At 44.3% G+C, this 139,558-nt stretch overlaps 1 protein-coding gene, 1 long non-coding RNA gene and 2 pseudogenes across 8 annotated transcripts; 2 read left to right on the top strand and 2 right to left on the bottom strand.

Annotated features, from left to right (window-relative positions):
- Positions 1-18,829: 18,829 nt before the first annotated feature.
- LOC140508088 (BOLA class I histocompatibility antigen, alpha chain BL3-7-like) lies at positions 18,830-123,178 on the bottom strand. Of its 7 annotated transcripts, none has more exons than XM_072615833.1 (9): positions 25,359-25,902; positions 24,286-24,564; positions 23,861-24,139; positions 23,201-23,476; positions 22,942-23,052; positions 22,626-22,771; positions 21,863-22,320; positions 21,347-21,519; positions 18,830-20,930 (listed from the first exon to the last, which is right to left on the bottom strand). In XM_072615833.1, the coding sequence occupies exons 1-6, from the start codon at positions 25,696-25,698 to the stop codon at positions 22,749-22,751; spliced, it is 1,308 nt and encodes a 435-aa protein (XP_072471934.1). In that variant the 5' UTR covers positions 25,699-25,902; the 3' UTR covers positions 18,830-20,930; positions 21,347-21,519; positions 21,863-22,320; positions 22,626-22,748. The 7 variants fall into 7 exon arrangements, with proteins under 7 accessions (XP_072471934.1, XP_072471935.1, XP_072471939.1 ...); XM_072615834.1 differs by having other exon boundaries at positions 18,830-20,834; XM_072615838.1 differs by lacking the exon at positions 25,359-25,902 and adding an exon at positions 123,086-123,178 and having other exon boundaries at positions 18,830-21,519.
- Positions 47,506-48,412, top strand: LOC140503143 (vomeronasal type-1 receptor 4-like; annotated as a pseudogene).
- On the top strand, positions 56,673-75,275 carry LOC140508124 (uncharacterized). Its single transcript, XR_011968306.1, has 3 exons — positions 56,673-56,912; positions 64,793-65,071; positions 74,224-75,275. It is a non-coding gene; the product is annotated as an uncharacterized lncRNA (long non-coding RNA).
- LOC140508465 (BOLA class I histocompatibility antigen, alpha chain BL3-7-like) lies at positions 120,837-122,275 on the bottom strand (annotated as a pseudogene).
- Positions 123,179-139,558: the final 16,380 nt, after the last annotated feature.

The following is a 139,558-nucleotide window of genomic DNA, read 5'->3' as shown; positions in this document are numbered from 1 at the left end:
TGTTCAGGAGGGAGTTGGAGTGGATACCTAAGGTGCCTGAGAGCTCTTAGTCTCTGATTCTGGGTTATCTTCTCCAACCATCAGTAGCCATGCCTGCAAATGAAAAGGCCATTTTCTCTCCACAGTCATTCAAATTGGGGGAGGGGGAGAGAGAGAGAGACAGAGAGAGAGAGAGACAAAGAGAGAGACAGAGAGAGACAGAGAGACAGAGAAAGACAGAGAGACAAAGAGAGACAGAGAGACGGAGAGACAGAGAGAGAGAGACAGAGAGAGAAGAGGGGAGGGGAGGAGAGAGGTAGGAGGGATAGAGAGAAAAGGTGTGGAAAGTGACAGAGACAAAGACAGAAGGAGGGAGAGAGGGAGAGACAGAGAGCACCAAAGCCTCTGAAGTGCAGTGAAACAGTTGGAAAACAACTGCCTAAGGAAGGAAGATTGACTGGGATTTTTATTGATTTGGTTCTGAGGAAAATTACGGCAGGGATAGAGTTAAAAAGCAAACCTAAAAGAGCCATTTTAGACTACCTAAGTGGCTCTGCCAACTTCCAGCAGCTGAAGATTAGTGGGAAAGGCTGCTCTCTGGCGCCATCTACAAGTTTTAGGGGAGTGAAGGACCATGTTAAAGTGTTAAAAATCCTTGGCTGTCCAGAAAAGAAAATGACCAGTGCTGAGGGTCTAGGGGGATAGCCCACTGGTGCCCTTTGGCTGAGGCTGTGAACTGAACCAATCATTTTGGAAAGCACTTTGGGACTGTGCCTCCTAAGTGATTCTATTATCCGTGATGCCCTTGTACCCAACAGGACCATTTCAAGGTTTAGACCCCAAAGAGTGCAAAGAAAGAGGAAAAGGTTTAACACACACACACACACACACACATATGGTTCATACCTGTGTATTTTAACTAACACCTTTTTAATGGCAAAGAACTGGAAGCTAAGGCAGTGTGCACCCGTTTCAGACTGGCTAAACACAGTTTGGTTTGAAAGTTGAAGGAGATGGTTTCAGAGAAACCAGGAAAGCCTTGTATGAATCGATGCAGCCTGAAATAAACAGAACCAAGAGAACAATTTGTACATGAACAATGTTATAAAAGTAACCAATTTTGAAAGCCTTACAAACTGTGATAAACACAATGACCAACCCTGACTCCAGAGGACCATCAATGCAGGATGCTACACACATCAGAAGATGGACTAAAGAATGAGACACATCTTCAGACATCTCCAAAATGGAAAATATGTTTGCTTGCCTTGTGTCTATTTATAACAAGGGCTTTGGTTTTCTTCTTATTTGAGGGGGGATGAGTGAGGGGAGGTGGAAAGGGAAAAGCAAATTCTTGATCATTAAAATGTTTTATTTTAGAATTTTGATTAAAAAGATAATTGAAATATAATTTATTTTCTAAAAGACAAAGTATCATTAATTAAGAAAGGGAGTACGAGGACTGGTACATCATGGTCTTGCGAGGTACAAGAATCCCAGAATATAAAGAGAAACTCTGGGAAGCTTTATGTGGCTGAGTAGGATATATTGGCAGAGCTTTCTGAGAAAAGGAAGTACACAGAAGTCAAGAGAACTGAAGACATTCTCCATTTTGAGGGAGAGAAACACATGATATCTTCCTAAGTTCAGAGAGAAAGGATGGTTTCCTTGTCTGGGCACCTCTACCCCTGTCTCTCCAGTGAGTATTTCACTCACTCCTCTGCATCCGAGGGCAAATGCTTCTTGGTGGCATTTTGCTTGACCTGGGAAGTTCTCCAAGCTTTCCCAGGGGAAAGAATTGGGGAGACATTATCCCATAGAAACAATGCAGACTTGTGAACACTTTATTTGGAGGTGGGAGGAAGAGAGAAAATTAGGGTTAACTGTTTGATTTGGTTAGAGTCACACAGCTAGTAAGTGTCAAGTGCCTGAGGCTGGATTTGAACACAGGTCCTCCTGACTCCAGGGCTAGGGCTCTATCCACTTTGACACTTAGCTGCTCCAAACAACTCGCTTTTAAGTGAGCTTGAAGGATCCACACAAATTCTCAGATGCTTTACTCCTTGATCTGTCCCCCTATTCTGTCACTTTTGTCTGCTTTGTGTTTCTTTGGATCTTTAGTTATTTCCCCATGATATTGTTCTGCTTTCTCCTTTCCTCCTGTCAGGCTGCCCTCTGCCAAAATCTCTCTACTTGACATCAATCACATCTGTATTTCTACTTTCAACTCGTTTTTCTACATTAGTTTCTACATGACTTATGCCCTCATTTCCAGAGATTTCTCAGCTGTTTCTAGGACTCAATGACTCTCTTATTCAAAGATTTCATCCGAGAACCAGTGGTAGAAGTCACCCGAGTTTAGTCCAACCTGACTTGCCCCAGCCTTTAGTTATTCTTTTCTTTCTTTCTTTTTTTTTTTTTTTTTTACTGAATTCTGTTTCTCTTATAAATTCCTTCAGTGATTTTTACCGTATCTTAGGAAATACCGAGCTTTCTTGGTTGTTGCCATGGCTTTGCAGTTCATTTTTCTCCTTGTTCTGAGAGCCTCAGCCCTTCCTCCTCCTCCTCCTCCTCCTCTTCCTCTTTTTCCTACTCCTCCCACATGAACTTCTGTCAGCTTTGGCCTCCCTAGTAGCTGCTCCCCCAGACTTGGGCCAGCAAGATTTGCATCCCAGCTCCTTTCATTCAAAAGAATAATGGTTGCCCATTACGATAGACCTCTTCTTGTGGTTCACATTTTCTGTCTTAAGAATTTCTGACATTTTTGCTTCTTTTGTCATTTTTATTGCTGTTTCAATGACCATTTTGTGTCATTGGATGAACTCACTTGTGACTTGTCATGGTGCCATTTTCCCTGTATCCTCAATGATTAAACTCCTTCAATTAGCGGAAAATTCCCAAAGAATCAAAAAGTTCTGAGTATTTTACCACCACGATGCCAAATAAATAAAGGCAATCAATGAAACAGGGAGAAGTAATTATCAGCCACCCATCAGCCAGTTAGGCCATCTTTGCAAAAGCATTATAAGAATAGTCTCTGTGCAACCAGAGGACAGAAAGGGATTAGAAAGGGAGAATGAGCAGAATGTTGCCACATAGAACCAAAGCACGTTGCTGGGGTCAGGTAGCCGACTGAAAAGTAGAGCATGTAAGGTCCATAATATTTACTCCAAAGAATTGTTTTAAAGCATTTGACTCAGTAGAGCTAAATGTGCCCTTGAAGGTTCTCATCGAACAAGTTATCTCCCACTATATGGAAAAAAGAGGGAAATCTCTTTGATAGACACAATGGAGACATTTTCCAGGAAGTGCAGAGCACTGCCATGAAATGAAATCTAAAAGAGCAGCTTATGTTCAGTCATATGAAGCAGACATATATGAGGTTTTATGCCATTTATACCAGTCCTTTATGGGGAAGGAAACTGACTCATGGTAAATAAGAAAGCCAGGAGCAGAACCCAGAACACTGGGTTTGAAATGTTATTTATTTTCCAGGGCACCAGTCTGCCAGGAGCATGGAGCAGGTTATGCCTTGAATACTAACAAAAGAATAATCCTCCATGGATGGCAGGATTCTCCAATTCCTGCTATTCCCATATTGCATCACACAAATCAGAGCAACACTACAGAGCCTCTGAAGGGAAATTTATGTTAAAATCAAAGAGATTGCTGGACAGATCCAGGACAACATTATGCACAGTAACAGCCACAGTGTGCGAGGACTGACCTTGATAGACTTAGCCCTTCTCAGCAATGCAAGGACATAAAACAATTTCAAAAGACTCATAATGGAAAATGCCATCCACATCGAGAGAAAGAATTGTGGAGCCAGAATGCAGAGCGAAGCACATTATTTTCTTGCTTCCTTTGTTTTCTTTCTCCTGGTTTCTCCCATTCTTTGTAATTCTTCTCTGCAACACGACTAAAGTGAAAGTGTGTTTAATAGGAACGTATGTGTAGAGCCTACATCAGATGCATGCTCTCTTGGGGAGGGAGGGGGAGAAAACTAAAAACTTATCGAGGTGAATTTTGAAATCCAAAATAAATGAATTAACTAGTAAAAATAAATAAAAAAGAGATGACTCTATCTGCACAATGAAAAATCAAAGTGAAGGAAGCCCTAATATTGCCCAGACTCTTGATGATACATGCGTCAATGTACAGTAGGTTCACTCAGGCTGTCTGTTAGGCTCTTGGGCAGGAGCACCAAACAGATAATGAGCTGTATCCAGAACTGAATAGGAGGAGAAGAACAGACTTCATTTCATTGGAGAGATTGAGTGGTGCTTTCAGCAATTACAAACTGCCCATCTCATTAATGTCTGTTTCTCCTGATGACAGGCATGCCTTTGAATCAGAGAACACCACAATCCAGTGGAAGTAAAAATACCAAGTAACAATTAAAGCAACAGAAAAGGACACAATTAGACATCGAGAGCCTGCAGTGGGCAACCATCACCTAGGCCAGTAGTGACATGAAATTCATTATTAGGTGTGTATAGACCTGGAAGGACATGGGCAGACATGTAATGAGAAGGAGATTTTAACAGATGGTTGGACATTAGCAAGACATCAAGAGACCCAGAGAGAGGGCCATGGCAGATTGATTGACAGATGAGTATCCAGGGAGAAAAAGTCCCTTTTTAGCCCCTAACTCACAGTTAGGGACCTGTTTTACATGGGCCTTGGGCTCCTCACCTATAAGAGTAAGAGGGTGGGATTCAATCATGTCTCAAGAAATCTCTCTTATGCGTGGAATGTGGGCACTGGTTTAGGAAGTGAGAAATGCCACACTGTGCCTGCTTCTGTCCCAAATCTAGAAAGGCCTTGTCCGTTCCCTGACCAATCAAAGCATTGGATGGTATAATCATTTTTGGTACATGGGCAGGAGGGCAGATTGCCCCACAGAAGTTGTGTGGGGAGCAAGGAGAAGGGGTCTCATGGAGAAAGATCGCCAACTTTCCTCATTATTACCTTCACAACATTTCTGCTACATGTCCCTTTATCTGCAATCACTCTGGTGTCAACTGGTGGGTCTCCCTGCCCCCAATCAGCTGTCAAAGGGACTTTTCTACCATAATGGACTGACCCTACCACACACCCATCCCCCCATTCAATAACCTCCAGAGTCTCCTGCCACCTCCAAGATGAAATACAAAATCCTGTTTGGTCCTTAATGCTCTTTGTAACCCAGCTTCTTCCACCCTGGCCAGTCCTCCCACCCTGTGCTCCCCTGCACTTCCTTTGGACTGGAGGGACACTGGCCTTTGGCTCTTCTGCCCACAGGACTCCATCTATCAACTCTGTGCATGTTCACTGGCCATTCCCCATGTCTGGACTACTGCCTCCTCCCTTCTGCCTTCCTTCAGACACAACTCAGAGCCCATCTCCTGCAGGAGACCTTGCCTGGCTCCCCACCCACCCACTGCTTGTGGTATCCTCCTGAGATGACCTCTCATTTGCCCTGTCTATGGCTTCTTTGCACATAGTGGATCCCATGCTGTTCCTTCCATTGAACTGGGAGTTCTCTGAGAGCAGGGACTATTTTAACCTTTCTTTCTATCCTTACTACATCCCACAGGGCCTGGCACATAGTAGGTTCTTGATAATTGCTGGCTGACTAATTGAATTTACAATTCAAGGACCAAGGTTAAAAATCGAGTTGTGAGGGGTATTACCTGGGTGACTTTGGATGATTCATTGAAAAATTCTTTGCTTTAGTTTCTTCATCTAAAATGAGAGGTGGGCTGAAGGATCTCTAAGATCCTGCCCACCTCGTCAGCTTGTAGCCCTCTAAGCTGTTCTACACACACCGAGGCAGTGAGTGCAGCAGGCGGCACCCTGCTGGGGGGACGGGGTATTGAGTAGGTACCTGGTATAGTTCGTCAGATGGCTATGCCTAGTACATCCACCAGGGGGAGATCTAGGCTTAGCTAATGACTCCTGGAACTATAAAGAACAGTTCCAGGACCAAGAGAAATATTCTTGGTGACCCCTCCCTTCTGTCTATCCCTAGAATTTTCATATACTCTTAATACTTTGTCACTTGGTAGCTCATTGCCCTCCTCTCCTGTGGTTCCCAGATCCCTTTTCCCTCCTTAGTGTAACGCCAGAGAATTCATCACTAAGTAATTCAATGCATCTTTTACTACAATGAAAAGGAAAAGATGACTGGCATCTGACCAGACTTCCTGGTGGACAGCAGCCCCTCTCATGAAAAGAAGCATATTTTCTTCTCCATCCACCCTCTCTCCTGCACCTGGTTTTTACAGATATAGAAGGATGCTTTTGGGGAGAGAGGGCAGTTCTTCAGGTAAGGTCTCCTACAAGAGTGGGGAACCTGCAGCCAAGAGGCCCTATGTGGCCTTCTAAGTCCTCAAGTGTGACCCTTTAACTGAGCTTAAACTTCACACTTCACAGAAGAAATCCCCTTCTATGAAGTTTGGATTCAGTCAAAGGGCCACACTTGAGGACCTAGAGGGCTACATGTAGCCTTTTGGCTACAGATTCCCCATCACGGGTCTAGTCCTTCAGGAAGAATTTCAAATTCTCCCGGGAAATGAGCAATCATCTCACTGCCATCATCTTCAGTTCCCCAGCTGTCAGTCAATCAACAACTGCCTAGTATGTTCCAGGAACGGTTCTAAGCCCTAGGAACATGAAGAACAACCAAAAGTGTTCCTGCTCTGAAGGACCTTATGGTTTAATGTTTTAATGACCACGTGAAACTCCTGGGCAGTCCCTTGGTGAGTCCTGCCTTGCTGTCTCTACATTACGTGCTGTCCCTGGAGATTTGCACCTCCAGCCCTGACCCATGTGGTCAGGTGGCTTTTGGGCATCTTCTCCTGGCAGCAGCCCTTTCTCCTGCCCCCAGAAAGGAAGGAGAAGGCCTAGAAGGCACCTGGGGGAAGCTCCAACTCGTGCTGAAGCACATAATGCCTTCTGCCTTTTGTAAAAAGTACCCACAGGTTCACAAATTGATTGTGTTTCTCCTCTGGGAAAGCCCTGTATCATAGCCCTTTACCTTCAACTTCTGCCTTCCTCAGAACCTGCAGATGTCAAAGTGCGAGGTAACCTAATGCTCCCCTGTACAGGAGGAAACTGAGGCAGTAGGTGCAACATGACTTTAATCAGAATTGGTTCATTTTTCCAGAGCATTGCCAGGGAGTTTGGTGAGCAGGCCAGGTGAGTGAAGACTTCCTTTGGGATGCATGGTTTAATCCATGGACTATACAGTCACTAAAATGAGGGTCTCTGGTCACTGACTGGTATCCTCTAGAACCCTTCTCTCTCCACTGATCTCTGATAGTAAGCCACTTTCCTCATCCTTTATTCCTGGGGATGATATTTTCCCTGGAAGATGCTCTACTAGAAGCATATCCAGGGTGGGATCAAAAGGCTTTGTCCTAAGATTAACCAAATGTAGAGGGTCATACTGGTGCCAGAGGATGGTGGTGAGCAGCTGCAGGCCTGGGGGTCGGAGGGTGCCCAGACTAACATTGCAGGCTCCATTCTAAAACCCATTTGTGTATCAGGATCTGGGAAAACTAAATTCAAAGATCTCATCTTCCCTCAGGGTCCTGCCAAGCAAGAGATTGCTTTAGGCAAATGCTCTAAACCTGGGCACCCATGGGCATAAGAGGTCAGTGTGTGTATTTATAGATTGTCTCCTCCCTCAGCCTGTAACTGCCTGAGAAGCAGAGACAACCTTAACATCCAATATGGACTCGCAGTACCACACGTAGAGATGATGGTGAAGATGGAGAATGTACAATGCCATGCAGTTACCACCTTATCCCAACCATTTTATCAGAAAGAACTGAGGAAGATGTCTTCCCTGCTTATGAACTGGCTGGATTAGAATGGGCCTCTGACTCACTGACCAGCTCGATTCACATCTGAATTCTGGCAGAGGGAGCTTGCCTGGATCAGCTGTTGGCATCAGCAGGAAGGTGGATGTTGTGGTTCTGGGGTTCTATACCCACCATTTATATCTGAAATGTCAACTCTAATTTTAATCTACTAAATACGGAGTTAATCAAAACAGTTTTATAAAGAAATTCACAGATGCCTGATTACAAAGTCTTGAGCTGGGAGATCTGGGCCTTTTCCCTTCCCTGGTTGGGCCTCTGAGAAAGCTGGAGGAGGCCTGTGATGGGAGGGCAGGATCACGGTCTCCATGGCATCTGTTTCACTAGAGGCCTCAGGACAGTCTCTCCCCATTTCCTCACCCACTGCATGGCTATTGGAGTTCTCTTGGCCTGTCCATCAGAACTTCCTTCCCCAGGTAATTTACCCCAGGGAAACCTCATTCTCCTGCAAGATTTAGTCATCCTCAGGGCTCACACCTTCTCAGTAGCCTCTGTCCTTCTGACTGGATCCTCTGACTGGGAAGCTGGGTCACAGGTTCCAGGGCCTCTGTTTAAGGACAGGGGCTCAGGTCCATCTCCTCCCCATTTACCACCCACTGCCCTACTGTGGACCTCTCCATCCCTCCCCCTCCCTGTGTCCCTCCTCCTCTGCCCCTTCCTTCCATACCGCCCTCCCCATTCAGCTCCCTTTTGTGTATTATCTTCTCCATTTACACTGTAAGTATTTGGAGGGGAGGAATTGTCTTTGTGTTTATTTATATTTCTATTCCTAGCATTTAATATAACTTGGCACATAGTAGGTGCTTAGGAAGTGCTTATTGACTGATTGCCTGAAATCAATAGCCAGCCTTATAGGGACAGTGAAGTTAACAGCCTGTGACAAGACTCCTTCCTAGGAGCCTTCTCCTCACACTCATTATGGGAGGAAAGATCCCATCCCACCTCAGCTGCTGCACAGGAGAGAATCCTGACCCTTTGCTCCACTTGCCTAGAGTCAGGCCTTAGGAGTAGGCGGGAAAGATGGATATTTGTAGTCTGACCTGCACATAGGCTATATGGGTGATCAAAGAGCAAGTGTGGTCTGAGCGATGTCCATTGGGTCCCCTTTCATGCCTCATTTTCCCCAAAACAGCAGGAAAATTGTCCTCAGGTTTTGATTGGTTCAGGCAACTAGTCTTTGAGCTACTGATATGGTTTCCCAGTTTCCTTGGTTGTTGTCCTGGAATCCAGGAGGTGTAGACAAGGAGGTAGAGCATTCTGTTCTTGAGGGAGATGGGAGATGGAGTGTTTCTTTGAAGAAAGGGCAGGGAGGTCAATGGCATTGGATGTGGTGTGTTGAGGGTGGTGGAATTGCAATAAAATACAAGAATGGGAGAATGAGTGCTGAGGATGGGTTCTGAAGGACTGGAAGCCAGATGTTTTTCTATTTGTTCCTGGAGGTAATAGGCAGCTCATGCAATTCATGAAATACAAGAGGGGCATGCTCAAACCTGGCTTAGGAGACAGCTTGTGTGGGAGGATGGACCAGCATGAGGAAAGATATGTGGCAACTGATCAACCAGAGTAATGGAATCTCCTAGGAGAGTGACATGGTCCAGAGCATCAGAAGGGAGAAAGTCAAACTGTGTGAGAGATTTTGGTAAGTGAGAATGAATAGACATTGGAAATAGATTGGATATGGGAGATGAGAAAGAGGAAGAAGTCCAGCATTGATATCTAGGTTTGGAGCCTAGAGGACCAATAATGTGATGTGTGTAAGGGGGATAAAGCTAATGAATTCGGCCAAGGACACGTGGAACTTAACGTGTCCACAGGACATCTGTTTCTAACTCTTCCATAGGCAATTGGAGATGAGAGACTGTAGGTCAGGAGAGATCTTAGGGCTGGACAAATAGATTAGAGAATCAGAGATGAGAAGTAAAGTCATGGGAGCTGATGAGGTCACCAAGTGAAATAATTAAGAGGGAGGAGAGAAGAAGGACCAGCATAGGCTCCTGGAGGAAACCCAGCAGGCCTGATGTGGATGAGAATCCAGGAAAGAAGACAGAGAAGGAGGCATCAGACAGGTAGGCAGAGAATGAGACAGTGATGCCAGGAAAACTTAAAGAGAAGAGATTATCAAGGAGGTGAAGGTAAGTGACAGTGTCTAAGGCTGCAAAAAAAAGAAGGATGAAGACTGAAAAAGCCGTTAGATTTGTCATCCAAGAGATGGCTGGTAGCTTTTTAAAATTAGATTTTTTTTTATTCCAGTTCAGTTCTAAATTCTCTCTGTCTCTCTTTCTCTCTGTCTCTGTCTCTCTCTCTCTCTCAAATCTTCCCTCTTCTCTACACACTGAGAAAAATAAAGAGAGAGAGAGAGAGAGAGAGAGAGAGAGAGAGAAAACCAATTCCTTCATTAGTTATATCCCAAAAAGTAATAAAAAGAAAGAGATGAAAATAGGATTCAATCTCCAATGTGAATCCATTCGTTCTGTGTCAGGAGGCAGGCAGCATGTTTCATCACGAGTCCTTTGACATTGTGGTTGGTCATTGTGTTGATCAGTTACTGAGTCCTTCATAATTAAGTATCTTTACAATATTGTTACTATATAAATTACCTGCTGCTTCTGCTTATTTCATGCTGTATCAGTTCATACACATTTTCTCAGGTTTTTTTTTCTGAAACGCTCATCTATCTCTTTTATTACAGTACAATTTCTTGTTGCATTCAGATGCCATAGTTTGTTCAGTCATTTTCCAGTTCATGGGCATCTGCACAGTTTCTAATACCTTGACACCACAAAAAGAGCCTCTATAAATACTTTTGTACATCTGGGTCCAATAAAGGACCAATACTGATTTAGTGCTCCTATTTTCCCCCGTCCCTTGTCATTTTCCTTTGCTATCACCTTAGTGAAGCTGATGGGTATGGGTGGTAATTCAGATTTATTTTCATTTGCATTTTTCTAATTATCGGTGATTTAGAGGATTTTTATATGACTGCTGATGGCTTTGATTTCTTCCTCTGAAAATTGCCTAATCATATCTTTTCACTGTTTCTCAATTGAGAAATTTTTTCTATTGTTTTGAATTTGACCCATTCCCTACTTATTTTAAAAAAGAGACCATTAGCAGAAAATAATGGCTTACCCTGGATAACACAGCCAGTAAACGACTGAGGTCAGATTGGAATTCAGATCTTCTGGACTGCAAGGACAGTGCTCTATCCATTGTACACCACAACTACCAAGAGGTCCCTAGCCTGACTACTAAGCCTAAAGCACAGGATCTTTTGAAGTCTGTTAACTTACACAGCCGATTCCTATTAAGGTTAAGCATTAAGACCCCTACCTCTGCCCTCCAGTTAGGCCAGTTTCCTCTGTATTCCAAGATATTCCCCCCAATTCCATGAGCACACACAGTTCTTCCCACCTGGAATGTTCTCTCCCACTATGATGCCAAGACAAAAGCTTTGCAGACAGGTTTCTTTTCTTAAGAGAGTTTTTGAAGAGCCAGCCTCTGGCAGAGGTTGAGAACAGTGGCAAAGTAATTATTCCACTCCCTCACCCCTCTCCAAGGAACTCTCCATGACTCCCAGCCATATCCTCCCATGCCTTTGCCATTGCTAATGAAGACCACGCACTTCAAGACCCAGTGTATTTATTTTAACTCCATCTGTTGCTCAAGCAAGGGCCTCCAGGTTCTGTCTTGGCAGCCCCTGAATCTGTGCCAGTCTGGAAATACCAGTGTCCCGAGGGTGAGAAGCACCACTCCAGGCAGACTCATTTGAATGAAGCAGTTTAGTGGAATTCTGAGGAGTGAACCCTAGAGACACTGACAGGACTACTCAGATCATTGAATACTGGGGAAGCATGGAGGCTGGCTATATGGACCTTTAAGGGATAGAGGTGGGTGGGACAGGGAGAGGGGTAGATGCCTGGCTCTGTTTCAATTTTATTAAAGGAGAAAAATATAATTCTAGGATATTCTTAAAATATTAAGAGCTAGAAAGAGTGACAGGTGCCTCAAAAAGTTCTGGGCTGGGAGACCTGGCTACAGGAGAGTTGGAGAGGGAAAGGAAAGGCCAGGAGATAAGATGCTTAGATACCAAAAAAGATCAAAGACCAGGGAATGGGGTGCTAGGGAATCTGAGAAATCTATGGAACAGGAATTGGGGCTTGGTGAAAAGGTTAGAGGGATTGCATTCAAGCTCCTGAGTCTCCTCACATTACCAGCTGATGAGCAAAGGGTCACTTTTCTGACACTGGAGGTGATATGATGCCAGCGCCTGGAAGTACCAGGCTGAGGGGCCTTGAAGGGCAAAGTCAGCGCAGGGATGGGCAAAGCTGAGGGACTGAAAGAGACCCTGGGAAGCTCCCAGGATGATGAGCAAATCTCCTTCCTCCTGGCTGGCCATGGCAGTGCAGGCTTACACTGGTGCCTGCCACCCCGACACGACTTGGCATTGCCCCTAGCCAGGGCTCAGACAAGACTACTGGAGAAGGAAAAGGGGATTCAGGGCCCCCTCCCTCCTGCCTCGCTGTCTCTTTAACCCTCCAGCTCTGTCCCCCAACCCTTAGTTGGTTAATTTTTTCTTCCTCAATATCTACAAGTCCCAACATGGGGTGATAGAAAAGCTTGACTTAGGAAAGGAAAAATAAAGGCTGCAGTCCTAGCTCTGTTCCTGACTTGCTGGGTGACCTCAGACAAATGACTTTCCCTCTCTTGGCATACCATGTCTTCATAAAACAAGTGACTTAGACTGAGTCTGTGCAGCTCCTTCCAGCTGGAATATCTGGGACTCAATTATTCCATGTATGTCTGTGTGTTGGTCTCTGACATCTTGATTTTCTTGTTATTTCTCTGAGCCTCAATTTATCTATTAAGAGTTGGATTATGAGTCAAATTAACAAGAATACAAGTCATTCCCTGATTTATAAATAGTCAAGGGATATGAATAGGCAGTTTTCATAGGAAGAAATTAAAGCCATCTATAGTCATATGAAAAAATGCTCTAAATCACTATTGATTAGAGAGATGCAAATCAAAGAAACTCTGAGGTACCATATCACACCTATCAGATTGGCTAACATGACAAAACAGGAAGATGATGAATGGTGGAGAAGATGTGGCAGAGCTGGAACAGGAATTCCTTGTTGCTGGAGCTGTGAGCTGATCCAACCATTCTGGAGAGCAATTTTGTACTATGCCCAAAGGGCTACAAATAGGGGCATATGGTTTGATCCAACAATATCACTTCTAGTACAGTATCTCAAAGAGATCGTAAAAATGGGAACACGTACTACATGTACAAAAATATTTATAACGCCTCTTTCAGTGGTGGCCAAGACTTGGAAATCGAGGGGATGCCTTAATCAATTGAGGAATGGCTGAACAAGTTGGTGGTATATGGATGTAATGGAATACTATTGTGCTATAAGAAATGATGGACAGAAGGATTTTAGAGAGGCCTGGAAGGACTTATATGAACTGATGCTGAGTGAAATGAGCAGAAGCAGGAGAACATTATACACAGCAACAGCCACAGTGTGTGAGGACTGTTTCTGGTAGGCTTAGCCCTTTCCAGCAACACAAGGACCCAAAACATTCTCAGAGGATTCGAGGCAAAATGCCATCTACATCCAGAGAAAGAACTATGAAATCAGAATGCAGAATGAAGCAGATTATTTTCTCTTATGTTTTGGTTTGGTTTGGTTTGATTGTTCTCCTGGTTTCTCCCATTCATTTTAATTTTTCTATGTAATATGAGTAATATAGAAATGTTTTTAATAAGAATGTTTGTGTATGACCCATATAAGATTGCAAACCATCTTGGGGAGGAAGTGGAGAGGGAGGGAGAGAAAATGTTAGAGGCATGGAAGTTCTTGTTGAAAACTGAAAACAAATTAATTAAAAAAAACACGTGATCTCATGGGAAGGTTGGGAGAATGGCTTTTCTGCCTGAGCTGAGGGAGGATTCTCCTAACTCAGTTTCCCCACTGACACACGGCATACTTTAAGCCTGACTAAATGCCAGTTGACAATCTACTCCTGCCTGGAACTGGCAATTGGAGTTAGGGAAATGTTCCCTTACTCCAGCTATGTCCCTACTCTTAATGGCAAATTCCTACAATCAAAAGTTATGTAGGCATAATACCAAATCTATTAAATAATAGATTGTTGGTAGGGGAACATCTGAGGTTAAAATGTAAGTCCAAGATTAAGCTCTTAGGCTTAGGGTTTTAGACCAACAATGATAATCTAGGGTTCTTTAATTCTTTATAATAGTGTGGAGACAGATTGAGGGCCTGTGGAGTTAGCACACTTAGTTAATGTTATTCCTGTCCCAGTTGGTTAATGTTAAAAGAAGAATGGTTTGTGGTCTATCCTGTAAATGCTTTAAAAGGAACATTACATAACCAAGAGTTGGAATTGTTTTATGATTTGATTTGTACTGTATTTATGTACTGTATTATGATGTCATATGTACTGTGTTACTGATTGTATTTATGTATGTACTGGAGCATGTTACTAATTCCTTAGTGAAATCTCATCTTCGTGATGGCAAAATAGTGAATTAAGGTAAAATGTAAAAACTGGGTCCTAATGTGAATTTCTTACACATGATAATTGGCCAAAGCTCCAATTTTTATTTTGTAAGAGTGATAAGAGTATAAGGCCTATGAATGGTAATCTAAAACTGTACCAAGGTCAGTTTTGTAGGAGAGTGGATATCTGGATTTCTACAAAAAGATAAAGGGAGGAAGATACAGAGATGCTGTGGTGAAGATCGCTTGAAGGAGCATCGAGACCAGAGAACTGCATCAGTTGATGCTCCTTCCCAGACTGCTGAAGGAGATGGAACCTCTTAAAGTACAATCCATTGATTTGCCTTTTTCTTCTGACCTCAGTATCTCTGCTTATGTAAGGGCACTGCCCCGTGGTCATTTTTCAATGAATCAGTCAACTTTACTCCCCTCCCATATTCATATAGAGTGAAGATAGAGGAAGGGCAGGATTCATAGGGGAAAGAAAGTGAGGAGATGTTGATTGGACTTAGGTGTGGAAACAATTTGAATAAAGAAAAACTGCAGGACTTTGTAGGAAACAAAATAAGAAGTTCTGTGTACAGAGGGTAAACACATCCAGCTCTGAAGGGTAATAGTTAAGCAGAATTGTGACTTAGCAGAGTCAGGTAAAGAAGTTGGGAAACTTGTAAGAGAGAGCAGGGCTTAAGTGTCCACAAAGGTTGTTGGCCCCTAAGGTTACTGAATCAACACTGCAGGTGACCCTGAGCAGTCAGAAAACGGTTAAGGGCTTTCAGAAAAACCCAAGAAGTTAAGAAGTGATCCAGCTTAAACCAGCTGGGGTCACTGGCAGGATACTAAAAATCCAACTTCACTTGCTTAATGACATACAGTGGGAGTATGAAAAGATTGTGACCCGAAAGACAACAGACCCATCTGTCCTGTTTTGGAAGGATCTGTCCTCCAGGAACATTATAAAAATTCTCCCGCTTCGATATCTCTCTCCCTCCTCCCCCTTTTTGAAGAGGAGTGGAGGCCACTTTGGCCAAGTGTTCAATTCCTCTAAACTCTCCTTTCATAAGTTTTCCTTGATACTTCTCAATGTCAAGCATGTTTCTAACATTCCATTATACCTCTCCCACCCCCTACCTTGGTTTCCCTTTTGACCTGTTCCCTCTGCTTACTTACAGCTGCCTTGCAATAGGCACCTGTCTCTGAGGATGCCCAACTACAGAGGGAAGATAGCCTCTCCTTTTCCATACCTGCTCACCCCATGTGGAGGCTGGGCCAGGAGGCAGCCAGGCTGTTTCACTTGTCTAGCTGGTTGTGCACTGACTCCCTAAGGGCTACTTCAGTACAACATATCTCTGCCAAGGACTTGGGGGTCTTCTGAATTAGTAGCCCAGGCCCACCCCAGCAAGGGCCTGAGGTTCTCCAAGACTGGAGACCCCAAAAAGCCATTTGTGATTCAGGGTTCATACCAAACTATACCTGGTAGAAAGGTCAGCATTTTCCTCAGTGCCCCCTATTTCCAGAAGCAGTTGGGTAAAACTCACATTCACCTATCTTTCAGGGTACTTTCTTCTCTGAAGTTGCCTAGGACTCCTCAGATACACCCCTCCCCCCCTCCACTGTTCTTTGCTATTTATCAAATCACTCCTCTGAAAACCCTGTGGGGAGCCTTGATCCAGCCCAGTGTAATTACACAATCTAAGGCAGTGTGGGTGAACCACGTCCAACCACAAGAGGAGGCTCAAATTCAATCTATGTAATCCTGCCCTCTCCTCAGGTCCTAGGAACTAACACAACCCAAGGTTCCTCTGAGTTCAGCCCTATGAGGTTGGTACCGAAGCCTACATCAGTGACTGGTTCCTCGTCAATACCACTTTCTCTGCAGGGATCTGCTTGAAACTCTGACCCGGCAAAATGGGGAACAAAATTATCTACTGGGATCACTATAGAGAGTACCTTTGGGTAAAACACGGGTAGGGTATGGCCCTACTTCCAATGATATGCCCAACAAGCCCTGCCTGAAGCCTTCTATCGGCATTTTTTCTCCCTGTCCTGGTTAGTGTACAGGGTCACCTCCAGAGACCTGAGTGGGACCTCCTTAATTGGCCTAGGGTCTGAGGTGAGCTTCAAGTCCCCAGGTTCCCTCACATTTTCCCTTACCTTACTATCATCCCTGGGAATGTCCCTTTATCAGACCCTTCCCCTTTGGTGTATGGGGTTGTGCACTGTCATTCATGTTACACCCAAACTCTGGTACCCTCCTGACACCTGACAGTCCAAGGCCTTGTCACTGATGCACCCCACAGTTAGGTCATGCCCCACCTGACATGATCCCAGTCCTAACCCTCATCATCGGTGGCTGCATCCTGGCTGCTACAAGAATGGAAATAGGAGGGCTTATTTCTGCAAACTAGGTTTTTCAGAAATCTGTCTCAATAGATGAGTGTCATGAATGACCAGATAGCAAGAAGGGCAGGACTCCTGAAGGATGAAATCAACTCTGAGTGGAGCAGTCTTGCAAAACTGGTGGGCAGTATATGCCCTTCTTGCCACTGAAGGAAGCATGTGTGCTTTTATTAATGAGGAATGTTGCTTTTGTGTCAACAAGTCCCAACAAATCCAGGGTAGCATCGATTCCTTCCACATACGTCCCACTCAGCTGAGGGAGCAGGCTGCTGGAAACCAATGGCATGATATTTTTAGCTCTCTTTCTCCAGGATCAAGAAGTCTCACTTGGTCTCTCCTTCTTTTGTCTTCTGGAATACATCCTATTGTCCCAGTAATCTATCTCGAGGCTCACCTAGGACTGACTTTGGCCTATAGGTGCTCCACCACCTTATTGAAGAAATTAATATTGTCTTTAGTGGTTCCCCCTTGTTCTGTAGGGAATGCCTCATACATTCCTTTGACCAAAAGGAAAGGATATAAAAATTATGAAAGTAGAATGGCTAATGACCTTACCAACAACTTTGATCTGTGTGAGCTTCCTTACCATCCAGAGGAGGCCAAACCTACCTGGGAATCTGAATCACCCAATCAGGAGGCCAGCTGAACATCCCTGAGGCCAGACATATCTGAAATCCTTGCAGTGTTTTTCTTTTCTTTTCTTTTCTTTTTGCTGAACCCAGAAAATCCTCCAAATGGACATTACTGATAATGCAGTTGTAGGACTCTCCTTGTCCTAAGGAACCCCCTACACGAGCTGAAATGAACTGAATCTAACGTAGGGGGAGCCTACTGGTCTAGTCAAGCTTGGGCAGAGACAGATTTGTTTTCTAGATAGCCCGCACTGGGGAGGTGGTCTGATAGAAAAGATGTTTCCTCATCCCAGAGATGATATGATGATGAAATGATATTAGCCCCTGTTGGAAGGAGTTAAAACCTATGTACCCCAACTCCAAAGGGAGCTCAGCATCTGACTGCAGCTGCTCATGCCCGCTTTGCCCACTTGAGAGAAATAAATGCACAGACAAATGACTTTGTCTTTCTTACACTTAACTCTGATGTTGCCGATTTCCTAATTACATTTCAACATGGCTCCAGCAGTATTTGACACCAGGACTAGATCATTAAATCTGAGGCTAATTTCATCCAAAAGAGGTAAAGAAAGTCTAGAATTCCCTGCTTTTTTCATCCTCCCCCTTCCCTCCCCCTCTTTCTTTTGTTTCCTCTTTGATGAAGCAAAGTACTTTTTCTTTGCTTCTCGAGTTCTCTGGGCAGGACAATTGTCCAACAAAATCCTGAAAATTAGGAAATGGTGGAAAGATCTTCCTTGAGAAGATCCCTGGGTCTTTGGGGGTGATGTGTGATAGTACCAGGGGGTTCTGGTTTCCCCAAAACAAGGATTAATTTTCCCTGAAATCAACAAAGCTCTCCCTAGGTTTTGATTAGTCCTTGTCTCTCTCAAGGAAGCTTCCTGGTGTCCTAAGGGCACCTAAAGTCCAATCCAAAGGAAGCTGTAGCTCCTTCCACATGGTGGCTTCTTTGGAGTCACCCTGCCCTGCCCCTTTGACCAGACAAGTCTCCACCTGGATATGAGAGGAGCCCCATCCAGAAAAGTGTCACTGTGTCTTTGGCGCATATCCTTGTGTGAAGGCAAAGCCAACCTCCTTTCTTTAATGTTCAATGATATGTGAGTGGCTCATTTCATCCTAACATTGAATCAGCTAGCTGCTGTTAAGCATGCCTGTAACAGGGGGAGAGGACCAGATCCTGAATATTTTGGGGAAGAAAAGGACCCCAGGGGAGTGCAGGGAATCACTGGAAAGGATGGAACGACGAGACAGGCCTTTTGTCCCATTTCTTTTCCCCATGACCTCTTTGTCCTTTCATCTCCTCCCTTTGTCCTCACTCAGAGTGGTCCTAGCGACCTGGACTCCTGACAAACTGAACAACCCAACACCATCAAAGCTGCGGCCTCGCATCTGGCATAGTCTGCACCTGACAGGAACCACTCGTAGCTTGGATGTTGTTGGCTTTTTATGTGTTTTGTTTTGCACTTGTGAAATAAAACAAGCATTTCCATAACATGGTAGAACAGAAAAAGATGATTGCCCATGAAACTGCAAATCTATCATGTACAAAATATTGAATATATAATAAAATTGTCATGGAACTTACTTCTTTTTCCCTTTTCCTTCCCCTCCACCAGCTTAGAGATGGATACCATTAGATACAAGTGTGTGTGTGTGCGTGTGTGTGTGTGTAAAATCATTCTATACATACTTCTATTTATCAGTTCTTTCTCTGCATGCATATAACTTCCTCCTTCATAGGTCCTTTGTAATGAATTTGGGTATTTATAGCAGTCAAAATAACTTCGTCATTCAAACTTTTTCTTAAACCAACATTGCTGTTCATGTATACAACTTTCTTTTCCTTCTTCATTATTTCCTGCAAGTCTTTCTATGTTTTCATCAGTTCTTGTAGCACATTCCATTCCATAATAATCATATACCACAACTTGTTCAGGCATTCCTCAGCTGATGGACATCCCCGTGATTTCCGGTTCTTTGAAGCCACAAAGAGACTTGATACAAACATTTTAGAACACATAGGTTCTTTTCCTTTTCCCCCACTCATCTTTGCAAATACACCTGGTAGTGGTATTGCTGGGATCAAAGGGTATGGGCAGTTTCTTAACCCTGGGCATAATTCCAGATTGTTCTCCAAAATGGTTGGATCCGTTCACACAAAGATGACGCAGTTTTAGCTTGATGGGAGTTAGCCAAAGCTAGTAGTGGAACCTCTTACCCTTGCTTTCTCCTAGGCCCTGGCCATACTTATGGAGCTCCTTGTTTATGGTTAGATGTCACTTATACCTACAGAGTCGAGGACTGTAGGGGAAGTTAGAGAAGCAGGGGAGACTGTGACCAGTATTAACCACAAGGGTGAGGACTTGGCATCCTTCGAAAGAATCCGTTGCTTCATGTTAGGGTAGAAGAGGGTGTAAAAAATCAGAAGCTTCTTGAAGTGTTGGAGTTTTGGCCTGGCAACAGAAGTGGAATTTGGACTATTATAAAGAAGGATATGGCTTGTTAGAGGTGATGGGAGAAGCAGACGATTTGCATTTCCAGGAGTGGGAAAGGCAAAGAGAAGAAGCATTTATGAAGTATGTACTATGTGTCAAGAGCTCTACATAGATTATTGAATTAGATCTTCACAGTAACACTTGACAGGTTGGTGATAGAAGTGGAATGCTCCCCACTTGCTCATGGTCAGTTTTGCTTAAAGCTTTGGTTGTTTTCTTGGAAAGAAGGGAAATACTGGGTGGAGATAAAGGGGTCATTGACAAATGAATCTTGTCAAAAATAAAATGTATTGACAAAATATTTTTGAAACTACAAATATATAATGCATTTGAAAAATAAGAATTCTCCTTAGTGGAATTAAAACATTTAAAAACCAGAAAACCTGGGAGGGTTTATGAATGAATACAAAGTAAAGTGAGTAGAAATCAAGAGAATAGTTTTTATAAAACTAAAATTATTGGGCTCAATTCTATTAGGTGGGAAGAAGGCTGCGGCCTGCTCCTGGCTCCTGGATTTCTAGGGGGTTCAGATTAAGGTAGGGACTGAAGCATGGGGAAGGAGACTGAGGGCTCTGGTGCTGCCATCGGGGCCCAGTGCAGGGCTCAAGGTTCTGAGAAGCTCTTGTTGCCTTGTCTTTCACTCGAGCCATCAGACTGACTTTTCTGCCTTTGGGATGTGCTGTGGAGAGTTATGGATCCATTGGGAGCCTACGGCCTCGTGTTAGCGGGCGATGTGGTCATTTTCATCACTGTTCAAGGCTTCTTCTTTGTATTTGGGAGAGGGGATGACTTCAGCTGGTAGCCATGGTAGGGCGTCAGAGGATTTCCACTCTGGACTCAGCTCTTGACTGCTCATACTCCAGGATTTCCTCTCGGTAGAAGAGTGTGGGGTGGTGTTGTATCACTTTCCCCCATTTTCTTATGCCTTTTTTATATCTGCATAATACAGTTTATTAAGGGAAAGTCCCAGCCACTTAAAGCAGCATTTCTACGACCAGCAGATATTCCTCCTCCATATTCATTGTTGTGAAGCTAAGGTACAAAGAGGCTCAGTGAGGTGCTCAGAACCACACACCCAGTAAAGGCCAGACCTAGGACTTGACCTCAGGTCTTCCACTCCACCATGGGGCCTCCCAATCCTGGCAGCAACCCTGTGTGAAGCCTGCCAGAGATAGACCTGTGGAGGTCTGCCTATGAAATCTTCCTGCTGTATCTCCAGTTAATCCCTTCAACATGAGTACCTCATTCGGCAGCCCTCCCTCTCCCAAATACCCAGTTTATAGCAGGAATCTCCCCTGGAATCTGGAAATATCTCTGGAATGTTCTGACAAAGGCACGAGCAGGATGGGAAGGGAGAGGAGGCATCCTATGTGTCCTAGTCATGCTGCCCACACCTTTGTTTGAAGCCCCTGTGCCTCAGTTGCATGCCTGAAATCAACCCCCCTTACCCTGTCCAAAGTTGGGGTAATAATAAACCAGCAGATGAGCCCCCATTCTGGGGCAGTCTGGAAAGGGGACAAGGTGGTCACTCAGTGCACTGGCCATTGTCACCCACAGAGATGGAGCCCAGGGGCCTGGACCGAGTCCTGAGCAGAGAGCACAGAAGCCTTTAGGGAGGCCCCTGTTAAGAAAGAAAAGCAGGGACATACACACAAGTAAGGTGGTGGGGAGTTCAGGCACAGAGGGGAATGACAACCAAACAGAGAGCATTGGATCTCTCCAAAGGTTAGTGTTGAGGGCCAGCCCACCCAGCAGCCTGTCTGGGCATGACTCCAGGCCCAGGTGGAGTGTGCAGCCTGGGCTCTGTCTGAAGCCCTGGAGCAAGGTCTAATATACCTTGTCTACAGGTGGCCCCATGCAGTACAGATCAAAGACAAACGTCTGCCCCCTCACCATGTCTAATACACTTGTCTCCCCCCCCACAGGCTCCATCCCCTCTGGGTTCAGCCCCCACCTACACTCACAGTGTCAGCAGAACAAATAAAAATCTTCTCAGGCATCTCCAAACTTTCATTTCTTTTTCTCTTCACGTGGCCGAAACATCTCCACATGGTCATCCTTCCCCCACAATCCCCCAACCAATGGGAATCTGAGCTGAGATTGTGGAGAAAAGCTGAAGACTGCAGAGCAGTGATTCATCAGGCTGTTTTATCAGTCAGACTGAGACCCCAGAGGTCAGGGCAGCCTCAGATGTGAAGGAGGCTCATTCCCAAAGCAGACAGAGACACAGGAGGGAGAACAGAGGGAGGCCTTAGAGAGCAGGGTGAGGGACCCGATGAGGCTGCCCTGGGCTTGGGTCAATAGAGTCCAGGGAGGATCCCAGGGGCCATTGCTGGGGAGATAAGCCAGGGGTCAAGAGGACCAACCAGGGGAATGCAGACTGGTTTTGTGTCTCAGGTCCATGCCAGGCAATTCTCTCAAGCTGAAGAAGGAAAGACAGATTCAGGGGGGATACTCCAAGTCCCCTTGGCCTCCAGCCTCTCATCATTCTGAAGGGCCACCTTCCTCAGCCCAACTTCCCACAGACCCTCCTCTTTGCTTGGCTGCCTCTACCCCAGCTCCCCACCTCCTCTTCCAGGCCACACTAAGGTCTCAGAAGTTCAGTGATTTATCCTGGAGACACTAAATTACAACTAGGACTGCTCCCCCTCCCCCACTCCAGCCTCTAAATCCATGAAGAACAGAGAAAAGGACCCCAAATGGGCACTTCCCCCCCTCCAGGCCCACCTCCAGGGGTTCCCAGGACTGGTCTACAGCCCCCAGCTGGGGAGACACCCAGGCTCTCGGGTAGAGATCCCCATGTTCAAGTCTGAGCTGAGTCTGAAGCAGATTCCCCTCTCAGCCAGCCTGTTACACCTCTGCCAGGCATCCTCCTGAGAAATGGCTTTCAGTTACAGATTTGTTCATCTAGAGTCTTAGAGCCCATGTAACAGCCCCTTAGACAGGAAGGACAGGACTTGGGGACAGAAAGACAAGTTGCTGGGTCAGGGGAAGCCAGGATCTCCATGCCTGCTCCCTAATTCCCCCTCTCAGTCCAGCCTACCTGAACTCCTATTCCTATTCCACATCACAACTCCAGCAATGACTGCAGGGAGGAGGAGGAGGGCAGCAGCAATGCCCCCCACAATGAGCCAGGTGGGTGAGGACTGTGGCTCTGAAATGGAAAAGGGAATTGAGAGGCCATGACCCCTGTCAGGCCTGAGTCACTAACCCCTCCCCTACCTTGTCCCATAACTCCCCCTCCCTCTGGTCCTGTGGGGGTAGGGGGATGACCCTTTCCCACCCCTCCTCTCTGTCCTTACCCCATTGCAGGGTGAGGGGCTCAGACAGCCCCTTGTGCTGAACTCGGCAGGTGTATCTCCCTTCCTGGCCAGAGGTCACGTCCACAGCTGCCCACTTTTGGAAGGTGCCATCTCCTGCAGGCCTGGTCTCAATGAACTCTGTGTCTTGGGGCTGTTCCTCCCCATCCCTCAGCCAAGTCAAGGAGATGTCCTTCGGGTAAAAGTCCTGGGCCCTGCACCGAAGGGTCACCTCCCCATGGGGGGCAGTGTGTCGGGTCACTCTGGCAGAGGGTGGATCTGGAGGCAAAGGTCAGAGGCATACCAGGCTCCCTTTCCCCCTTCTGCTCCTCCGGCACATGGCAGGTCAGGGCAGGAGGAACACCCCACAATCTGCACCATGGGATACATGGAGTTCCTGGGGGTGGGGAGCCTGGGGCTGGGGCTGAGAAGGTTGGGCTGGGGGCCTTGAGGGCTGAGCACACTTGGGTGGGTCTGGAGGCAGAGGTCAGAGGTAATTCCAGACTCCCCTTCCCCCCTCCCCTCCAAGGCCACAAGGACAGGTGGGGGGAGGGGGAACATCCCACAATATGCCTTGGGGTACAAGGGTTCCCTGGGGGTTGGGGGCCTGGGGCTGAGGGGAGGCCTTGAGTGCCGCGCACACTGGGGAGAGGTCGGCCGTACCTGTCCTCATCAGCGTGTCCTTCCCCATCTCCAGGTACTTCTTCAGCCATAGCACGCACTCCTCCTCCAGGTAGGCTTTCCATTCCTCCGCGATGCTCCTGTAAGCCTCCCATTTGCGCTTGGTGTTCACAGCCTGGGGCACCGCCGCCCTCCACGTGAGGGTCTCCAGGTCCAGAGAGATGTAGTCCCGCCCGTCGTAGGCAGGTTGGCAAAACCCGCGCTGGAAGGTGAGCTCGGGGGACACCTCGCAGCCAAGCATGCGCTGGAGGGTGTGGATGCCTATCCGCCGTGCTGGGTCAGTGTGGCCGGACTCTGGCTGGTCCCGTCCCCGCCCCCCACGCTCCCCAAGGCTTCTCCCCTCCCCTCTGTCCCTAGGAGAAGCCGCTCGGACCCGGCCTCCCCTGCTCCCCTCCCCCGTCACGCACCGCCCGCGCTCTGGTTGAAGTAGCCGCGAATGTTCTTCAGGCTCCCTCGGAAATGCTGGGCTGTCTCCCTGGCTCTCCGCATCACCCGCTCCCAGTACCCGGGCTCCTCCTGCTCCACCCGCTCCATCCACGCCGCCCGCGGCTCCTCCCTCTGACCCGGACTGTCTGTGTCGAAGCCCACGAAGAGCTGATCGTCCACGTAGCCCACGGCGAGGAACCGCGGCTCCTCGAACCCGGTCCGGGTCACGGCGGTGTTGAAATACCTCATAGAGTGAGAGCCTGGGACGTGGGGACGGGCCGGGTCAGGGCGGGGGGTGCCTGGACCCGACGCCGACCCTTGACTCCGTCCCACCCCGGGAATAATCCCGGAGTCCCGAAGCCGCTGTCCTGAGATGCCCCCCACCCCTGGCATCCCCTCCCCTTAGCCCCCCCACCCCTCCATGCTGGCACACCGCGCCCCGCCCTTATTTAGAGATCACCAAAACGCCTTCCCCGACAGCAGCCCAGGCAGGTCCTAGAGCCCCTACTCTGGTCGCTGCCTCCCTCTCCCCGCCCCCACCTCTGGTCCGGGTCCGAGGTCTCTCACACTCCTCACCCCGGCCCCCACCTTGTGTCCTCACCTGCCCTCTCTCCACCCACCCCGATCCTCTTTGACAAAGCTGCTCCTGGTTCTGTCCTCTCCCTTGGGGAGGGTCAGGGGGACCCCAGATAGCTCTGCTCCTTCTAAACGCCCCCAGTACTGTGGCTCCCATTCCCTCTCCTGGAACCTCTGCCTCAGCTCCCCATGACGTCACACCCTTATCAATCCACTCAACCCCCCCCAAACTAAGGAACCGACACCAAGACACCCCCCCAGACCCAGCCCCAGCTAAGGGGCGGCGGAGTCCCGGTCCCTGATCAGCCGCACAGACTTATTTCTGGCTTCTTCCTTTCAGCTCTGCCCAGATCTCACTGACCTGAAGGAGCCGGGTTCGGGGAGACCCTCCCTCGGCTGGCATTGGAGGGGCTTCCTGTAGGAAACACCATCCCAACCCCACGGCCACCCCTAGGTGCCGAGTCCAGTCTCTCCTTACCCGCCCAGGTCTCCTGCGGGGCCAGGGTCCCCAACAGAAGGAGAGCGCACAGAGAGCGCTCCATGGTCCACAGGAACAGTAGCCCAGCATCAAGGAGATCTGTTTGCTCTGGGTTTATGAAGGGACGAATCCCTTCCCACGGGCTCTGCCAGCCAATAGAGGGTGGGAGACAACAAACTTCACCGGTGACTGGGCAGAAGGAGCCTGCACAAGGTAGGAGACCAAACCTGAAACTGCCTGGGAGGAAATCCCCTGCTTGATAGACCTTGGCTCTGTCTTTGTTATCCCCAGAACAGTCTCTGATTCTGTGGAGCAGCCGAGGCTCCCTCCCTCCCATCATCACTCCAGGAGCGCGCTGCTCTTGTGCTCCCAGCTTGAACCAGAGAAAAAGAAGGGTTAGGGCTAGAGTCCACCCTCCCCTCCAGCCCTCCTCAGTGCGACCCTATCTTCTCCTTAGAAGTTGATCCCCATCCCAGATTCAGGGGGTTTGAGCACTGAAGAAATCTGCAGGCTAACTTGAGACCAGGAGCTGCCACCTCAGATTTAATGACCTCCATCCCAGCTGTGACTCAGACAAGTTTTGTAACCTCCCCAGGCCCTGTAGATAAACAAGCCAGGACCCAAGAATGCAGAGGAAATCAGAGTCCAGGAAATGGAAATTGGAATCTGAGAAGAGGGGCAGGGATGTGGCCCAATGGGTAGAGCCAAGGGCCTGTAGTCAGGACACACTGACTTCCAATCTGGGCCTCAGACATTTACTGTGTGACCCTGGGCAAGTCACTTAACCCTGTTGGCCTCAGTTTCCCCATCTGAAAAATGAGCTGGAGAAAGAAGTGGAAAGCCACTCCAATTTCTTTGATAAGAAAACCCCAAAAAGGGTCACAGTAAACCAGAAAACACTTAATAACAAAAAAGGAAAGATCTTAATTATTAAAATGGAGAGCAATGTCATTTCAGCCTAAGGCTGATTCTGAGCTGCCTGAAATATGAAGGTGTGAATGCCTAGCTCTTTTTTATTTTCAGAAACAATGAACCTGGGCAAATTTGGTAGGATTTTCCCTCTTTCTTGTCTCATATCCCCAACTCAGAAACCATGAAACTAAAGATTTCACGGAGAAAATCAAGTTTCCCTGGAGAAGGTCTGAGAGGTAACCTCCTTTATTTTCCAGATTAGGAAACTGAAGACCAACAGTGCACACTTACACAGCCTTGAAACCCAGCTCTGGTTTCTTCTCTTTACCAAACATAGTAGCCATAATATTGAGTCTAGTTCCGAGTCTTATCCTAGTTTTGAGAAAGTCCAGACATCCCCTTTCATACCGTTTATCAGGAGCTCTGTGGCCTCCTTTTTTGGTTTGGGGCCCAAAGAATTGTTTCCTCTTATTTCAGCACTGTTATCGTCATGCACAAAATTTACCACTTCACAAGAGATGACAAGATTATTTTCCCATGGCTTTCTCTTATTGTGGCTTGGAGACCTGTTTTCAGTTCGTTTATAGCGGCCAGGACTTTAGAAACATTCACATCCTTTCAGCACTCATCGGCTGGTAATGGCTCTTGGTTCACGCTGGTGTCAGGTCTCTCTGGACATAAAGGACTTATCTGGGTCAGATTTGATTTATTATTTCACATATGTGCTGCTCAACAACTTTTCATATTTGATCATTTATTTTAGTGAAATAGATTTTATGTGGTTATGATTATCTATTTTTTTCATATAGGATTATCTTGGATTAAGAATGTTCCTTGACACAGCTGTAAAAGTTAAATGAATGGATTTTCTTCTGATTTTTTCAAATAAATATTTTTTCACTCAGCAAACCTCCACTTACCCTGCTCAGCCTTCTTAAACTGAGAGATAAAGGAAAACAAAACCTCTGTTATAAACTTGTATGCTCAAGAGCAGCATTGCAGCTTTGTAGAACTGCTTATTCCCCCCCCCAAAACCAAAAATGTATGTATATATGTATAAAATTCTGCTCTCTGAATCTTTCATCTCGATCAGGAAGTGGGGAGCATCTCTCATCCCTTGCCCTCTGCAGTCCCGCCTTTGATACGTTCAAGTGAGATTGCTGTTCTGTTGTCAGATTCTTCCCCCACCAGACCCTCCTCTGTTGAACAGACTTCTGCTTCATCTTGTTTATGGAAGATGCTTGTCCCTCACCTTCCCCCTCCTCACAAGCCTTTCTCTTCTGGAATGTTCTCAGCTGTCTGCTCCTTGGGAAGTCTTTCTTTCTGGAAGCTTGCACTATTTTTTTTCTTTGACCTTAAGCTCTGGATTTGGGCTAGGAGGATCCTGGGAGTTTTTATTTGGGGTTCTTTCCAGAGATGGGTTCTTTTGGGTTCTTTTTATTTCCATTTTGACCTCTAGTTCTAAAGACATCCAGTAGTATTTTTTTAATGTTTCCTTGAATTAAGATTTAGGGTCAGGGTTTTAATGATTCTTAAATTCTCTGTCCTTGATATAATTTTTAGGACAATAAGTTTTCTTTACAGTTTCTTCTGTGTCTCAGTCTTTTGATTTCATTTGGATCTTGTTCGTTGTGTCATGTAGTCATCGGATAGTGTTTGGGCCATTCTAGTTTTCCTTACATTTGTTGCACGGATGAGGTTCTGCCGCTCTTGGGGCAAGCCTGGGAAGATTAAGATGAATTCTGTGTCATTTCTTATTGATCCTATTTACAATTTATTGATTTTGTTCTGAAACTACTTTTGTCTTGTAATTGCCTGAGTTTCAAATCTTTGTGTCTAAACTTGGTTCAGAGTTCAGCTGGTCTGTACTAGGTTAAGTTGAAAAGTCCAGCTCTCCTGCTCGAAGAATTTTGCTAACCTTGGGAAATGGGTGAGAAAGCAAAGGGGTTTGGGCCTGACATCTTTACACCACCAAGTTGTCCTTCCAAGATGTCTGGTTTGCTGTTCTAATGTCTGGGTCACTATGCTGTACCTGGACTCAGGCCATGGGCACCTTTTAGTCCCACAGGAGGAGAAGGAGGGTTGTTACTCGCCTCCATTATCAAACTTTCAACCAGTCAGGTTGTTCCCTGACCTCAGCGCTGTAACTAGGCCTTAATCCCACAATGTCACCTACCCTGCTCTGCTCTTTCTTCTGTGCTCCCCAAAACCCACAGAAGGGGAAGGGTCCTTTTCCTCCAGGCCTCTGGCATAAGTGGAGGCAAGTCATTGACCCATTTATTGATAGGGAACATTCCCTGCTAATAGATGTTATCTTGCTCAGAGATCTGCCTCAGCTTACCCTTCTGTTATAATTCAGCTGTGACAAGCCCTTTATTCCACTTCTGATTCTTTCTTCCACAGCTGTCCTTTAAATCCTAATGTTTTCCTCACTGAAAAATATTATCGCTAACTTCCTTTTACTCTTTTACCTCTTTGCTGTCTTCCAGAAATCCTAGTTGAATTCTGTCCATTCTGTGCTTTTCTTTGAGGCCTTGTGTGTTGATGTTTTGAAGTCATTTTCTTCTTCTGGGTTTGTGTCTTGAGCCTCCCTGTCCCCAAGGTAAACTTTGTGGTGGGATCCTTTCTTGTCTGCTTATTCTTTCAGTCTTCTTCCTGACCCTGGACCTGATGTCAGGGCCAGGCTTTCTCTGCATTCTGAAGGGTATGTCCAGAATAACCTTGTTGCTGCTTTCCTGAGGTTTACAGTTGTATGTTTTTCCAGGATCTCAGGGAAAGTTCACTCCAGGGGCCTGTAAGTGTTCAGTGCTCCCAGGATAGTCTGATTCCCTATCCTCCCCACTACCCCCCATCAGAGATCTGCAAATTCCTGAACTATGTTTGAGTCTGACCAATACATCTGTGGGCTGGGCCCATGTGGAGATTACTGTTGGATTGAGCCACTATAACCCAGCTGTAAAACTATGCTGCTAGAAAGTGACAGAACTTTAGAGTCCCCTTTCGTGTAAGACTATTTCCCTGGTTATTCTTCTGTAGGCTTCAGACTGGGCTGGAAGAGACGGGAGACACGACTCTGCTCCTGGGATTGGAACCACAAGCTGCTGTTTGTCTTGAATGTGTTCCCTACTTAAGATCCAGCCTAGGACCCAGTACCAGACCCTCACTCTGGATCTGCCAGTGCTAGAGGGAGATTCCCTCAGTCTGCCCTAAAAGTCCAACTCCAAGTTGGGCAATCAGCCTTTCCATGAGTTAACATGCTCAGCCAAGCCTCTCCTGGCTGGACTAATTCCCCAGGGTCCACAGAACCCTCTCTCTCTGGAACAATGCCTTTCTGTGTGATTATTGGATTTCCCACCCACAGTTTAGGCTGGTCCATTCTCTACATCTGCTTTTAGAAGGCATGAATGTGCCAAACTGGATGTTCTCTTTCCTTCTCCTTCATCTTCCTTCCTAAGTCTTTTAATCAGTGACTTTTATGGTCAGGTTCAGTCTCCATTTTGAGTGACAAGTCTTAACCTGACTTCTCCCAAATGGCTTTCCAGTTCTCTCTGCAGTGCTTGTATAAAGAGGAATCCTTCACCTGCCCATTTGTGCTCTTGAGTCTGATGCTGGACCACTGCCTTCAATTGCTTTGGCTTTTCTTATCTAGTTTGTGCCACTTCTTCATGTATGAACTGATAACAGAGAGGGATAAGTACAACCACAAGAACATATACAGTGTATCTTCATTCTAGAAGAAGGCCAAAATGAAGTCACTCTATTAGGGTGGAGTCACAGTGTGTCTGAGTGTGGCTGATCAGAGCAGTACAAGCTTGGAAGGCTGTACCACAGGTCAGGCACAAAGAGTCCATGTGAGCATTTGGGTGGATTCTCTAAATTTGCACATATTGCTTTTCTTTTGAGTTACTTCAATTCTTCTTTGCTTATAGAGAACAGCACCTCCTGTGATGAAGGCAATCCATGCTGGACAGTCCTGTGCCAGTGTAATCCTGAATTATATATATATATATAATTAAATAAAATATTTTTATATTTTAAATATTTAAAAAACGTAATTAATTAATTTAGTTTCAGTTTTCAACATTCACTTCCAGAAGATTTTGAGTTCCAAATTTTCTCCCCATCTCTCCCTTCCACCCTCCCCAAGACAGCATGCGTTCTGATGACCACTTCCCCCAATCTGCCTTCCCTTCTATCATACCTCTCCCTTCTCTCATCCCCACCCCCTCTATTTTCCTGTAGGGGCAGTTCAGTGAGGCAGTGGATAGAGCACCTGTGCAGGAGTCAGGAGGACCTGAATTCAAATCTCACCTCGGACACTTGACACTCACTAGCTGTGTGACCTTGGGCAAGTCACTTAACCCCCATTGCCTCATCCTAGGTCTTCTCCAGTCATCCTGATGAATATCTGGTCACTGATTCAGATGACTCTGGAGGAGAAGTGAGGCTGGTGACCTGCACAGTCCTCACTCACTCAAAGCAAAGTCAAGTGCAAGTCATGTCATCATTTCTCTGATGGCGTGGTCTTCTTTGGCAACGAAGGATGAACACACACATTTTCCTGTAGGACAAGATAGATTTCTATGTGTTGGTGAGTGTCCCTTGGTCTGTACGCAGGTTTCATGAGATCTGTTCTGTTGGTAATCCCATTTGATATGCTTCAATTCAAGAAACATTGAACGTACATATTTGGTCACCCAGTCAAGAAGGATTTATCATCAGCTGACTACAGGCAGACACAATGCTAACTTGTAACTTGGGATAGAAAGGAAGATGAAAAACAGTCCCTGTCCTTAAGGAACTCACATTCTGATAGGGGAGACAGCACATATACATCAGATGATGCAAACTAATGATAGAATAGATGGAGTGGAGGAAGAGGATTTATACTATTAAGCTTGTGTAAATTTGTGGGAAGACAAGCGCCATAAATCCTCCCACTTCTGTTCAGCAGCATATGAGTAAAAGTTAAGAAAGTGAGTGCCAGGAGTCATCCAAGGTTGGTTTGTGGCAACAAGTGACGGATGGTAAGGGAGCCAGCGATTGAAGTGCAGAGGATAGGGCACAGTCAACTGGGTCAAGATTGGGAAAGGAGGAGAAAGTAGCCATAGGAGAGGTTCTGACCTGAGATAATCCAGCTTGCAGGTGAGGTTAGAGGTTATATTGAGGATGAAGAGAAGGCTTAGTAAAAAAAAAATTCATACAATGAGATGGAAAAGTAAAGGAAGGTCATCATTCTTCATCATGAAAATGAAACCCTCATAGGTGATGGCAAGAACAAAATTATGACCATCTTTGTGTGGTAGCTGAGAAAGAGTAGAAGGGTAGGTCATGGGGTATGTCAATTGAGAAACTGAAAATTTAGGATCTTTGAAGGAGTATCAATATATTGATGAAGAAGAGAAAGATTGTAAGCCAGGAAATGAACTTGTGAGAAAGAAGGGTGAATGTTTAAGGGCTCAGTATATAAGAGCTATGAGAATCTGGGGTAGGACATAATGGTATGCTAGGATTATTCAGCAGGTGGGACAAGGAGATCTACAGGATTCCCTGTCCAATGACTTGAAGGAGATGACTGACAGATAGGTAACCACAGAATGTCTTCATTTTCCTCTTTCATAGTAGCAGTGCTCAGTAGAATAAATGGTCCTCTTTGAAACAGGACTAAGAGAACCAATATTATACAGATTGTATACAATGACGAAATGCTGATGATATTTCCAAGAAGATCAGAGGTAAAGCGAGGGTGACCAAGTCTGATCCCAAAAACGAGATAGGAGAAGTCTCCTCCCCCTTCTTTGCAGAGGTTGCACATGATCAATGTGGAATCCTACTTGTAATCTCAAACTTTTTCAATGTATTTGTTTTACTAAACTTTCTCTTCTTTTTTGTTTCCTTATTATGTGGATTTGCTCTCTGGAAAAGGAAGTTGAAAGGGGAAGGGAAGCGGCGAAAAAACAAATGGGAAAATATATAAAAACCAAAGTGATGAATAAGATTTTGTTTTAAACCTTTACAGCCAAAAAGAAGAGCTTGAATTTTAGCGTAGAAACCCTGAGGGCTCCAAGTATGGTGCTGTCCACCATGCTTTACTGATGAAGAAAAGTGCCAAGTAAGAAGTATCTCTTGAATTTTTCAGTCAAGATTTCTAGTGAATTTGAAGGGAGCATTTTCCATTTAGTAGTGGGGAGATGAAAGCCAGAGTGCATTAGGTTAGGGCTATGGAGGACCTGTGTGATGAAGGAATGGAGGCAGTGAATACTGAGCAACTTCTTCATGTGATTAATAGTGAATGAAGAGGCTTTCTTTTGGAATAAGGGGACCTGTGCATGTTTACTGGTGTTAAAGAAGGAGTCTGGACAGATGGACACATTGAAGATGAGTGTTGTTAGGATGTGAAGAAGGGAAGGGAAGGTCATCAATGGAGCAAAGTCTTTGGGGAGTTGTGAGGGAATAAGACGACGGGTCAAAGGGGGTAGGTTGACTTTCTCAGAGAGGCAAGCCCCTAAACTTTTTAGACTAGAACAAAGGTGTAGAGAAAGAAGAATGTTGAATTTTTTTTCAACTCCATTCTTCTTTCATCTGATACTGATGCATTAAGACATAAGACCAGCTCAAGATATTGGCACAGAACAACTGTTTCTTCAGAAGAAGCCAACTTTAATTCCTGGTTAGCTGGAAGAAGGTAAAATAAGATAGCCAGCACTGTTGACAACACCTATCTACAATCCCTAGAGAAGCTGATTTATCTCCTGATGATGGAATTTATTTTAATTGCTTCTATCACAGTGATAACATGCATTACTATTCGATCAAAAGGGTCATTTCCCACTACTTACATTATAGCTCAGAAAGATTCCAACTGGGAGTAACTGGGAGAGGGGATGGGGTTATTGGTGCTGTTTTCACATCAGAGTGGGGGACTCCAGTGTTTTATTGAATACTAACTTCCTTCTTACTTAAATGAACTGAGGGTGGGCCTGCACTTCACAGTCATTGTGTCCTTCATTCCTCATTTCTCTTCACTTCTCGAGGCAGACAGAGAGAGAGAGAGAGAGAGAGAGAGAGAGAGAGAGAGAGAGAGAGAGAGAGAGAGAGAGAGAGCTATAAAGAAAGTGAACTAGGGTTAGGTGGGGGTTTAAATTAGTCATTAAAGCCTCCCATGGTGACTAGGATATGCACAGCAATCAATCAAATGCTTTTGTATGCTCAGCAATCAGTTTATTGGTGCTGAGCACAGATGGAAATCATGTGAAGTTCCAAATATCCTAACTGGGGGAGGGGAGAAGATGTCCATCGCTGTGTTCAGGTTGGAATGGCAATGAGCATCCATTTGGAGGCATCAAGAAAACTTTTAAAGACTTTCAGAATTTGGGAACCCTCAGTTTCAAATTCAGGTCTTTTGATCTCATGAAAATGACTATGAAGGAGAAAGGGCAGAGGAACAAAAAACTAAGGGGTGAGGACAAGGTCTTCTCCACGTGATCATGTTCTTGACCATATTCCTGCTTTCAACATGTATATCTGTCCGTGCTTAATGACACACACCTGTAATCTCTGCTACAGAAGGGACTAAGGCTGGTGCATTTTTTGAGCTTGGGATAGTGGAGTTAAGGCAGGTCAACTTTCCACACTGAACATGGCATCAGGTTATCTAGGGAGGAGCAACCTCTCCCAGATTGGAAACAGAGCAAGGCAAGAGCTGTGATAGTTAGCACTGGGTTTGGGCCTGGAAATGGCCATGATATTTTCAGCCTGGGTACGAGAGGGAGACTCTGATTGAAATAGACAGATATGGAGAGATGTATAGAGAGATAAATGATACTTGAAGACATAGACATACGCAGGTCAGTGTCTATGTACATATATCATCTGTGTTTATATCTCTATCTTACCTATCATACACACACACACACACACACACACAGACACACACACATCTTTCCTTACACTCATATATACATCCCCCCTGGCCAACAAGATGCAGTTCATAAAGTCAAGCTTGCCTTTTGTCTTGGCATGGTCTGTGCTAAATGAATCTCTGTTCTGCTGGCAGCTAAGGCTTACAGGATCAGAGGACCAGAGATTAAAGTTGATTCAACCTTCTCATTTTACAGGGGAATAAACTAAGGACCACAGAGGTGGAAGTGATTATAGCTAGTAAGCAGCCCAGCTGGGATTCAAACCCAGGTTTTCACTATATGACTCAATCCCCCTCCCTCCACAAATAGTACAAATAATACAAATAAACCCTAACTATTAGAACAAAGGTACTTGGAGAGGATCTGCCTCCAATACAAGAGGTAGAAGGAATTCCTCTCAGATGCCAAGCAGCTTCTGACTACTGAAGGCGGTATGCCCACCCTCCTTTGGATCTAACATGCTGCCAAGGAAGGAAACAGCCCATGTCTTTGACACATGTTCTTATTCCAAATATCCAAACTCAGGAGACCTAGGAACTGAGTGTATCTTCCTGTCACAATGGCAGCCTATGGCCTCTCCTCTCACTTGGGCTTTGAGGTTTAGGGGAGTTCTCTTCCTGTTGAATGTGGAACGAGCAATGCTTTTGCACTTTTAGGCAAGCTTCGAGTTCAAGAGGGAGACAAGTGTTCACGGTGTGTGGAGGTCTGGTATGAAGGCTCCTGGGGCACAGCAGCTAATGACTCCTGGGATCTGGCTGATGTGCTCATTGCTTGTGAACAACTGGGCTGTGGCTCAGTCATGGGCGCTCCAGAGGAGGCTGCATTTGGCCAAGGAATTGAGTTCAACTGGCTGAATAATATTCACTCCAAAGGGAATGAGTCCTGTCTTTGGCCTGTGCTGCTAATCCCTGGGGGCAGACTGTGGGCAAAAAGAAGAGGCTGCTGTGGGGTGCTCAGCTGAGGGTCTGAGAGCCTGCGCTGAGGCTAGGAACCTAGGGAGTGGGGACCATGTCATGATGGCTTTGGGTGTTGGGGAGAGAAGCAGGTAGAAGAAATGAAAGACCTTGGTTACTACTGAGATCTGTGATCATCTTGGCACACTTCGAGCCTGTTATCTTCATCCCTCCCAGTCCTGATGGAAGGAGATGAGGAGACTCTGATATTTGCAGAAAAGGGAACTTGGGGAGGTGACAGTGGGAGTAAATCAGGCAGGAAGTGGTCAAGAACCTTGTCTCCTGTCCCAGAATACAACTGTCTTCCTCCTTCCTCCTGCAGGTGTTTCCATACCTAGAGCACCTGAGGAATCCTCAGGTCCATCTCTTCTATCCATGGAGTCGCTATGATGGAGTTAAAAGGAGGGAGGGGGCTCCAATAACTTGAATGGGGACAATTCAGTAAAGGGGAAGCTTGGCCTGCCCCTGTGCGACTCCACCACACAAACCCATCAGGGGATGGGGAAACATCCCTCAGGTAGAAACCCATCAGGAAATGCCCCCAAGGAACTGCTCCTCACTGTGAGAGAAGCTTCAGTTCTTCTGATGACCTTTCTATAAGGAGGAACACAGGACCACTCTGTTGCCCACTGCTAGGGTATTGGTGCTTTCCTTGAAATAGTCCCATTTCCAACGCTTCACCTGTGCTTGGATGCTATTGAAGGAACCAATACTTTGGAGAGATATGGCATTTAGGTACCAGTAGTCTACAGCTATAAAACAATGAGCCCAACAATGCACTTTCAATTTCCACAAGGAGCCCAATGTCTTTATCTGGATGTACTGACTGACTTGTAGCTCACTGGACATCATAAGAAGATCAGAGACAGAGTGCCCATGGCATTTCAGTAGGAAACCAAGTCACTGTGCATCTCTTTCACAGGTCACAAAGCCTTCTAGCAGTTCTGGATCCTTGGGGTCATCCTGATACCAAGTACTGTTCCTTCTCCTTCTCTTCCTGTGTTCCAAGGCTAGAAGATGCATTTAGCCAGTTAGAGGTGGGAAGCCCATTAGTCTGTGGCTCAGGCGGCCCAAGAGCAGTGGCTTCTTTAGGACAGGATGTTCATCTTCAGATGGCCAGGGCCTGAGTGTAGGACGTCAGTCTTGGGGTCAAAGAGTTTGCAAGGTGGTGAAACCTAACAGGACAGAGTGAATCGGCCTCTTTAGGGAATCCCTACACCAGAACTAAAAGAAGGGCACCTGATGGAGCCAATGTATCAGTTCAGTCATTTCAGCATACATGACTGGTAGGGTTCATCATGAATATATGACCTACCAGCATCAACTGGGTGGACTAAGATAAACTCATGAAGGACAGATGGTCAAGGGTGGTCTGACATACAAGAGGAGAAGGACATAGGCCACAACTGGAAGTCTTGCATAAACAAGTGTGACATTCCAAGGAAAGGAAGCTAGAAGGAAGATAGTCCATGGACAAGATGAAGAAATACCCAAAGAGTTGTGAATATATGTCAGTCTGGGAGAAAGGGAGCTTCTTTATTCAATGAGAGGGTCATTGATCCCTCTGGGGAAATAGTGATGAGGAGGGAAAGAGTTGGGATGACAAAATATGAAACCCTCAACCTGAGACCTCTGTTTTCATGGTTTTCACAAGTATGGAATCTTCTTTGGGAAACTGTTTACAAAAAGATGGGCATTCACCAGAAAGAAGAACTACATCTGTTCAGTCACTCAGGTCTGTGGGGCTTAAGGGCCCTTTGCTCACTTGGAGGGGGCTCCCATGATGAGACTGGCCTCTAAATGCCCAACAGAGAATAGAGCGTATCCACAGGAAGGAGTAATTCCTTGAAAAGATGTGCTGGAAAGGACTCAGACCCAAGAACACTCATCCTGGGGTTGGCCCACAGTCCATCTGGCCCCATATTCCCACTTTGATGGAGCTCCAAAGTCCCAGCAGGAGTTCATAGAATTAAAATATCTTTGTTCCTTCAGATAAGTGCCCCTTATGGGATCACAGTGTCATAGATAGAGAGCTTAAAGGGATCTTACAAGCCCTCAGATTCAACCCCTGAATTTTACGAATGAATACACTGAGCCCCAGACAGTTTAAGTGATTTGTTCATAGTAACACTGAGGTGTCTGTAGGTGTCTACAATGGGATTTGAATCCAGGTCTTTTTTACTGCAAGCACAAGGGCTTATGCCCTGTACTATGCTGAAACACCTGTATAGTGCTTTGAGGTTCACAAATTCCTTTACATGCAATATTTCATTCACAAGTCACATGACAGTATCTGCAAAGCACTTTGCCCATCTTAAAATGTTAGAGAAATATGAGTTATCTCATCCCTTCTTAACCCTTTCCTGACTTCTCCTGACTCCTGCCCCTGTGCTCTCGGCTGGGAAGCTTGGCTTATGAAAAATCTTGAGATCCTTCAAGAATATCTCCCACAATCCTTCCCTTCTCATATCTCTATTGGGCAAGAAAAGAGGGTGCTTGCAAAGTTACCCTGAATGGATCCTTGAAGGAAGGCCAAATTACAAATTTGTACTGTTTTTCATATTTCTTTTTTTGACAGTATTGTAATTTTTAATTACTATTATATTTTTCCCTACATATGCAAAATCAATCTTTAACATTTGTCCTGTAAAATTTTTGAGTTTCAAATTTTCTCCTTCCCTCCCTCCCCTCCCCACCTCATTCAGAAGGCAAGCAATCTGATATAGGTTATACATATGCAATCAGGCAAAACATTACTCTATTTCTATGTCGTGTTGTAAAGTAAAACACAGTCAAAATGCCCCAAGAAAAATAAAGGAAGTTAATCAAAGGTATGCATGATCTGCATTCAGACTCATCAGTTCTTTCTCTGGAGGTGGAGAGTTTTCCTTCATAAGTCCTTCAGAACTCTCTTGGATCACGGTATTACTGAGAACAGCTCATCCATTCACAGTTGTTGTTACTGTATACAGTGTTCTGTTGTTTCTGTTAATTTCACTTTGGATCAGTTCATGTTTTCTGAGAGCATCCTGCTCATCTGTTCTTACAACACAATAGGATTCCATCACAATTATATACAACTTGTTCAGCCATTCCCCAATTGATGGCCACCCCTTCAATTTCTAATTCTTTGCCATCACTAAAAGAAACACTTTATAATTATTTTTCTACAGATAGGTCCTTTTCTGTTTTGTTTGTTTTCATGTCTTTGGGATACAGACCTAGTAATGGTTGGTTGGTGGTTGTCCTTCATCTTCGAAGAGGAGCAAAACGACTTCACCATGACAAAGTGAAATTTCAGTGTGTCTGACTGGGGCTGATCAGACCAATAGGAGCTCAGAATGCTCTACCAGAAGTTGGGCAGATAGTCCGTGTGAAGATTTGGGGTGGATATCCCCAATTTGGGCATCCTGTGTTTACTTTGTGCTATACCAATTCTGCTTTGCTCAAATAGCAGCGCACCTTTTCTTATGTGGGCACACCACGCTGAGCAATCCTGCGCCAGTGTCTCCCATGTTGCACAGCCAAATCCAAAGTTCTTGAGAGAGACCTGGAGAGTGTCCTCATATCATTTCTTCTGGCCACCATGTGGTCCCCTGCCCCATGCAAGCTCTCCAGGATATAGTCTATTTGGCAATTGTACATTTTGCATTCGAGCAACGTGGCCAGGCCATCAGAGTTGAGATCTCTGAAGCATATTTTGAATTCTTGAAAGTTCAACTTGAGCCACTTCTTCAGTGTCTGGTACCTTACTCTGCCCAGTGATTCTCAGAATCTTCCTAAGACAATTCAAATGGAAGCAATTCATTTTCTTGGCATGGAGCTGGTAGACTGTCCATGTTTCACAAGCACATAGCAATGAGGTCAGCACAATGGCTCTGTAGACCTTCAGTTTGGTAGTCAGTCTAATGCCTCTTCTCTCCCAAACTTTTCTTCAGAGCCTCTCAAACACTGAACTAACTCTGGCAATGTGTGCCTCAACCTGATTTTCAATGTGTACATCCCTTCAAAGTACACTACCAACATAAGTGAACTTATCCATAACTTTCAAAACTTCTCCATTTGTTGTAACTGATGGTTCCACATATGGATGTTGTGGTGGTGGCTGATGGAGTACCTGTGCTTTCTTGTTGTTAATTTTTAGGCCAATTTTAGCCCAGGCAGCAGAGAATTGATTCATACTTTGCATCATCTCAGCTTCAGAGGCTGCACTGAGTGCAGAATCCTCTGCAAAGAGAAAACCATGCACCAACACTCCCTCCACTTTGGTCTTGGCTTGTAACCTTTCCAGATTGAAGAACTTGCTCAGATAGTTGACTTTGATGATGTGTTCATCCTAATCGAAAGCATTTGACAACATGGATGAAAACATCACGCTAAAAAGCAGGGGAGAAAACACACAGCCCTATTTCACTTCATTGGTTACTGGGAAGGTACAAGAGCATTGTCCATTATCCAGAACCTGGGCAAACATGCCATCATGAAATTGACATACAATATTCATGAACTCCTCTGAGCAACCAAATTTTGACATAATTTTCCACAAACCCTCATGACTAACAGTGTCAAAGGCCTTGGTCAGATCTACAAACGTTGTGTACAGCCCTCTGTCCTGCTCCTGGAGTTATCGGGCAGCAAACACCATATTGACTGTTCCTCAGCCCTTTCTGAAGCCACATTGGCTCTCAGGTGTATGACCATCTTCCAGGTCAAGGATCAGCCTATGCAGGAAGACTCTAGCAAGAATTTTTCCAGCAATGTGTGAGAGAGATCCCCCTGTGACTGTCACAGGACAATCTATTCCCTTTACCCTTAAAGAGATGGATAATGGAGGCAACCTTGAACTCCTTGGGGATAACCTTCTTTTGCCATATAACCTGGAAAATTTCAGTCAACTTTTTTGTGAGCATCTATTCCTAGTAATGGTATTACTGGATCAAAGAGTATGCAGCTTCTTGACTTAGCTCTATGCTTAAGTGAGGCTCTGCTTCTGAGTGGAGTGAACACTGTTCCAAGCTTCAGGTTTCAACTATTTTCAGAGATAATTTTGGGGACCTGTAAGTTTTTGGTTCTTCTAAGGTGGTGTGATTTAGGGAGAGGTGTATATACTACTTTCTTCCCTTTGCTCTTGTCTTTGAGTGACCATAAGCACTCTTCTGCTCTGGAACTGTGACCAGCTCCCTTGGTCCCAGCTCCCTTGTGCCCACAAGCTCTGGTGTCCCCCTGATCCTCCTTCCTCTGGAACTGAGACCCAGGACTGCAACCCATATTCCAATATGAACAGTACAACAGAGTCCTGTGCCCCTGTAATCTCCTTCTGACCAGGTGTCTGATCCCCTTATCATCTGTAGTTTGAGAGGTCTGGGAATAACCGCTATCATTACTGATTTAGTTACCCCAAAGGCCCACTGTTGGGCTGTTGGGGTGTGGCTTGTGCTGGAGTGTGCTCACCCTTCCAAATTGTCTTATTCTGGAAGATTGTTTCACCTGATCCTTTTGTGCCTTCTGCCACTCCAGAATTTATTTTGAAGCCTTATTTCAAATTGTTCCTAGGGGTTTGCTTGAGAGCTCAGGTCACTGTTTTCTCCACTCTCCTGTTTTTCGTATTTCTTATGAAAATTGGAAAAAGATGATTTTTAATTTAAGAAAAATTAATATTCTCCAAACTAATAGCATAGACATTCATGTGCTCATGACATCGAGAAAGAGAAGTCCTTCTCAGAATTATGGAGCAAGCAAAGCTTGTGGGGAGCTCCTCAATTCCCTTTTGTTCTGGGTCTCCCCTCCACATGGGCAATTGTCTTCTTTCTTCAGCTATCACCACACCTGGAACATCCCAGTGAACTCATATTTCCCAAGTATCCTGCCTATTGTTTCCACTCTGTAGTTTGACTTTCCTGAGCAGAACTGCATGTTCAGGAATTGACCTTCGTATCCCTGAGGCTGCTCTGAGGAGAATACACAGCCAGCTGGGCCAGCCAGATTAAGATAAGATGAGAGTGGAGGAAATGAAGATGTCTTTTTGGATAGAGATCTTTGAGGAATTCATCTAAAGGAGCCACTGGTGATGAAGCTGCCATGCATCTTCTCAGGTCGTTGGAGAAGCTTCTGATTAGAGACACTTCTCTGAAATCTGACTCCAACCTCTCCCAGTCCCGCCACTGAGCCTCCTTGCATTCACCTTTGTCTATAGTATTAGATCCTCATTAGATTTTTTTCCTAATTGTTCAAAGACTCACTCATGCTACAGTGAGAAAAGGAAGATTATCATCATTCTCATTAGATATTTTAATCCTTTCCCAAACTCCTAATGGCATAATTGGTGCCACAAGATCTGCTTTTGAAGTTCCCCAAGAATCACTTCCTATTTCCTGGATTAACAGAAGGGATGCCTTGACATCCTCAGAGGAGAGGAACAGGAATAGAAACTCTCCAAGTCAGTGGGCAGCAATTGTGCATGTTCTGGGTGCGGTTTTAGGAGTCAGTTTGAAAGTCACATGATGCCTGTGTGATCAGGAGAAAGCACAGGTTGGGGGGGTAAGGGAGCTGCTCTAGTGAAGGGGTTGAGAAGCATCCTGAGATTTTCTGCCTGGGCATTGGGAAGCCCATGTCAGGGCAGAGTCTGGCCTGGAGATTACTAGATACAAAGGGCTTCCTGTCTTGGGCTTTAAAGTCCATATCTTTGTAGAAACACTTAGTCATGCCTCTCCTTTTCTAGCCCTACCCAGAACAGCAGGAGAGGCACAGGTATAGTAGGAAAACATGAGGCTTTGCCATTTCCTGAATATATTTAGAAGGAAAACACTGGTGTGATAATGGTGGCTGGAGCTCCACCATTTGGGTTACCCGAGATCTGTGATCATTATGTGCATTTCTTCTTTCAGAAATATAACATTTGCTCCTCTTACCTTTTAGGAAAGAATTCTTCATCTTCTTCAGTTTCAGCCTGTCAGTACATTGTTGTAAGGCACTCCTGCTGAGGCCGTGCCCTCTACCAGTGCAACTGGCCTGTGTCCTGCAATGTGGAGTATTGCCTCAGACACCAGAAGCTTAAATGACTCGTCCATGGTCATGGAGCCACTATGTGCCAGTGGTAGGACTTGAACCCACTCTCACCATTACACCACTACATTAGGGCTAGGGTCATGCCTATGGATAGACTTCGATTGACCTGTTTGTGTCCAGTATAATTGAAGGTTCTTGAGAACAGGGACCGTTTAATGCGCTTCTATTTGTATGCCCAGTGCGTGCTACCCAGTAGATACTCAAACGTTTGCTGACTCAGCATATTGTCTGTCTTGGATATCTATTTATAGGGATGTTTATGTGAAAATATGCTCCCCATGATAGCTTTTCTTTTTATTATGATCGCGTTGATTTTGTTCATGCAAGAGGTTTTAATTTTTTTTAAGGTTTTGTGATCTTCTTTACTCCTTGCATTAGAAAAAACTCTCTCCAAAACCAGTTGGCAACTATGGTTCCTCTTGCATTCCTGAACATTTCTGTTGTGGTGGTTGTGGTAGCCTATATATTCCATGAGATGGAGCTAGGCGGTACAGTGGAGAGAGCTCATAATGCTTATTATCTGTATGACCCTGGGCAAGTCACTTAAGCCTGTTTGCCTCAGTTTCCCCATCTGTAAAATGAGCTTGATAAGGACACGCCAAACCAGCCAAGTATCATTGCCAAGAGAACCCCAAATGGGGTCACAAAGAGTCAGCTGCGACTGAAATGACTGAACAACATCATATTTGATAAACTCCAATAATAAGGAGCTATCACCCTCAGGATGAAGTATGAAGGTCTTTGTCATTTAAAGCTCTTGAGAACTTGGGCCCTTCAACCTGTCCAGGCTTCTGAGACTTTACTTGGCACTTTGCCTAAAGGCTTTTGCAAACTTTAAAACGCAATATAGGAGCTAGCCAGTGTTATTATTACTTTTGATGATGATGATGATGATGAAGAAAACTCTGCATATGCACAACAGGACCTGTAGTTCTAACCCTTTTCTGTGTCTAACATAACCCTAACCCGAATCTGAAAAGAGGAAATGATCATATATTTCCCTTATTCCTTTTGGGTCAACATCTACAGTCCCTTGAAAGAGACATCACCTTTAGAATAGAAGTTGGAAAAAACTGTTCCTTGGATAAGCCCCATCGTGACGTGGAGCTCAGCTTCTCTGGGCAGGACTAAAACAACAGTGAAGTTTAGAGGGAAGCGGTGACTAGGATGCTGACTCCAGTGTTTTGTTAGCATGTTCTTCCTTGGGAATGAAGCAAAGGGAATGATATGGCTTATCATCCATATTGTCCTGTTCTTCTCCCAAGACCCTTTGATGGATTGGACATATTTTATTCCCAGTTGCATCTAATCAAGGGCAAATGTATCTATTTCTGCTTTGTACCTAGTTACTCTTTTAATTGTCCAAAATGACAAAGTTTGATTCTGTGCTCAAGTCCCTTCACAAGACAGACAAGTCTGTGACTGTTTCAATGCAGGAATTACAATGAAGGGATTCAGTGAATCATGTCATGTTGCAGAGAATACATGACTTTGGAGGAAGAAAGTAAGATTTTTAATGGGACAAAACATGGTTTTGGGGGAAAGGACAATGTGAAATGTAACAGAATGACTAAACATTCATGAATCAATCCCCGCCCAGATTTGGGACCCTAAACATATTTATGACCAACTGTATAACATATATGTATATGCATACATTCACATACACATATATACATATGTGTGTATGCATGTGTGTACATGTGCATGCGTGCTTCTCTCTGTGTGTGTATAGTCAGGCTAATGCACATGGCATCAGTTCATACAGTCATTCCATGTAGTTTTTATACCTGGCACATTTTTAACCTGAAGATAGACAGGTAAATTTGTAGCACAAGAATAAATTTCTCAGCAATGTGGGAACTCCTAGGACAGGCCATGAAACCATATACTACCTATGTCCTCTCCTCGTCTTGGCCACATGACTTGTCTACCTCTCTCGTTCTTGTGTTTTTTCCCCATACAAATACCTACTTTTTGTCTAGGTGGAAAAAGAGACTCTGCATTCACACATTTCCTTGTTGTAAGATGGAGAACATTAAGTGTGAGTCCTGTGTTCAATGATGCGAATTCAATCCTTTAACATTTTTTCTCCTCCTCTGGACAGAGTGTCATATATAATGCTCTTGCTTGGTCTCCCTCAATACAACTACTATCCCCACAATGCATCAGAACAGTTAGAAGTCTCTCAATCCAAGAAGTGGAACCAAACTCCCCAGAAAGGTAAGTCTGGTCTAGGGTTTAAGGGAGATTAAGAAAGTTCAGTTGACATTCTTCGACTGGGGCATCCCAGCTAGATTTTAAGTTTGGAGGAGCCCTTATCAACTTCACGTAACTCAGCAAATCAGGAAAGTAGGGGATTGTCACAGAAACCCACCAAAGGCCTCTCTAGATAATTTCCGATCCTTTCAAGTTCTCTGGAAGAAGAGGTATGAAACTTCATATCCTAAAGGGTCTACTTTTTCTAAAGTAATGGTGGCTTTGTTGTCTTAACTAGACAGAGGATCCAAAATACACAAGTTGAGAGATGAAGAAAGGGAGAAACATTTAGTTTCTGCTGAAGTTTCCCCAGTCAAAGTCTAAACAGGATGGTACTATATCAGACATAGAGGCTTACAGGGAACATGGGAGGCATTTTTACCAGATGGAAGTCATTTCAGCGTTTCTTCCCATCATTAACATTATTGACAGTGTTACATGGTCAAGTTCCTTAAGGGTGGTTCAGGGTAGAGACAGATTTCAGAGTCAGAGTTTTCCATTTAAATATGGAAAGATCCAATGAGTTAGCCATGTGATCTTGGACACAATTTCCTAGGAAGGACCTTGGGGAGAAAGACATGGACCTGGGATTTGATCCAGAGAGTCAAGTAATGGGATTCACAAAGATTAGTATTGGATATGGCATTCTGTTTCCTTTCCTCAACTCTTCTGCGTTAAGGAGGGAACCAGAAGCCCGAGCATGAAAGGATGTTTGGTTTGGGATGCCTTCAGAGCAGTGAACCACACCTGAGTTCTTTTCTCCACTTAAGAGACACATCCCAGGTATTACTAGGATTTGTGATCTCCCCAGGGCAGATAGCCTTCCAAATTTCCTTAAGGAGTGAGAAGAGTAATTCAGACTGAGATCAAGATGAGTGGAAGATTGCAGAGTCTTTTGTGGAATCAAGAAAAAAGGATAGTATTTGCTGTTCTTATATCATTTACACCTCTCTCCTCTTGCAATATTTCTTTTCAAAATTGTTTGCATTTCTGTCCAACCATCTTTGGATTGATTCCCCTTGAAAATAGCTGCATACCACGGCAACAAGAGACACACCTGACCAAAGACTCCACATGCACCCCTGAGAGGGGTGAGAATGAATGTGGTAGAAAGAGAAAGTAGAAATGGTGTGAATAATACAGAGAGTTGAAGAAAGAGGAGGGTCAGTACAGCCTTCCTAGACAGTCTTTGGGCTCAATTTAAATTGAATAAATATGTCAGGCAGCAGGATATCAATTTACTCTCACCATCTTTCCTGGAAATCACTGGAATTGCCACATGGCTCCTCTCATCATTCCTCTGACTTTTCAGACCAAAACTCCCTTCTCTAGGATCACCTCCTGCCCCCCATATGTCATCACGCCGTTCAGATTGTAAACTCCTTTGAGAAGAGGGACTTCTCCTTTTTTATTTGTATCCCTAGGGCTTAGAATGGTCCTTGACTTCCTAAATGTTTCTTCATGCATTCATTAATTCAATCATTCCTTCATTCACTCAGTCAGCCATTGAACCAGCTGGTGACTTGGTTCGTACAACTTCCTGAGATGATCTCTCTTCTCTAGTATAGGATGTCTCCCTTCTATTCACAGTCCAGCTCCTACAGTTCCTCAAATATCCCATCTACATTGCACTTCCTCTAAACTCCCAGAGAACATATTATCTATATGATTCATCTGGCATTTCAATTGCAAGTCATGTCCTCATTCCTTGATGTCATGGTCTTTTTTAAGAAACAAAGGACAAATACAAAATGTCCTAGGAACAACCTGCACTGCTTCTTATTTCTTCTTGCTACTTTCTGGAATTCTTCATTCAGGTGGGTATATCTTTCACTTTCTCCTTTCCCTTTCCCTTTCCTTCTTTCCTCAGGTATTGAGTACTTTTGATTTGTAATATTTTCTGATAGCCGCTTCAGGAGATTACTAAAGAAATGGAAACAGTCCTTAGAACTGAGAAGTCTTTTTTCTGGTCCATTATCACAGGGAATGGGCAGCTAGGTGGTGCAGTAGATAGAGCACCAGTGCAGGAGTCAGGAGGACCTGAGTTCAAATCTCACCTCACACAATTGACTCTCACTAGCTGTGTGACCTTGGGCAAGTCACTTAACCCCAGCTGCCTCCTCCTGGGTCATCTCCAGGCATCCTGATGAATACCTGGTCACTGGATTCAGATGGCTCTGGAGGAGAAGTGAGGCTGGTGACCTGCACAACCCTCCTCACTCAAAAAACAAAGTCAAGTGCAAGTCATGTCATTATTTCTCTGATGGCATGGTCTTCTTTGTTAACGAAGGATGAACACACCACAGGGGAGAAAGAAATACAAGCATATATAGAAACATAAAACAACTCTGGCATTGTCACAAACTAGAAACCCATTGCATTCTGTGCCTGTAGGGAAGACTAGAATAATTGGATCTCTCTGAGCTTACCGAGCTGCCTGCACAGGGCACCAATTTCTTCAATGTATCCTTATTAATGTATATGTTTCTTTATTTATTGCCATCCTAAGTGAGGAAAAGGTTTATTTATGTTTTTCTATATACAACACTTATTTCAGTCCTTGGCTCTTATCAAGCAATTAATAAATGCTTGGTAACTGGATGGTTAATAATGATTGATGTTTCCCAAAGCAAAAATGTTACTTAAGAAATTGGATTCAACTCAGGTCTTAGAGGTTGAGTTTAATAATTTTGACCACATATGTCTCTACACTGCTCCTAACCAAACATAGAGAGTACTCTGTACGACTATTATAATCATATATCATATGATCATTATGAAATTATAATCATAAGGATAATTATTTGAATATTTGACTAATTACAACTCCCCATACCTAACGTCAATCCATTGTTGACAGACCTTATGGAGCAAGCATCATTGTAAGAGTTTCTGTAAGAAGGACTGGATGAAATATCATCAGTATTTTCTTCCTCTTGGATTTGAAAAGCAGCATTCAAAAGTACCATCAATTTATGTTTTCTTGTAGGTCTATCTGACTGTCATGGACATTCTTCTCCCCCAAAGACAAAAGACATGATTCTGAGTGTTTTCTTCTTTTCCCAAACAGGAATTGGAGTTACAGGGAATTCCTTTCTTATCAGTCCCTTCATCATCATGTTTCTCAGTAGACAGAGGCCTAGACCCATAGACACACAGCTTGCTTTGGTCAACTGGTGCTTCTATCAAAGGGTGTCCCTCAGACAATGGTAGCCATTGCAATGAAGAATTCCCTGGATATCATTGGCTGTAAAATTCCCCTCTACCCTCCCAGAGTTGTTCAATGCCTTTCTGTCCCCTTGACCTGCCTCTTGAGTGGCTTTCAGGACAGCACCATCAGCCCAACAACTCAAGTTCAGCAGATCTTAAAGCTAGAGTCCAAAAGCACATCCTTCCTACTCGTCTCCTATAGATTTTCCAGCTGCTTCTAAATGTCTTTTATTCTACAGCAATTATTGATCCCAAGCACATCAGGAACATCACTGAGACACAGCATTATGGATACTGTTCGCATTGAGTTCCTTCTGGATTTTGTGCTTCCCTGTGTGCTTTCATTCTCTCAGTCCCTGATGCTGTGATTAAGGGATTCATGGTCTTTGCCAGAGGCTACTTGGTGTTTCTGCTGTACAGGCACCACAAGCACATAGAGCCAATTCACTTTACCTGCATCTCTGCCTGAGTCTCCCCTGAGACCAGGGCCACCAAAACTATCCTTCTACCGAGGAGCATTTTTGTCTCCTCTTATTCCCTTGATTGTGTCTTGGCAGCTTCTCTGTAATTTATGAAGTCCCCACCCTGGCTCGTGCACACTTCTGCATTCATGACCTTTTTTTTCCCAACTATTCGTGCTTGCTTGTTGATTAGCAGTGACTCACAAGTTCCCTAGTGCTGCTTTACTCTTTATGGAAAGAGAAGCTCCAATTTCAGTGGTAACAACATGTAAATATCCTCTGTCATAGGTGACCCATGGAAGGTTCCAGTCAGGTGGAAGGAATTGTGACAACAGATAAAGATGAATAGTAGAAAGAATTCTGCTATCTAGCCTCAGCTAACACAAGCATCCCTAGAGCTATCCCTCAAGTGCTGCAGAAATATGTGAATAGTCAAGTCACCAAAAGGCCAGGTTGAGAGCAAATGGGAAAGTATAGAGTACAATCCATTAGGATTTTGAGTGGTACCAGCATTCCCTACATTATCTCCACAGGGTCTCAGTTCTCTTCCTGAACTACAGAAGACAGGCTTTAGGGAATTCTGGATGGATACTGGTCCATGTGCACAACCCGGGAGATCAGCCCAATCCTTGGGTTGCTGGGTAGCAGGCTGGGGACTAGCTGGCTGGCCGCTTAGCTGACTCCTGAGTAGAGAGAGAAGACTTGGGGGACTTCAAAGAGGATCCAGGATAGCACTACAGAAACAGAACCTGAAGTCAGCAGAGTCTCAAAAATCCTAGTCTAAGAAAGTAGCATTGGGCATTCAGAGAAAGGTCCAGGGAGGGCAGTAGTTGCCTGAGTGAAGCTATAGGAGAAATATCTTGGGCACATCAGTCTAAATAAAACCTGAAGCCAGTGATGTAAGCCAGTGTTGGTAAGGGGAAGACCAAGCTGGAGAATGCCAAAGGGGTGAATGGAGTTTGGAACAATCGTGCTACCAGGGGGCAGAAAATAGTCTAACCTCGACGAGTGTGTAAGAATTAGAGATGAATGAGGGACAGGGGTGGGGGTATGCGGGTGTGTGTGTGGCGACAACAGCAGGGGTCTTGTGAGAAAGTGTGAAGGTCTCTTGAGGACAAGCAGTGGTCATAAGCAAAAGAAACTTCATAAGAGAAAGAACTGGGGGATGGGTGGTGGTGGTGGAGACCAACAAGGAGAAAGAGAGAGTGAGAGAGGCAGAGAGACTTTGAGAGACAGATAGAGAATATGTCAATAGCTGGGAGTGAAATACGCAGCCATAGAGAATGAATGAGAGACATTCCACCCTAAAGAAAACAGAACGCAGAATGCATGATTGTGTTGCTTCAGGAAGAGAGAATGGAAAGCCACAGGCATCCCCTCCCATGTTGGGGCTGATTCTCTTTTGCCTCAGCTGCAGTCAAAAAGACCAGTGGTGACCAAATGGCTCACCATCCAGATTCTTGAAGGAAAAGGGTAGAGGAGGAAAGAACATGAAAGCAGAGAATTGGGAACTGAACAAACATGAGGAAACAAAACCTCAAGAAATGGTGGGGAAATGAAGCAGCCCACCAGGCACCTCCAGAGAAGGACCTTAGGGGAGCCAAATGGAGGTGAAAGAAGCACGCTATTTTTTTTAAAACACCTTCTCTCCCCTCCACGCTGTCCCTGTGGGTTTTTGGTTATTCTTGTTTCTTATGTTTTCTCTTTTGCTTATTTTGGGTGGGGGAGTCTTGGTTACACATATGGAACTTTCATCAAACTCCTTATTGTCTTCAGAGAGAACAAAGGGAAGTTCGGTTTGAGGGAAAGAGAGAATGGAGCTGGCACTTCAAACAATTTACAAAATTTTCTCTTCTACGCAAGAGGTAAAATATAATGGGAGATAAATAATCCATGTGGTGGAGGAAAAATGAAAAGAGGAGGAGGAAAAAGGAGATTTAGGGGGTCAAATGATGTCCCTTTTGCCATCCTCTCTCTCCCCTGTCCAGAATGCAGAGAATAGGATAACCACTGTCCTTGGGAGGTCAGGGAAAACACATTTCCACCTTAGAAATGTTGCTTCAAAGAAACATCTTCTTTGTTAAACTATCCCTTCTTATCCTTTGACCATTTATGAATAGAATAATGTCTCCTATTCTTAGAGATTTCACAAAGTCCTGTTTATATTTTACATATGAGATTGCTGATCAACTGTTTATAAAATTAATGTTTCTCCATTTTCTGCTTTCCTCCTTTTGGCCACAGTTATTATTTACAAAATATTTTTAAAGTTCCTTCCATGAAAATTATACAGTTTACACATAGCTTTGTTCTCTATCTCCTCTTTCTTCCTATATTATTCACCTACCCATAACTCTGAGAGGTAATATCTTCTGTGTTCTAACTTTCTTCTATATTTTCCCTCTATATCTAGTCTACATTTCCAGTTGTGGTACACCGTCTAAGATGTCGGTCTCTACCAAGCTTCTGCCATTCCACTTTCCAGTTTTCCCAACAACTATTTTAAGCAAATAATGAATTCTTCTCCCCAAATCTTGGGTCTTTACCCTTGTGAAATACAAACTTATGGTGTTGACTTGCTTCTGTCAGTTGTATATCGTCTCAATTCCATTGATCTGTCTTTCTATTTCTGAGCCAGAACCACATAGTTTTCACAATTGCTGCCTTAGTAAACACCTTTAGATGTGACACTATTCAATCTCCATCCCTCACATTTTGTTCATTATTTCCTTTCATATTCTTGACTTTTACTTTTTCCAAGTGAATTTTACTATGTTTCTCTCATTTACATTCTTATTTTTACTCACTATTTATTTCCCTTCTCAGTTGACTTTGTGGGGTTGAATTATTTTCTCCCCTTCCCCTTGCATTCCTAATTTTAGTATGACGGTGGAAGAGGAAGCTCTCAAAGAATGGCCACAATGTTTTACAGTAAAGCATGAGACCAGTAGAGAAAGGAAGAAGAGGGTGACATGATTAGTTTGCTACTGAAGTGAGTAGGAAAGGGTGAGGGTTAGAAAGCTGGAGTAGGATCATCTTGCTTCAGTAAGAGACCGGTTAACATTTTTAGCTGGCATAAATTTGTAGTGAGACAAGTGCCATGAATCTCTCCACTTCCATTCAGCAGCATGTGAGTAAAACTTAAGAAGGTGAATGGCAGGAGTCGTCCAAGGTTGGTATGTGGCAGCATGTGATGGATGATAAGTGAGCAGGGGATTCAAGTGCAGAGAACAGGGCACAATTGATTGAGTCAAGATTGAGAAAGGAGGAGAGTGTAGCCATAGGAGAGGCTCTGACCTGAGATAATCCTGCTGGAAGGTGGGATGAGAGGTTACTGTGGGGATGAAGAGAAGGCTTAGTAATACACACACACACACACACACACACACACACACACACACACGCACACACACACACATATGCATAGGGTGAGAAGAAAAGTAAAGGAAATTCATCATTCTTGATCATGGAAATGAAAAGCTCATAGATGATGGCACGAACAAGGTTATGACCATGTTTGTGTTGTAGCTGAGAGGGAGTAGAAGAGTAGGTCATGGGATTTGTGTAAATTCAGGAATTGGAAATTTGGGACCTTTGAAGGAGCACCAATATATTGATGAACTAGAGAAAGATTGTAACCCAGGCAATGACCTTGTGAGAAAAAAGGGTGAACGTTTTAGGTGTCAGTATATAAGATCTATGAGAATCTAGGCTGGGAGATAATGGTATGCTAGGATTACTCAGGAGGTGGGAAATCCTCTGTCCAATGACTTGAAGAAGATGACTAAGAGATCTGTGCCCACAGAATGCCTTCATTTTCCTCTTTAATGTTAGGAGTGCTCAGTGAAGAAATGGTCCTTTGTGAAAGTGGATTAAGAGAAACATTATTATATACATTGTATACAATGAAGAAATGCTGATGATATTTCCAATAAGATCTGATGTAAAACAAGGATGACCAAACCTGGTCCCAAAAAGACACAGGAGAAGTCACTTTCCCTTCTTTGCCGAAGTAGGTAACGATCAATATGATCAATGATCATACATGCAGTGTCAAACTTTTTGAATGTGTTTGATTTCCTAAATTTTTTTTCTTTTTTAATTTCTTGTTATGTGGATTTGCTTTCTGGAAAAGGAAGTTGAAAGGGGAAGGTATTTGGGGAAAAGACTAATGGGAAAATACATAAAAACCAAATGGATAAGATTTTATTTTAAACCTTTATAGCCAAAAAGAAGAACTTGAATTTTAGCCTAGAAACACTGAAGGCTACAAGGATGGTGCTGTCCATCTTACCTTACTGATGAAGAAAGTTGACAAGTAAGAAATATCCCTTGAATTTTCCAATCAAAATTTCTAGGTGACTTCAGAGGCAGCACTTTCAGTTTAGTGGTGGGGAGATGAAAGTCAGATAGTAGGATGTTGAGGCTATGGAGGGATTAGAGGGTGAGGGAATGGAGGCAGCGAATACTGACCAACTTTTTCACATAGTTAACAGTGAGTGAAGAGGCTTTCTTTTGGCATAAGGGAGACCTGAGCGTGTTTGTTGGTGTTAAAGAAGGAGCTAGGAGAGATGGAAACATTGAAGAAGAGTGTTATTGGGATATGAAGAAGGAAATGGGAGGTCATCAGTGGAGTAAGGTTTTTGGGGAGTTGCAAGGGAAAAAGACCAAAGGACCAAAGGAGGCAGGTAGGCTTTGCCAGGGAGTCAAGTGACATAATCTTTTTATACTAGAACAAAGGTCGTGATAAAGAAGAATGTTGAATATTTTGTCAACTTCATTCTTCTTTATCTGATACTGATGACCTCAGGACATATATCCAGCTCAAGACATTGGCACAGAACAACTCTTTAGACGAAGCCAAGTTTAATTTCTTGTTAGCTGGAACAAGGTAAACTAATACAAGCAGCATTGTTGAGAACACCTTTCTTCAAATCCTTAGAGAAGCTGATTTATTTCCTGATGATGGAATTTATTTTAATTTCTTCTTGTATGACAGCGATAACATGCATTTCTATTTGATTAGAAGGTGCTTTTCCCACTACTTATATTATAGCTCAGGAAGATTCCAACTGGGAATAAGTGGGAGAGGGGATGGGGCTGTTTGTGTTGTTTTGAGAGGAGAGGGAGGACCCTAGACTTTCACTGTATACTAGATACTTTATCACTTAAATGAGCCAGGTGTGGGCTGGACTTCAGTCACTGTGCCCTTCATTCCTGATTTCTCTTCAACTGTCCCGAGACAGAGGGAGAGACAGAGAGACAGAGACAGAGAGACAGAGAGAGAGAGACAGAGAGAGACAGAGAGAGAGAGCGCGAGATAGAAATAGAGAGAGCTAGAAAGAAAATGAGCTAGGCTTAGGTGGAGGTTCTAAATTAATAATTTAAGCTTCTCTTAGTAACCAGGATATGCTCAGCAACCAATCAAATGCTTCTGGATGCTCAGCAATCTGTTTATTGGTACTGAACACACAGATGGAAATAATGTGAAATTTCCAATAATCTAACTGGGGGGAGGGGAGAAGGTGTCCATCGCTGTGTTCAGGTTTGAATGGCAATCAGTGTCCATTTGGAGGCATGAAGAAGACTTCTAAAGACTTTCAGAATTTGGGAACCCTCAGTTTGAAATTCAGGTCTTTTGATCTCATGTAAATGACTATGAAGGAGAAAGTGCAGAGGAACGAAACTAAACCCAAGGGGTGAGATCATTGTTTTTCCCAACTGGTCACATTCTTGGCCCTATTCCTGCCTTCATTATGTATGTCTGATCAGGCTTAGTGGCACAGACCCGTAATCTCTACTACAGAAGAGACTTGGGTTGGTGCATTGTTTGAGCTTGGGACAGTGGAGTTAAGGCAGGTCAACGTTCCACACTGAACATGGCATCAGGTCTTCTAGGGAAGAGCAACCTCTCCCAGATTGGAAACAGAGCAAGGCAAAAGCTGTGACAGTTAACACTGGCTTTGGGTCTGGAAATGACCACTGTATTTTCAGCCTGGGTAAGAGCTGGAGACTCTGACTCAAATGGACAGAAATGGAGAGGTATACAGATAGATAAATGACAGATGAAGACAGAGAGATATGTAGGTCAGTATCTATGTACACATATCACCTATATTTATTTCTCTATCTTATATATACATATATATGTATGTGTGTGTGTGTGTGTGTCTTTCTCTACACTGACATATACATCTATCTGGTCAACAAGCTGTGGTTCATTAAATCAAGCTTGCCTCATGTCTTGGCATAGTATTTGCTTAGTGAATCTCTGTTTTTCTGGCAGCTATGCCTTGCAAGGTTGGAGGAGCAGAGATTTAGAGTTGGTCCAACATTCCCATTTATCAAGGGAAGAAACTAAGAGCCACAGCGTTGGAAGTGTTTCTAGCTAGTAAGCAGTCCAGCTGGGATTCAAACCCAGGTTTTCTCTGTATTCCCCTCTACCCCAGCCAATACTGTAAATAATACAAATAGCCCTAACTATTAGAACAAGGGCACGAGAATAAGAAATATGTCCCTCAGGAACTCAGTGATCGTCGGGGAAGTCCCGGTGAATATCATTTATGTGAACTCACTTGACTCCAGGAAAACTTGTGGTCAGTTTTCAATGTCAATAATTTCTTTTCACACCCACCTAGTTCCCAGCTGGGAACCTTTAAATTAAACTCAGGCACAGGTAGTTTGAAATTCACCATTCTACCTGACAGAGGCCAAGAAAAGCAAAGGGAAGAGTAAAGCATGTCATCAGAATAGAAAAAAAAATAAATCAGAAGTCACCATGACTTTCGAGCCTAAATGGGTCATCCTCCTTCTTACTGAGTGGTTTGGGAAGTGAGATCCTCCAAATTCAGAGCCCCTGAAGGAAACACATATTTCATAAGATTTAATTTTATAAATTTTAAAAATCATTTTGTTTTCAATTTTCAAACATCACTTCCATAACTTTTACATTTTCTCCCCTTCCCTCCACCCTCCCTGAGAAATCATGGAACCTTATATGAGTTCTTCACATCCATTCCTGTTGGACACATTTTCCTATTAGTCATGTTGCATAGAAGAATTAAAACGAACAGGAGAAACCATGAGAAAAACCAACGGAAAACACAACAGAAGAGAAAATAGTCCGCAACCTTCTGTGTTCCCATTCCAGTTATTGCTCTGGATGTGGTTGGCATTTTGCCTCAAGAGTCATCCGGAAATGCTTTAGGTCCTTACAGTGCTGTGAAGGACTAAGTCTATCAGACAGTCCTCACACACTGTGGCTGTTATCAGGTATGATGTTCTCTTGGTTCTGCTCATTTCACTCATCATCAGTTCATAGAAGTCTTTCCAGGTCTTTTCTGAAATTTGCCTTTTCATCATTTCTTATAGCAAAATAGCATTCCATTACATTCATATACCACAAATTATTCAGCCACTCCCCAAATGATAGGCATTTCCTCAATTTCTAGTTTTTGTGCACCACGAAAAGAGCTGCTATAAATACTTTTGTATGTGTGGAGGAGACGCATTTTTAAAGTTCTTCTGAAACAGAATTGAAGGGCAAAACTTTCAGCCAAATAGGGCTTCTGTCTCCATGCTGTCAGTCTCTGCTTCCAAACCACAGTTTTTCTCCTTGATCTTTGAAGTCTCACGGACAGTGAGGCACCTCTGGGGTACCTGGACACTACCCAGGGGATCTTAAGTGTCACATGAACATGAAACACAGCAGAAATTCCCTTTGCCTCCAACATTTGTACAAGTCTCTTCCCTCAATCCTGAGCACAACTTAAGTGCACAAAGCCTTCATGGCATGCAGCTTACTGGGAGCATAGCACCTGTTAGACCTCAAATGCAAAGTTCTGCTACCATAGCAAATTGACTTGAATACGATGGTGATGGTTCTGTGTGTGTCTGTTATGGTTCCTCTTGTGCATCATGGAGGCAGTTTGGAGAGAGAGGTTGTAGGATTTAAGGAGGCTGAGGAAACAGGAGACCAACAGAAAGTCAGGGACCAAAAGAATACAGGACCAGGAAAACAATGTGTCTAACAACCGTGGAAAGACCATCAACTTTGAAAACTCTGAAAAATCCTGCAGGAGTCGTGATAAAACCTACCAACCTCTGGGCAGAGCAGGGATGTCCTCAGGATGCAGACTGAGACAGATGTGTGTATGATTGTGTACGTACAGATGTGACCGAGGTGACAATTGATTTTGGTTGACCACACAAATTGATGGCAGCTTGTTTTGCTTCTTGCTTGTTGGTTTCCTGGTGAGGAGAATGAGGTGTAAGGGAGAGAAAATAGATGCCTGTTCATTGTGAAAATTAGTTCCTTTAAGTAGCGTGATGCAAGGGATATAATGTCTTCAGGAGAAAGTTCAGTTTCAGTTAGTATAAGCCGATAGAAAGAACGAGAGAGGAAACTATCTAGGATGATATGTAACAGCAGCTTCAATAGCTTCTTCCCCAAAGAATACAGGAATTGTTACTGTATGTTTAAGAGGCAACGGAATCTTAGAGTGACAGTTTAACCTCTCATTCTAGGGGAAATCTGAGAGAAGATTGAAAGCTTGTCATGCAGAAGAAACTGTTAACGTGATGGCTAAAGAAAGGAATAAGTAAAAGAACTAAAGGAAGTTATTTCCTGACAGGATTGAGTATATTGCTTTTCTTGCAAGGTAATATGAAGAAAATTCTAGAGAAGAGACTTCATTTGATGTACTGAGAGAAGAGAATGGTGGGACTGTGTTTGCGGAATTGAGAAGTCAGCAGCTGTAATGATGCTGAAAGGTGACTTCAGCTACTTTTTTTCATGGATGATTATATTCTAAATAATTATTTATGGTTTTCTTTCATTTTTGTTAAACTATTAATAAATAGACTAGTCAATAACCTTGTGCTCATTTAAACTTAGGGAGGCACAAAGATTGAAAGTTTCTAGATTATATGAGTATAAGGGCTAATTGTTTAATTGATCAGAGAAATGTTGCAACTGGTCATTAATAGCAGAACATCTATTTTCACTGGAATCTGGGATAAGAATGAATAAGGAAAATATCTTGGAATTCATGTGGTAGAACTTGCTCATTTTGCATGTGAACAAACAGAGGCTCAGAGAGGTCAAATAAGCTGGAGGTCTCTTTATGACTATCTCCATAGAGATTCAAACCACCAAAGTAGGGTCTAGGTTATCTTCTCATGGCCAAAGTAGGACTACCTAACCTCTAGGAACTGCCTAATTCCACCCTAGATGAGAGATGCCAAGAGGTGTTTGGGTCTGTAGATGCTACAGAGAGAGGCAAGATGCTATCACCACTCCAGCCCACCAAGTGGAGGTTTGGTTGGAGAGGATCTGGATCAGACACCAGAGGTAGAGAGGATTCCTCTCAGATGCAAAGCAGCTTCTCAGTGCTGAAGATACATATCCCCACACCCCTTTTGATCTAATGGCTGCCAAAGAAGGAAACAGGCTGTGCCTTTGACACACGTTCTTATTCCAAATGTCCAAAGTCAGCAGGCCCAGGCAATGAACATGTCTTCTGGATACAATGACAGCCCGTGGCTTCTCCTCTCACTTGGGATTCAGGAGTTAGGGAACTTCTCTTCCTTTTGAATGTGGAACAAGCAATGTTTTTGGTTTTCTAGCAAACTTTGAGTCCAAGAAGGAGACAAGTGTTCAGGATGTGTGGAGGTCTGGCATGAAGGCTCTTGGGGCACAGTGTGGGATGACTCCTGGGATCTGGCTGATGCTGAAGAGGTCTGTTTAACAACTTGGCTGTGGCCCAGTCATGGGTGCTCCAGGGGAGGCTGCATTTGGCTGAGGAATTGAACCCATTTGACTGAATAATATTCACTGCAAAGGGAGTGAGTCCTCTCTTTGGCACTGTGCTGCTCATCCCTGGGCCAGAGAAGACTGTGGACACAAAGAGGATGCTGGTGTGAGGGGCTCAGCTGAGGGTCTGAGAGCCTGGGCTGAGGCTAGGAACTTAGTCATTTGGGACCACGTCATGATGGCTTCGGGTGGTGGGGAGAGAAGCAGGTAGAAGGAATGAAAGACCTAGGTTGCTGCTGGGATCTGTGATCATCTTGGCACACACTGACTCTGAGCCTATTTTCTTCATCCCTCTCATGTGGAAATTTCTACACCAGAACTACAAAGGGCACTTGATGGCGAAAATGAGGAGACTCTGATATGTGCAGAAAGAGAAATTTGGGGAGATTACAGCGGGAATGAATCAGGCAGGAAGTAGCCTAGAACCTTGTCTCTTGTCCCCAGAATACAACTGTCTTCCACCTTCCTCCTACATGTGTTCCCATTAGTAGAGAATCTCAGGAATCCTCTGGTATAACTTTCCTATCCCAAGATTCACTATGATGGAGTTAACAGGAAGGAGGGCACTCCAATAACTTCCATGGGGACAGCTCAGTTAAAAGAAAACCAGGCCTGCCTCTGTGCGACTCCCCCCTGCCCCACTCTCATACCCATCAGGGAATCAGGAAACATCCTCCAGAAAGAAATTCCTCATGAACTGACCCCAAGGAACTGATCCTCAGTGTCTGAGCAACTTTAGCTCTTCCATGACCTTTCGATAAGGAGGAGCACAGGACCACTCTATTCCCCACTGCTAGGCTATTGGTGCTTTCCTTGAAATAGTCCTGTTTCCAATGCCTCACCTGTGCTTGGACGCTACTGAGGGACCCAATGATTTGAGAGATATGGAACTTAGGTATCAGTAGGCTACAATTATAAAATAATGAGCCAACAAGTGCATTTGGAATTCCCACGAGGAGCCCAATGTCTTTATCTGGATGTACTGACTGGCATTTAGCTCACTGGACATCATGGCAGGATCAGGGACAGAGGGCCCATGGCATTTCAGTAGGAAACCAAGTCACTGTGCATCTCTTTCACATGTCACAAAACCTTCCAGCTGTTCTGGATCCTTGGGGTCATCCTGATTGTAAGTACTGTTCCTGCTCGTTCTCTTCCTGTGGTCCAGGGCTAGAAGATGGATTTAGCAAGTTAGAGGTAGGAAGCCCTTTGGGTTGTTGCTCAGGAGGCCCAAGAGCAGTGGCTTTTCTAAAGCAGGACATTTACCTTTAGATAGCCAGGGCCTGAGGGTAGGACCTTAGTCTTGGGGTTAAAGAGTTTGCAATGTGGTGAAACCTAGTAGGACAGAGTGAATTGGCCTCTTTAGGGAATCCCTACATCAGAAGTAAAAGGAAGGGCACCTGATGGAGCCAATGTATCAGCTCAGTCATTCCAGCATACCTTACTGACAGGGTTCAGCATGAATACATAACTTACTGGCATCACCTGGGGTTCCTAAGGTAAGCTCATGAAGGACAGATGGTCAAGGGTGGTCTGACATACAAGAGGAGAAGGACATAGGACACAACTGGAAGTCTTGTCATAAACAAATGAGAAATTCTAAGGAAGAATCCCATTTGGGAAGGGAAACTGGAAATAAGGTAGTCCACACTGAAAATGAAGAGATACCCAAAGAGTTGTGAATACCTGTAAATCTGGTGGAACTGGAGCCTCTAAATTCAATGAGAGGGGCATTGATCCATCTGGGGAAGTACTAATGAGGAGGACAAGAGATGGGATGTCAAAATGTGAAGCCATCAACCTGAGAACTCTCTCTTCTCATGCTTTTTCCAAGTAGCGAATCTTCTTCAGGAAGCTGTTTTCAAGAAGATGCATGTTCACCAGAAGGAAGATGAAGACCTACATCTATTCAGCCACCCGAGTCTGTGAGGTTCAAGGACGTTTTGTTCAGTTGGCAGAAACTTTTGATTAGAGATACCTTTCTGAAATCTGACTCCAAGCTCCCCCAGTCCCAACGCTGAGTTTCCTTGCACTCCTCTTTGTATACAGGATTACAGCCTCTTTAGATTTTTTCCCCAGTTGTTCAAAGACTCACTCACTCTAAAGGGAGGAAGGGAGGCTTTTCATTATTCTCATTAAACACTTCAATCCTTTCAGAAACTCCCAGTGGCTTAAGTTGTGCCTCAAGATCTGCTTCTGAAGTTCCCATGAGGAAACTGGCCTCTAAATGCCCGATAAAGAATAGATCGTATCCACATGAAGGAGTAATTTCTTGAAAAGACATGCTGGAAAGGACTCAGTCCCAAGAACAGTCATCCTGGGGTTGGCCCACAGTCCATCTGGCCCCATATTCTAACTGGATGAAGCTCCAAAGACCTGGCAGGAAGTCAAAGCTCCTTCTAATAACTGCTCTTTATAAGATCATAATATCAGAGATTTAGAGCTTAAAGGGGTCTTAAAGGCCCTCAGATTCCACCCCTGAATATTACAAATGAAGATACTGAGGCATAGATAGCTTAAGTGACTTTCCCAGAGTAACACAGCCTGTAGGTATCTAGATTGCGATTTGAACCCAGGTCTTTTTACTGCAAGCACAGGGGCCTATCCCCTGTACTATACTGAAACACTTGTATAGTGCCTTGAGGTTCACAAAGTTCATTCACATATCACGGGACAGTATCTGCAAAGCATTTTGCCCATCTTTAAATGTTAGAGAAATGTCAGTTATCTCGTCCCTTCTTAACCCTTCCCTGGTTCCTCCTGGCTCCTGCCCCTTTACTCTTAGCTGAGGAGTTTGCCTTATAAAAAAATCTTGACGACTTTCAAGAACATCTCCCACTCTCCTTCCCATGTAATATCACTACTGCACATGAAAAGAGGGTCCTTCTGCTTGCCAAGTTACTCTGAATGGTTCCTTGAAGGAAGGCCAAATTACAAATTCTCACTGTTTTTCATATTTCTTTTGGTTGACAATATTGTATCTTTTAGTTAGTATTTTATTTTCCCTAGTGATATGCAAAAACAATCTCTAACATTTGTTCTCTAAAATTTTTGAGCTTTAAATTTTCTCCTCCCCTCCTTCCCCTCCCCACCTCATTGAGAAGGCCAGCCATCTGATAGAGGAAATGTATATTCAGTCAGGCAGAACCTACTGCCATGTCAGTCATGTTGTAAAGGAAAACACAGACAAAAAGTCCCAAGAAAAATAAAGGAAGCAAATAAAAGGCATGCTTTGGTCTGAATTCTGACCCGTCAATTCTTTCTCTGCAGGTGAAGGGCATTGTTCATCCTAGATCCTTCAGAACTTGCTGGATCAGTGTAGACAGCTAAGACACTCACAGGTGTTCATTATGAAGTATTGCCGTTACTGTATACAGCGTTTTGCTGTTCCTGTTAATTTCACTTTGCATCAGTTCGTGGTTTCTGAGAACATCCTGCTCATCAGTTCTTACAACACAATAGGATTCCATCACAATTATACACAACAACTTGTTCGGCCATTCCCTAATTGATGCCCATCCCTTCAATTTCCAATTCTTTGCCACCACCAAAAAACCGTTATAAATATTTTTGTACAGATAGGTCCTTTTTTGTTTTGTTTTATTTTCATCTGTTTGGGATACAGACCTAGTAGTGGTGTTGCTGGATCAAAGCTTCTTGACTTAGCTCTCTGCTTAAGTAAGGCTCTGCTTCTGACTGGAGTGGGCACTGTTCCAAGCTTCAGGTTTCAGCTCTTGTGTGGACATGTAAGTGTTTGGTTCTTATAAGGTGGTGTGATCTAGGGAGAGGTGTGTTTACTACTTTCATGGCTTTTGCTCCTGTCTTTCAGTGATGACAAGCACTCTTCTGCTCTAGAACTATCACCATGGTCCCAGCTCCCTTGTACTCACAAGCTCTGGTGTGCCAGTGCTCCTCCTTGTCCTGGAACTAAGACCCAGTACTGCAACCTGGATTCAAATATGAGCAGTGCAACAGAGTCCCGTTCCCAGTGTTAACAAAGGAACCCCTGCAATCTCCTTCTGACCAGGTGTCTGATCCCTTATCATCTGTAGGCTGAGAGGTCTTGAAACCACCAGTTCCACTACTGACTCAGTTACCACAAAGGCCCGCTGTGGGGCTGTTGGGGTGTGCCTTGTACTGGACCGTGTTCCATTCTCACCCTGCTATAGTGGACCTTCTCTGCCAACCTTCCAAGTTGTCTTATTCTGGAAGATTGTTTCACCTCATCCTTTTTTGCCTTCTGCCATTCCAGAATTTGTTTTGAGGCCTTATTGAAATTGTTCAGAGGGTTTTGGGGGAGGGATCATGTGAGTCCCACCTTTTTTCCACCCTTCTGTTTTTCACATTTCTTATGAAAATTGGAAAGTGCTGAATTTTGAGCTATGGAAAATTTAAATTCTCCAAACAAATAGCATGGACACTCCTGTACTCATGACATCTAAAAAGAGAAGTCCTCAGAATTATACAGCAAGCAAAGCTTGTGGTGGGAGTTCCTCACATCCCTTTTCCTCTGTGTCTCCCCTACACATGGGCAATTGTTTTCTTCTTTCTTCTCTTACCACCCTATCTGGAACATGGAGACCTCATGTTGCCCACGTATCTTGCCTACTGCTTCCACTCTGTAATTTGACTTTCTGAGCAGGACTGCATGTTCTGGAATTGACCTGAGTATCCCTGAGTCTGCTCTGAGGAGACTACACAGCCAGCTGGGCCAGCTAGTTCAAGACAAGATTGGAGTGGAGGAAATGAAGATGTCATTTTGGATAGAGAACTTTGGGGAATTTATCTAATGGAGCCACTGATGGTGAAGCTGCCAAGCATCTTTTCAGGTCTTTGGAGAAACTTTTGATTAGAGATACCTTTCTGAAATCTGACTCCAAGCTCCCCCAGTCCCAACGCTGAGTTTCCTTGCACTCCTCTTTGTATACAGGATTACAGCCTCTTTAGATTTTTTCCCCAGTTGTTCAAAGACTCACTCACTCTAAAGGGAGGAAGGGAGGCTTTTCATTATTCTCATTAAACACTTCAATCCTTTCAGAAACTCCCAGTGGCTTAAGTTGTGCCTCAAGATCTGCTTCTGAAGTTCCTCAAGAGCCACTTTCTATTTCCTGGATTAACAAAAGGGATGTGTTGGCATCCCCAGAACAGAGGAACAGGAACTGAAACTCTACAAGGGAGTGGGCAGCAATTGTGCATGTTCTAGGTATAGTTTTAGGATTTGGGTTGAAAGGCACAGAATGCTTCTGTGATCAGGAGAAAGCATGGGGGCTGAGGGGGAAGAGAGCTGCTCTAATGAAGGGATTGAGAAGCATCCTGAGATTTTCTGCCTGGGCGTTGGGAAGCCCATGTCAGGGCTGACTCCGGCCTGGAGACACTACATACAAAGCGCTTTGCATCCAGACTGTACTACCCTGGGCTTTAAAGTCCATGTCTGTGGAGAAACAATTAGTCATATTTCTCCTTTTCTAGTACTACCCAGAACAGCTGGAGAGGCACAGACATAGTTGGAAATCATGAGGTTTTGTCCTTTCCTACATATATTTAAAAAGAAAACATGGGTGTGATGATGGAGGCTGGAACTCCACAGTTTGAGTTACCTGAGATCTGTGATCATCGTGTGCATTTCTTCTTTCAAAAATATAACATTTGCTCCTCTTATCTTTTAGGAAAGAATTCTTCATCATCTTCAGTTTCAACCTGTCAGTACATTGTTGTAAGGCATTCCTGCTGAGGAAGTGCCCTCTGCCAGTGCAACTGGCCTGTGTTCTGCAATGTGTAGTATTGCCTCAGATACCAAAAGCTTAAATGACTCATCCACAGTCATGGAGTCACTATGTGCCAGTGGTAGGACTTGAACCCACTCTAACCATTACATCACTACATTAGGGCTAGGGTCCTGCTTAGGGCTAGACATAGAATGACCTACTTGTGTCCATTAGAATTGAAGGTTCTTGAGAATAGGGACAGTGTATGGTTTTCTATTTGTAACCCCAGTGCCTGGAGCATAGCAGATGCTTGATAACTATTTATTCATGCAGTATATTGTCTGTCTGTCTTGGAAATCTACGTGTGGGGGTGTTTGTGGGAAAATTTCTTTCTAATGACAGTTTTTCTTTTCAGTATGATTACATTCATTTTGTTTATGCAGGAGATTTTAAATTTTTATTTGAAGTTTTATATTTTGTGTTTTGCAGCCTTCTTTACTCCCTGCATTAAAAAAAACAAAACAAAAAACCTCTCCCTGAAACCACAGTTGACAAGTGTGGTTCCTCTTCCATTCCAGTCTATTTCTGTTGTGGTGGTTGTGGTTGTGGTTTGGGGCCTCTATGTTTCATGAGGTGGAGCTAGGTGGAACAGTGGATAGAGCTCATGATGCATTTTAGCTGTGTGACCCTGGCCAAGTCACTTAACCCTGCTTGCCTCAGTTTCCTCATCTGTAAAATGAGCTGGAGAAGAACATGACAAGCTAGTTGAGTATCATTGCCAAGAGAACCCCAAATGGGGTCCCAAAGAGTTGGACATGACTGAAATGACTGAACAACAACATATTTTATAAACTCCAATAATGTCTCCCGGATGAAATATAAAGTCCTTTTTCATTTAAAGCTCTTGAGAACTTGGGCCCTTTCTAACTTTCCAGTCTTCTTACACTTTACACTTTGCCTAAAGGGCTTTCAAAACTTTAAAATGCTGTATAAAAGCTAGCTACTGTTATCATTACTTATGATGATGCTGGTGGTGGTGATCAAAACTCTCCATATGCACAATAGGACCTATAGTCCTGGCCCTTTTCTAGCCCTAACATCCTAATCCTGTAATATATTCCCCTTCTTTTTAGGTCAACTTCTACAGTCCCTTGAAAGAGACATCATCTTTTGAATAGAAGGTGGAGAAAACTGTGCCTTGGATAAGCTCCATTGTGATGTGGAGCTCAGCTTCTCTGGGCAGGACTAAAACAATAGCGAAGTTCAGAGGGAAGCAGTGACTGCTGACTCCAGTGTATTCTTAGCACATTCTTCCTTGGGAATGAAATAAAGAAAAGGATATTTCTTGTGACCCACATTGTCCTGCTCTTCTCCCAAGACCCTTCGATGGCTTGGATGTACTTTATTCCCAGGTGAGTTGAATGTAATCAAGGGCAAATTTATCTCTTTCTGGTTTGTGTCTTGTTACTTTTTTAATTGTCCAAAACGACACAGTTTGTCTTCACAAGACAACCAAGTCTGTGATTGTGGCCCTGCAGGAATTACAATGAAGAGATTCAGTTAATCAAGTCATATTGCAGGGAATACATGACTTTGGAGGAAGAAAGTAAGATTTTTTAATGGGACAAAAAATGGTTCTCGGGGAAAGGACAACGTGAAATGTAACAGAATGTCCAGACATTCATGGATCAATCCCTGCCCAGATTTGGGACCTTTAACATGTTTATGACTATCTGTATAACAAACAAGTGTATATATGTATATATATATATATATATATATACATATAATGATAATCATTTAATATAAATTTTGGACTTTAATAAGGACCCAAGCCTGAACTAATCAATCAGGCTGCTTTCCTTTGCTTTAAAAAGTCCTTTTCTGTGTCAGCAACTTCAAAGACTTCTTTATGACAGGATGCTTGCAACCAAAGTGGTGGGATTTTTTCTTCTCTTGTGTCACAGAGACATATGCTATTTAGAGGAAATTCACACATCCTGGAATCACAAATTCCTACTGACACTACTTTGTTAATTGCCCTGTCTCACTAAATTTACAACTTGTTCAACTAAAAACGCACCTTTCTCATGGTAAAGTGTATTTTAAATTTTAACTCTGGCTCTGTGATCACATAAACATTAACTTTAAGGGAATAAACTGTATACAATTAGCCTGTTACCTTTTCTTAGCCAAACTTTCAGCTCAACAATGCATGCATGCATACATACATACATACATACATACATATATATATCTATATTTAGATGGGCTCATTCACATTGCTTCATGTCATCAATTCATAGTCATTCCATATAGCTTATACTTGACATATTTTTGATCTACATATAAAAAGGTAAATTTTTTAGGATAAGCATAAATTCCTCAGCAATGTGGGAACTCCTAAGACAGGTCATGAAACTATATCCTAGCTATGTGCTCTCCTGGTCTTGGTCACATAATCTGGCTACCTCTCTTTGGCCTTGTGTTTTGCTCCCCACACAAATGTCTAATTTTTGTCTAGGTGGAAAAAATGACTCTGCATTCACATGTTTACTTGTTGTAAGACCTAGAACATTAAGTGTGGATACTGTGTTAAATGGTGGGAACACAATCCTTAGACATTTTGTCCGATCCACTGGAGAGGATATCATACATAATGCTCTTGCTTAGTCTCCCTCAATACAACTACCATCCCACAGTGTGTCAGGACAGTTGAAAGTCTCTCAAGCCAAGAAATGGAATCAAACTCTGCAGAAAGGTAAGTCTGGGTCAGGAATTGAGAGAGATTAAGGAGGTTCAGTTGACATTCTTGGACTAGAGCATCCCAGTAAGAGATAGATTTTGAGTTTGGGGGAGCCCTTATCAACTTCTTGCAATGCGGAAAATCAGGGAAGTAAGGGATTGTCATAGAAACCAGCAAAAGTCTCTCTAAATAATTTCAGATCCTCTCAGTTCTCTAGAACAAGACATATGAAACTTCCTATCCTAAAGGGTCTACTTTTTCTCAAGAAATATTTGCTTTGTTGACTTAACCAGACAGAGGATCCAAAATACACAAGTTGAGAGTTAAAAAAAGAGAGAAACATTTAGCTTCTGCTAAAGTTTGCCCAGCCAAAGTCCAAACAGCATGGCACTATATCAGGCCTAGAGGCTTTCAAGGGACATGGGCGGCATTTCCACTGAATGGAAGGCATTTCAATGTTTCTTCCCATCATTAACTCTATGGACAATGGTACATAGTCTAGTGCCCTAAGTGAAGACCAGGGTAGAGGACAGAGACAGGTTTCAGAGGCAGAGTTTTCCATTAAAATATGGAAAGATCCAATTACTTAGCCATCTGATCTTAGATACCTTTTCGTTGGAAGGAGCACAGGAGAGAAAGACTATGAGTATGGTAGTTGACCTTGATGCCATGTTCATCCTCATTTAAAGTCTTTGACAACATGGCTGCAAACACCATGTCAAAAAGCGTGGGAGCAAGCACACAGCCCTGTTTCACTCCACTGGTGATTAGGAAGGCACAGGAGCATTATCCATTATCCAGAACCCGGGTAAACATGCCATCATGAAATTGACGTACAATATTGTTGGACTTCTCTGGGAAACAAAATTTTGACATAATTTTCCATAAGTCCTCATGAGTAACAGTGTCAAAGGCCTTGGTCAGATCTACAAATGTTGTGTAAAGACCTCTGTTCTGCTCCTGGCATTTGTCCTGGAGTTGTCAGGCAGTAAACACCATATCAACTGTTCTTTGGCCCTTTCTGAAGCCACAGAGGTTCTCAGGTATATGACCTTTTTTCCAAGTGAAGGATCAGTCTATTAAGGAAGACTCTAGCAAGAGTTTTGCCAACAATACTAAGAGAGAGATCCCCCTGTGATTGTCGCAGTACAATCTATTCCCTTTACCTTTGTGGAGATGGACAATGGAGGCATCTTTGAATTCCTGGGGGATAACCTCCTCTTGACATATAACCTGGAAAATTTCAGTCAGCTTTTGTATGAGCAGTGGTCCCCCTACCTTGTAAATCTCAGCTGGACTGGAATTAGCACCAGGTGCTTTGCCACATGAAAGGAGCTTAATGGCCCTGAAAACCTCTTCTTCAGTTGGAAGTTCAGCTAAGTCAGGATTGTCTTCAACCTGAGGTAAATAGGCAATGGCCTCAGGATTGATTGATGGTCTGTTGAGTCCACTATGAAAGTGTTCAGCCCAGCTCTCTAGGATCATGTCCTTTTCACTAATCAATGTGCCTCCATTTGGTCAATAAATAGCTTTCAGGGAATCATAAAAGCACTTTGGATTATTAGTATCAACATAACACTCAATTTCATCTGCCCTCTTACTGAGCCATGAATCCTGCATCTCTGTAAGCTTTATTTGTGCTTTGCTTTTGATGGAAGCAAATGCTGCCTTCTCAGAGGTGGTTGATCTATCCTGCTGGTAAATCCTGTGGAGTTCTCATTTTTCTTTAGCAGTATCTGAAATTCCCCATCATTTTCATCAAGACAGTCATGGTGTTTGCAAGTGTTCTTACCCAGATGAGCAAATGCAGTGCTGTACACCAAATCTCTGAAAGCTGCCCATTCCTTCTCTGCTTCACTGTTGCCAACTGTGTGTTGGCTTACCTTTCCTTCCAAGTTAGCAACAAATAGTTCACACTCAGAGAAGAGTTCTAATTTATTGATATTAATTCTTCTGGTAGTCATTTTGCCTTGGGGGTGGCACTTTCGATGAATGCAAATATTTAGCTTGGAAAGGATAAGTCTATGATCAGTACAGCACTCTGCACTACACATTGCCTTTGTCACTCTCACATCTTCTATGCCTCTTCTCCTTATAATCACACCGTCTATTAGATGCCAATGTTTGCTGTGAGGGTGCATCCATGAAGTTTTATTGCATTTAGGTAAACAAAAGACAGTGTTGGTGATGAGAAGGTCATGTGATGCACGATTCTTCAGCAGTAAATGACCATTGCTGTTGCTCTTTCCAACTCCATTCCTCCCTAGGACTCTCTGCCAAATCTGGTAGTCTGAGCCTACTCTAGCATTAAAGTCGCCCAAAATTATAAGCTTGTCCTTTTTTTGCATATTGGAGAGAAGGGTCTTTAAGTCTTCATAAAATTTTTCTTTGACTTCATCAGGGTTTGTCATGGTGGGAACATAGGCACTGATGATGGTAACATGGCATTTTCCTATGGGAGGAAGTCGCTTTGTCATGAGCCTGTCATTCACTCCTTTTGGCAGGCATACCAGCTTGTTGATTAGATTAGTTTTGATTGCAAAACCCACTCCAGCTTCATGTCACTCTCCTTCACTGCACCCACTCCACAAAAATGTGTATCCAGCTCCAACTTCAGTAAGTTGGCCTTCATTTGCCAATCTTGTTTCACTCAGGGCTGCTATTTGGATGTGATACCTGTTGAGTTCTCTTGCAACAAGAGCAGTTCTTCTTTCAGGTCTATTGGATTTTGTGTTGTCTTCTAGTGTTTGCACATTGCATGTGCTGATGGTGAGTGAAATCATCTTTGCAGATGTTTTCGTACTTTTTTTGCGTTTCGACGGCATAGTGGGATTCCTCTCCTGCCATGATACTCAGGCCAGGGTGGGGTAATCAGGCAACATTTAGGGCACCTTTTCTAGCCCCTTCCTCACATGAGAAGGTGAGCAATGTGATCCTTAAAGGGCTTCTCAGACACCCAGAGGTCTGTTGAGTCCCGCTGCTGCTTCTAGTGAGAAATGACCCTATAGCCTGGGCTGCCTGTGTACAGGGTTATGACTGCAGCTCCCAGTGTATCCTTACCTGCTGCTTCATCACTTGCCTGTTTCCACAGGACATTGACATAATAATGAAATGGTATGGGTGATGTCTTTTGGTTTGCGTGTAAATTGTATTTAAGTGAGGCAGAGTTGCATGAAGTCGTCAGCCTCACTCTGTCCTCCAGAGTCATCATAGTCCAATGGCAGCACAGAGTCAAGATGGCTAGTGATGCCTCAGGATGCAGTGGATGTCTTCTATATTTAACCAAAGTCTAAGTGCTCCACATCACTTGCTTCATCTACCTTCATGGCTGTTGGAGCAAATTGTTCTCATCCATTCATTTCACCAGAGGAAGTCTTCACATGCTTGGGGTAGACACACCCCTAACTCACTAATGTCTTTGAGACCACTTGGTTACCCTCTACCTGTTTGGCCCGTCTGCTGAAATGGTTTACTTGGGTGTGGCTGCTGTGCATGCTGCAGCTTCTTGGAGCCCAAGGTGAGAGTTAGGTGGAACAGGTAGACACGAAATGTGGAACAAGCCCTGAAAGGGGTTCAGCAGCCATCACACCAAAGGTACTTATCCTCCCTGAACACACCCTACATCCCAATATCTGGGTCAAAGTTGTGCTTCAGGCTGTGTGATCATGACTAAATCACTAGACCTCTCTGTGACTCAAACAATTCTCTTGGATAATGATACAAAACTGATACAAATAATTGTAGAAATGCAGTGGAGGTGATTTTCAATAAATTAATAAAAATTTCTTAGGTGGCTACCATGTTCCAGGAACTGAGCTGCACCCTGGGGATGCAGGAAGAGGCAGAGATCAGTCTTGCTTCCAAGGAGCTCTAAACGTAGTGGTGGAAACAGCATGCAAACAAATACATACAAAGTGAGCTACATACAGGATAGATAGGAAATAATTCACAGGGGGAAGGGACTGGAATTGAGACCAGAAGATCTCCCACTCATTCAGTCACAGCTCCATATCTTCCATAACCCCATCCTCAAAATTATTTAACACATTCCTTCAGTAGTGTAAAACTGCTACTCTTGCCTATTTCATTTATCTTAATTAGATCTTGGGCTACTTTAAATTAGGAATTAGAAAACTCATCAGCTTATTATAAGCCTCAAATTTGCTAGTTACAGAAATGTTGGTACCCCGGACAATTGTGTTGTGTAAAGAAAAAAAAAACCTGGACAATTCTGTCGTGTTTTTTAAACTTTTGTGTGTGTTTGGATGTTGGTGTTTTTCATTTCCAGTTCCATGAACACTTTGTGTAGACTAGGGAAGGAAGGAAGGAAGGAAGAAAGTAAGTAAGTAAGTAAGTAAGGAAGGAAGGAAGGAAGGAAGGAAGGAAGGAAGGTGTAAGGGGCGCTGACCACCACACCATCTGGGACGCCACACTGACGGACATCAGGTAAACTGAGTCCGGTGCAGGGAAGGGTGAACAAGATGGCGCTGGAAGGGATGGCCCCACCCCTGGTTTGTTTTTGTCACTATAGTTCCAGCTTGTGTTCATTACTATAGCTTCAGGTTTGTTTGTGTGTGTTACCATGGTTCACTGGGCTAGCTGGCAAAGACTATATAATCAGAGTGCTTGCTTGAATAAATTGGAGTTGCTTACTGACCCACTCTCCCACCTCATTCTTTTGCTTGCGAGCTCCACAGGAGGACAAGCAGCCTGCTGGTCAGGCATAAGACTTGCTCCTCTCGGTAAGCTATGCCATCACCATAGCAACTTGACGCCCAAATGGGGTCACTAGCAACTTGTTGCCCAAACTGGGGCCACAAGCAGGGAGAAGGAGCAGGAAGCTCAGCCAAGGGAAGTCAGGTCCCTTAAGAAACTCAGCCGAGGGAAGTCAGGTCCTCAGGAAACTCAGCCAAGGGAGTCAGGTCCCTCAGTAACCCCCCCGAGTGAGTCAGGCTCTCCAGAAGCCTAGACAGTGTACAAGAGCTGTCAGGACAGGGTCAAAAGCCAATATATGAGCGCGACAGGAAACGGTAGCCTGTCTGCCTCACCGAGTTCCTCCAGAAGCGAATCTGAGAAGCGGACGCAGGAGAAGACGCACGCATTCAGCTGAAGTGAGACGAGGTGTAACCATGAGTAAGATTGAAATGGGGCAAAGCTCACAAAAGTTGAGTCAGGGTCAGTACACATTCTTTCTATATAACATGCTGAAGAATGTGTTCATAGAAGAGGGTGGCAAGGCAGTGCAAATGAGAACATTCATCACATCCTCACAGACAGCCCCATCAGAGTCAGAGAGTAGTACAAGGGACAATAGCCCAGAAGGGCAGCCAGCACCCATATATCTAAACTTAGAAGAGAGATAGAAGAACAGACAGATGGTACAGAATTTGAAGGACAGTGTTAAAGAGCTAACTGATAAATTGAGAAACCTACTGAAGAAAGAGAAAAGACACCTCAGAGACAAGGCTTTGAAACTCCCAGGTGAAAAGGAGGAGACTAGGTGCCACGGGACTTTGTTCCAGAGTCTCCCTCACTTCCACTTGCAGTTTCACAACTTTTTCTTTCAAAAACATTTTTAAGGAGTGGCCACAGATGTGAAATTTTTTTGAGTAAAAGTTAGAACCTTCAAGATTTTTATTTTACTCTATAATCCAGAAATGGTGTTAGAGAAAGCAATTTGTAATCTGAATTTTGTTGAAACTAAAAGATGTTGGAAAAGTTATGTTATTTAGAAAACCAGGTATTTTCACCTTTGCCTGTTAAAAAAGTTACAGCTAAAAAGCTGCTGTTTTAATGCTAAACCAAAAATTGTTAATGGATTACTATGTGTGGAAAGAAATGAATGGAGTAATAATTTATTTAGACTGGTTCTGCCCATTCAGAACAGTCCTCCTATATGTTTGGGGTTGGCAGACATGGGATCCATGCCAATTCCTTTTATTTTGTAAAACTGCCAACAATCCTTTCATGTGGACACGGTCATCAGTCCTAAGAAAATTGTTTGGCTTGTATAATTCATAAATAATGATGTGACTTGCTCAAAAGTTGTAACAATTGGCTGTTATATCAGGACAAGCTTTAAATTTGAGAAAGAAGGATCTGAAATGAAATCTCTTATGTATGTGAGTCCTGTTAATGTGCATTGCTTATTTCAACTCCATGGGAATACAAATAACTGTATTTGGCTTTAAGTTGGGATTAGTGAAATTTGCTGTTTAAGGTAAAAGCATTTGAAACCATAAATATTTTTGTTTAAGTTTGAATTTGGGTATAGTTGTCTGAATTAAATCAGTATCTGAAAGGATATGCCACAAGTTACTTAGAGGGACTGTGATCCTTCATCCTGTAATGTTATCAGGTGAAATTTGTATCTGGAGAGGAAACACTGAGGGGACAATTCTAGACTCAATCTAGGATGGGATCCTCCTGGTCAGTTTCCCCACTGTGTCCTTTTATAAAGGAATATTTCCCACCTGATTGTTCTTGAGTCTGGCTATAATACAGATACTGCATGACTAGAAAATTTCACTCCTATCTGAATTCAAACAGAGTCAAAGATGTTTTATATTTAGGAATTCTTTAATACCTAAGAATTTGGTTTGTTATAGTACTTGCATAGTGGCTAAATAAAATTTCTTTTCCATAAGGTCTCTCTCCTTATATACCTGAGTTCCAGGTATTCAGGGCTTGTGGACGGTCGGTTGGTTCCCCCCCCCTTACCAGCTACCAGCTTTCTTTGTGAAAGTGCTGTGGGCTGTTGCTGAAACTTGGAAGGTACCCAAAAGTTATTCAAATCTCCCCTCTTTTCTAAAGCCACATGAGCAATTAAGTTGGATTCTCTGTGTTAGGGCATAAAAATTGTGCTTCAGTTTCTGTAAGTTGCCTCCCTCCACAAAGTTCCCTGACCTGGTGGAAGGATGTCCCTTTCTTGAGAATTGTAATATCACCTATCACCCTCTGAATTGTCAAGTTCCTCATACTGGTTAAAGACCTAACCCGTCCACTGTTGGGACCCTGTGAGGCAGGGTCAGCTCTATGTCCAGTCTCAGCAGGAAGCAGTTTCAGAAGCCGAGACCTTCATCCCTTATCCCAAAATATGTTGGGTCCCATCTGCTTCAAGGGAGACAGGGTGGAGTGCTTGAATACATGTACTTGGACCCCAGAATTCAGGCCAGGTAGAAAGGATGAATAGGACCCTGAAGGAGCATATTGCTAAGCTTAAGGTTGAAACTGACTAGACCAAAGGTGAGATGATTTCCGTGTGAACAAATAGGACATCACAAGAGGGATTATAGAAAAAACTAAGAGGAGAGAAAGAGATTTCAGGGCCAGGGAAACAGACCAACTTTTAGAAGGAGACTAAACACACCATGCCCAAAATATAGGAAGTACGCTACACACTGGAGAGTCAATTAAGGACGTGTGTAGTCATATGCTTCAAGGTTTTGCCGCCCATGGCATCCCATGACTATTAAAGACTGATAATGGCCCAGCATACACTGCTTCAGCCTTCTAAAAATTCCTTTCAGAATTTGGAATCTCTCATGTGACTGGGATCCCCTATAACCCCACAGGACAAGCCATAGTAGAACGTGCCAACCGCACCATAAAACAATATGTCCAAAAGCAAAAAGGGGGAGCTTCGGGACCCAGGTCCACGGCACATGATCAATTAAAATTGGCACTTTACACAATCAATTTTTAAAATTCGATGAGTACGGTCTTACATCTGCCATGAAATACATGGTCAGCTCAGACTGACTGCTAGAACACATACCATACTAACTTGGGGCAAGGGTTATGCTTGTATCTTTACAGGAGACAAGGAGATCTGGGTACCAGTAAAAAGACTACGGGTTGTACAGCACCAGGAAGAAATCACAGGGATTCTGCCAGAGAAAGAAGAAGAAACTACAACACCTGAGCCATGAAATTAGTCAGCTGCATCTTACTGCTTCTGACAGTGAGCCAGGCTGAGGACCAGTATTGGACCTTCGGACATTAGTAGACATTTCAACTTTACAGGACTGGTGAAGGGCTATCCTTGGTGTTTGTACAAATAATGTATCAGTGGGATTTAGGGAACAATTGAGGATGGATCACGAATTCTATCAGGCCATTCTAATGTTATAAAATGATGTAATAGCTATTGGAGATGAACTGCAGGCCACAGAAACACAATTGGCTTTAAGATGTGATTACAGATATCGTCATTTTTGCATGATGAACAAATTGTACAATGATACCAAATTTAATTGGGAAGAAATAAGAGCTCAGTTGCATGGTTTAACACTCACCAACGTTTCTAGTGAAATGAAACTGTTGGAAAAATTGGCATTGGATATAAATACTCAAGGGACAAAAAAGTTAATACCTGAAAATTTTGTTTCGGACATGACGCAACTTTTTGGTCATTCCACCTCATTGTTTAAATGGCTAGGTCCATTGTTGTCAGGAGGTATTGTTATATGTCTTATACCACCATGTCTCAAATATGCCCTATGAACTGTAAAAGATACAATGAAGATGCTTACTGAAAATCAGTTCAAGCTGAGAGATGTACAAACCCATGAAGGTCATCAGGTCTAAAACAAAAAGGGGGAGTTGTAAGGGGTGCTGACCGCCACACTATCTGGGACGCCACACTGATGGACATCAGGTAAACTGAATCCGGTGCAGGGAAGGGTGAACAAGATGGTGCTGGAAGGGACAGCCCCACCGCTGGTTTGTTTTTGTCACTATAGTTCCAGCTTTTGTTCATTACTATAGCTTCGGGTTTGTTTGTGTGTGTTACCATGGTTCACTGGGCTAGCTGGCAAAGATTATATAATCAGAGTGCTTGCTTGAATAAATTGGAGTTGCTTACTGACCTGCTGTCCCGCCTCATTCTTTTACTTGCGAGCTCCACAGGAGGACAAGCAGCCTGCTGGTCAGGCATAAGACTTGCTCCTCTCGGTAAGCTATGCCATCACCATAGCAGGAAGGAAGAGCTGCAAGATGTCTAACTCAATTAAGATGGAAAGTGGTTTGAGAGGGTAGCTGTGTTTCTAAAGGAGTGGGGGAAAAAACTGAGCATCCTTACCCTGGAATCTCTCCCCAGGAGGACCATGGGATGCTTCCAGTGCCTCCACCAACCCCTAACTTTTCCAGCTTTCAGTCCTCTCACTATCCCAGGTAGAGCTCAACTTTGCTGGAGGACAGAGAGGGACCAGGGCAGGCGAGGAAGAGGTTTCGACTTTCTCCCAGTCCGAGAAAGAGGTGAATTATTAGGAAGGGCTGGCAGGGGTGTGTGGGAGTTGTTTGCCCAGCGGCTCTTACCTATTCCAAAGGTACCTGGAAAACTGCCTCCCCATCGGGTCTTCCTTGTTCTGTAGCACTTCCCGATGTAATGGTTCTTATCTGGGTGCCGGTGCCCCAAAACCAGAGGGTGGGGTGTTAGAGGACAGCAGGGCAGCTGAGACCCTCTTCCTATCCTGTCACAGTCCCACGATCAGGAAGCAGTTAGGGTGCGCTAAGAGGGTCTGACCTCACTTAGCTGGGCTGGCTTTGGAGCTGAGGAGCCGGGGCTGCCAAGGCTGGTTTAGATGTTGTGAGTGTGGCTCCTAAGGGATGTGGGGAGTAGACACCTGGGGTCCTGTTCCTCGGATTGCGGGGCCGGCTGAGTGCTGGCAGGGCTTGCCCCTCCAAGGGCCTCGGCCTCTCGGAATCTCCTGACACCTTCCCTGGGTCCGAGATCGGGGAGGGGGGGGGGAGGCGAGGGGGCAGGGTGAAGACTTGAGGAGTCCATAGAAGTGGAGCGTGGAACTGTACGTGGCTCAGAAAAATCGTAGAAGGGGACCCGGTTTGGGTTATCAGCTGTTGGGCGGCTGAACCACCTCCAGTCTTCGGGACCCCACACTTGGTGGCTGGGCCAGAGAAGAAAAATCTGAGTCGCAGGAGTGCCACCGCCACCCCAGGCCCTGTACTCACTCTCAGGGACCTCCCTGAAACCCTCTCACTACGCCTTCTTTTTTCTTTATCCTACTTAGGACAACAGTTCACCTTCCTTTCAGGGGGAAAGCAGCTAGAAGCTGAGGGTCCTGGAACCCTTCCAGCTGCAGGGAACTGAGCTCAACTAAAGAGGAGAGGGAGGCGCAGCCCCAGACACAGAGCTGCCCTGGGGCTAGGGGCTGGAGCAGAATGCTGGGCAAGAGTGAGACCCTTGCAAGGTCAAGAGTCACCTTTCCCTGAAAACATACCAGACCCTTGGGAAAAACTTTTCTGCACAATTTCTCAGATGGACTGCCGTTGGGTTGGAATACTCCAGTAGATGATGAGCTGGTTCATTTAGAGTCGTAGAAACACTTGGACAGATGAAGTAAAATGCTGTCCACCTTCAGAGATACAGAAGCCATGTAGCAATAAGGAGAGTAGTCTACTAGAGATGAGTTTGGCTGTATCTGTGTAGGTTTATAGGTATCTACAAATACCGATGTTGCCTGTGGATGGATGGATGTGTGGTCAATATGGTGCCAAAGACAACAACAGCGTAAAAAGTGCCCTGCAGTGGGAAAAAGAAAACCCACAGGTTAGGAAAGAAACGCTTGACAGCTCTGAATATAATGTGTACTGTTCCATAAATGAAAATGGAAATGCATTGATTTAAGTTGAGCATCCTTTATGTTCTCCATTTTTTCCTTCTCTTTATATTAAAATTTCAAATGAATTCAAAAATTGAAAAAGAAAAAAAAAGAACCACCAGACACAAGGCAGTACTCGGACAGTTCCTCAGGATCCTTTGCCCACCCCCAATGTAGAAAAGAAAAAGGGATTTCTTCTTTGTACTTTTCCTTTTGGATCGAAATCCTCCCCATTCCTCCATTTCTCCCCTCCCCACACCTTCAGAAGGCAGAGAAGAAAGAAGATACTCAGTATATAAGAAAATCCGAGCTAAACAGTAGTTGGCCTTGGATTTGTTATCAGGGGGAGGGGAGGGATGGCAGAGAGTGAGACCAAAATGAGAAAGACAAAAGATGACTTGTTCCTCTTGTCATTTGGACTATATTGCACATGCCAAGTGCAAAACATCTTCCAGTTCATAGAATCAGAATTAATCTCTTTTCCCTCCCATGATCCTCTCTTTCTCTTGTTTGGTCAATTATTGCCTTATCATACACTATAAGATCTGGAACTGTTCAATTTCCTTCTCTTAGACTTTTGTTCATTATGTCCTTTCACATCTTTGGCTCTTTTATTCTCTAAATGAACTTTATTAGGTTTTTCTCTTTACATTCAAAGTTATAATTACACCTTGGGAATTACAATCCAGGTTACTTTTACTCACTATTTTCCTTCTCAGCTTACCTTATTGGGTTGCCTTATCTTCTCCCCTTACCCAGGAAAGATTTCTAATTTTAGCCAAACCTCTATAAGTTCCTTCCTTACCTATTCACCCCCAGTCTTAATCTAGATGCCTTTATAAAGTCTCTCGCTCACCCTACCCCCAGTTTTCTCCTCTTTATGTCCTATTTTCATGAGATAGTTTCCCCTTGTATCTTTTCCCAAAGCAATCTTGTTTCTTAGAATTACCTCCTTATCCACAACTCAGCCTCAAGCTTACTTGCAGACTTCCTTAGGAATGATAACGGTTTTCAGAATAGCCCTCCTCCCCTTCTCCTTTTCCTTGTATGTATTCATGTCTTCTCTGACCTTTGATCCTTTCTTTTCTGCCACTTTCTTTTAGCGTTCTCATGTCTGGTGATGGCATGGGGCACACCGTGGAATCCTTGAAGTTCAGCATCAATCCGGATTTTCATGATGAGGTTTCTAGTTCATGCTGGGCTTGGCTGTGGATGGTCTATGATGTCAAGTGCGTCCACAAGGGTGAGACATCCCATCTTCAATTTGTGGGGCTGGAGGGAAAGTGAGGAAGAAGGGTATGGAAAAGCAGAGATGGTCTTGTCATCATCAAGTAGTGACTTGGGTGACTACCTTGGTGTCTAGACTGCTGGTGATTTCCTCCTTTAAGCCCACCTATACCAAGTGGGGAAGAAGGAAGAAAAGAGGATGGAGGTCTCCCAACTGGAAAATCTCCAGTTCCACAGCTTGCTTTCTCCTCTTCCCCACTTCCAGCCTCAGGGAAACCCCCAAGGGCCTTAATGCCCCCCTTAAGCTACTCCCCCTTTTGACTATGGTCTCCCCTTCCAATGCTATATAGAATAGACAGGGATGGGGGGAGAGGAGGAGAGGACAACTAGGGCAGCAGGGAGACAGCTGATTTGTGAGAAAGTATGAAGGACTCTTGAGGACAGACAGCAGTTGTAAGTAAAACAAACTTTGCAAGTGAGAGAACTGGGGAGGAGGTGGAAGGTGGGGAGAAGGAGGAAACCAGCAAAGAGACAGAGAGACTGAGAGAGATGGATGGAGAGAGAATATGACAATAGCTAAGAGTGAAATACACAGCCACCCTTACTGGGAATGAGAGACACTCCCTGGAAAGAAAGCAGAATGCAAGAATGTGTTCGTTCAGAAAGAGTTTGGAAGCGGGAGGGATCACTGAGGATGCTGGAGCAGATTCTTTTCTGCTTCATCTACACTCAAAAAGAACAGCACAGCAGTTGTGACCAAATGGCACAGCATGCAAATTCTTCCAGGAACAGGGCCATGAGGTGGAGAAGGAAAGAGCATGAAAGCAGAGAGTTTGGTACTGAACACAAACAGGGAAACAAAACATCTAGAAAAGGTGGGGAAATGATGCAGACCCCAGGAACTTCCAGAAAAACACCTTAGGGGAGTCAAGTGTGGACAGAAGCGTAATGTTTCTCACCATTTTGTCTACCCTCTGACCCGTGGGTTTCTCAGTTGTTACTTTCAATTCTTATGTTTTCGCGATGGATTTATTTTTATTTGTTGCACATATGGAACTAGCATCATACTGTTTGGGTTTATTAGGGAGAAGAAGCAGAGATTTGGCTCGGAGGGAGGAAGAGAATGAAGTTGCAACTTCAAACACATGACTGTTAAAATTTCTCTTCTACACAATGGGTAAAAGAAAATGGGAAATAAATAAAATATGTGGTGGAGGAAAAACAAAAGGGAGGAGGAAAAAGACAACGTAGAAGGTCAAACGCTCTCCTTTTTGCCATCCTCTCTCTCCCCTTTGCAAAATGCAAACATTAGGATACCCATTCTCCCAGGGAGGTCAGGCAAAACACATTTCCATCTTAGCCAAGTTGTCATAAGGAAACATTTCATCCTTAAATTACCCCTTCATGTCCTTTGGCCATTTATCAATAGGGGAATATCTCATATTCTTACAGATTTCACAAAGTTCTGTTTATATTTTGAATATAAGACCATTATCTGATCAATTCCATATCAATTTTTTTAAATTTTCTTATTTCCTCCTTCTCTTGGCCACATTTTTTTTACAAAACTTTTTTAATTTCATGCAGTGAAAATTATCCCTGTCACACCTAGCTTTAGTCTGTATCTCCTGGTTCTTCATAAATTGTTCACCTATCCATAAGTCTGAAAGGTAATATGTTCTGTGTTCTCCTAATTTTCTTCTAAATTCTCCCTTTGTATCAATGATATGTATGCATTTGGACTTTATCTTGGTATACGGTCTAAGATATTGGTCTCTGCCTAGTTTCTGCCATACCAGTCTCCAGTTTTCCCAGCATTTTTTTCCAACAAAATAATAAATTCTTCTTACCAAACATAAGGTCTTTACACTTGTCAAATACAAGCTTATGATGTTGACTTGCTGCTGTCAGTTGTATGTCTTCTCTAGTCCACTGACCTACCTTTCTATTTCTTAGCCGGTACCCTATAGTTTGGGTCATTACTGCCTTAGCATACACCATAAAATCTGGTATTGTTCAATCCCCTTCCCTTACATTTTTGTTCATTATTTCCTTTCATACATGTGACTCTTTCTCCAAATGAATTTTACTGTGTTTGCCTCCTTTACATTCAAAGTTATCATTACTACCTGGGAATTATAATCCATCTTATTTTTACTATTTTCTACCTCAACTTACCTTACTGGGTTACCTCATCTTGTCCTCTTACCAGGGACAAATTCCTAATTGTAATCAAACCTCTAAAAGTCCCTACCTTATCTATTCACACCCTCCCATCTTAGTCTAGGTATGCCTCTAAAGTCCCTCCCTCACCCTCTTCTCCAGTTTTCTCCCCTCCCTACAGCTTCAGAAGTTTTCTCAACCTCTTGAGATGTATACATGGCTTCCTCTTCAACCCTGGTGAGTGTTAGGTTCCTCTATGAGCAGCCCTCCACCCACACCTGCATCCTCTATATTACTTCTTCCTTTAATGCCCTATTTCATAAGATGGTTCCCCCTTTTATCTTTTCCCTAACCACTTTGTTTGGTAGAATCACCTCATCATACACAACTCAGCCCCAAACTTTTTTTTTTTTCAACCTACCTAAGGATAACATTCTGAAGAATAGGCCTCCTCCCCTATTCCTTTTGTTTGTGTATATTCATGTCTTCTCTGCCATTTGACCCTTTCTTTTCTGTCAGTTTCTTTGAGTTTTTCCATGGGTTGGGATCGGAGGGAGCCCACCTTAGTATCCCTGAAATTTAACAACAATCTGGATTTACAGGATGTGGTTTCTAGGCCATGCTGGGCTTGGCTGTGGATAGTCTATGATCTGAAGTGTGTCCACAAGGGTGAGACATCCCATATTCAGTTTGTAGGGCTGGAGAGCCTTGGAAAAGAAGGGGGTGGGAAAGAAGACAGATGGTCACATCATCACCAGGTAGTGACTTGGGTGACCAAATTGATGTCTAGACTGGTGGTGATTTCCTCTCTTCTGCACATAAGTACCAAGGGGGGAGTGGGGAGGACAAGAGGATGGAGGTCCCCTACTTGGAAGAGCTGCAGTTCCACAGCTTGCTTTCTCCTCTTCCCCACTTCCAGCCTCAGGGAAACCCCAAGGGCTTCAATGCCCCCTCCAAGCTAGTCCCCTTTTCCACTATGGCCTGCCCTCCCAAGGCCAACACAATTGCATCCCCCATTGAGTAAGAATCCTGCTGATTTTTCTGATTTAGAAGAGGCACTCTCTGAGGAAGCCATCCTTTCCTTCTAAGGGAGCCCCATTCCAGACAAGCCCCAGCTGGAAAAGGACAATTCCTTTACTGTCTTCTCTCTTTTTTGATCAATTGTTTCATTTCCCTAGCCCACAAATTCCCTCTCTCTATCCTGCCCCCTTGTCCCTGTAGCCACTAAGACCACTGTCCACGGGCTATGCAAGGGAACCTGAAACCAGATCTAGGTATGAACATCCCTTTCCTTCAGGGACATGGGGCTGAGCTGGGATTGTGTCTAGAGGGCAGGCTGCTGCCATACACACTGAAACATGCAGATCCCAGCACCTGAGAATGTATAGGCAGGGAAACAGCATCAAACCTCCCTGCCCCCAACCCAGCCAGCACACATTTTAGGTTAAGCTCAACAGAGAAGAAAAGCCTACGCCTGCCAGCCACCATGTCTCTAGGCCCAAAGTCATTCAAGGAACCCTCTTTCTAGCCATTCATTCCAAGCAGCTGGGCCTCTCTTCCCCTTCCTTTCACTTAACCCAACATTCCCAGGTCTCACCTGGACTCAAGGAATAGTGCTGGCAGAGAGGAGAACAGAGAGTGAAGAAGCCCCCTGGGGGAATTACATAACCTGCTCCTCTTTCACCAGTAAGGAAAGAAGAGGAGGAAGGAGAAAGGAAAGGAGAAACAAAAGGATTCCAGAAGGAATGAGCAAAAAGGAAGGACAGAAAGAAGGGAAGGAAAAAGAATTTCCCACCCACCAAACATATGGATACCCTCACAACTGCATATGTGCATGCACACACACACGCACACACACACACACACACACACACACACACACACACACACACACACACACACACACACACACACCTACCTGGAAGGCAGAGGGTAAAAGAGAGCTGCCTTGCTACTGCTCTCCTCTGGATGCAGACCAAAGCAGAAGGGGAAGAACGAGTTGTGAAGGCCAGGGATAGGTCTTGGTTGGGCATTGGTTGGTTAGGCTGTTCCCCAGCTTCCATAATCCATCTATGCAGGGATGTGTTCCAAAATATGGAGCCAAGCAGCTACACACCTACTGAATTTGCTAGGCCTGAGTGGATCATGGTGAGGAGTGGTACAGCAGATCTAGAGACAAAAAAGAAAGGAGATTGGTGAATGTCTGGATGATAATCTCAGCATAATCTAGCTAATAATTTAGCATAACTAGCACAATCCTATTCCATCTTGAACAAAGCAAAGAGGTTAGTGGCTAACTTTATAACTGATGGAATTATGTCTTTGTTTCACAAGTTTGTAATTCTTCCCTAATTACACGCACTCTAGAAAAATAAAATACTTCAGGAATTGTCTTTTACACATAATAAGTTCAAATACAAATTTTAACTCTTGCGTAGGTCATGGAATGACTACAAATTCAGATCAAAACAGCAAGATCTCTTCTGCTTTACAGACTAATTTAACAATAATTTATTTTTAAATTTTAGCAGGCCTTGTAAAAATCACAAAATATTTTTTCAAAATGTGTCCTCTGAACGTATTTCTCCTTCTTTGAAAACAATTTAAAATTTATTCTGATGTTCACTAAATTTTTATGGAGAAAATTATTTGGAAACTTTAAAAATGATAAATATCTCTTTCTTCCTCCTTAAAACAAAAATAAACCTTTACAATTGGAATTCACTAAACTATGTTGGTGTAAGGCAACAGAAATTCACAAAGTATTAAACAAAACTAAATTCTTAGTCATTACAGAATTCCTAGATATCACAAGATTCTTTAGTCAAAAAGGTGTTTGCAATGGAAAAAATTAGTTTTTCTAAGTCAAGAATGACAGTCATTTAATTTAGCCTTATCACAATAACAATTTTTCCTTAAATATATCACCAGAATTTAAGTACATTCTGGCATTTCACATATATGTTCCATAAACCTTCAAATTAACATACACAAATACATCTTTTAGATGTAACAGGCTTGAAAATCACACCCCCTTTTTTCTTTTTAAAGAATCTCATTTGCTCAATAGGAATTCTACAACACAGTGACTTTTGCACAGAGTTTTACAAGAACTTTAGGTCAATGCATTTCTAAATCACCTTACATAATATGTGGAAACTAAAAATTTACACCACTATACATATATTTTTTTCATAACAGTCAAGATTTCAGGTGAATAAAAATCTATCACAGTAAATATAAAATCATCTAATATCCTCACTTCCTTTTAAAAGTCCAATTCATATGTAACAAGATCCAAAGTAAAATTGCTTTAACAACATTTCTACCTCACAATGGCCTCTCAGATTTCACAATCTAAGAGAAATTCAGAAATACAATTTTATAAATACAGTTTTAACACAACAATAACTTCAGATGGTATCATTTGCATTTTCAGAAATTATTGATCTTATTACCTTTAGTAATTAAAACCACTTCAAAGTTAACAATTACTTTAGAGAGATATAATAATAGTACTGTATTAACATATAGCAATCACTATGTTAAGCATTTTACAATCATTTTATCATTTTGATCCCATAACAGCAACCATTATTACTTTACTTTTACAAATCAGGAAACGGGTCAACTAGAGATAAGATAAATTTTTGCAACTGGAACAGAGAAGTGTGAAGTTTCCCAGAAGCAGAAAGGCTGGTATCCCTGTGGTGATGATTCTTGTAGGCAGAGCTTAGGGAATGCTGGCCACAGGCCTGATCCATCCACCCATACCTTCCCCCACAGCCCCAGAATTTACTAAGCCTGAGGCAGTTTGCAGCCGCCGGGACAGGGTGGGCAGAATGTTTAGGACGTAGGTGACATTTCCAAGCTTTACCTAGAAGGGTGGGCTACAAGGTGCCCAAGGGCACAAGACTGTTAGAATCAATGCCCCCACACTTCTCCTACGTTCTTCTCTATATAATTACAGCTGGGATGAGAGGGGTTAACATGACCCCTTGTAGCTGTTAAAAATCTCCATTCCTAGATACTCTCAATTCTGAGAGGGAGTGGGGAATATCAAGTGATCAGGACTGGGAGGGGGTATTTTCTTGAAGTGAGCTCCTGGAGCTACCTATAGTCTCAGGAGTTCTTTCCAGTAATTCCAAATGATCAGTTTCCAAACTTTTTAACGATTAATCTCACAACCTACAAAATCTGCTAAGATGACTTTAGCTATATCTAACTTTCCATTGTAATTCCAGGTTGGTCAGACAGGAACAAGAAGGAAAAGTCTTAAAGTTTTGTTTGTTTGTTTCCCTAGCTGCAACTCTTAAAAGTCTAGCTGCTTGCATTTTAAATCTTACAAGATAACAGACTCATTCACAGGACACCTGATACGGACAGAGACACACTGACGGAGAAGTTGACAATTAACGACAGAACAAATACAAACAGAGCTCACAGTAAACAATGGAGAGAGGGGGAATCAGACACTTGTTAGAAATCCCCATCCTGAATTGGCTGTTATTATTCTGAGGAAAGGGGGTTGCAAGGATTCAAGACCTGACAAAATAAGGGTGCATCCTGCAACCTTTGCTCAGAGCACCCTTACGGTAGTTGGAAGGGTGGAAAGCCATGGTGCTCTGAAGTTTCTGACTATCTTAAAGAAATGGGAATAGGTTCAGGTCTCTAATCTGAAGGTGGATTGTAATTGTCCTCTTCAAGACCAGTGCCATTAAGGGAAAGTGGGGAGGGGGAAGGAGGACGAGGCAATGGAGGCTGAACAAAGTTGTCTTCCTTAGGTCTAAAGCAGGTAAAGGAAGGCAAGGAGAGAGGAGATAACAGCTAGGTGCAGTCAGCCTCCCCAGATTAAAGCCTTTAAGGTAAGGGGGAGGAAGGAAGGAGATAAGGAATAGGGCTGAGGGACTGAAAGGGAAGGACAGGCTGAGGCCTTTGAGGTAGAGGGAGTTACCTCGGCTGGTGCTGAGGATCCTGTCTTTTGTTCTCCCTCAGCCATTTTCAGCAAGCCTAAGAGGAAATATTCCCACTGCTGGCTAGATGTTCTGTTGGCCCTTAAACTTAATTTCGTTTTAAGATAAAGTAACTTTGACTGGTCCAAAAAAGCCCTATGGTGGCCAAGGTAATTTAGGACTATCTTTAGTTAACTGACACTAGTGCTTAGTAATAACTTGCGTTAATTTTTCCTGAGATCAATCAGTACAGGGGATCTATACAGAGTGTTTGACTGTAGACTTGATCCCTGCCCCCTGAGCTAGCTTAAAGGGAATTTTCGAACTTCAACCAAACTAGTGTGAGTCTTTTGGAATCTGGGAATAGGAGAACTGACTTGACCCCATCAAGATTTAAGATTCCTGAAGCACCTAAGTCTTTGGGGAGGTGGGGAGCTGAGTTTCCTTCTAGTCCATCAGTTCCAATCCACATGTCACAGCACCATAACTGTTGATCTGAAAGTTTGGTTAAGAGAAAGGCAAACAGGCTAAATGCATACAGTTTGTTCCCTTAAAACTATCAGTCACATGATCATGGGGCCAGAAGACTTCTGAATGCCTGATGGAAGAATGACTAGGTTTAAATACCCTTTACCATGAGAAAGGAACTTTCTTAGTTGAATGAATTGTAAATTTACTGAGATGAGACAATTAACAAAGAAGTGTCAGCTGGAATTTATGATTACAGGATATGACTTTCCTCTACATAGCATGTGTCTCTGTGATGCAAGATAAAGAACAGGTCTTTGAAATTGCTGACACAGGAAAGAGCATTTTTAGAGCAAAACAAAGCAGTCTGACTGATTAGTTCAGGCTTGGGCCCTTATTAAAGTCCAAAATTTATACTAAATGATTATCAGGGGGGAGTGGAGTTTGTTGAGGCTTTTTCTAAAGACAGGGGAGAAAAAAGTTGTGTGCCCACACTCCAGAGTCTCTCCCCAGTAGGACCGTGGGATGCTTCCACCACCCCCACAAACCCCTAACCTTTCCAGGTTTCAGTCCAAGCAGACACACCACTCCCACTCTGCTCCCTCCATCCCTCTTATGCTGCTGAGCTGGAGGACAGAGGAGGGGTAGGGGAAGTGAGGAAGAGGCCTCAGCGTCCCTCCCAGCCTGGACAAGGGTGTGGATTGTTAGGAAGGGCAGGCAGGGGTGTGTGTGGGTTGTGCTTGCCTGGTGGGTCTTACCTATTTCAAGGCACCTGCAAACCTGTGTGCTCCATTGGGGTTTCCCTTTTTCTGTAACAGCTCCCCATGTAACGGTTCCAATCTGGGTGCTGGCACCCCAAAGTCAAGGGGTGGAATGTTAGAGGACAGCAGGGCAGCCAAGACCCTCTTCCTATCTCACCACAGTCCCATCGCCAGGAAGCAGTTAAGGTGTGCTAACATAGTCTGACCTCAGCTGACCCAGCTTTATGGCTGAGGGTGCCAAGGCTGGTTTAGGTGCTATGTACATGGCTCCTAAGGGATGAAGGGAGTGGCTCCAGCGCTCCTGTTCCTCAGGGTTTGGCCTGGGCTGAGGGCTGTCAGGGCTTGCTCCTCCATGGGCCTCTGCTTCTCGGAATCTCCTGACACCTGATCTGGGTTAGAGGTCTCCTGGGAGTAGGGGGTGGGGCGGGGAAGCTGGAGGATTCCATAGAAGTGGAGAGGAGAACTCTACATGGTTCTGGAAAATCAGAGGGGGTTCTAACCTCGATTCTATCAGGGGACGGAATTTGGCTGTCAGCTACTGGGTGGGGTCAGCCACCTCCAAAACAAGGGATCCCTTCAGGACTCCAGACATGGTGGCCAGGCCAGAAGAAGAAAAATCAGAGTCCCAGGGGCACCACCCCTGCCCCAGCCCTTGCACACAGTCTCAGGAACCTTCCCTCACACCCTCTCAGTACGCCTTCTTTTTTCTTTTTCCTTAGGAGATCAGCTCACCTTCCTTCCAGGGAGAGAGCAGTGAGCAGATGAGAGTCCTGGAACCCTTCCAGCTGCAGGGAACTGGGGTCAGTTAAAGAGGAGGGATGGAGAAGGGGTCAACCAGAAAGACCTGGAGGAAAAGACAAGACCCAGGATAAAATTAGTCAGAACCACACCAAACCCGAGGAACAGCATTATCCCCTCCCTTCCCCATTGCCTTTGGGTTTGCTCCTGAACTGACCATTTTCCATGAGTCATCATGCAATCAGCTGGGTTGGGGGGGAATTGAGTTTCCTCCATGCCTTTGGAGACAGACTTTTCTTGGTGTGGTGAAATGCTAGGCTTCCACACTTTCGAGTCCATCCCTCAGGTATCGTGGTGTGGCCCTTTGTAAGGGGCCCAGGGGGGTGCAAATCCTGGGACCAAGGCTATAGCAGAGGCAAAGCCTGTTCCCATGGAACTTGTGCTTACTCAGACCCTGGCAGAAGCTCTGTATGACCCTGGAACCTGATGTTCCTGCAGATACTGATGTTCCATACAGTAAAGTTACAAGCGGGCCTGGGAACCCAGGAACCAGCTTCAGGAACAAGATATGCTTCATTACTTACTGCGGGTGTAAGGACGTAGAATAGTCATGAGGTGATGAAGTAGTGGTCATGAGATGGTGAAGTAGTGGGATGAGCTCAGCCTGTATGTGATTGGTGGTTACAGCCTTTATAAACCCTGACTTTCAGCTGAATGAACAGAGTTGCTTGGAGTTGCTTATCATCTTGTCTCCAGTCTCCTTCCTTCAAAGCTCACACATCACTCAACCTAGACTGACAGGCATTCAGAGACCTGTTTATCAGCGGGACCCCAGGGGCCTCGGGCCCTGACCCCCAGCAGCCCTTCCTGCCTGAGGAATGTTGGGTTTCCGGGATTTCTTTTCGTATCTTCCAGTGTATGGAACGGTGATAAAACGTAGGCTTGAGAGGGGAGCGCCTTTGCGCTGGTGGAGATCCCATCCCTGAGGAAGCCAGGTGGGTGGAGTCCAAGCCAGAAGCAGGCTAAGGACTTGGCTTCTGGAGCAGAGGGAACGAAGTCTGCCCTGAAGCCCCATACCCCACTAGCCTCCTGCCCAGATGCCATGGACGTGGGAGTGGGGGCATGAGCAGAGAGTTGGACCAGGGTCACAAAAGAAGTGGTCCAGGGCTACCTTTCCCTGAAAAGGAGCAAGATCCTTGGGACAAAAACTTCCCTCGGCAATCTCTCAGACAGACTGTCATTAGGTTGGAATACTGCTGCAAATGATGAGCTGATTCATGTAGAGAAATGTGGAAAGACTTGGACAGGTGAAGTAAGCTGCTGTCTTTGAGAGAAACAGAAGACAAGTAGCAATAAGGAGAGTAGTCTTACAGAGAGGTGTTTTCTGTGTATCTGTGTTTATGTGTGTAGCTTAGAGATATCTACATAGACTTATGGGTGCCTGTGGATGTCTGTGTCCGTGCTCAATATGAGGCCTGCTCTCAGTGCGGGACTGGGGACAAATAAAGTACAAAGCACAGAGCAAAGGGAAAAAGGAAAGCTCCAAGTTGGGAAAGAAAAATCAGACAGCTTTGAACACAAAGTGAACTCTTTAAGATGAAGGTTTTCCTGAAATGGAAATGTATTAATTGAAGTTGAGTACCGTTCATGTTCTGCTGTGTACATGTCCTTTTTTCTTTTATTTTATATGAAATTTAAATAAATTCAAAACCTTAAAAAGAAAAAAGAGCCACAGACACAGTTCAGTCCTCTGACAGCTCCTCAGGGGACTTTGGGCAATCCCTGTGAGTCTCCTCCTCATGTGGAAAAGAAAAAGTGACTTCTTTCTAGTTTTGTTTTAGGATCTAAACCCTCCCCTCCCCCACCTATGAAGAAAGCAGAAAAGAAATAAAATACCCAGTATAAATGGGAAGCAGAGATTAAAACAAAGTCCAGCATAGGCTTGTTATCAGAGAGAGACAGACAGAATGACAGAGAATGAGAGAGAAACAGACAGAGAGACTTGGAAAGAAGGGGACCCAGGACTCATGTGAAAGATTTTGCTAGCTCTACTCATAGGAGGAGGCACTCCTGGACAGGGCAGCATCAATGGCAGCCGGGGGACAGCGCACTTGGGAGAAGTGTGAAGGTCCCTTGATGACAGGTGGTGGTCATAAGCAATACAGACTTTAAAAGAAAGGAGGGTGGTGAGGGGTCACAGATAGACGAGTAGACATAGAGAGGGGAGATGGGGGGAGAAATTTTGAAAGAAGGGGTTCTGGACTGAGGCCCAAGTATCTGCTTGCTCTATTCATCCGAGCTGATGCTCTAGGCCAGGACAGAATTCTGGGAAGAGGGAGGGTGGGAGCAGTGAACAGTGCTGGCCAGAAGTGAAGGCACCTGGGCTGTCTAAAGGCATTGAGTGTTTACATGTGGTTACAGAAGGATTCTTTGTCATACTCTCCCTCCGCCAACCTCAAATAAAATACTCGAGAAATGAATCAAAGGACGGCTCAGGGATGTGGACTCTATGCCAGTCAGAGAAATGAGCGTCCAAGGGGAAATTGATGGACATCGGATTAGAGTGAACTGGAGTCACCTGAAGCTTGCACGGGATATCACCTGTGTCTGGGAACAGGAATACCTCGGCTTCTGGAAGGAGAGGCGAAATGTTGGACTTAGTCTCTGACAGACTCCCCCAAAGTAATTGCCACCACTTCCACCTTGTGGGGCTTGCAGAGCTCAGTGGGCTTGTTGGGGCAGTCCTTGGCTGCCCCCTATTGCTTGTCTATGCATGTGGCTCCAGATCTTTCCATTCAGCTGCTGGAGATTTGGCTATCCGTTCAGTGACATCTCCCCTGCAAAAAATTCGGTTGCAGCCTCCTCAGGTCTTCTCTCCCTTAATTGCTAACACTGTCCCCTCTCAGAATCTCTCATGTTCTCTCCACCACCCCCACTCCTCTAAGCAATCAGTTGTGCCTTGGTAGGGCCCCATGTGGAAGATTATGTTCACTCTGGGGCACCACGATTTAGAAAAAGTGTGGACAGCATGTGTAGAACAATGTGTGCAGAAGACAAGGGCCTGAACAGTGAGGGGACCAGAGACCTTGTTATGGAGGATTGGGGGAAGGAATTAGGGATATTTCTCTAGGAGAAGAGAAGATGCTGAGGGGAGAAGATCGTTGTGTCCAAGTATTTGAAAGTTTGGAGATAGTCTCAGAGGAGTCCAGGTGGACAGAACCAGGACCTGAGGGAACATTGCAGAGAGGCTGATTTCACCCGAGGATTAGCTCTGTCTAGATGTGCACAGGCACTCCCCTGGAAGTCATGGCTTCCCCTCCTTGGAAGTCCTCAGGCAAACACTTGATAATGATGTAGTTAAGATATAGAAGGGATTGTTGTTCAAGAGGGAGTTGGAGTGAATACCTAAGGTACGTGGGAGGTCTTAGTCTCTGATTGTAAGTTATCAGCTCTAAGCATCAGTAGCCATGCCTGCAAATGAAAGGGCCATTTTCTCTCCACAGTCGTTCAAATAGGAGAGAGATAGAGAGAGAGATAGAGAGATAGAGAGAGAGAGAGAGAGAGAGAGAGAGAGAGAGAGAGAGAGAGAGAGAGAGAGAGAGGAAGAAGAAGAAGAAGAAGAAGAAGAAGAAGAAGAAGAACAAGAAGGAGGAGGAGGAGGAGGAGGAGGAGGAGGAGGAGGAGGAGAAGGAGAAGGAGAAGGAGAAGAAGAAGAAGAAGAAGAAGAAGAAGAAGAAGAAGAAGAAGAAGAAGAAAGGAGAGAGGTAGGAGGGACAGAGAGAAAAGGTGTGCAAAGTGACAGAGACAAAGACAGAAGTAGGGAGGGAAGGAGAGAGTACCAAAGCCTCTGAAATGCGATGAAACAGTTGGAAAACAACTGCCTAAGGAAGGAATCCTGGAATTTTTACTGATTTGGTTCTGAGGAAAAGGATAGTAGTGACAGAGTTAAAAAGCAAACCTAAAAGAGCCATTTTAGACTACAGAAGTTGTTCTGCCAACTTCCAGCAGCTGAGGATTAGCGAGAAAGGCTGCTCTCTGGAGCCATCTACAGGGTTTAGGGGAGTGAAGGACCAGGTTAAAGTGTTAAGAATCCTAGGCTGTCCAGAAAAGAAAATGACCAATTCTGAGGGGCTGGGGGGAAAGCCCATTGGTGCCCTTTGGCTGAGGCTGTGAATTGAACCAATGATTTTGGAAAGCACTTTGGGACTGTGCCTCCTAAGTGATTCTATTATCTGTGATACCCTTTTACCCAGCAGAACTATTTCAAGGTTTAGACCCCAAAGGGTGCAAAGAAAGAGGAAAAGGTTTAACACACACATAGACACACACACAGAGATATATATGGTTCATACCTGTATATTTTCACTCTAACACCTTTTTAATGGCAAAGAACTGGAAACTAAAGCAGTGTGCACCCGTTTCAGACTGGCTAAACGTATTTTGGTTTGAATGTTGAAGGAGATGGTTTCAGAGAAACCGGGAAAGTCTTGTATGAATCAACACAGACTGAAATAAACAGAACCAGGAGAACAATTTGTATAAAAACAATTTATAAAAATAAGTAATTTTGAAACCCTTACAAACTGTGAAAACACAATGACCAACCCTGATTCCAGAAGACTGGATGCAGGATGCTACATGCATCAGAAGATGGACTGAAGAATGAGACACATCTTCAGACATCTCCAAAATGGAAAATTTGTTTGCATAACTTGTGTCTATTTATTACAAGGGCTTTGTTTTTCTTCTTATTTGAAGGGGGTTGAATGAGGGGAGGTGAGAAGGAAAAAACAAATTCTTGATCATTGAAATATTTTATTTTACAATTTTAAATAAAAAGATAATTGAAATAAAATTTATTTTCTAAAAGAAAAAGTATCATTAATTAAGAAAGGGAGTATGAGGACTGGTACATCATGGTCTTGTGAAGTGTAAGAATCTCAGAATATCAAGAGAGACTCTGGGAAGCTTTATGTGGCTGACTAGGATATATTGGCACAACTTTCTGAGAAAAGGAAATACATAGAGGTCAAGAGCACTGAAGACATTCTCCATCTTGAGGGAGAGAAACAGGTGATATCTTCCTAAGCCCAGATAGGAAGGATGGCTGCTTTGCCTGGGCACCTCTACCTCTGTCTCTCCAGTGAGCATTTCACTCACTCCTCTGCATGTGAGGGCCAAATGCTTCCTGGTGGCATTCTGGCTTGACCTGGGTAGCTCTCCAGGCTTTCCCAAGGGAAAGAACTGGGGACACATTATCCTACAGAAACAATGCAGACTTGTGAACAATTTACTTGGGGGTAGGAGGAAGAGAGGAAATTGGGGTTAACTGCTTGATGTGGTTAGAGTCACATGACTAGTAAGTGTCAAGTGTCTAAGGCTGGATTTGAACTCAGGTCCTCCTGATTCCAGGGCTAGTGATCTTTTCACTTTACCACTTAGCTGCCCCAAACAGCTCACTTTTAACTGAGCTTGAAGGATCCACACAAATTCTCAGATGCTTTACTCCTTGATCTGTCCCTCTAATCTGTCACTTTTGTCTGCTTTGTGTTTCTTTGGATCTTTAGCCATTTCACCATATTGTTCTGCTTTCTTCTTTCCTCCAGCATGCCCTCCGGCAAAATCACTCTACTTGGCATCCATCACACCTGTGTTTCTAGTTTCAGCTCATTTTTCTACATTAGTTTCTACATGACTTATGTCCTCATTTCCAGAGATTTCCCAGCTGTTTCTAGGACTCAGTGACTCCCTTATTCAAAGATTCCATCTGAGAACCAGTGGTAGAAGTCATCTGAATTTGGTCCAACCTGACCTGCCACAGCTTTTAGTTATTCTTTTCTTTTTTTCACTGAATTCTATTTCTCTTATAAATTCCTTCAGTTATTTTTCTGTGTCTTGGGAAATACCAAGCTTTCTTGGTTGTTGTCGCTGCTTTGCAGTTCATCTTTCTCCTTGTTCTGAGAGCCTCAGCCCTTCCTCCTCCTCCTCCCACCTGAACTTCTGCCAGCTTTGGCCTCCCTAGTAGCTGCTCCCCCAGACTTGGGCCAGCAAGATTTGCATCCCAGTTCCTTTAATTCCAAAGAATAATGGTTGCCCATTACGACAGACCTCTTCTTGTGATTCACATCTTCTCTCTTAAGAATTTCTGACATTTTTGCTTCTTTTGTCATTTTTGTTGCTGTTTCAATGACCATTTTGTGGCACTGGATGAACTCACTTGTGACTTCTCATGGTGCCATTTTCCTTGTAGCCTCAATGATTAAACTCCTTCAATAAGAGGAAAATTCCCAAAGAATCAAAAAGTTCTGAGTATTTTACCACCACCATGCCAAATAAATAAAGGCAATCAACGAAACAGGTGGAAGTAATTATCAGCCACCCATCAGTCAGTTAGGCCATCTTTGCAAAACCATTATAAGCATAGTCTCTGTACACCTAGAGGACAGTCTATTAGAAAGGGAGAATGAGCAGAATGTTGCCACATAGAACCAAAGCATCTTGCTGGGGTCAGGTAGCCGACTGAAAAGTAGAGCATGTAAGGTCCATAATATCTGCTCCAAAGAATTGTTTTAAAGCATTTGACTCAGTAGAGCTAAATGTGCCCTTGAGGGCCCTCATCGAACAAGTTATCTCCCACTATATGTTAAAAAGAGGGAAATTTTTTTGATAGACACAATGGAGATATTTTCCAGGAAGGGCAGAGCACTACCATGAAATGAAATCTAAAACAGAAGCATATGTTCACCCATAGTCATATGAAGCAGACATACATGAGGTTTTATGTCATTTATACCAGTCCTTTATGGGGAAGGAAACTGACTCATGGTAAATAAGAAAGCCAGGATCAGAACCCAGAACATTGGGTGTGAAGTGTTATTTATGCTCCACTGCACCAGTCTGCCAGGAGCGTGGAGCAGCTTATGCCTTGAATACAAACAAAAGAATAATCCTCCATGGATGGCAGGATTCTCCAATTCCTGCTATTCCCATATTGCATCACACAAATCAGATCAACACTACAGAGCCTCTGAAGGGAAATTTATGGCCATATCAAAGAGATTGCTGGACAGATCCAGGACAAAAGTGTACACAGTAACAGCCACAGTGTGCGAGGACTGACCTTGATAGACTTAGCCCTTCTCAGCAATGCAAGGACATAAAACAATTCCAAAGGACTCATAATGGAAAATGCCATCCACATCGAGAGAAAGAACTATGGAGTTAGAATGCAGAGCGAAGGAGATTATTTTCTTGCTTCCTTTCTTTTCTTTCTCCTGGTTTCTCCCATTCTTTATAATTCTTCTCTGCGACATGACTAATGTGAAAGTGTGTTTAATAGGAACGTATGTGTAGAGCTTACGTCAGATGCATGCTCTCTTGGGGAGGGAGGGGGAGAAAATTAAAAACTTATGGAAGTGAAAGTTGAAAACAAAAATGAATGAATTAACTAATAAAAATAAATAAAAAAAGAGATGACTCTATCTGCACAATGAAAAAGCAAAGTGAAGGAAGCCCCAGTATGGCCCAGACTCTTGATGATACATGCCTCAATGTACAGTAGGTTCACTCAGGCTGTCTGTTAGGCTCTTGGACAGGAACGTCAAATGGATAATGAGCTGGATCCAGAACTGAATAGGAGGAGAAGAACAGACTTCATTTCATTGGAGAGATTGAGTGGTGCTTTCAGCAATTACAAACTGCCCATCTCATTAATGTCTGTTTCTACTGATGACAGGCATGCCTTTGAATCAGAGAACACCACAATCCAGCGGGAGTAAAAATACCAAGTAACAATTAAAGCAACAGAAAAAGACACAATGAGACATCAAGAGCCTGCAGTGGGCAACCATCACCTAGGCCAGTAGTGACATGAAATTCATTATTAGGTGTGTATAGACCTGGAAGGACATGGGCAGACATGTAATGAGAAGGAGAAATAACAGATGGTTGGACATTAGCAAGACATCAAGAGACCCAGAGGGAGGGCCATGGCAGACTGATTGACAGATGAGTATCCAGGGAGAAAAAGTCCCTTTTTAGCCCCTAACTCACAGTTAGGGAAATGTTTTACATGGGCCTTGGGCTCCTCACCTATAAGAGTAAGAGGGTGGGATTCAATCATGTCTCAAGAAATCTCTCTTATGCGTGGAATGTGGGCACTGGTTTAGGAAGTGAGAAATGCCACACTCTGCCTGCTTCTGTCCCAAATCTAGAAAGGCCTTGCCCATTCCCTAAGCAATCAAAGCATTGGATGGGACAACAATTTTTGGTGCACAGGCACGAGGGCAGATTGCCCCCACACAAGCTGTGTAGGGAGCAAGGAGAAGGGGTCTCATGGACAGAGATCACCAACTTTCCTCATTTTTGCCTTCACAACAGTTCTGCTACATGTCCCCTTATCTGCAATCACTCTGGCATCACCTGGTGAGTCTCCCTGCCCCCACTCAACTGTCAAAGGGACCTTCCTAAAATAATGATCTGACCCTACCACACACCCATCCCCCCCATTCAATAAACTCCAGAGTCTCCTGCCACCTCCAAGATGAAATACAAAATCCTGTTTGGCCCTTAATGCTCTTTGTAACCCAGTTTCTTCCACCCTGGCCAGTCTTTCCACATTTTGCTCCCCTCCACTTCCTGTGGAGTGGAGGGACACTGGCCTTTTGGCTCTTGTGCCCACAGGACTCCATCTCTCAGCTCTGTGAATGTTCACTGGCCATCCCCCATGTCTGGACTACTGCCTCCTCCCTTCTGCCTTCCTTCAGACACAGCTCAGAGCCAATCTCCTGTAGGAGACCCTGCCTGGCTCCCCACCCACCCACTGTTTGTGCTGTCCTCCTGAGATGACCTCCCATTTGCTCTCTCTGTGGCTTCTTTGCACATAGTGGATTCCATGCTGTTCCTTCCATTGAACTGGGAGTTCCCTGAGAGCAGAGACTGTTTCGACCTTTCTTTCTATCCCTACTACATCCCACAGGGCCTGGCACATAGTAGGTTCTTGATAATTGCTGGTTGACTAGCAGAATTTACAATTCAAGGACCAAGGTTAAAAATCAAGTTGTGAGGGCTATTACCTGGGTGACTTTGGATGAGTCATAGAAAAATTCTTTGCTTTAGTTTCTTCATCTAAAATGAGAGCTGGGCTGAAGGATCTCTAAGATCCTGCGCAGCTCCTCAGCTTAAAGCTCTCTAAGCTGTTCTACACACACTGAGGCAGAGAGTGCAGCAGGTGGCACCTGGCTGGGGGGAGGGGGTATTGAGGAGGTACCTGGAATAGTTCCTCAGATGGCTATGTCTAGTACAGCCACAAGGAGGAGATCTAGGCTTAGCTAATGGCTCCTTTAACTATAAAGATCAGTTCCAGGACCAAGAGAAATGTTCTTGGTGACCCCTCCCTTCTGTCTACCCCTAGAATTTTCATATACTCTTAATACTTTGTCACTTGGTAGCTCATTGCCCTCCTCTCCTGTGGTTCCCAGATCCCTTTTCCCTCCTTTGTGTGACCCCAAAGAATTCCTAAGTGATTCAATGCATCTTTTACTACAATGAAAAGGAAAAGATGACTGGCATCTGACCAGACTTCCAGGTGGACAGCATCCCCTCTGGTGAAAATAAGCATATTTTCTTCTCCATCCACCCTCTCTCCTGTACCTGGTTTTTACAGATATACAAGGAGGCTTTTGGGGAGAGAGGGCAGTTCTTCAGGTAAAGTCTCATACAAGAGTGGGGAACCTGCAGCCAAGAGGCCATATGTGGCCCTCTAGGTCCTCAAGTGTGACCCTTTAAGTGAGTCTAAACTTCACACTTCACAGAACAAGTCCCCTTCTGTGAGGTTTGGATTCAGTCAAAGGGCCACACTTGAGGACCTAGAGGGCTACAGGTAGCCTTGCGGCTATAGATTCCTTATCACTGGTCTAGTCCTTCAGGATGAATTTCAAATTCTCCTGGGAAATGAGCAATCATCTCACGGCCATCGTCTTCAGCTCCCCAGCTGTCAGTCAATCAACAACTGCCTGGTATGTTCCAGGAATGGTCCTAAGCCCTAGGAACATGAAGAATAACCAAAAATGTTCCAGGTTTCAAGGACCTTATAGTTTAATGTTTTAATGACCATGTCAAACTCCTGGGCAGCCCCTTGGTGAGTCCTGCCTTGCTGTCTCTACATCGCGTGCTGTCCCTGAAGACTTGCACCTCCAGACCTGCCCCATGTGGTCAGGTGGCTTTGGGGCATCTTCTCCTGGCAGCAGCCCTTTCTCCTGCCCCCCAAGAGGAGGGAGAAGGCCTAAACGTCACCTGGGGCAAGCTCCAACCCAAGCTGAAACACATAATGCCTTCTGCCTTCTGTAAAAAGTACCCACAGGTTCACAAACTGATTCTGTTTCACCTCTGGGAAAGCCCTGTATCATAGCCCTTAACCTTCAACTTCTGTCTTCCTCAGCACCTGCAGATGTCAGAGTGCGAGGGAACCTAATGCTCCCCTGTACAGGAGGAAACTGAGGCAGTAGGTGCAACATGCCTTTGATAAGAATTGGTTCTTTTTTCCAGAGCATTGCCAGGGAGTTTGGTGAGTAGGCCAGGTGGGTGGAGATTTCTTTCTGATGCATGGGTTAATCCATGGACTACACAGTCACTAAAATGAGGGACTCTGGGTTCACTGACTGGTGTCCTCTAGAACACTTCTCTCTCCACTGATCTCTGATAGTAAGCCACTTTCCTCATCCTTGATGCCTGTGGATGGTATTTTCCCTGGTAGATGCTCTACTAGAGTCGTAAGCAGGGTGGGGTCAAAAGACTTTGTCCTAAGATTAACCAAATGTAGAGGGTCATGTTGGTGCCAGAGGATGGTGGTGAGCAGCTGCAGCCCTGGGGGTGGGAGGGTGACCAGGCTAACACTGCAGGCTCCATTCTAAAACCCATTTGTGTATCAGGATCTGGGAAAACTAAATTCAAGGATCTCATCTTCCCTCAGGGTCCTGCCAATCAAGAGAAGGGGCTACAAAAATGCTGAAGTCAAATGCTCTAAACCTGGGCACCCATGGGCATAAGAGGTAAGTGTGTGCATTTACAGATTGTCTCCTCCCTCAGTCTGTAACTTTCTGAGAAGCAGAGACACCCTTAACATCCAATATGGACTCGCAGTACCACACGTAGAGATGATGATGAAGATGGAGAGTGTACAGTGCCATGTAGTTATTATTCCAACCATTTTATCAGAAAGAACTGAGGAAGATGTCTTCCCTGCTTATGAACTGGCTGGGTTAGAGTGGGCCTCTGACTCAGTGACCAGCACTGTTCACATTTGAATTCTGGCGGAGGGAGCTTGCCTGGATCAGCTGTTGGCATCAGCAGGAAGGTGGATGCTGTGGCTCTGGGGTTCTATAACCACCATTTATATCTGAAATGTCAACTCCAATTTTAATCTACTAAATATGGAGTTAGTCAAAACAGTTTTATAAACAACTTCACAGATGCCTGATTACAAAGTCTTGAGCTGGAGGATCTGGGCCTTTTCCCTCTCCTGGTTGGAGAACATATGAGAAAGCTGGAGGAGGCCTGTGATGGGAGGGCAGGATCATGGTAGCCATGCCCTCTGTTTCACTAGAGGCCTCAGGAGAGTCTCTCCCCATTTCCTCACCAGCTACATGGCTATTGGACTTCTCTTGGTCTGTCCATCAGAAGTTCCTTCTCCAGGTAATTTACCAGGGGAAACCTCATTCTCCTGCAAGATTGAATCAGCCTCAGGGCTCACACCTTCTCAGTAGCCTCTGTCCTTCTGACTGGACCCTCTGACTGGGAAGCTGGGTCACAGGTTCCAGGGCCTCTGTTTAAGGACAGGGGCTCAGGTCCATCTCCTCCCCATTTACCACCCACTGCCCTACTGTGGACCTCTCCATCCCTCCCCCTCCCTGTGTCCCTCCTCCTCTGACCCTTCCTTCCATACCCCCCTCCCCATTCAGCTCCCTTTTGTGTATTAACTTCTCCATTTACACTGTAAGTATTTGGAGGGGAGTAATTGTCTGTGTTTATTTATATTTCAGTCCCTAGCATTTAATATGACTTGGCACATAGTAGGTGCTTAGGAAGTGTTCATTGACTGACTGCCTGAAATCAATAGCCAGCCTTATAGGGACAGTGAAGTAAACAGCCTGAGACAAGACTCCTTCCTAGGAGCCTTCTCCCCACACTCATTATGGGAGGAAAGATCCCCTGGAGGGTGAGCTCCCATCCCACCTCAGCTGCTGCACAGTAGAGAATCCTGACCCTTTGCTCTACTTACCTAGAGTCAGGCCTTAGGAGTAGGAGGGAAAGATGGATATTTGTAGTCTGACCTGCACATAGGCTACATGGGTGATCAAAGGGCAAGTGTGGTCTGAGCGATGTCCATTGGGTCCCCTTTCATGTAGGATGGCCTCATTTTCCCCAAAACAGCAGGAAAATTGTCCTCAGGTTTTGATTGGTGCAGGCAACTAGTCTTTGAGCTACTGATACGGTTTCTTAGTTTCCTTGGTTGTTGTCCTGGAAACCAGGAGGTGTAGACAAGGATGCAGAGCATTCTGTTCTTGAGGGAGAGGGGAGATGGAGTGTTTCTTTGAAGAAAGAGCAAGGAGGTCAATGGCATTGGATCCAAGGTGGTGTGTTGAGGGTGGTGGAAGTGCAATAACATACAAGAGTGGGAGAATGAGTGCTGAGGATGGGTTCTGAAGGACTGGAAGCCAGGTGTTTTTCTATTTGTTCCTGGAGGTGATGGGGAGCTCCTGCAATTCATGAAATACAAGAGGGGCATGCTCAAACCTGGCTTAGGAGACAGCTTTGGTGGGAGGATGGAGAAGAATGAGGAGAGATTTGTGGCAACTGACCAACCACAGTAATGGAATCTCCTAGGAGAGTGACATGGTCCAGAGCATCAGAAGGGAGAAAGGCAGAATGTGTGAGAGATTTTGCTAAGTGAGAATCAATAGACCTTGGGAATAGATTGGATATGGGAGGTGAGAAAGGGGAAGAAGTCCAGCATTGATATCTAGGTTTGGAGCCTCGAGGACCAAGAATGGGATGTGTGTAAGGGGATAAAGCTAAGGAATTCGGTCAAGGACACGTGGAACTTAATGCGTCCGCAGGTCATCTGATTCTAACTCTTCCATAGGCCATTGGAGATGAGAGACTGTAGGTCAGGAGAGAGGTTGGGGATGGACAAATAGGTTAGAGAATCAGAGATGAGAAGTCAAGTCATGGGAGCTGATGAGGTCACCAAGTGAAATAATAAAGAGGGAGAAGAGAAGAAGGACCAGCACAGGATCCTGGAGGAAACCCAGCAGGCCTGATGTGGATGAGAATCCAGCAAAGGAGACAGAGGAGGAGGCGTCAGACAGGTAGGAGAGAAATGAGACAGTGATGCCAGGAAAACTTAACGAGAATACATTATCAAGGAGGTGAGGGTAAGTGACAGTGTGAAAGGCTGCAAAGTCAAGAAGGATGAAGACTGAAAAAGCCGTTAGATTTGTCATCTAAGAGATGGCTGGTAGCTTTTTAAAATTACATTTTTTTATTCCAGTTCAATTCTAAATTCTCTCTCTCTCTCTCTCTCTGTCTCTCTCTCTCTCTGTCTCTCTCTCATCTTCCCCCTCCTCTACACACTGAGAAAAATAAAACCCAGTACAAATTATATTCATATATATATGTGTGTATATATATGTGTGTATATATATACAGAGAGAGAGAGAGAGACAGAGAGAGAAAGACAGAGAGAGACAGAGAGACAGAAAGAGAGAGAGAGTGATGGAAAACAAATTCCTTCATTAGTTATGTCCCAAAATGTAATAAGAAGAAAGAGAAGAAAATAGGATTCAATCTCTAATCTCCATTCTGAATCCATTCGTTCTGTCTCAGGAGGCAGGCAGCATGTTTCATCATTAGTCCTTTGACATTGTGGTTGGTCATTGTGTTGATCAGTTACTGAGCCCTTCATAATTGATTATCTTTACAATATTGTTACTATATAAATTACCTGCTGCTTCTGCTTGTTTCATGTTATATCAGTTCATACACATCTCAGGTTTTTTTTTCTGAAACGCTCATCTATCTCTATTCTTACAGTAAAATTTCTTGTTGCATTCAGATGCCATAGTTTGTTCACTCATTTTCCAGTTCATGGGCATCTGTACAGTTTCTAATACCTTGACACTACAAAAAGAGCCTCTATAAATACTTTTGTACATCTGAGTCCAATAAAGGACCAATACTGCTTTAGTGCCCCTATTTTCCCCTCTCCCTCATCATTCTCCTTTGCTATCACCTTAGTCAAGCTGATGGGTATGGGTGGTAATTCAGATTTATTTTCATTTGAATTTTTCTAATTATTGGTGATTTAGAAGATTTTTATATGACTGCTGATGGCTTTGATTTCTTCCTCTGAAAATTGCCTATTCATATCTTTTGACTGTTTCTCAATCGAGAAATTTCTGCGATCCTTGTAAATTTGACCCATTCCCTACTTATTTTAAAAAAGAGACCTTTAGCAGAAAATAATGACTTACCCAGGATAACACAGCTAGTAAGTGACTGAGGTCAGATTGAAATTCAGAACTTCTGGACTGCAAGGACAGTGCTCTATCCTCTGTACACTCCAACTACCAAGCTGTCCCTAGCCTGACTGCTAAGCCTAAAGAACAGGATCTTTTGTAGTCTGTTAACTTACACAGCGGATTCCTACTAAGGTGAAGCATTAAGACTCCCTAGGTTTAACCTCTGCCCTCCAGCTAGGCCAGTTTCCTCTGTATTCCAAGATGTTTCCCCCAATTCCATGAGCACACACAGTTCTTCCCACCTGGAATGTTCTCTCCCACTCTCATCCCAAGACAAAAGCTTTGCAGACTGGCTTCTTTTCTTTAGACAGTTTTTGAAGAACCAGCCTCTGGAAGAGGCTGAGAACAGTGGCAAAGAAATTCCTCCACTCCCTCACCCCTCTCCAAGGAACCCTCCATGACCCCCAGCCATATCCTCCCATGCCTTTGCCATTGCTAATGAAGACCACACACTTCAAGACCCAGTGTATTTATTTTAACTCCATCTGTTGCTCAAGCAAGGGCCTCCAGGTTCTGTCTTGGCAGCCCCTGAATCTGTGCCAGTCTGGAAACATCAATGTCCCCAGGTGAGGAGCACCATTCCAGCCAGACTTATTTGAATGAAGCAGTTTAGTGGAATTCTGGGGAGTGAACCCTAGAGACACTGACAGGAGTGTTCAGATCATTGAGTACTGGGGAAGCATGGAGGCTGGCTATATATACCTTTAAGGGATATAGGTGGGTGGGAGAGGGAGAGGGGTAGATGCCTGGCTCTGTTTCAATTTTATTAAAGGAGAAAAATGTAATGCTAGGATATTCTTAAAATATTGAGAGCTAGAAAGAGTGACAGGTGCCCAAAACAGTTCAGGGCTGGGAGACCTAGCTACAGGAGAGATGGAGAGGGAAAGGAAAGGTTAGGAGATAAGATGCCTAGATACCAAAAAAGATCAAACGCCAGGCGATGGCTTCCTAGGGACTCTAAGAAATCTATGGAACAGGAACTGGGGCTTGGTGAAAGGGTTAGAGGGATAGCATTCAAGCTCCTGAGTCTCCTCACATTACCAGATGATGAGCAAAGGGTCATTTTTCTGACACTGGAGGTGATATGGTGCCAGCGCCTGGAAGTACCAGGCAGAGGGGCCTTGAAGGGCAAAGTCAGCCCAGGGATGGGCAGAGCTGAGGGACTGAAAGAGACCCTGGGAAGCTCCCAGGATGATGAGCAAATCTCCTTCCTCCTGGCTGGCCATGGCAGTGCAGGCTTACATTGGTGCCTGCCACCCTGACACGACTTGGCATTGCCCCTAGCCAGGGCTCAGTCACGACTACTGGAGAAGGAAAAGAGGATTCAGGGCCCCCTCCCTCCTGCCTCATTGTCTCTTTAACCTTCTAGCTCTGTCCCCCAACGCCCAATTGGTTGATTTTTTCTTCCTCAATATCTACATGTACCAACATGGGGTGATAGAAAAGCTTGACTTAGGAAAGGAAAAATAAAGGCTGCAGTCCTAGCTCTGTTCCTGACTTGCTGGATGATCTCAGACAAATGACTTTCCCTCTCTTGGCATACCAGTTCTTCATCAAAACAAGTGGCTTTGACTGAGTCTATGCAGCCCCTTCCAGCTGGAACATCTGGGACTCAGTTCTTCCATGTTTGTCTGTGTCCTGGTCTCTGATGCCTTGATTTTCTTGCTATTTCTCTGAGCCTCAATTTATCCATTAAAAATTGGGTTCTGAGTCAATTTACAAGAATACAAGTCATTCCCTGATTTATAAATAGTCAAAGGATATGGATAGGCCTTTTCATAGGAAGAAATTAAAGCCATCTATAGTCATATGAAAAAATGCTCTAAATCACTGTTGATGAGAGAGATGCAAATCAAAGAAACTCTGAAGTACCACATCACACCTATCAGATTGGCTAACATGACAAAACAGGAAGATAACAAAAGGTGGAGAAGATGTGGCAGAGTTGGAACAGGAATTCCTTGTTGGTGGAGCTGTGAGCTGATCCAACCATTCTGGAGAGCAATTTTGTACTATGCCCAAAGGGTACAAATAGGGGCATATCGTTTGACCCAACAATATCGCTTCTAGGACAGTATCTCAAAGAGATCATAAAAATGGGAACATGTACTACATGTACAAAAATATTTATAGCAGCTCTTTTTGTGGTGGCCAAGACCTGGAAATCGAGGGGATGCCTTAATCAGTTGAGGAATGGCTGAACATGTTGGTGGTATATGGGTGTAATGGAACCCTATTGTGCTGTAAAAAATGATGGACAGGAGGACTTTAGAGAGCCCTGGAAGGACTTATATGAACTGATGCTGAGTGAAAGGAGCAGAACCAGAAGAACTTTGTACACAGTAACAGCCACAGGGTGTGAGGACTGTTTCTGGTAGACTTAGCCCTTCCCAGCAACGCAAGGACCAAAAACATTCTCAGAGGATTCGAGGCAAAATGCCATCTACATCCAGAGAAAGAACTATGAAATCAGAATGCAGAATGAAGCAGATTATTTTCTCTTATGTTTTGGTTTGGTTTGGTTTGATTGTTCTCCTGGTTTCTCTCATTCATTTTAATTTTTCTATGTAATATGAGTAATATAGAAATGTTTTTAATAAGAATGTTTGTGTAGAACCCATATAAGACTGCAAACCATCTTGGGGAGGAAGTGGAGAGGGAGGGAGAGAAAATGTAAGATGCATGGAAGTTCTTGTTGAAAACTGAAAACTAATTAATTAAAAAAAAACACGTGATCTCATGGGAAGGTTGGAAGAATGGCTCTTCTGCCTGAGGTGAGGGAGGATTCTCCTGACTCAGTTTCCCCATTGACACGTGGCATATTTTAAGCCTGACTAAATGCCAGTCGACAATCTGCTCCTGCCTGGAACTGGCAATTGAAGTTAGGGAAATGTTCCCTTGCTCCAGCTATGTCCCTACTCTTAATGGCAAATTCCTATAATCAAAAGTTATGTAAGCATAATATCAAATCTATTAAATAATAAATTGTTGGTAGGAGAACATCTGAGGTTAAGATGTAAGTCCAAGATTAAGCTCTTAGGCTTAGGATTTTAGACCAACAACTATAATCTAGGGTTCTTTAATTCTTTATAACAGTGTGGAGACAGATTGAGGGCCTGTGGAGTTAGCACACTTAGTTAATATTATTCCTGTCTCAGTTGGTTAATGTTAAAAGAAGAATGGTTTGTGGTCTATCCTGTAAATGCTTTAAGAGGAACATTACATAACCAAGAGTTGGAATTGTTTTGTGATTTGATTTGTACTGTATTTATGTACTGTATTATGATGTCATATGTACTGTATTACTGATTGTATTTATGTATGTACTGGATCATGCTACTAATTCCTTAGTGAAATCTCATCTTCCTGATGGCAAAATAGTGAATTCAGGTAAAATGTAAAAACTGAGTTCTAATGTGAATTTCTTACACATGATAATTGGCCAAAGCTCCAATTTTGATTTTGTAAGAGTGATAAGAATATAAGGCTTAGGAACCGTAATCTAAAATTGTACCAAGGTCAGTTTTGTAGGAGAGTGGACATCTGGATTTCTACAAAAAGATAAAGGGAAGAAGATGCAGAGATGCTGTGCTGAAGACTGTTTAAAGGAGCATCCAGACCAGAAAACTGCATCAGTTGATGCTCCTTCCCAGACTGCTGAAGGAGATGGAACCTCTTAAAGGACAATTCATTGATTTGCCTTTTTCTTCTGAGCTCAGTGTCTCTGCTTATGTAAGGGCACTGCCCCGTGGTCATTTTTCAATGAGTCAGTCAACCTTACTCCCCTCCCAGATTCATACAGAGGGGAGATAGAAGAAGGGCAGGATTCATAGGGAAAAGAAAGTGAGGAGATGTTGATTGGATTTAGGTGTGGAAACAACAATTTGAATAAAGACAAAAAGGCAGGAGTTTGTAGGAAACAAAATAAGAAGTTCTATGTACAGAGGGTAAACACTTCCAGCTCTGAAGGGTAACAGTTAATCAGAGTTGTGACCTAGCAGAGTCAGGTAAAGAAGTTGGGAAACTTGTAAGAGAGAGCAAGGCTTAAGTGTCCACAAAGGTTGTTGGCCCCTAAGGTTACTGAATCAACACTGCAGGTGACCCTGAACAGTCAGAAAACGGTTAAGGGCTTTCAGAAAAACCCAAGAAGTTAAGAAGTGATCCAGCTTAAACCAGCTGGGGTCATTGGCAGGACACTCTAAACATCCAACTGCAATTGCTTAATGACATACAGTGGGAGTATGAAAAGATTGTGACCCGAAAGACAACAGACCCATCTGTCCTGTTTTGGAAGGATCTGTCCTCCAGGAACATTATAAAAATTCTCCCGCTTCGATATCTCTCTCCCTCCTCCCCCTTTTTGAAGAGGAGTGGAGGCCACTTTGGCCAAGTGTTCAATTCCTCTAAACTCTCCTTTCATAAGTTTTCCTTGATACTTCTCAATGTCAAGCATGTTTCTAACATTCCATTATACCTCTCCCACCCCCTACCTTGGTTTCCCTTTTGACCTGTTCCCTCTGCTTACTTACAGCTGCCTTGCAATAGGCACCTGTCTCTGAGGATGCCCAACTACAGAGGGAAGATAGCCTCTCCTTTTCCATACCTGCTCACCCCATGTGGAGGCTGGGCCAGGAGGCAGCCAGGGTGTTTCACTTGTCTAGCTGGTTGTGCACTGACTCCCTAAGGGCTACTTCAGTACAACATATCTCTGCCAAGGACTTGGGGGTCTTCTGAATTAGTAGCCCAGGCCCACCCCAGCAAGGGCCTGAGGTTCTCCAAGACTGGAGACCCCAAAAAGCCATTTGTGATTCAGGGTTCATACCAAACTATACCTGGTAGAAAGGTCAGCATTTTCCTCAGTGCCCCCTATTTCCAGAAGCAGTTGGGTAAAACTCACATTCACCTATCTTTCAGGGTACTTTCTTCTCTGAAGTTGCCTAGGACTCCTCAGATACACCCCTCCCCCCCTCCACTGTTCTTTGCTATTTATCAAATCACTCCTCTGAAAACCCTGTGGGGAGCCTTGATCCAGCCCAGTGTAATTACACAATCTAAGGCAGTGTGGGTGAACCACGTCCAACCACAAGAGGAGGCTCAAATTCAATCTATGTAATCCTGCCCTCTCCTCAGGTCCTAGGAACTAACACAACCCAAGGTTCCTCTGAGTTCAGCCCTATGAGGTTGGTACCGAAGCCTACATCAGTGACTGGTTCCTCGTCAATACCACTTTCTCTGCAGGGATCTGCTTGAAACTCTGACCCGGCAAAATGGGGAACAAAATTATCTACTGGGATCACTATAGAGAGTACCTTTGGGTAAAACACGGGTAGGGTATGGCCCTACTTCCAATGATATGCCCAACAAGCCCTGCCTGAAGCCTTCTATCGGCATTTTTTCTCCCTGTCCTGGTTAGTGTACAGGGTCACCTCCAGAGACCTGAGTGGGACCTCCTTAATTGGCCTAGGGTCTGAGGTGAGCTTCAAGTCCCCAGGTTCCCTCACATTTTCCCTTACCTTACTATCATCCCTGGGAATGTCCCTTTATCAGACCCTTCCCCTTTGGTGTATGGGGTTGTGCACTGTCATTCATGTTACACCCAAACTCTGGTACCCTCCTGACACCTGACAGTCCAAGGCCTTGTCACTGATGCACCCCACAGTTAGGTCATGCCCCACCTGACATGATCCCAGTCCTAACCCTCATCATCGGTGGCTGCATCCTGGCTGCTACAAGAATGGAAATAGGAGGGCTTATTTCTGCAAACTAGGTTTTTCAGAAATCTGTCTCAATAGATGAGTGTCATGAATGACCAGATAGCAAGAAGGGCAGGACTCCTGAAGGATGAAATCAACTCTGAGTGGAGCAGTCTTGCAAAACTGGTGGACAGTATATGCCCTTCTTGCCATTGAAGGAAGCATGTGTGCTTTTATTAATGAGAAATGTTGCTTTTGTGTCAACAAGTCCCAACAAATCCAGGGTAGCATCGATTCCTTCCACATACGTCCCACTCAGCTGAGGGAGCAGGCTGTTGGAAACCAATGGCATGATGTTTTTAGCTCTCTTTCTCCAGGATCAAGAAGTCTCATTTGGTCTCTCCTTCTTTTGTCTTCTGGAATACATCCTATTGTCCCAGTAATCTATCTCGAGGTTCACCTAGGACTAACTTTGGCCTATAGGTGCTCCACCACCTTAGTGAAGAAATTAATGTTGTCTTTATTGGTTCCCCCTTGTTCTGTAGGGAATGCCTCATACATTCCTTTGACCAAAAGGAAAGGATATAAAAATTATGAAAGTAGAATGGCTAATGACCTTACCAACAACTTTGATCTGTATGAGCTTCCTTACCATCTAGAGGAGGCCAAACTGACCTGGGAATCCGAATCACCTAATCAGGAGGCCAACTGAACATCCCTGAGGCCAGACATATCTGAAATCCTTGCAGTGTTTTTCTTTTCTTTTCTTTTCTGTTTGCTGAACCCAGAAAATCCTCCAAATGGACATTACTGATAATGCAATTGTAGGACTCTCCTTGTCCTAAGGAGCCCCCTAAATGAGCTGAAATGAACTTAATCTAATGTAGGGGGAACCCATTGGTCTAGTCAAGCTTGGGCAGAGACAGATTTGTTTTCTAGATAGCCCACATGGGGAGGTGGTCTGATAGAAGAGATGTTTCCTCATTCCAGAGATGATGTGATGATGAAATGATATTAGCCCCTGCTGGAAGGGGTTAAAACCTATGTACCCCAACTCCAAAGGGAGCTCAGCATCTGACTGCAGCTGCTCATGCCCGCTTTGCCCACTTGAGAGAAATAAATGCACAGACAAATGACTTTGTCTTTCTTACACTAAACTATGATGCTGCCAATATTTCCTAATTCCATTTCAATATGACTCCTGCAGTATGTGACACCAGGACTAGATCATTAAATCTGAGGCTAATTTCATCCAAAAGAGATAAAGAAAGTCTAGAATTCCCAACTTTTTTCATCCTCCCCCTTCCCTCCTCCCTTTTCTTTTGTTTACTCTTTCATGAAGCAAAGTACTTTTTCTTTTCTTCTCGCGTTGTCTGGGCAGGACAATTGTCCAATAAAATCCTGAAAATGAGGAAATGGTGGAAAGATTTTCCCTTAGAGTATCCCTGGGTCTTTGGGGGTGATGTGTGACAGTACCAGCGGGTTTTGGTTCCCCCAAAACAAGGATTAATTTTCCCTGAAATCAACAGAGCTCTCCCTAGGATTTGATTAGTCCTTGTCTCTCTCAAGGAAGCTTCCTGGTGTCCTAAGAGCACCTAAAGTCCAATCCACAGGAAGCTGTGGCTCCTTCCACAAGTTGGCTTCTTTGGAGTCACCCTGACCTGCCCGTTTGATCAGACAAGTTTCCACCTGGACATGAGAGGAGCCCCATCCAGAAAAGTGTCACTGTGTCTTTGGCGCATATGCTTGTGTGAAGGCAAAGTCAACCTCCTTTCTTTAATGTTCGAAGATATGTGAGTGGCTCATTTCCTCCCAACATTGAATCAGCTAGCTGTTGTTAAGCATATCTGTAACAGGAGGAGAGGACCAGATCCTGAATATTTTGGGGAAGAAAAGGACCCCAGGGGAGTGCAGGGAATCACTGGAAAGGATGCAAGGACCAGACAGGCCTTTTGTCCCATTTCTTTCCCCCATGACCTCTTTGTCCTTTCATCTCCCCGCTTTGTCCTCACTCAGAGTGGTCCTAGCGACCTGGACTCCTGACAAACTGAACAACCCAACGCCATCAAAGCTGTAGCCTCGCATCTGGCATAGTCTGCACCTGACAGGAACCACTCGTAGTTTGGATGTTGTTGGCTTTTTATGTGTTTTATTTTGAACTTGTGAAATAAAACAAGCATTTCCGTAGCACGGTAGAACAGAAAAAGATGATTGCCCATGAAACTGCAAATCTATCGTGTACAGTGTATTACATGTAAATGTATAAAAATATAAATAAATAAATTAAGTATATAATACAATTATCATGGAACTTTCCTCTTTTTCCCTTTTTCTTCCCCTCCCCCAGCCTAGAGATGGATGCCTTTAGATAAGTGTGTGTATGTGTGTGTGTGTGTGTAAATCATTCTGTACATACTTCTATTTATCAGTTCTTTCTCTGCATGCATATAACTTCTTCCTTAATAAGTCCTTTGTAATGAATTTGGGTATGTATAGCAGTCAAAATAACTTAGTCATTCAAATTTGTTCTTAAAATAATATTGCTTTTCCTGTATACAACTTTCTTTTCCTTCCTCATTATTTCCTACAAGTCTTTCAATGTCTTCATCAGTTCTTGTAGCACATTCCATTCCATAATAATCATATACCACAACTTGTTCAGGCATTCCTCAACTGATGACATCCCCATGATTTCCAGTTCTTTGAAGCCACAAAGAGAGTTGATATAAACATTTTAGAGCACACAGGTTCTTTTCCTTTTCCCCCAATCATCTTTGCAAATACACCTAGTAGTGGTATTTTGGGGTCAAAGGGTATGGGCAGTTTTTAACCCTGGGCATCATTCCAGATTGTTCTCCAAAATGATTGGATCAGTTCACACAAAGGTGACGCAGTTTTAGCTTGATGGGAGTTAGCCAAAGCTAGTAGTCGAACCTCTCACTCTTGCTTTCTCATAAGCCCTGGCCATACTTATGGAGCTCCTTGTTTATGGTTAGATGTCACTTATACCTACAGAGCTGAGGACTGTAGGGGAAGTTAGAGAAGTAGGGGAGACTGTGACCAGTATTATCCACAAGGGTGAGGACTTGGCATCCTTCGAAAGAATCCGTTGCTTCATGTTAGGGTGGAAGAGGGTGTAAAAAATCAGAAGCTTCTTGAAGTGTTGGAGTTTTGGCCTGGCAACAGAAGTGGAATTTGGACTATTATAAAGAAGGATATGGCTTGTTAGAGGTGATGGGAGAAGCAGACAATTTGCATTTCCAGGAGTGGGAAAGGGGAAGAGAAGAAGCATTTATGAAGTATCTACTATGTGCCAAGAGCTCTACATAGATTACTGAATTAGATCCTCACGGTAACACTTGACAGGTTGGTGTTGGAAGTGGAATGCTCTCCACTTGCTCATGGTCAGTTTTGCTTAAAGCTTTGGTTGTTTTCTTGGAAAGAAGGGAAATACTGGGTGGAGATAAAGGGGTCATTGAGAAATGAATCTTGTCAAAAATAAAATGTATTGATAAAATATTTTTAAAACTACAAATATATAATGCATTTGAAAAACTAGAATTCTCCTTAGTAGAATTAAAACAGTTGAAAACCAGAAAACCTGGGAGGGTTTATGAATGAATACAAAGTAAAGTGAGTAGAAATCAAGAGAACAGTTTTTATAAAACTAAAATTATTGGGCTCGGTTCCATGAGGTTGGAAGAAGGCTGCGGCCTGCTCCTGGGTCCTAGATTTCTATGGGGTTCAGATTAAGGTGGGGACTGAAGCATGGGGAAGGAGGCTGAGGGCTCTGGCTCTGCCACTGGGGCCCAATGCAGGGCTCAGGGTTCTGAGAAGGTCTTGTTGCCTTGTCTTTCACCGGAGCCATCGGACTGACTTTTCTGCTGTTGGGATGTGCCCTGGAGGTTTATGGATCCAGTGGGGAGCCTGCGGCCTGGTGTTAGCGGGCAATGTGGTCATTTTCATCACTGTTCAAGGCTTCTTCTTTGTATTTGGGAGAGGCAATGACTTCAGCTGGTAGCCATGGTAGGGCGTCCGAGGATTTTCACTCTGGACTCAGCTCTTGATCGCTCATACTCCAGGAGTTCCTCTTGGTAGAAGCGTGTGGGATGGTGTTGTATCACTTTCCCCCATTTTGTTATGCAGTTTTTATGTTTGCATAATACAGTTTATTAAGGGAACGTCCCAGCCACTTAAAGCAGCATTTCTATGACCAGCAGATATTCCTCCTCCATATTCATTGTTGTGAGTTATAATATGTAGCTTCCTTGTGTGTGTGTGTGTGTGTGTGTGTGTGTTGTTTTTAAAATTACTTAAGACAGCTTTGTAATGCCTTCCTGCTCCCCAGTGCTACAATGCTGGGCACGCGTGCCTAGGGAGATTGCACATGGCCCTCAAGCTGAAGACAGTTGGAAGCTGCTTGGGAGCCAGATACTGAGGGAACAGCATGAAGGGACATAGTAGGTGCTTAGTAAGTGCTAACTGCATAAAAAGGAATGGAATTGCTAAGGTCCCTTGTCCTATCCAGCTGTGAAACAGGGAGGGGGCAGATTCTTAGAAAAGGGGTACGTAGCCTGGGTCCGCAAATGTCTGAGGATAGATTTTTGAGTATCTGGGAATTTTGATGGAAAAAATTAAGTCTTCATTCCCACTAACCTTTGGTTTCCTTCATGATTCTAACTGATTCTGAGAAAGGGCCTGAAAGTTCGTCATTTTGCAGAGGAAGGGGCCCTGATATTAAGGGTGAGTGCCCCTGCTCTAGAGAGACAGTGGAGTGCAGTGGATAGTGGGCCCGCCTTGGTGTCAGGGACACCTGGGTTCAAGTCCTTCTGGAAGCATTCTATGTGACCCTGAGCAAATCACTTCATTTCTTGGGGCCTCCAGGCAACTCTCTTGGAAACAATTTGAAGGTAAATTGCTGATTGGCATCAGTAGAAGGAAATTTCCCAGAGCAGTTCTCTGCAGGATGAAATTACAGGTGTGGGACACCCCAAAAAAATTCTTTAGAAGGATCGCACTGGGAGGCAGGTGACCTGGGTTCTAGTCCTGACTGCCAGTTGGACTTATACTCTTTGGGCTTCGATTGACTTCTGTAAAATGGGGCTAGTGCTCCTACAGCAGCTTAAAGGCAGAGAACTAGGTCATATGCTTCTTGTGGGGCTCCTTCCAAGTATAAGGTTGGTGATGATTTGTATCATAGTGCATTATTCCCATGTTACTCTTAATAAAGGAAATTCCCAGGAAGAGAGGACCTCTTCTCCCCATCCCACATTCATTACACCTGGGTTCAGGTACCATCTCTTTTCTTTACTGCTTGCATGACCTCATGCAGTCACTCCTGCTCCCCTATGCCTCAGTTTCTCTACCTGGAAAATGAAGGTGTTAGACTACATGACCTCTAGGACCTCTTCCAGCTATAAGTTAGGAATATTGATCATTCTGACACAGGCAGTGATAGATGTGAGGACACAGACCAGAACGCTGAGTCATCATGGAGTGGAAAAGCAGTCTGGAGTTGAGTCCTGGTGCATGAGGATGACTCTTTTCTTTCTTTTCCCTTCACTATCCATTTGTTTCTTGTTCTCCCCTATTTGCAGGGTCATTGGGCAGAACTGAGCAGAGATTCTCATATACTACAATTCTTCCTTTTGGGTCCATTTTCTTCTCACTAATTCTGTTTTCTCTTATTAGCAGGGTCATTGGGCAGAGTTGAGCAGGGATTCTTTCTTTCCTCAGTTTCCTTTTGTGGTCACTTTGCTCATTCTAGTTATTCCTTCGCACCCTGTCCCCTCTGCAGGAGAGGAATGTGTGCAGAATGAGGAAGGTGGGAGGGAAGATGGGGAAGGTCTGAGGCAGGAGGCCTCAGAAGAAGCCTGGCTGCTTCTTCATTTCACTAACATGCCTGCGGAATTAAGCGACCTGAGTATTTTATGCAGTCTGTCTGTAGAACTGACACCTTTATCAGTTCCTGTAAAATACTGTATATTTCATATAATTATCTGACTTTTCTGCCCTACATTTATTTTACTTTTTATATGTATCATTCTGAGTGAAATATAACCATTTTTAAAAACCTAAAAAAAAAATAAAAAAATAAAATTATTGTAAAGACCATCAACTTTGAAGGACTCAGTAGTTCTGATCAATGCACTGACCAACCATGATTCCAGAGGACTGATGACGAAACATGCCACTCACTGCCAGACAGGTCATGGGCACAGTTGTCTCTATGTTTTGGGGAGCGTAACCAACGTTAGAAATAGTCTTGCTTAATTAGCCATTTTTGTTATGAAGATTTTTGTCCTCATTTCTTTGTTTTATCCATGGAAAAGGGGAGCTAAGCTAAGAAGAGAAAATCCATTTCTGCAGATTAAAAATTAATTGAATTTTTAAAATTAAAACTTTTAAAAGTCGAACAAAGCTAATGTGAAAACTGCAAAACCAAAACAAATCCCAGAACCTGAGAAGATTATATGAACAGATGCAGTTGAGTGAGTAGAATCTGGTGAACAATTTATATATTGGTTACAACATTATAAAAAATAATTGTTAAAGTCTTAAAAATTCTGATCAATGCAATGACCAGTCACAATTTCCAAAGACCAGAAATGATGGAAAATCATTGATGGAAAATCACCTTGGAAAGAGATGATGGTCTAAAGATGCTGAACGAGATGAACACGTGCAGACAGAGCAAGTGAGTGGACTTGTCATTTTGTTCTTTGTTACATGAGGTTTAGATTTGGGGAATGGGGCAAATTGGGAACAGTTAGTGAGAGTGACATAAAACAAGAAAAGAAAGAAAGTCTCAAATAAGCATATAAAATGCACAGAAGAGAGCAGAAATCAATTTAGAAACACTGAGAAAATAAGTCCATTGGGAAATATGATATTTAATTTTCTATAAATTCATCATGTGAAAATAAGCTCAATGCTTATTCATTATTATTTTTCTTACTTATTAAATTAAATTTTTGTTTATTAACTTAATTGCCAATTCTCAATTCAATACATCTTTCAGTTCTTTGTATATGGAAAGACCATGTATGTCAAGTTCATAATAACACAAAAGTAAGAAAAAGCAATTCTCTGATAAAATGTATTGACAGAACACTGATCCAGGATCATGGATAAGCCTCAGCAGGATGGAAGTCCCTTCAAGGCAGGGGCTGTCTCGTGTGGGTCTTTCTTTCCCCAGCACCTAGAACAGTGACTGGCATGTAGTAGTGTATTAAGAAATTGATTGGCTAGATAGCAGTTATTGCCTCCTATACATGTATAAGCATATGTGTGTATGGGTGTATGTATATACACATACTCATATATCCAAAATGTGCCTAAGGATCCCTAACATACATTTAGATTTCCCTCATCATTCTCATTCAAGGAAAAAAGTCTAGGTCTAGTATTGTTATAGTCTAAAAGATTCATATGCATTTATGTTAAATGCTGATATATTTGGCCAATATGGTGATACTGGCATGGTTAACTTGACCAACAACAAATACACACACGTTGACCTAATGACACATTCTCTGACCAATTCTATTACTATCCCATCTGTAACAGACCAGGGTATCTTCAATTGTTTGTGTGTCATTTGGTGAAGTTTTAATAAATGGAATGCTATTGTGGTTTTTGAAAATTTAATATTCAAAGGCATGATTACACTTCAATTAGAAGTTTGGTGAAATAAATACACATTTTTTCCCATACAAGTTCACAGATCCCCTGAAAATTCTCATCCAATTCATCAGGGGTCAGTGTACCGCAGGCAAAGAGCCCCTGAGGTAGATAAATATAACTTCTACTTTGAAGCTGAGTCCCCTTCTCACTGGGAATCTTCCTTGGGTGTTCCAGACTGGCTTCTCTGAACACCCATGGCTGACCTAGCCTGGACTTCAAAAGCTGCATCTACTCACGACCCTGTGTTGTTTACAACTGCTCCATACATGTGCAATTTGTTCCCCAGTGACCCAGAAAGCAGCTGAAGGGCCCTCTATTTCCAGAATCTTCTTTCAATAACTTGTTATTTATCATTGTTCTACTGAATATGCAGATTTTACTTTCATAGGAAAATCCTAGAGATCAGAGGAATGGATTTGGGCACTAGAGTCAGTCAGGCCAACAGCATTTAGTGAGCCTGCTATGGACTAGGTACTATCCTTGCAATGGTGAATTAAATTGGAAAATCTTTCCCATTCATTAATAGGCCCATTAAGTCACTTGGAGACTGTGTTGGGAGGAGTTTGTTGAATGGGTGGAGTAGGAAGAGGCAGAGGTAGAGCAGAGATGAGAGGAAGTTAGTGTGGAGAGCAGTCAGAGCTAGGAAGGCTGCAGAATTCTGGGTATCGTCAGTGAAAGAGCTTGTCTGTGATTTGTTTAATGGAGCTGGTTTGGGGGAGGCCTAGCAGGGAAAGGCTTGGAGATGGTGTTGTTCTCTGCATTGTTATAGTGTATTGATTTTTGTTGCTGTGATGGACTTGGGTCTGAATAAATGTTTTGGTTCTGCCTTCCATGTGGAGAGTCCATGGTATTTTGTCATTCTGAATTGCGCTATGATATTCATGGCTGTGTGAATTTCACATTGGCGCTACAGCCCTAAGCAACTGGACCAGAGGATTTCTGAGGTTCCCTAATACTCTAGATTGATGTTCCTCTGTGAAGTCCCCAAGCTCACAGGGAAGTCAGAAGGTTTCAGAGGCTGGTTTGTTAGAGGACTGTACCCCCAACTCCGCTCTTCACACTCATCATTTTAGAAGGGAGGATGCTATAATTCTAAATCTCATGATGCTATGAATATCCATGGGGTGTGAGGACTGTCCCTGCTTAGGAGATAAATGACTGATTTCAGACTGGGAAGAATTCTTAGGTTTCTGAAAGGAATGGATGAAAGTCATTTTAATGAGTGTCATGATGACTGAATGACCGGAATTGGCAAAATCATAGGATTTGGTGCTTGAAAGCAAAAGCAGCACGCATTTGTATAATAAGTTTTACAAAGCACTTTGTAAGTGTCTGAGACAGAATGTGGACTTAGGGCTTCCTGACTCTGTCAGAGGCTCCACTGAGGACATGAGCCCCAATTTCTTCTCACATGGATAACTGTGAAAATGAACTTCATCTGCTGGTTTAACATTCCCCTAACTTTGGACAGGGTCAGGGGGGTTGTTTTTTAGGCATGTGACGGAGGCACAGGGGCTGTAAGCAAAGGTGTAGGTAGCATGACTAGGACACATGAGGATGCGTCCTCTCCCCTCCCATCCTGCTCATGCCTTTGTCAGAACATTCCAGAGATACTTCCAGATTCCAGGGAAGATCCCTGCTATAAACAAGGCATTTGGGAGAGGGAGGGCTGCAGAGTGAGGTACCCATGTTGAAGGGATTAACTGGAGATACAGCAGGAAGATTTCATAGGCAGACCTCCACAGGTCTATCTCTGGCAGGTTTCACTCAGGGTTGCTGCCAAGATTGGGAGGCCCCATGTTGGAGTGGAAGACCTGAGGTCAAGTCCTAGGTCTGGCCTTCACTGGGTGTGTGGTTCTGAGCACCCCGCTGAGCCTCTCTGTACCTTAGTTTCTTCATCACGAGAATAACATTTGCATTGTCAGTGATACTGAGCCTAGCTAGAAGCCAGACCTCTTGCTTTGAGCCTATGAGCTACAGGGAGACTGTTAGGAAAGGAAGAAGAAAAGCCAAGGTCATTAGGGCAAGCTCAAGTTTGGGATAGGAAGGCTGATTGGGATTGGTTTGCTGGACCCTGACCACAGCACATATGCTGGGGTCTCTAGAAGGATGTTCCCCAACAATTCTTCCCAGCGGGCATTCTCACCATCCTTCTGTGGCCTATGTGTGTTGAGTGGGTAAGGAGCAAAGGCCAAGGAAGTCCTTGACATGAACCAACTGGAAGTGAAGGGGAAATCTGAATCTGAGAGTCGTTCAAGCCCTCAGAGGTCAGCTAGTTTAACCAGTGATGTCAACCTCAGAGAAATGTGCTGTTCTTCAGTCATGCCCAACACTCTGTGATGCCATTTGTGGCACTCTTGGCAGAGATACTGGAAGAGTTTGCCATTTCCTTCTCCAGCTCATCTTACAAATGAGGAAACTGAGGCAAACAAGGTGCAGTCACTTTCCCAGGGTCACACAGCTTGTAAGTGTTTGAGGCCAGATCTGCACTCTCTCCACTGCACCCCCTGGTTGCCCCCAAATAGAAATGGGAGCCACTTTATCTACTTAAGGATCACTGTAGGCCACATAGTGACTTGGTTTAAAGATGGTTTATTGTATTTTCATTTCTTTTTAAAATATCTTTCAGCTACTCTTTAATCTGCTTCCAAAGTATTCCAGCAGGCTGTGTATCTGCCCCCTCTGCTCAAACCTACATCTGCATGGCATCCACAGTGGATCAAAGCCCATAGGATTTGGTCACTCAGCCCCTTCAAGGCAGGGGCCTCAGAACCCTAACCCTCCTGTTTCTGCACACCTGTAATGGCTAAGAGGAGGGATTTGGAAAGCTGGACTCTGGGGGTCAAAGAATTTGGCGATCAGGGCCACAAAAGCAACTCCAGTTGTAGGAGAGATGTTTCACATTTCAGTGAACTAATCTTTCATCAGAGACAGAAAAGCAGTGTTTTTGCCTTGCTCCTTCTAAGCCACTGAGGGGCAGGAAGTCTTGAGGGAAGACAAGCCCTCCATGAACAAATCTCCAGAACAGGATGAGCAAGGCAAGAAGACGATTCTGGGATCAGAGCCTACTCCAACCACAGGGTCCCCAAATCATGTGTGGCCATGGTACAAGATGGCTTACACCCCAGACATCATCCACCTAGTTCTTAGCACAAAATCCTCACCTGCTTGGGAGGTGAACAGAGGCTCAGGAGAGGCCTGGAACCTTCTGCTGTAAAAACTATGTCCCAGGCACTTGGGTGAGATATGAGTAACACATGTGTGGGCAGGACCCTAGGATCTGACCTGAAGTATTTTTAGGAAATGTTTTTTCTTAATTATCACAGATCAGCTAGGAGACAGTTGGGCCTAAGTCTCTGGTTGGTTCCTCTACTTTGTCACTGCCTTCCTTAGATCCATTAATAATTGGAATGGGAGACTCCCAGACACAAGGAGTGTAGAACAAAGAGCAAACCTTGGATGCCCTCAGATGAGGAAAAGCATTGTCCAGTGCTAAGCTGAGGTGGTGATTATAAGATGGCAGAGAAACAATTAAAACATTCTTCTTTTTTGGAAAGAAATACTGGAGCAGAACAAAAGAAGGAAAGGCAGATGTTCTCAGCAGCTTGGATCATTCCAAAGGGGAAAGGAGAGTTGAGGGGGGAATCATAGGTGGAGAGAGATCAAGCGGCTCCAACCATGTACAGGGTCCAGACTCCATGAAATTGGAGAAGGGGCAGGAGGCTCTTTCTATTTAGGAACTAGATATTCCCTCCTTCATTAATTCCAAAGGGAAACGCTTCCCTTCCTGAGACAGAAGATGAGCCCCCACCCTGGGGCAGTCTAGAAAGGGGACAAGGTGGTCACTCAATGCACTGGCCATCATCACCAACAGAGATGGAGCCCAGGGGCCTGTACTGAGCCCTGAGCAGAGAGCACAGAAGCCTTTAGGGAGGCCCCTGGAATGAAAAAAAAGCAGGGACATACACACAAGGCAGGTGGAGGGGAAGTCAGGCATAGGGGGAATGACAACAAAACAGAGAGGTTAGTGGTGAGGGCCAGCCCACCCAGCAGCCTGTCTGGGCATGGCTCCAGGCCCAGGAGGAGTGTGCAGCCTGGGTTCTGTCTGAAGCCTTGGAGCAAGTTCTAATATACCTTGCCCACAGGTGTCCCCATGCAGTACAGATCAAAGACAAATGTCTGCCCCCTCACCATGTGTAATACACTGACCCCACCCCACCCCACCCCTCAGGCTCCTTCCCCTCTGGGCTCAGCCCCCACCTGCACTCCCAGACTCAGCAGAACAAATAAAAAATTTCTCAGGCATCTCCAAACTTTCATTTCTTTTCCTCTTCATGTGGCCAAAACATCTCCACGTGGTCATCCTGTCCCCCACAATCCCCCACCCAATGGGAAACTGAGCTGAGATCGTGGAGAAAAGCTGAAGACTGCAGAGCAGTGATTCATCAGGCTGTTTTATCAGTCAGAGACCCCAGAGGTCAGGGCAGCCTCAGATGTGAAGGAGGCTCATTCCCCAAAGCAGACAGAGAGACAAGAGGGAGTTGGGAGGTAGGCTTTAGAGAACAGGGTGAGGGCTCTGATGAGGCTGCCCTGGGCTTGGCCCGGTAGAGTCCAGAGAGGATTCCAGGGGCCAATGCTGAGGAGATAAGCCAGGGGTCAACAGAACAACCCGCGGACTGCAGACTGGTTTTCTGTCTCAGGTCCATGCCAGGCAATTCTCTCAAGCTGAAGAAGTAAAGACAGATTCAGGGGGGATCCTCCAAGTCCCTTTTGGCTTCCAGCCTCTCGTCATTCTGAAGGGCCACCTTCACCACCCAGCCCATCCTCAGACCAACCTCCCACAGACCCTCCTCTTTGCTGGGCCCTCTCTACCCCAGTTCCCCCCTCCCACTCCCTAAACCCTAAATGGGCTCCTTCCAGGCCACCCTAAGGTTTCAGAAGTTCAGTGGTTTATCCTGGAGACACTAAATTACAAGTAGGACTGCACCCCCTCCCCCACTCCAACCTCTAGATCCAAGAGGAAGAGAGAATAGGCCCCCAAATGGGTACTTCCCCCCCTCCAGGCCTGCCTCCAGGGGTTCCCAGTGCTGGTCTACAGCCTCCAGCTGGGGAGACACCCAGGCCCTTGGGAAGAGATCTGAGCTGAGTCTGAAGTAGATTCCCCCCTCAGCCAGCCTGTTACACCCCTGCCAGGCATCCTCCAGAGAAATGGCTTCTTGTTAGGGATTTGTGTATCTAGAGTCTTAGGGCCCATGTGACAGCCCCTTAGACAGGAAGCAGAGGAGTTGGGGACAGAAAGATAAGCTACCAGGTCAGGGGAAGCCCGGATCCCCATGGTGCCTGCTCCCCAATGACTACCAATCCAGGCTACCTGAATTCCTATTCCTATTCCACATCACAACTCCAGCAATGACTGCAAGGAGGAGGAGGAGGGCAGCAGCAATGCCCCCTACAATGAGCCAGGTGGGTGAGGACTGTGGCTCTGAAACAGAAAAGGGATGTGAGAGGACATGACCCTTGTCAAGCCTGAGCACTAACCCCTCCCCTACTTTGCCCCATAACTCCCCCTCCCTCTCGTCCTGGGAGGTGGGGGGATGACCTTTTCCCACCCCTCCTCTCTGTCCTTACCACACTGCAGGGTGAGGGGCTCAGAGAGCCCCTCGTGCTGAACTCAGCAGGTGTATTTGTCTTCCTGGCCAGAGGTCACATCCACAGCTGCCCACTTCTGGAAGGTGCCATTTCCTGCAGGCCTGGTCTCAATGAACTGTGTCCTGGGGCTGTTCCTCCCCATCCCTCAGCCAAGTCAAGGAGATCTCCTTAGGGTAAAAGTCCTGGGCCCTGCACCGAAAGGTCACCTCCCCACTGGGGGCAGTGTGGCGGGTCACTGTGGCAGAGGGTGGATCTAGAGGCAAAGGTCAGAGCCATTACCAGGCTCCCTTTCTCCCTTCCCCTCATCGGGCACAAGGCAGGTCAGGGCAAGAGGAACACCCCACAATTTGAGCCATGGGGTACATGGGGTCCTGGGGGTGGGGAACCTGGGGCTGGGGCTGAGAAGGATGGGTTGGGGGCCTTGAGCTCCTGGCACAGTTGGGTGGGTCTGGAGGCAGAGGTCAGAGGTAATTCCAGACTCCCCTTCCCCCCTCCCCTCCAAGGCCACAAGGACAGGTGGGGGGAGGGGGAACATCACACAATATGCCTTGGGGCACAAGGGTTCCCTGGGGATCGGGAGCCTGGGGCTGAGGGGAGGCCTTGAGTGCCTCGCACACTGGGGAGAGGCCGGAGGTACCTGTCCTCATCAGCGTGTCCTTCCCCATCTCCAGATGCTTCTTCAGCCACAGCACGCACCTTCTCTCCAGGTAGGCTTTCCACGTCTCTGCTTAGCTGCTGTCCGCCTCCCATATGCGCTTGGTGTTCACAGCCTGGGGCACCTCTGTCCTCCATGTGAGGGTCTCCAGGTCCAGAGAGATGTAGTCCCGCCCGTCGTAGGCGAATTGGTAAAACCCGTGCTGGAAGGTGAGCTCGAGGGACACCTCGCAGCCCTACGTGCGCTGGAGCGTGTGGACGCCTGTCCCGGACGGCCTTGGTCAGTGTGGCCGGACCCTGGCTGACCCTAGCCCCGCCCCCCGAAACCTCTAGGGGGCTCTTCCCCCTCCTCCCCAGGGGGGCGTCGGGTGGGAGCCCGCTTCCCCGACCCCCGCCCATCCTCCGTCACGCACCGTCCGCGCTCTGATGGAAATAGCCGCTAATGTTCTGCAGGGCCACACGGAACGCCTGTGCGTTCCCCCTGAGGATCTCAGTCTCCCGCTCCCAGAACCACGGGTTCTCCTGGACCATCCGCTCCATCCACGCCGCCTGCGGCCCAGACCTCAGACACTGCCTGTCGGTGTCGAAGCTCACGATCTGCAGATCGTCCACGTAGCCCACGGTGAGGAACCGCGGCTGCCTGAACCCGGGCCGGGTTATGGCGGTGTTGAAATACCTCATGGAGTGAGGGCCTGGGACATGGGAACGGGGCCGCGTCAGGGCTAGGGGTGCCTTGACCCGACACCGACCCTTGACTCCGTCACACCCGGGGAATGATTTCGGAGTCCCGACCCCACTATCGTGAGATTCCCCGCCGGCCCCCAACATCCCCTCCATTTAGCTCCTCACCGCCATGCCGGCACACCGTGCTCCGCTCCTATTTAGAGATCAGCAAAACGCCTTCCCGGAGAACAGCCCAGGCAGATCCTAGGACCCCTACACCTGGACTGCCTGCCTCCCTCGCCCCGCCCCCATCTCTGCTCCCGGTGCGAGGTCTCTCACACTCCTCACCCTCCGGCCCCCACCTTGTGTCCTTACCTGCCCCGTCTCCCCCACCCCGATCCTCTTTAACAAAGCTGCTCCTGGTTCTGTCCTCGCCCTTGGGGGGAGGGGTGTCGGGGAGACCCCGGACAGCTCTGCTCCTTCTAAACGCCCCCAGGACTATCACTCCCATTCTCCCTCCTGGAACCCCTGCCTCAGCTCCCCATGACATCCACCCCCTACTAATTCACTACCCGCCAAACTAAGGAACTGACACCAAGACACCCCCACAAGCCCCAGCCAAAGCTAAGGGGCGGCAGAGTCCAAGTCCCTGATCACCCACACAGGCTTATTTCCAACTTCTTCCTTTCAGCCTGCCGGGACCGCAATGACCTGAAGGAGCCGGGTCTGGGGAGACCCTCCCTGGGCTGGCATCGGAGGGGCTTCCTGTAGGAAACCCCATCCTAGCCCCACGGCCACCCCCGGGTACAGAGTCCAGTCGCTCCTTACCCGCCCAGGTCTCCTGCAGGGCCAGGGTCCCCAACAGAAGGAGAGCGCACAGAGAGCTCTCCATGGTCCGCAGGAACAGGAGCCCAACATCAAGGAGACTTGTCTGCGCTGAGTTTTTGAAGGGACGAATCCCTGCCCCACGGGCTCTGCCAGCCAATAGAATGTGGGAGACAACAAACTTCACTGGTGACTGGGCAGAAGGAGCCTGCACAAGGTACGAGACCAAACCTGAAACTGCCTGGGATGAAATCCCCTTCTTGATAGACCTTGGCTCTGTCTTTGTTATTCCCAGAACAGCCTCTGATTCTATGGAGCAGCCGAGGCTCCCTCCCTCCCATCATCACTTCAGGAGCCCGCTGCTCTTGTGCTCCCAGCTTGAACCAGAGAAAAAGAAGGGTTAGGGCTAGAGTCCACCCTGCCCTCCAGCCCTCCTCAGTGCGACCCTTTCCCCTTCTTAGAAGTTGGGGAGAAAATGTCGCCCCCCCAGATTGAGGGGGTCTGAGGACTGAAGAAATCTGCAGGCTGACTTGAGCCCAGGAGCTGCCACCTCAGATTTAAGGGCCTCCATCCCAGCTGTGACTCAGGCAAGTCTTGTAACCTCCTAAGCCAGGACACAAGAATGCTGAGGAAATCAAAATCCAGCGAACGGAAATGGGAATCCGAGTAGAAGAGGGGCAGGGATGTGGCCCAATGGGTAGAGCCAAGGGCCTGTAGTCAGGACTAACTGTCTTCCTATCCAGGCCTCAGACATTTACTAGCTGTGTGACCCTGGCAACTCACTTAACAATGTTGGCCTCAGTTTCCCCATCTGAAAAATGATCTGGAGAAGGAAAGGGCAAGCCACCCCAATTTCTTTGATAAGAAAACCCCCAAAGGGGTCACAATAAGCCAGAAAATACTCAATAACAAAAAAGGAAAGATCTTAATTATTAAAATGGAGAGCAGTGTCATTTCAGCCCAAGGCTGGTTCTGAGCTGCCTGAAATATGAAGATGTGAATGCCTAGCTATTTTTTCTTTTCAGAAACAATGAACCTGGGCACATTTGGTAGGATTTTCCCTCTTTCATGTCTCATCCCCCCAACTAGGAAACCATGAAACTTCGGAATCCATGGAGAGCATTTTAACCCTGGAGAGGATCTGAGAGATAACCTCCTTTATTTTCCAGATTAGGAAACTGAAGACCAACAGTGCACACTTACATAGCCTTGAATACCCAGCTCTGGTTTCTTCTTTTTACCAAACGTAGTAGCCATAATATTGACTCTAGTCCCGAGTCTCATCCTAGTTCCGAGAAAGTCCAGACATCTCTTTTCATGCCATTTATCATCAACTCTATTGCCTCGGTTCCTCTTATTTCATCATTCTGTTACTGTCATGCACAAAATTCACCCCTTCACAAGACATGGCAAGATTATTTTCCCATGACTTCCTCTTATTGTGGCTTGGAGATCTGTTTTCAGGTCGTTTGCAGTTGCTAGGACTTTAGTAACTTTCACATCTTTTCAGCACTCATCTGTTGGCAATGGCTCTTGGTTCACATTGGTGTAGGTCTCTCTCTGTATGGATATAAAGGACTTATTTTGCTCAGATTTGATTTATTATTTGACATATGAGTTAATCAACAACTTTCATATTTAATCTCCATTTGTTTTAGTGAAAACTTTTAAATTTTATGTGGTTAGGATTATCTATTTTTTTTAAAGTCTCCAATCTTGGATTAAGAATGCTCCTTGACACAGTTGTGGAAGTTAAGTGAATGGATTTTCTTCTGATTTTTTCAAATAAATATTTTTTCACTCAGCAAAACCTCCACTTACCCTGCTCAGCATTCTTAAATTGAGAGATAAAGGAAAACAAAACCTCTGTTATTAACTTGTATGCTCAAGGGCAGCATTGCAGCTTTGTACAATTGTTTATTCCCCCCAAAACCCCCAAAATGTATGTATATATGTATAAGATTCTGCTCTCTGAATCTTTAATCTCCATCAGGAAGTAGGGAGCATCTCTCATCCCTTGACCTCTGCAGTCTCTCCTTTGATCCGTTCAAGTGAGATTGCTGTTCTGTTGTCAGATTCTTCTCCCACCAGACCCTCCTCTGTTGCACAGACTTCTGCTTCATCTGGTTTATGGGAGATGCTTGTCCCTCACCTTCCCCCTCCTCACAAGCCTTTGTCTTCTGGAATGTTCTCAGCTGTCTGCTCCTTGGTAAGTCTTTCTTTCTGGACGCTTGCAGTATTTTTTTTTTCTTTGACCTTAAGCTCTGGATTTGGGCTAGGAGGATCCTGGGAGTTTTTATTTGGAGTTCTTTCCAGAGATGGGTTCTTTTTATTTCCATTTTGAGCTCTAGTTCTAAAGACATCCAGTAGTTTTTTTAATGTTTCCTTGAATTAAGATTTAGGGCCATGGTTTTAATGATTCTTAAATTCTCTGTCCTTGATATGATGTTCAGGACAATAAGTTTTCTTTACAGTTTCTCCTGTTTTTCAGTCTTTTGCTTTCATTTGGATCTTGCTCGTTATGACATGGAGTCATTGGATAATGTTTGGTCCATTCTAGTTTTCCATATATTTGTTGTGTGGACAAGGTTCTGCCACTTTGGGGGCAAGCCTGTGAAGATTAAGATGAATTCTATGTCATTTCTTATTGATCCTATTTACAATTTATTGATTTTGTGCTGAAACTGCTTTCATCCTGTAATTGCCTAAGTTATGGTTCTTTGTCTCTAAACTTGGTTTAGAGTTCAGCTGGTCTATACTAGGTTAAGCTGAAGAGTCCAGCTCTCCTGCTCGAGGAATTTTGCTAGCTTTGGGAAATGGATAAGAAAGCAAGGGGGTTTGGGCCTTACATCTTTATGCCACCAAGTTGTCCTTCCAAGATATCTGGTTTACTGTTCCAATGTCTGGGCCGCTATCCTGCACCTGGACTCAGGCCATGGGCACCTTTAATCCCACAGGAGGAGAAGGAGAGTTGTTGCTCACCTCCATTACCAACTTTCAACCAATCAGGTTGTTCCCTGGCCTCAGCACTGTAACTAGGCCTTAACCCCACGATGTCACCTACCCTGCTCTGCTCTTTCTTCTGTGCTCCCCCAAACCCACAAAAAGGGAAGTGTTCTTTTTCTCCAGGCTTCTGGCATAAGTGGAGGCAAGTCATTGACCTATTTATTGATAGGTAACATTCCCTGCTAATAGATGTCATCTTGCTCAGAGATCTGCCTCAGCTTACCCTTCTGTTAAAATTTAGTTGTGACAAGCCCTTTATTCCACTTCTAATTCTTTCGTCCATAGCTGTAAGTTCAATTCCAAATTTTTCCACAATGAAAAATATCATCTCTAGCTTTTTCTTACTCTTTTATCTCTTATTTGCTGTCTTCCAGAAATCCTAGTTGAATTCTGCCCACTCTGCTTTTCTTTGAGGCTTTGTGTGTTGATGTTTTGAAGTCATTTTCTTCTTCTGAGTTTGTGTCTTGAGCATCCTTTTCCCCAAGGTAAACTTTGTGGTGGGATCCTTTCTTGTCTGCTTATTCTTTCAGTCTCCTTCCTGACCCTGGACCTGATGTGAGAGCCAGGCTTTCTCCGCATTCTGAAGGGCATGTCCAGAATAACCTTGTTGCTGCTTTCTTGAGGTTTTGAGTTGTATGTTATTCCAAGATCTCAGGGAAAACTTACTTCAGGGACCTGTAAGTGTTCAGTGCACCCAGGATGATCTGATTCCCTGTCCTTCCCCATACCCCCCATCATAGATCTGCAAATTTTTGAACTGTGTTTGAGTCTGAGCAATACATCTGTGGTATTGGCCCATGTGGAGATTACTGATGGATTCAGCCACTATAAGCCAACTGGAATACTATGCTGCTAGAAAGTGACAGAACTTTAGAGTCCCCTTTCGTGTAAGACTTTTTCCCTGGTTATTCTTCTGTAGGCTTCAGACAGGGCTGGAAGAGACCTGAGATACCACACTGCTCCTGGGATTGGAACCACAAGTTGCTGCTTGTCTTGAATGTGTTCTAGCCTTTGACTCATTACCAGGCTCTCACCCTGGATCTGCCAGGGAGGGAGATCCCTTCAGTCTACCCTAAATGTCCAAGCCCAAGTTGAGCAGTAAGCCTTTCCCTGAGTTAACATGCTCAGCCAAGCCTCTCGTGGTCAGATCCCTTCCCCAAGGTACGCAGAACCCTCTCTGTCTGGAACAATGCCTCTCTGTGTGGTTTCTTGGATTTCCCACCCACGATTTATGCTGGTCCATGCTCTGCATCTTCTTTTAGAAGTCATGAATGTGCCAAGCTAGAGGTTGTCTTTCCTTCTCCTTTATCTTCCTTCCTAAATCTTTTAACCAGTTACTTTTATGGTCAGGTACAGTCTCCATTCTGAGTGCCAAGTCTTACCCTGACTTTTCCCAAATGGCTTTCCAGTTCTCTCTGCAGTGCCTGTATAAAGGGGAGTCCTTCACCTGCCCCTTTGTGTTCTTGAGTGTGTCTGATGCTGGACCACTGCCTTCAATCGCTTTGGCTTTTCTTATCTAGTTTGTGCCCCTTCTTCATGTATGAACTGATAGAGAGAGGGATGAGTAGAAGCACAAGAACATGTACAGTGTATCTTCATTCTAGAAGAGGGCCAAAATGACGTCACTATGTTAGGGTGGCGTCACAGTGTGTCTGAGTGTGACTGATCAGACCAGTACAAGCTTGGAAGGCTGTACCACAGGTCAGGCACAAAGAGTTCACGTGAGCATTTGGGTGGATTCTCTAAATTTACACATCTCGTTTTTCTTTTGAGCTACTTCAATTCTGCTTTGCTCATAGAGCACACCACCTTCTCTGATGTGGGCACTCCATGCTGGGCAGTCCTGTGCCAATGTAACCCTAAATTATACATACATAATTAAATAAAATATTTTTATATTTTAAATATTTTAAAAATGTAATTAATTAATTTAGTTTTAGTTTTCAGCATTCACTTCCATAAGATTTTGAGTTCCAAAATTTCTCCCCATCTCTCCCTTCCACCCTCCCCAAGACAGCATGCATTCTGATGACCACTTCCCCCAATCTGCCTTCCCTTCTATCACACCTCTCCCTTCTCTCATCCCCATTTCCTTTATTTTCCTGTAGGGGCAGCTAAGTGAAGCAGTGGATAGAGCACTAGTGCAGGAGTCAGGAGGACCTGAGTTCAAATCTCACCTCAGACACTTGATACTCACTAGCTGTGTGACCTTGGGCACCTCACTTAACCCAGTTGCCTCATCCTGGGTCATCTCCAGTCATTCTGATGAATATCTGGTCACTGGATTCAGATGACTCTGGAGGAGAAGTGAGGCTGATGACATGCACAGCCCTCACTCACTCAAAACAAAGTCAAGTGTAAGTCATGTCATCATTTCTCTGATGGCATGGTCTTCTTCAGAAACGAAAGATGAACACACACATTTTCCTGTAGGACAAGATAGATTTCTATGTGCTGGTGAGTGTCCCTTGGTCTGTACGCAGGTTTCATGAGATCTGTTCTGTTGCTAATCCCATCTGAGATGCTTCAATTCAACAGACATTGAACGTGCATAATTGGTTACCCAATCAAGAAGGATTTATCATCAGCTGACTACAGGCCAGACACAGTGCTAACTTGTAACTTGGGATAGAAAGGAAGATTAGAAATAGTCCTTGTCCTTAAGAAACTCACATTCTGATAGGGGAGACAGCACATATACATGAGACGATGCAAACTAATGATAGAATAGATGGAGTGGAGGAGGAGGAGGATTTATACTATTAAGCTGGTATAGATTTGTGGCAAGACAAGCACCATGAATCCTTCCACTTCTGTTCAGCAGCATATGAGTAAAAGTTAAGAAAGCGAATGCCAGGAGTCATCCAAGGTTGGTATGGGGCAACATGTGATGGATGGTAAATGAGCAAAGGATTAAAGTGCAGAGGATAGGGCACAGGTAACTGGGTCAAGATTGGGAAAGGAGGAGAAGGTAGCCATAGGAGAGGTTCTGACCTGAGAAAATCCAGCTGGCAGGTGAGGTTAGAGGTTATATTGAGGATGAAGAGAAGGCTTAGTAAAAAAATTATGCACACGGTGAAATGGATAGGTAAAGGAAGCTCAAAATTCTTCATCATGAAAATAAAACTCTCATGAGTGATGGCAAGAACAAAGTTATGACGACCTTTGTGTTGTAGCTGAGAGGGAGTAAAAGGGTAGGTCACAGGGGTTTGTGTAAATTGGGGAATTGGAAATTTAGGATCTTTGAAGGAGTATCAATATATTGATGAAGAAGAGAAAGATTGTAAGCCAGGAAATGAACTTGTGAGAAAGAAGGGTAAATGTTTAAGGGCTCAGTATGTAAGAGCTATGAGAATCTGGGGTGGGTGATAATGGTATGCTAGGATTATTTAGCACGTGGGACAAGGAGATCTATAGGATCCTCTGTCCAATGACTTGAAGGAGATGACTGACAGATCTGTGACCACAGAGTGCATTCATTTTCCTCTTTCATGGTAGGAGTGCTCTGAAGAAGAAATGGTCCTTTTTGAAACAGGACTAAGAGAACCAATATTATATACATTGTATACAATGAAGAAATGCTGATGATATTTCCCATAAGATCAGAGGTAAAGCAAGGGTGACCAAGTCTGACCCCAAAGACGAGATAGGAGAAGTCGCCTCCCCCTTCTTTGAAGAGGTAGCACATGATCAATGTGGAATCCCACTTGTAATCTCAAACTTTTTCAATGTATTTGTTTTACTAAACTTTCACTTCTTTTTTATTCCTTGTTATGTGGATTTGCTCTCTGGAAAAGGAAGTTGAAATGGGAAGGCATGTGGGGAAAAGACAAATGGGAAAATATATAAAAACCAAAGTGAAGAATAAGATTTTGTTTTAAACCTTTATAGCCAAAAAGAAGAGCTTGAATTTTAGCCTAGAAACACTGAGGTTTCCAAGTATTGTGCTATCCACCACACCTTCCTGATGGAGAAAGGTGACAAGTAGGAAATATCTCGTTAATTTTTCAATCAAGATTTCTAGGTGAATTTGAAGGGAGCACTTTCCATTTAGTGGTGGGGAGATGAAAGCCAGAGTGCATCAGGTTAGGGCTATGGAGGGCCTGGATCATGAAGGAATGGAGGCAGCGAATACTGACTAACTTTTTCATACAATTAGCAATGAATGAAGAGGTTTTCTTTTGAGATAAGGGAGACCTGTGCTTATTTACAGGTATTAAAGAAGGAGTCTGGAGAGATAGATACATTGAAGCTGAGTGTTGTTAGGATGTGAAGAAGGAAAGGGGAGGTCATCAATGAAGCAAGGATTTTGGGGAGTTGCGAGGGAATAAGAGCAAGGGCCAAAGAGGGTAGGTTGACTTTCTCAGGGAGGCAAGCCCCCTAATCTTTTTAGACTAGAACAAAGGTGGGGCAAAATAAGATGGTTCAGTTTTTTTCAGCTTCTTTCATCTTTCACCTGATACTGATGGCCTTAAGACATAAGACCAGCTCAAGATATTGGCACAGAACAACTGTTTCTTCAGAAGAAACCAAGTTTAATTCCTGGAAAGTTGGAAGAAGTTAAAATAAGGTTATCAGCATTGTTGCCAACACCTATCTACAATCCCTAGAGATGCCGATTAATCTGCTGATAATGGAATTTATTTTAATTGCTTCCATTACAGTGATAACATGCATTACTATTTGATCAAAAGGTGCATTTCCCGCTACTTATGTCATATCTCAGGAAGATTCCAGCTGTGAGTAACTGGGAGAGGGGATGGGGTTATTGATGCTGTTTTCACAACCAAGTAGGGGACCCCAGGGTTTCATTGGATACTAACTTCCTTATCACTTACATGAACTGAGTGTGGGTCTGCACTTCACAATCACTGTTTCTTCATTCCTCATTTCTCTTCACCTGTCAAGGCACAGACAAAGAGAGAGAGAGAGAGAGAGAGAGAGAGAGAGAGAGAGAGAGAGAGAGAGAGAGACAGACAGACAGACAGAGAGAGAGACAGAGACAGAGACAGACAGACAGACAGAGAGACAGAGACAGAGACACAGGGAGACAGAGACAGAGAGACAGAGAGAGACAGACAGAGAAAGAGAGAGAGACAGTGCATGGTACCCAGCAGATACTCAAATATTTGCTGACTCAGCATATTGTCAGTCTTGGATATCTATTTATAGGGATGTTGATGTGAAAATATGTTCCTAATGATAGTTTTTTTTCATTATGATTGCATTTATTTTGTTCCTGCAAGAGATTTTAAATTTTTTTTAAGGTTTTGTGATCCTCTTTACTCCTTGCATTAAAAAAAATTCTCCCCAAAAGCAGAGTTGGCAACTATGGTTCCTCTTGCATTCCTGAATATTTCTGTTGTGGTGGTTGTGGTAGCCTATATATTCCATGAGACAGAGCTAGGTGGCACAGTGGAGAGAGCTCATAATGCTTATTATCTGTGTGACTCTGGGTAAGTCATTTAACCCTGTTTGCCTCAGTTTCCCCATCTGTAAAATGAGCTGGATAAGGACACGCCAAACCAGCCAAGTATCATTGCCAAGAGAACCCCAAATGGGGTCACAAAGAGTTGGCTGCGACTGAAATAACTGAACAACAACATATTTGATAAACTCCAATAATAAGGAGCTATCACCCTCAGGATGAAGTATGAAGGTCTTTGTCATTTAAAGCTCTTGAGAACTTGGGCCCTTCAACCTTTCCAGTCTTCTGAGACTTTACTTGACACTTTCTCTAAAGGCTTTTGCAAACGTTAAAACGCAATATAGGACCTAGCCACTGTTATTATTACTTTTGATGATGATGATGATGAAGAAAACTCTGCATATGCACAACAGGACCTGTAGTTCTAACCCTTTTCTATGCCTAACGTAACCCTAACCCTAATCTGAAAGGAGGAAATGACCATATATTTCCCTTATTCCCTTTAGGTCAACATCTACAGTCCCTTGAAAGAGACATCACCTTTAGAATAGAAGTTGGAAAAAAACTGTCCCTTGGATAAGCCCCATCGTGACATGGAGCTCAGCTTCTCTGGGCAGGACTGAAACAGCGGTGAAGTTTAGAGGCAAGCGGCGACTAGGCTGCTGAGTCCAGTGCATTGTTAGCACGTTCTTCTTCGGGAATGAAATAAAGGGAATGATATGGCTTGTGATGCACATTGTCCTGTTCTTCTCCCAAGACCCTTTGATGGATTGGACGTATTTTATTCCCAGTTGCATCTAATCAAGGGCAAATTTATCTATTTCTGGTTTGTGCTTTGTTACTTTTTTAATTGTCCAAAATGACAAAGTTTGATTCTATGCTCAAGTCCCTTCACAAGACAGACAAGTCTGTGACTGTTTCAATGCAGAAATTACAACGAAGGGATTCAGTGAATCTTGTCATATTGCAGGGAATACATGACTTTGGAGGAAGAAAGTAAGATTTTGTAATGGGACAGAAAATGGTTTTTGGGGAAAGGACAATGTGAAATGTAACATTCATGGATCAATCGCCCCGCCCAGATTTGGTACCCTGAACATGTTTATGACTATCTGTATAACATATTTGTGTATATATACATACATATATACACACACACACACACACACACACACACATATATATACACACACAAATGTGTGTATGTATGTGTGTGTGTGTGTGTGTGTGTATGTCTATAGTTAGGTTAATTCACATGGCATCAGTTCATACGGTCGTTCCATGTACTTTTTATACCCGGCAAATTTTTGACCTGAAGAGAAACAGGTAAATTTGTAGCACAAGTATCAATTTCTCAGCAATGTGGGAACTCCTAGGACAGGTCATGAAACCATATACTAGCTATGTACTCTCCTCATCTTGGCCACATGACTTGGCTACCTCTCTCGTTCTTGTGTTTTTCCCCATACAAACACCTACTTTTTGTCTAGGTGAAAAAAGAGACTCTGCATTCACACATTTCCTTGTTGTAAGACTGAGAACATTAAGTGTGAGTCCTGTGTTCAATGATACGAACTCAATCCTTAGACATTTTTCTCACCCCCTGAAGAGGGTGTCATATATAATGCTCTTGCTTGGTCTCCCTCAATACAACTACTATCCCCACAATGCATCAGAACAGTTGGAACTCTCTCAATCCAAGAAGTGGAGCCAAACTCCCCAGAAAGGTAAGTCTGGTCCAGAGTTTAAGAGAGATTAAGAAGGTTCAGTTGACATTCTTGGGCTGGGGCATCCCAGCTAGATTTTGAGTTGGAGGAGCCCTTATCAACTTCACGTAACTCAGAAAATCAGGAAAGTAGGGGATTGTCATAGAAACCACCAAAGGTCTCTCTAGATATTTTCTGATCCTCTCAAGTTCTCTGGAACAAGAGATATGAAACTTCATATCCTAAAGGGTCTACTTTTTCTAAAGGAGTGGTTGTTTTGTTGTCTTAACTAGACAGAGGATCCAAAATACACAAGTTGAGAGATAAACAAAGGGAGAAACATTTAGTTTCTGCTGAAGTTCCCCCAGTCAAAGTCCAAACAGGATGGTACTATATCAGGCATAGAGGCTCACAAGGAACCTGGGAGGCATTTCTACCGGATGGAAGTCATTTTAATGTTTCTTCCCATCATTAATATTATAGACAGTGTTACATGGTGAAGTTCCCTAAGGGTGGCTCAGGGTAGAAACAGGTTTCAGAGTCAGAGATTTCCATTTAAATATGGAAAGATCCAATGATTTAACCAGGTGATCTTGGACACTTTTTCCTAGGAAGGACCTTAGGGGAGAAAGACATGGACCTGGATTTGATTCAGAAATTAAAGTAATGGGACTCACAAAAATTGGTATTGGACATAGCATTCTGTTCCTGTTGTCCAACTGTTCTGTGACGAGGGAGCCAGATGCCTGAGCATGAAAGGATGTTTGGTTTGGGATGCCTTCAGAGCAATGAACCACACCTGATCTTCTTTTCTCCACTTAAAAGACATATCTCAGGTCTTTCTAGGATTTGTGATCCCCCAAGGGCAGATAGCCTTCCAAATCTCATTAAGGATTGAGTAGAGTAATTCAGACCGAGATCAAGATGAGTGGAAGATTGCAGAGTCTTTTGTGGAATCAAGAAAAGATGGAGAGTATTTACTGTTCTTGTATCATTTACACCTCTCTCCTCTTGCAATAGTTCTTTTCAAAATAGTCTGCATTTCTGTCCAACCTTCTTGGAATTGATTCCCCTTGCAGATAGCTGCATACCAGAGCAACAAGAGACACACCTGACCAAAGACTCCACATGTACCCCTGAGAAGGATGAGAATGAATGCAGTGCAAAGAGAAAGTGGAAATGGTGTGAGTAAGAAAGAGAGCTGAAGAAAGAGCAGGTTCAGTACAGCCTTCCTAGACCACCTTTGGGCTCAGTTTAAATTGAATAAATATGTCAGGCAGCAGGATATCAATTTGCTCTCACCACCTTTCCTGGAAATCACTTGAATTGCCACAAGACTCCACCCATCATTCCTCTGACTTTCCAGGCCAAAACTCCCTTATCTAGCCATCACCCCCTGCCCCCCATATGTCATCACGCCTTTCGGATTGTAAACTTCTTTGAGAAGAGGGACTGCTCCTTTCCTATTTGTATCCCCAGGGCTTAGAATGGTCCTTGACTTCCTACATGTTTCTTCATTTGTTCATTCATTCATTCACTCAGTGAGCCATTGAACCCGCTAGTGACTTGGTTCGTACAACTTCCTGAGATGATCTCTCTTCTCTAGTATAAGTTGTCTCCCTTCTATTCACAGTCCAGCTCCTACAGTTCCTCAAATATCCCATCTACATTGAACTTCCTCTAAACTCTCAGAGAACATATTATCTATATGATTCATCCGGCATTTCAACTGCAAGTCATGTCCTCGTTCCTTGATGTCATGGTCCTTTTTAAGAAATGATTGACAAACACAAAATATCCTAGGAAAAACCTGAACCGCTTCTTATATCTCCTTACTACTTTCTGGAATTCTTCATTCAGTTGGGTACATCTTTCACTTTCTTCTTTCCCTTTCCCTTTTCTTCTTTCCTCAGCTATTGAATACTTTTGATTTGTAATATTTTCTGATATCCACTTCAGGAGTAATACTAAACAAATAGAAACAGTACTTAGAATTGAGAAGTCTTTTTTTCTGGTACATTACCCCTGGGAATGGGCAACTAGGTGGTGCAGTGGATAAAGCACCAGTGCAGGAGTCAGGAGGACCTGAGTTCAAATCTAACCTCAGACACTTGACACTCACTAGCTGTGTGAAACCTTGGGCAAGTCACTTAACCCCAATAGCCGCATTCTGGGTCATCTCCAGTCATCCTGATGAATATCTGGTCACTGGATTCAGATGGGTCTGGAGGGGAAGAGAGGCTGGTGACCTGCACAGCCCTCCCTCACTCAAAACAAAGTCAAGTGCAAGTCATGTCATTATTTCTCTGATGGCATGGTCTTCTTTGTCAAGGAAGGATACCACAGGGGAGAAAGAAATACAAGCAAATATAGAAACATAAAACAACTCTGGCATTGTCACAAACTAGAAACTCATTGCATTCTCTTCCTATAGGGAAGACCAGAATAAATGGATCTCTCTGAGCCTCGTTTGTGGTGATACATGCTGCTCACCTGCTGTCAGCAATCTCCCTGCTCAAGCTCACCCCCCCCATCTATTTCCTAGAAGATGGAGGGGGGTAGAGCAGGGGGAGTAAAAATGAGTATTTCTGACAGAACCTAAGGGGATGGAGGCAAAGGTTCAGACATGGGATCTGGCTGAGCCTGAGAGCCTGGAGGTGGCAAGTGAAGGAACTCTTGTTAGTACCTGCCCGTTGAACTCAGGATGCAGAGGAAGGATAAGTGTGGTGTGGGCGGGTCCCTCTGGACAGTAGTTTCTAGAAGAGGCTCCCAAGCTGTTTCACATCTGCTCTACTTGGGAATGTTGGGACCACTGGGAAGGGAGGTAGGGTAAGTGTAAAGGGAAACTATGTCTGAGGAGGAATCCGCCATGGGCAGGGGAAACTGAGTCTGCAGGAATTGTGTCCTGGGGAAGGTAGATCTTATAGTGGAGTGGGGGAAGAGGATGTATCTGAGAATCATCAGTCATCATGCTGACTGCTTCCCTGGATACTTGTGAGGGAACAGATGGCTCTGGGTCAGTGGTGCTTGGGGGCTAGGAGCTTTATCCTTGGATCCAGGGCCTGGGGAAGATGGGCAGGAAGAAGCAGTGTGGCTGCCAACATTCAGGAGCTGGGGGAGGGGCAACCAAAGGCTTGCCAAGGACCCAGAGGATGGAGCTCCTCTCAATGCCTAGCAGCTCTCCTCCTGGTCAGTATAGACCAAGAACCCCCACCCTATGGAAAGCCAAGGGTTAGGTAGCCCTGGGGCTCACCTAGGACCCAGAGGATGGAGCTCCTTCTAATGTTCAAGAGATTTCTTCACGGTCAGGGTAATCCAAGAGCCCCTACCCTATGGAGAGCTTGGGTGGGGGCAGAAGTAAGCAAGTAAGTGCAGCCTGGGCCCTGCCCCCAATCTAGTTAGTGAATCACTCTAACACACAAGCAGCCATAATAGAGCAAACAGAAGTGTCCACAAAGTGCTATTGGAGGCCTGTGGATGGAATAATCTTTTCCAAAGGAAGTGCTGTGTTGAGTCATCTTGGAAGAGAAAACATTTGTTGAGCAGGGTCTAATAGAATGAATGGGATTTTTACTGAGTTAGTGATGGAAGGGCATTCAGGGCAAATGGAATGGTATGGACAAGGGTATAGAGGTGGGAAAGTACAGGATATGGACTCATGGGATGAAGAATGATTTCTTTTCATGGGAGTGGGAAATATTCCTCATTTATTAACAATTTGGGTGGAGGATAGCATGCAGGCTTGGAGACTTGTCTAAAGGGGAAATCAGGCACTTTCCTGCCTCTGGGAACAATTGCTTTCCTCAGTGAAATGGACCTCTGCCCTTTACCCTCACTTAGTATGAGGGAGGGCTTTGCCCTTTTAGAAGAAAAGTCTTCTCATTTCTCTACCCATGATGCCCTGTGGATCCTACAGGACACTGAACTTGTTACAGGGAGTTTAGCAATGAAAACCCTTCTTTACAAGTCCAGAAGATGAGGCCCAGAGAAGTGATAGGACCTGCCCAAATCCTAACATCAGTAGCAGAAGGAGATTTGACCTCAGGTCCTCTGCTTCTTGGTGGAGGAATGGTGAATGGGACAGTCTGACTAAGAACAAGAGGGCTTGAGGGCACTGATGGGAAATAAAGCTGCCACCAGACCCTGGAGAATGAGTCCTCAGTTGGGCAAAGTGCCCTGTGAGTCATTCAGACCACAGACTGAGCTCAGCAGGGAAGCCTTCCATCACAGTCAGCTGGAATTGGAATGGGGACAACTCACGGAAGGGAAAAAATCTAGTTTATCTTCATCTGCCTTTGTCTCCCAGGAGTGTTTTCTTCCTGGTCACAAGGCTCTTACCTAAAAATCTTTATTCTTTTTAAACTGCCCTTCTCCCTTCCCTCCTCTTTGTCCCTAGGCCCTGCTTCTGATAGCTGGCTCCTAACTCCCACACCCCTCCCTATCCAACAGTAGGAAGCAAGTGTCACCTAGTCTCTTCTGAGGGAGCTAGGAAACATTTCCTGTTTATCATATTTACAGTCAGCTCCCTGACCAGTTATACTGTAATCAATCATTCAATTAATTAACAAGAAGTTGTTACCTGTTTGATTCTATAGGTAAGGACTCCTGGGGCTCTCTTGTGACTTCTCAAGATGCCACTTTCCTGGAAGTCTCAGTTATTAAGTTCCTTCAAACTGAGAAAGATTCCCAAAGAACTGAAAAGTTCTGAGCACTTTACCACCACCATGCCAAATAAATAAAGGCAATCAATGAAGAAGACCAAAGGCACTGTCAACCTGCCATCAGCCTCTTGTCCCCTCTTTGCAAAATCATTATGAGAATAGTCTCTACACACCAAGAGGACACATTCTATAAAAACAGAGAAAGGGCAAGATATTGCAAAATAGCTCCAAAGCACATATCTTGGGTCAGGTAACTATTTGAAAAGTAGGGCATTTGAGATTCTATGATATCTCCTGGGAATAATTGTTTTAAAGCATTGCACTCAGTAGAACTAAATGTGCTTTTGAAGGTTCTTATCAAACAAGTTAACTCCCACCATATATTAAAAAGAGGGATGATTCTTTGATAGACACAATGGATAAATTTCCAATGAAGTGCAGAGCACTGCCATGAAATGAAATCTAAAACAAAAACAAACATTTGCTCACCTAGTCATATGACGGGGTTACAGACATCATTTGTACCATTCCTTTTATAGGGAAAGAAATGGACTCTCAGTAAATAAGGTCATAGTGAATAATAATGCCAGGGTCAGAACCCAGATCATTGGGTTTCCAATGTTATTTATGTTCCACTGAACCGATCTGCCAGGAGCCTGGAGAAGGTTATGCCTTGAATCCAAACAAAAGAATAATCCTCCCTGGATGGCAGGATTCTCCAATTCTTCCCATTCCCATAACACATCGTACAACTTGGATCAACACTACAGAGTCTCTGAAGGGAAATCTATGGTAATATCAAAGAACTTGCTCTAACCAATAGAAAGCCCCAATATTGCCTGGACTCTTCATGTGTGGTAAGTTCATTCAGGCTCTCTGCTAGTCTCTTAGATAGGAACACCAAATGGACAATGAGCTGGATGCAGAAGTGAATAGAAGAGTAGACTATTTCACTGGAGAGAGTGTGTGGTGCTTTCAGCATTTACAAACTGCCCATCTCATTAAGGTTTATTTCTACTGATGACATGCATGCCTGGGAGTCGTAGAGCACCGCAATCTGATGGGAGGAACAAATGAAAAGTACAAACAAAGCAACACAAAAATGCCTGCAATAGGTAACCAACAGCTAGGTCACGAGAAGTGGCATGAAATCCACTATTAGGTGTGTATATAGACCAGAAGGGCATGGTCAGACATGTAGCGAGGAGAAACCAGAGTGGTGGACATTAGCAAGATATTAAGAGAACTCATTAGGGGACAAGCACTCAATATGTCAGTGATCGATTACCTTAAAAACATAAATGACCTAGAACAGAACTCCGTATTTGAGAATTACTGAGAAAACAGGACAGCGGTCTGACAGAGATAAGCCTTGGACCAGCATCTTATGCCTCTATCCACAAGGTCAAAATAGGCATGCGACCAGAATACTGAATACTCCTCTACTGGAAGAGAGCACGTATTCATTTTAAAACCTCCAGTAAGGGATGAATTCTTAACCAAAGCATGGAGGCAATTTGGAAAGATAAAATTGATCACTTCGATTGCATGAAATGTAAAGCTTCTGTAGAAGCAAAATGGATGCAGAAAGGATGAGGAGGGAAGCATTGTGGGGTCCCACTCTGTTTACTTTCCCTTCTGCCTTCCAAAACAAAATCCCAAATATCCCCTTCCA

The sequence above is a fragment of the Notamacropus eugenii genome, chromosome 5 (assembly GCF_028372415.1).
Source record: "Notamacropus eugenii isolate mMacEug1 chromosome 5, mMacEug1.pri_v2, whole genome shotgun sequence".
NCBI lineage: Eukaryota > Metazoa > Chordata > Mammalia > Diprotodontia > Macropodidae > Notamacropus > Notamacropus eugenii.
Note: the sequence above shows the minus strand (reverse complement) of the source record. Positions and strands in the feature narration are given on the sequence as shown.

Bases quoted from the DNA above. Each gene is read 5' to 3' on its own strand.
- LOC140508088 (XM_072615832.1), bottom strand. From the start codon at position 25,698: ATGATGGGAGGGAGGGAGCCTCGGCTGCTCCACAGAATCAGAGACTGT. The intron at 24,140-24,285 runs GTGCGTGACGGG...CACGGCGGATAG, and splicing joins CTTCAACCAGAGCGCGGGCG to GCATCCACACCCTCCAGCGC. The intron at 23,477-23,860 runs GTACGGCCGACC...CTTTGCCTCCAG, and splicing joins GGACACGCTGATGAGGACAG to ATCCACCCTCTGCCAGAGTG.